Source organism: Nymphaea colorata, chromosome 13 (assembly GCF_008831285.2).
Source record: "Nymphaea colorata isolate Beijing-Zhang1983 chromosome 13, ASM883128v2, whole genome shotgun sequence".
NCBI lineage: Eukaryota > Viridiplantae > Streptophyta > Magnoliopsida > Nymphaeales > Nymphaeaceae > Nymphaea > Nymphaea colorata.
Window position 1 is genome coordinate 7154622 of NC_045150.1, and position 125853 is coordinate 7280474.

The 125853-nt window shown below is 38.2% G+C and overlaps 6 protein-coding genes and 1 long non-coding RNA gene across 12 annotated transcripts; 3 read left to right on the forward strand and 4 right to left on the reverse strand.

Annotated features, from left to right (window-relative positions):
* Positions 1–8933: 8933 nt before the first annotated feature.
* On the reverse strand, positions 8934–10948 carry LOC116266540 (phospholipase A1-Igamma1, chloroplastic-like). Its single transcript, XM_031647777.2, has one exon. It carries the CDS (start codon positions 10931–10933, stop codon positions 9203–9205), a length of 1731 nt encoding a protein of 576 aa, XP_031503637.2. The 5' UTR covers positions 10934–10948; the 3' UTR covers positions 8934–9202.
* Positions 10949–15764: 4816 nt separating this feature from the next.
* LOC116267308 (protein N-terminal glutamine amidohydrolase) lies at positions 15765–22190 on the forward strand. Its single transcript, XM_031648985.2, has 6 exons — positions 15765–16286; positions 18306–18411; positions 19207–19284; positions 19422–19549; positions 21008–21132; positions 21902–22190. The coding sequence occupies exons 1-6, from the start codon at positions 16210–16212 to the stop codon at positions 22102–22104; spliced, it is 717 nt and encodes a 238-aa protein (XP_031504845.1). The 5' UTR covers positions 15765–16209; the 3' UTR covers positions 22105–22190.
* A 727-nt stretch (positions 22191–22917) lies between these two features.
* LOC116267262 (uncharacterized) lies at positions 22918–26973 on the reverse strand. The gene is made up of 8 exons (XM_031648889.2): positions 26518–26973; positions 25637–25750; positions 25467–25535; positions 25311–25330; positions 25170–25222; positions 24982–25012; positions 24809–24890; positions 22918–23248 (listed from the first exon to the last, which is right to left on the reverse strand). Exons 1-8 carry the CDS (start codon positions 26714–26716, stop codon positions 23076–23078), a joined length of 741 nt encoding a protein of 246 aa, XP_031504749.1. The 5' UTR covers positions 26717–26973; the 3' UTR covers positions 22918–23075.
* Positions 26974–30727: 3754 nt separating this feature from the next.
* On the reverse strand, positions 30728–49702 carry LOC116266777 (villin-3-like). 5 transcript variants are annotated; one of them, XM_031648132.2, is made up of 23 exons: positions 49681–49702; positions 47400–47551; positions 47158–47257; positions 46043–46111; positions 45728–45964; positions 45459–45636; positions 45241–45373; positions 44516–44675; positions 44253–44403; positions 44074–44165; positions 43754–43909; positions 43214–43282; positions 43072–43140; positions 42463–42600; positions 40372–40500; positions 39987–40134; positions 39883–39893; positions 39653–39793; positions 39452–39577; positions 38198–38263; positions 33415–33682; positions 31494–31720; positions 30728–31246 (listed from the first exon to the last, which is right to left on the reverse strand). In XM_031648132.2, exons 2-23 carry the CDS (start codon positions 47453–47455, stop codon positions 31133–31135), a joined length of 2838 nt encoding a protein of 945 aa, XP_031503992.1. In that variant the 5' UTR covers positions 47456–47551; positions 49681–49702; the 3' UTR covers positions 30728–31132. The 5 variants fall into 5 exon arrangements, with proteins under 5 accessions (XP_031503992.1, XP_031503993.1, XP_031503990.1 ...); XM_031648133.2 differs by lacking the exon at positions 49681–49702 and adding an exon at positions 49341–49616 and having other exon boundaries at positions 33415–33679; XM_031648130.2 differs by lacking the exon at positions 49681–49702 and adding an exon at positions 49341–49614.
* Positions 49703–60760: 11058 nt separating this feature from the next.
* LOC116267211 (uncharacterized) lies at positions 60761–65669 on the forward strand. Its single transcript, XR_004175531.2, has 3 exons — positions 60761–60953; positions 61084–61159; positions 61277–65669. It is a non-coding gene; the product is annotated as an uncharacterized LOC116267211 (long non-coding RNA).
* Positions 65670–106416: 40747 nt separating this feature from the next.
* LOC116267155 (probable protein phosphatase 2C 44) lies at positions 106417–111994 on the forward strand. 2 transcript variants are annotated; one of them, XR_004175523.2, is made up of 6 exons: positions 106417–106880; positions 107716–107967; positions 108903–109179; positions 109288–109442; positions 111002–111340; positions 111573–111994. XR_004175523.2 is itself a non-coding variant. In XM_031648749.2 (5 exons), the coding sequence occupies exons 1-5, from the start codon at positions 106821–106823 to the stop codon at positions 111140–111142; spliced, it is 885 nt and encodes a 294-aa protein (XP_031504609.1). In that variant the 5' UTR covers positions 106417–106820; the 3' UTR covers positions 111143–111420. The 2 variants fall into 2 exon arrangements, 1 of the variants encoding a protein (XP_031504609.1); XM_031648749.2 differs by lacking the exon at positions 111573–111994 and having other exon boundaries at positions 111002–111420.
* Positions 111995–114576: 2582 nt separating this feature from the next.
* On the reverse strand, positions 114577–116262 carry LOC116267119 (uncharacterized). Its single transcript, XM_031648696.2, has one exon. It carries the CDS (start codon positions 115645–115647, stop codon positions 114739–114741), a length of 909 nt encoding a protein of 302 aa, XP_031504556.1. The 5' UTR covers positions 115648–116262; the 3' UTR covers positions 114577–114738.
* Positions 116263–125853: the final 9591 nt, after the last annotated feature.

Here is a 125853-nt window from a genome sequence, read left to right on the forward strand (position 1 = left end):
ATTAAAACTAAAATCTTAGAATATGAAAGATCTATTCAGGACAGCGCAGGCATACATTGAGATTGCATATTTCATTTAGTAGGAATACATTCAGATGGCAGATTTTGATTTGGCAGGGATGGAGCTAAAGAAAGCAATGGAGATTGATCATGTAAGGAGCGGTTCTGAAATTTTGTAGTAAAGTCTTTGTTTTTATGGAAATTAGACTTTCACTTGGATATGTAATCATGCGGTGGTTTGGTTCTCTATGGTTCTGGTGTTCTCTCCTATGCTCGTGAGGAGAAAAAGAACCAGGAAATTCGAAAAGTAGACGGCCTTCAACATGATTCCTTGCTGATAGATAGCTGGGTCTGGCGATCATCTATTGCTCCATAATATTGTAAAGATGCCAATTAGAGTCAAAAGGTGGTGTATTTTTACCTTGTCCCTTTGAGTAGCGCTCGAGATGGGGACAACGAGGACATTCTTGTTGAAGTTTCGCATTTTCTGTTATTCACAAAATTACAAGATTATTTTCCTTATAAATCCATGTAATTTCATTACATATATACTTAAACCTTTAACTACCATCACAAAATAAAAGTAAATAACTCGCACCACCTAAACCTTTTCTTTTAAGGCGAACTTCCCAGCCCCACTAGTTCTCTTTCTTGCTACGCCTATTCTCAAAATCATTTTTGCCTTTCGTGGTTTCTCTGGTCTGTCATTTTCTTTTTGGATGTTCGAATGTTCGAGGGTGTTCTGGGTGTCATGCCCATAAGAAGGGCGGGCGTGAAAGGTTGCTCCCCTTTATTGACACGCAACACAGCGCGGCCATTAAACATTCTTTCATGCCAACGTCGACACAACAATTCACGTTCGATCAATGCTGTATTCAGTAGCTTTTGGTTGTTCGTGAAGAACAGGTGTAAAAAGATTGTCTTGTGGTTGAGAAATCCCTCTCCCTCTCTCTTATTTTGTTTTTGCTGTTTGTTTTTATATCTAAGAGACTTCTTGTTCTCAAACATTCTCATTTTATCATCTCTCTTTTCTTTCTCTCTCTCTCTCTCTCTTTTGCATTGTTGATTCCTTTCCAGGATCCAATGGGCACTTCATCTTGTTTATGAATAGCTTTATTTTTATCTTTTCCACCCGCAGGTTCTCTTGAAACTCATCATTGAATTCGCAAATTCGATCTATATGACTTGTTGCAATTGATTCCGTCATTGTTGGCGCTTCAACGTTTCAGATTGGTTCTTGGTTGTTTCAACTTGTTTTTTCTTACATCGAAGTATCATAAAAGAGGAAAGACACTAAACCAGTATAATGATTCTGAAAATTTATGGAAACATGCCTACCCTTTGACATATTCACAATGGCGTTCACATTTTTTTTAATAAATAGACTAAGTTCCCATATATTTCTAACCGTGATGTCCAGCCCTAACATGAGGCTGCGTGTTAAGACTTCAAATTATGCAGATCATGTCCTTCATGATATAAATTACTTTTCTTGCACACACACACACACACACACACACACACACACACACACACACATATATATAGATATATATATATATATATATATATGAAAACAGGAAACTATTTTCTCACAAAAAAGGCACTTGTTCACTAACTAACACCACCCTCCAATCAGATCATTAGTGTTAGAAGAAGAGAGGTCATCCATTTAACTAGCGCATTTTTCGCATTTTCATCATTTTTAACTCATAGCACAGTCCATTGTTAAGGGCCATAACGTATAACACACTCCATTGTTAAGGGCCATAACATATAACGCAGTCCGAGGAGGCCATGGCACAAGCAAAACTCCCCCAACCTGTTCGTGGTGTTAGGTGAATCTTCAACAAACACAGTATCTTAGTGGGCATCTTCATTTTTTCACTATACTTTTATAGAACTTGCATTTAAGATGTGCTTTCAGGAAATCAACAAAAAGGGTTACTCTTGACTTTTAAAATCTGACGAGAACCAATGAGTTTTGGATGTTGGTGATGAAGCAAGAACCAATCTATAGCATTTTCTAATTTTTTATAACTAGAGAACTAGCAAAACCATACAAGTCACTCTTCATGATTTTTTTTTTTTTTCATTGAAGGGTTTGTGATCAACCGTCGACTCCACTTCCTGCATCTGACTTTGGAGCCAAATTGGAACATGGTAGGCCGTTGACCACTTGGCCAAAGACTATGTGTGCTTGTTTATCCCTAGATTGATTGATCAAGGACTCGGTGACCAATGGCGGAGTCAGAAAAATTTTCTGAAAGGACACTGATTCACAGGTTTTTATATCTGAAGAGTCACTTACATATATAACAAAGTAAATATTAAATAAACTTCATCTAAAAATGAAAAAAAATTGAGAAGCTGGTGTGGGCAACTGCCCACACCAGCCTATATATAGCTCTGCCACTCTCGGTAAGTTCTTACATGGTTAGCCCATGTTCAGATGGCGAAACATGTGGAGGTGAGCGAGAGGATTAATCCTATAGTCTGAGTGAGATTCAAAGACCCTCCTTCCTTTTTGGCTTTATTCCCTTAGCTAAATTGTTCCAACTTTAAAGATGTTGTATAGGAAGGTCAATAGCTTAAAACCCTGAGTTGGAATATTGCAAATGAATCGGGTCTACTCGTTTAACCATCCGTTTTGAATCAGCCTATGCAAAATTTGGATTCAATAACCAGTCAGATTCAGATATGGTAGATTCAGATATGGTATGCAGGTGAATTGAACCCGAATCTGAGTACGATATTTGATTCTGAAACTGTTAATCATTACTCGGCACAGTAGCATATAAGTGTCAGATCTTATGCAAATCGGATCTGAAATTAGGTTTGAAAATGGCGAAATGAGCGCTTGAATCTGAACCCCATTACATAGGGACATGCACAATCAAATTGAATTCGTCAGGGAGCAGACCCAAGCCAAATTAAGATGATGATCAACAACTGAGGACCCTAACCACATACAAGGAGCAAGCCGAGATTGAGCTCGACTCGGAAAATTAAGTCCAAGCTTAAGCTCGACTCATTGATTCTCATGTCACTTGATTCATATTTGTTTTTTTAAATGAAAATGAAAACCACAAAAAAATGTTAAAATTCATCAAAATTACCAACATACTCCAAAAGTTAACAAACAAACAACGAGCTGACTCGAGATTAAACGAGTCGAGTGAGTATACATAACTCAAGCTCAACTCGTTTATAACTCAAGTTTTAATTCAAGCCCAATTCGAGGTACGGGCAAATTCAAGCAACCCGAGTTGGCTCGATTTGTTATATATCTCTATTCAAACGTGCATTAAATTGGACACAGTCAGGCATTGTAAGAGTGCTTTTGAATCCTTATTCTTGAAAAAATGACTTCTAACATAAAAGCTTAGAGACGGTACGTCAACCATAAATCGACTCAACACATTAGTTACGTTCATCGACTCGAGTCAATCCATTAGGAATAGAAAATAACACAAATAAGTTAGTGTTAAACAAGTCTAAGCGAGTGTAATAGAGTTGAGTTCATCCAACTCGAACTCGACTTGTTTACAAACTCTAGTTATCAGTTAAGCTCGAGCTTGATTCGTTTACAAACTCGAGTATCGACTCGTTTAACTTACAAGTTGAGCTCGAATCGAACTTATCTAAGACATTCCTACCTCCAACCATCCGGTAGGGGGGAATCGTCTATGTTTGAACCTCGTTGGGATTCTGCAGCTAATACTCGCCCGGTCGAACGGCCGAGTCATGAGTCGTGAAAGTCTCTGGCTGACTTGGGTGAGAGTTGTTGAGTTTTTTGTTATATATATATGACAAAAACTCGACTTGGTTTCATGTGCGACTCGGTTGACTCAGAACGAGTCATGAGACATTTAGAATGCGGCTTGTTTTGTTCACAGGCACAGTTGAAAAAATTGTTATCAAGGTAGAGGTTTATGGTATATATGTACTTTGCAATGAAAAGGATTAAATTTCCTTGCATTTCTAACTGTGGGATCTATTTGAAACTCGGATTCTGGGAAGGTTTCTGTTTATCAGTGCTTGATATACATTACTTGCTGAGATAGCTATCAAGGTAATTGAAATATGGAGACATGGACAGTGGGGGCTCTTCCTCTTTCTTTCCATGTGTTGGGAAGTGGGTAGTGTACAAACAACATTGAGAAAGACGACAACAATTGCCTACAAATAATAGATGAGAGAGAAGGAATCTGCCTCGAATGTCCATTGATGAATTACCCTAACCAAATCTCACCAGACGGGAAAGGTGCATTTGCAGTACCAGTTGCCTAGCCTCTTAGCTTTTTAAAAAACTTTACATACATATACTTATTTATATATTAATTTAAGGATTTTCTTCTGTAATTTTTGAATTTCACGGCAAAATCTTTAAAGAAGCTCTTCATTAAAAATGTTACAATAAACCTGTGTATATAGCAAGTAATTAAGAAACAAACACACATGCAGTAAGGAATAACTGTAACATAATTCGAATATAATGAATCAAGTTGCTTCCTCACATACAGTCCATGTTTCATAAATCTACATACAAATCACAATTGAACTTGATACATGTGAACTGTCTTTAACTCGACGGAGCACCGCCACTGCATTCTGAGATGGCTAAAAATAATATTCAACTTCCCTTTAGGTGACTGTGCTCCGATAAAACGGCATTCTGAGATGTTCGTGAATAACCTGCTGTTTGCATAACTTATCACGCAAACGCATAACTAGGTTTTCAAAATTAGTTAAAAAATGTGTTTTCATAAAATGTGGATTTTCACAAAATCTGAATTTTATGCAAGAAGCCCCACAACAAAAAGTAGGAGCACCACAACAACAAAAAGAAAAAAGAAAGGAGATGTAGATGTGCAGACCACCTTTTCCATCAACAAAAGAATGCAACAATAAGGAAAGTTACTTCGGATCCAGGCAATATTCGTTGTTAAATCTATCCACAATGGAAAGTGGCCAAGTTGGTTAAAATATGTCGGAATAAGACAGTGGCTAGATCTAAATCTATTATGCTTTGTGTACATATGAGTTCAAGTAAATTTGCTTGAATAAAACTTAATGAATCACCTTTACGCATCCTGCTATTACAAAATAATTGTTCATAGTTATTATGTAAACATACATGCAAGTAGATTGCTGCAATAGATCGTCATAACTTGAATCACAACTATCTTTTGTAGGTTTGACTTGTTTTTTTAAAAGTGCTTAGCTCTTCACAGTTAACATGTAGATATATGGGGACGAACTGAATGGGATAGGTTCAACAAACCGTCTTGATGATCATTTGAACTATGAACATCATATTTCGAATACATGTCATGCATATAGGCTTGTGCATGATGCATAAATGCACATGACTGTGTATATAATAGTTCTTAGGTCTTAGACCCGTCGAAAATCATCATCCACATCAACAGTTGTGACCAAAAAAAAAAAAGAGAGAAGAAATCTGGCAGCACATGCCATACCACAGAACTCTCCCCTCAACACGGACTTGCGAGAAGAAGAATAAGCCTTTGAAGCCGCGCCCAGCTCATAAGGGCCATGCGGACTTGACATCATCCCCAGCTTCCTTCGGTGCAAGCTTTTTCTTTCATTTCCATAGCCAGCCAAATGACTACATGATCGTCGTCCTACTTTTTCTTTCATTTCCATAGCCAGCCAAATGACCACAGGATCGTCGTCCTACTCTAACTCAGTTCACCATTTTGAACCTTATACAGAAGGTTTCTCCATGCCAGTTTCTTCTACATATACATTCTACATATACAGCAGTTGAAGCATCTAAAGGAGAATTTGGGTTCTTTCTGGTCAGTAATGAAAGCAATCGCAAAGGGGGACCAAAAAACGCCTTTAGTTTTTCCTCCTTCATCGGCTCTTGCCACCTTCTTTAACAAGCCCTCGAACTTAAGGGACAGCATTTTTCAGGATTTGTCTATTCATTGGTAGAGGTTGTCAAAAGAAAGAAAGGGACAGCTATCTAATCAAAGTCAATAAGGTAATATGCAAAGAGGGCAACACAAGTTAATGTTAAATCACCAAATTTCTCTTTTGATTTTTTGTTCATGCATCATACATACATAGTAATGAGATCATTAAGATTTCCCTATCAATCCCTTGAAAAATTAAACATTTTATTGTCGAACATGTATAGAAATGTATTCATGCGTGCATACTTGGACACTATGAAACTTCTGGTTTTCAAATTAAGAGTATGAGATAAGTGGAGAAATAAATATGTGGAAAACATGTGGAAATTGACCAGGTCCTCGATCCACTCCAGCTTGGTGACCGTCCCGCGCCATGAGATCAGGATGTCCTTGCTATTCTTGGCATGCCGGAAAAACTTTCCGATGTTGGCGGTTGGTCGAGGCGTAGAGGTAGCGGTTCACCCGGTACCCGCAGTCCGACATGCCGAGTTTATCGAAGAAGGAATCTTTGTCGAAACGGCAAAGCGCCGTTAACTTCCTGTAGCGGATGACCTCGGCCCGCAGAAGCGGATCTGCGGGGTCCAACAGCCCAGTCCAATCGTTGTGCCCTTGGATTTCCTTCCACCTTCCGGCCAGATCTGCGGATCCCGCCGTCTTTGGCTTGGGCTGTTGCTTCGTAGTACTGTCTGTCGCTTGAGCTCTAACAGTGCCGGCGCCATGCTGCCGGAGAAACGCCGGCCGGCCGTGGTTAATAACTTGATGGGCAACCATAATTAGATGATCAGAAGAGGTTTTCGTTGAGACTTCAACGATGGTGACTGGAACATAGATGAATGAGACATCGGATAAGGCAAGTGTCACATGAGGAGCTTGCTTGCTAAACTGTGAGCGGGCAGAAATGAAGCAATGATAAAAGCAGGAGCACCGCTGGTCTGAATAGAACAAAAGCTTTTTGGACCGTGGTTCAAGTGGAAGAGAAGGAGACCTTAGATAACTTGTTGATGATGATAGGATTGAAGCTGGTGGTTCAGTGGAAGTAGGGTTTGCAAACTTGAAAAGGAAGAGGATGGCTTGTGGATTTAAATGCATAATTTTAACATATGAATGAGGATGGAGCTAGAAGTCGGAACTGATGTACTTTATAAAATTATAGCATACAACCTCGAACTATAGCTACAAATATCCTTTTTTGGTTCTAAACAGTGAAAATGTTTAAACGATATAAATAGATAATGTTGTCTGATGGAAAAAAAAATGGAGAATTTTTGGTAAATTTCAGAATAATTAATCTTTCCGTGAGAAAACGAAATTTAACCAAATCTTAAATAAAATGCAAAAGAATATGAAAATAAAAATCTGTTAGCTAAAAACTGTAAAAAATACAAAAAAACGTGAAAACCCATGGAAAATGAAAAACTTAAAAAAAACACATAAAAATAAGAGTTTTTGGGGTTTTGGATTTTTTCAAAAAACATGTTTTTTTTTATTTTTTTCGAACGACCGGCTTTTGACACTTTAAACACGTTCTTATGAATAATAAGAGTTTTCTGTAGGTATGTTCCAAATATGTCAAAATCGGTTGCAAGTGGGTCAAGACATCACGTACATACCATGATCAACTCAGAACCGTTCGATCAGCAGAGTTTGACAAAGAGTCGGGATGGGTTTCGACCCCAGCCCTGGCCAATTGGCCTGTGGAGTGGGGCCTGACTCAGCTCAATCAAAATATTACTATTAATATTTAAAAATACTATTAAATATTTTTTCATATATTCAATATAAAAAACTTTAATTTTTCTTATATTTATATATATGATATAAATCTTTTAACTTTTTTTTGTTAAAATTGAATCGGGTCGGGTGGGGCCCTATGTGGTCCATGATGGGCTGGGCCAGGGTTATCAAGTTGGAGGTTGGGCAGACCCAACTTTGAATCGGGGCCCGGCCCCACTCGATGCGCCTACTCTATCTAGGGCACAGTAGAGTAGAGGCCTCTTGGTGATTTCACAATGTCATGCAGCACCAGCTTGGGTTTTTTTATCTTTTGTTTAATAAGAAAAGAAGGTCATCGTAGTCATTTTCTTATAAAAGCTACTAAAGAAAAATAAATAAACACATAAAATATGCAAAAGGACGGGTTATTTTGAAGGATTTTCTCCCGTAATTTTTGAATTGCAGGGCAGAAACCAAAAAGTAGGAGCCCCACAAGAAAAAAAAAAAAAAAGAAAGAAAAGCACATGGGTTCCTGCTATTACAAAATAACTTTCTCAAAGTTAAACATATATAGAAACTCAAAGAGAGTGCTGCAAAAGATCGTCATAACTTGAATCACAACTATATGTTGTGAGTTTGACTTGCGTTTAAAAGTACTTAGCTGTTCACAGTAAGATGACTTCCTATTTCGAAATTAATTGCTTATAGTTATCATGCAGATATCTTCTATGGTTCACGATGCAGTTTCGTTTGACAATATTGTTATCGAGCCCTTTTATATTCATTTCAAACCAAGGAAGCAAGGCCTTTTCTGAACGGAGCTTGGATACTTCATTGTATGGTTCTAAATCAACACATACATCAACCAAAGAAAATGTTATAAAAGAAGAATTGCCTCTTGCTCACATGTTGCTCATGACATGACGTGACATGATGTTTTTAAAGATGATGTATGATCAGTGATTTGACAGCATAAAAAAATAAGAAAACAAAAATAAAATATTATTTTCTTATCCCACTTTCAAAGACACGTGATTGCATACCATAGTGCTTAGGTTTTGGACCCATAAAAAATCCTCATGTATCCACATCAACAGTTAAAAAAAGAAAAAAGCACATTAATCACCAAAATGCCCTTCTGATTTTTTTATTTAAACCATTAATTTTCTTATGCATCAAGCATATAAGGGTCTAGAATACAAATATACATAGATCCATACATATGAAAATAAGCGCACTAGGATCTAGGTTTGGCTTTCCTTCGATCAATCCCTTGAAAAATTAAACATTTTATTGCTCACAAACATGTTTAGAAATGTATTCGGGCTTGCATACTTGTACACAGACTACGCAGTCTGACTTCTACAATGCTATGAAACCTCTGGTTTTCATATCAAGAGTATAAGATAGGTGGAAAACGAAATATGTAGAAAACATTTGTTCTTCTTCTTTTTCATAAGGAGCACCGACGCGATATGCCATTGCATGGGAAATCCTCCGATCCACCGTTCTCGTGGCACGATACGCGTCTAAGAATCTGAATCATGAAGATTGAAGAGCCCTTTCCAGGTGAACATGAGTATCCGGAGGGTGGCCGTCGGTTGGAGCTCTCGCCGGCAACACCAACCTGCCGTCGGCACTCCTAACCAGCCCTTTGTTCTCATACTGCTTCCAGTTTGGCGGCAATCCCAGCTCCTCGCTCAAGAAGTCGCAGCTCTTGTTCACCAAAGCCACATCCCTCTGAGTCGCGGACTCGAACTTCATGTTCTTCCCATGGTAGCCGTCGACCAAGTGCAGGTACATCTCCAAGTTATGGTAGCAGGTCACGTCATTCGTCTTCTTCAAGAACGAAGACCAAGCATGGTCCAAACTAAGCTGCATACCCACGTGGGTATACGCCATGGACCGGTGCAGCAACTCGTCCACAACCTTCGCCACCACATTCTTGTCATTCATCATCACGCCGGGAACCTGAGGGACCTTGTCATGAACGTTCACAGATCTCAAAACCTTCACTCCCAATTTCTCGCATCTTTCCTTGAACTTCATGTTGCCCACCCTCGGCCCACCGTAGGTGAAGAGCGTTATGGGTATCTTGGTTCCATCGGGCCTCACGTTCAGACCCTTCTCTGCTATGTCGTAGGCACTGAGCAGGGCTAGCGCCCCTCCCAGGCTGTGCCCAGTAATGGTGATGCTCAGCTCTTCGTCTTCGTCTTGGTAGAGGTCGACCAGCCTCTTCACCTCCGCCAGTATCTGTTCCCGAGCAGAGTACTTGCAGTAATGGCACTTGGACGTGTCATTCGTCACGTACAGGTCCAGGAACCCAGACTCCACCCTTATGGACGAGTCGCTGGTGAACCCGGTGGGCTTGAGGACGGTGACCAGATCCTCGATCCACTCCATCTTGGTGACCGTCCCGCGCCATGAGATCAGGATGTCCCGCCGCCCCAGCCGCTTGATCGCGTTGGCGTCCTCGCTCACGGCGACGTACCCCATCCAGTTAGCGTCCGTGCTCCACGCCTTGCTATTCTTGGAGTGACGGAAAAACTTTCCGATGTTGGGGTTGGTCGAGGCGTAGAGGTAGCGGTTCACCCGGTACCCGCAGTCCGACATACCAAGCTGCTCGAAGAAGGAGCCTTTGTCGAACCGGCAAGTGCCGCAGTGACTCGAGAACTCGTCGGAGTCGAAGGAGTCGTAGCAGGCTTGAGTGAACTCGCCGTAGCGGATGACCTCCGTCCGCAGCAGCGGATCTATGGGGTCCAGCAGCCCGGTCCAATCGTTACACCCTTGGATTTCCTTCCACCTTCCGGCCAGATCCGCGGATCCCACCGCCTTTGGCTCGGGCTGTTGCTTGGTAGTACTGTCTGTCGCTTGAGCTCTAACAGTGCCGGTGCCATGCCGCCGGAGAAACGCCGGTCGGCCGTGGTTAATAACTTGACGGGGAACCCTAATTAGATGATCAGAAGATGTTTTGGGCTTCAACGATGGTGACTGGAACATTGAATGAGATATCGGAGAAGGCACGTGTGACACCAGGGGCTTGCTTGCTAAACTGTGAGTGGGCAGAAACGAAGCCATGAAAAAAAGCAAGAGCACGCTGGTCTGAGTAGAAAAAAGGCTGGTTGGTGGTTCAAGTGGTAGAGAAGGGAAACTAAGAGAGCTTATCGGTGATGATGGCAGGATTGAAGCTGGTGATGAACCAACAGGTGGAGGAGTGGAAGTAGAGCTTGGAATCTTGGAAATGAAGATGATGGTTGGTGGATTTAAAGGCATTATTTTGACATGTGCCAACGTGTTGCAATCTAATGGGTTTCGGTCCGCTCGGGCGGTGGGATCGATCCTCGTGTTCACCCATCAATCATTCTCCTTCATCCGGTGGCTTCCGGGCAACTTCGTGGTATTTTTAAGACCCATCCCATCATCTTGGGAGGGATGGCGGGTCTTCTTTGTTCACCGGACAAGGTTGCTCCAAATGAAAAAAACGTGACAATCTATGAAAAAAATTAAAAAAATAAGATAGAAAAATAAGAAAAACACAAATAAAACGAGTATTCTTTTTTTTTATACTTTAACATATTTTTTTCGAATGACCGGCTTTTAACGTTTTAAACACGCCTTTTTGAGTAGCAAGATTTTTCTGTAGCTACGCTCCAATGCATCAAAATCGTTTTCACCTAACTTCGTACCAGCTGATGGGCATTCGTATTTAAGGCTGAGAGTTCTTGCTTGGAGCAAATAACAGTGAGAAAATGAATTTTGATTTGGACATGTATCTTTTACCACTGCATGTAGCAGTAAGGCAAGCTCCTTGAATATTTTTCCATCTCTTGCTTAGATTGAACATGTGTTGCGGAATCCTATGCAAATAAATATGCAGCCGAATCACCATTATGTCACATAAAATAGCCAAGACCTACTTTATTATGTCAGCTTTGAGCTTAGTTATTTATATATAAGCAACCATATGCTTAAATATGAAAAAAAAATAACATAAGGGCCCTTTTGGCTTGAGCCTGTAGTGAAGATAATATATATAATTGGTGCAAAAGAAAGTTCAGTACAAAAGGGTAGTAAAATCCACTTTTCTTATAGGATCCAATGCATTACGATTGTCTCGTCATTCTTGGCACACGCGCGGCACAAGAAAATATTCGGTAGTTACACAAGATTTCTGGAAGGAAATCCCAAAAGCAAACTAAGAGTGACACTTTGTTACTGTCTCATCAATTTGTGTCAAAAGGTTATAGTATATTCATAGAATACTTATAATTGTGTTTTAAGAATAAGGCTGCACAACAAGTCGAGCCAACTCATGCTCGTCTCAAACTCGTTTGGAAAAACTTTACTGAAACTCGACTCCTTTATAAATGAGTCGAGCTCGAGTTATAAGAACTTGACTCGTTTAAACTAAGCTCCACTCAACTACTTAAAACCAGTTCATCATAGTTGAATTAGTTAAACGAGTTGACAAGTTAAATGAATTTAAAAAAAAAAAAAAAAAGACATGTTCACATAAATAAGTTAAGAAAATCAAACTCAACCTAGATGTTGTATAGCCAGGTCAAGATCTAGCTTGTTCTATGAAGTTCAACTCTTAATTTCTCCTCCTTCTTCATTTGACCTAACCTGTTGGTCTATGTTAATGGTTCTAGCCCATGTCCATCCAGAACCATCTCCACTAAGGTATGATCAAAACTGAACACTATTAATTAATTTTGTTATTCCGCATAACATGATCAGCTTCTCCTACGTTAGAACTTGTCCTCTTTGAATGAGTCAAAACACATTCAAATTGTTGGTTTTAGGATGTCACTTGATGTGTGCAATGGTCTTCAAAATGCTTATGCAAAACATTCTCCCTCACAAATTTTATGCTTGAAAACTCAATTACAAGATCTGAAAAAAAGGGGAGAAGTTGATTGATGAATATGTTAGGGCTGCCTTCTTGTTCATCGATTGGCTTTTGCAGGGAAGCCTGATGATTAAGAGGATCTCATCACAAATATTTAGCACAGTTAATCAAAGTCTAGTCGTCAGTATGATTCTCATAAGTGTTATCTATCTAAACTGCAAATAATGGATGTGCGACTCTAATTGGTGGGTACACCACGATCGTGTAATGAAAGCATGTATCCAAACTCTATAGGGGTTATTGGTACCTCGGGCAAAAAAAAAAAAAAAAAATTGGTAATTATTTAAAATGGTTTGTCTTTTTAAAATTCTTTACTTTTTTTAATTTTCACTTCTGTTTCCACATTTTTTTTTATTTTTGAAATAATTTTGTGATTATCATACACCAGCGTATATAACCAGTTTCTCACGTCGGCTTCGGAATCGTTTTCCTCCGTATCAAATGATGCATGCCAGCAAGGACTTGAAAGGAAGAGTGCGGTGGGTGCATGGGTTCGGCCCTTCACAAGCTACCACGTGTACCTTCCTGTGAGGACAAAATCGTAAAATGCAAAACTTTTTTTTAAATTTTTTCATTTTTGCAAAAAATAGCATGGTCGATCTTTTTTCTAATTTTGGTCCACAGCACGCTTGTCTGAAGCGACTCCTCCTCTCACGTAAACAAGACAAAATTCGTCCTTCAGTTTTAAAAAATATGTGATGTGATTCTTATTCTCTTTAGATGTTGGAAGAAAAGAAAAATTACATTTCTCATTTTATTGCTACTAAAGTTATAAAAGTTATTACCCTTGGCATGAAAGTTTTAAAAAAAGCTAGAACTCATTTTAGGGATTGTGGGGGCAATTGCCCACACCTGTCTCCATCTCTGCCTCTAATCACCGGCATTCCCCTTGCCCATCAGCATTTTAGTTCAGAATTTCATTTACCACTTCTGAAAATCAGTAGTCCGTTTTCCTTTCTTACAAATTTCAAACGGAATGCCTTCTCTTCAAACTGATTGATACTTTTGCTTATGATCTTATTTTGTGGATCACTAGTTTAAGATGAGCAATACTTTGATTTGATATTTGTGAGAGGGACTCCTTGGTTAGTTTTTTCCCTAGACATCCACATTGCACTTAGGTCTGCTCGATGTCCCAAACACGAGTCCGGGCTGGCCCGATTCGGCTTGGATAAAATAAAAAAATATTTTTAAAATATAAAAAAATTTAATATGAAATACATTTCAATAATCACATATATATTAACATTAAATAAAAAATAAATTAAGCCAACTTGAACCCCATCCTGATACATTATCAGGCCGACCTGGGCCGGTTGTTTCAAGCCGGGTATCCAGTACCCATCAGAAACTCAAGCCCTGATGCCGAGACTTAATTGCACTTAAAAGTTCCAAAGTCATTCTAGAATTTCCTCACTACTTTTATGACACATTAGGAAAAGAGGTATGTGTGGGCAAATAAAAACAAAATGATTGTAGTACAAAAAAGAATATCGGTGACTAGTTACACCATATGACGAGAAAAAGGTTATTTGTTTCTAGGTACACCAAATAAATGAGATGAATCCATACTTCTGTTCATGTTTAGCCTGTAATGAACAAACTAGTAGGATTTTCCCTGTTGAACAGTGCGCTAAGGCCAAGGGAAGTGTTGCTATTCATAATGCGAACAGCTTGGCTCCTGAATAGAGTAAAAAGTCAAGCTGAAATCACATCTGGTTTCATATAAAGCAATAAAGCCCTTGCTATTCGCAACCTTAGTTCTTTTATGCATGTGTGTTATTTGTTGTTGGGTTTTAACTTAACGTTTCGAAACTATGGAATAAATATGATCATGTTAGTATCCTCAAAGGGCATAGTGCCCGTGCATACTTAAGGGATCCAAAGTTTGAATCTTGTCATCATTGTCACACTTACTCTCGTGGGCGGAACAATGAAGCAATCACGACACTTGAGTTGGAGGATGTATGATAAGTCCAATTAAGTGTTGAAGCAAGTTTGGACCTTAGAGGTATACTCGTATGACCTTGGGGGTTTTGTGCTAAAAGTAGTTTTCAAAAAAAAAAAACAAATTTTGAAGGGGATTGGTGCAACAATCGGAGCATAGGCCAGTAGGCGGAATGATTCCTGTTTTGAATCCTCGTAGCATCAATTACGGCAGGATGGCAGCTGACCTCAAAGCACCAAAAATAAACTTTGTACCCTAAGCGAATAAGGGGTTGGGTGGAAGCTTCGGCCTTCTACCCTACAGTGAAAAGGAAACCCCACTTACCCAGAAATACACTTAAAAAAAAAACAAGATCATTTGTAGGCAAAAATGAATTCATAACATTTAATTTATGACTTTTATAAGAATAGATTTGTCTAGTGGAAAATGTGATTATTTAGTCTTTCAAGGCATAGTGATTGTCTCTTATTTTAAAAGAAAGGTCGAGGACTGAGATATTTAGCTAGTTATTATTAGTCCTGGGCCATGGGTACCCGGCCCGGGCCCGATGGTGTGGCCCGGATCGGACCAGTCGGGCTCGGGCCAGGCTTGATCTGTCCTTGCCTGGATCTGTTCCATTAATAATTTAAAAAAATATTTTTAATTATTATTTAATTTAACCATATATATTTTATTATTAAAAATATATTTTGTATTATAAAAATTATTTATAATGTAAAAAAAATTATTATCAAACGAGTCGAGCTAGGTCGGGACCCGGGCCAGGCCCGAGCCCAGTTTTCAAGCCCGATTGACCCAACGCCCACTCTTAGTTATTATATATCACTCGCTAGAAGAAGGAAAAAAAATTATGGTTAATGCTAATTTTTTAATTTGGCTATGGCATTACTGGTAACATCTCTTGATATGTGTGTGTGGTGTCTGTATGTGGTTAACTTACTCCTTTATTGGCTTTAGTTCACACCTAAAGGGTTATATGAAACAGAACATCTAGTAGTATGAGGCTAAGGATATATAAAATGCTTAGGCTTTTTCAATATCATTGATATAAAAATATTTTACCTCACACATGATAGGTTACAAATTCACTAAATGCATACTTGTGTGTTAGATTCTGAGTTTAAGAATTGAACTTTAATACCAAATGCTTAATAAGGTGGATTTTTTTAGCCTACTACAAACACGACCTTGAAAAGAGATACCCATCATAGTTAGATCTGTGACTATTAGATCTTAGTTGGATTTTTACCTTTTCAGTGAGCGGAACGTGACAGAAAAACAGTTGAAACTTGAAACTCTTCCTTCTTCCTCCTTCTCTCGAGGTTTAGGAACTCCCTTAACTGAATTTATGATTACTCTCGACAACCTGAGAGAACAGCATCTGCTACCATTTCCAGTCTAGAAAAAATAGCATCTACTGACGACCAAGTTTCTACCGGTCTGCCAACCCGACCAAACCATAGGTTTGCAGGCTTACAAGCAGCTCCTTCCGTTCGCCAGACGAATTGCAAACCAGGTCGGATCGTCAGATCTGTTACCGTACCGAAACGAAAGATCCATCACCGGAAGCGCGGACTCATTGCACGGTGGCATTTTTACGATTGATCAGAGGTATCGATCATTCGTCTCCCATGGTGCTGCAGTCGCACGCGCGAGTGCTTGGTGGAGCGGGTGGAAGGTTGCAATAGCATGTCCGCTTCCCCTTCCGCCACTCTTTGCCCTCCGTCTGTCCGACGTGGTGATTTCGCTCACACCCCCTGCTATTGGTTGGTTACTCTCTTCGTGTCTCCTGAATCAATTCCCCGTCCGTTATATTAGTTGTGACCTCTGCTTTGAACAATTTACGGAAGATAGATACATCTCTGTCGGTTGATGAGAGGTGATGGTCCGGTGTCTGTAATCCCTAGCTACTTTTGATGGTCCTGCGTAAATTTCTGGCCTGTGTTTGAAGTTTTCTGGGTATGGATTGTTGTTAGTCAGTAACACGATAACCCATTTTTCCTTGATCTGAAGGCGATGGATGCTGAATGTTCGCCCACATTGATGTTCATGGTAGTCGGTTATTTGATAAAATTAGGAGAAGAAGATCGCCACCGAACTGAGTTCCCCATATCAATTTATTTTTTGGCTTGATCATGGATGCTAGCAAGTTACAGAATGGGGGCTTATCCGTTTCGATGGTTGTGCCACCAATTTCAAACTTACTTGGCGCAGATCAGAAAACTGGGTCTTTCGTAGGTTCTACCGACCTTGATGTTCTGGATTTGTCAAAGCTATTATCAACTTATCAGCCGATTAAATAAAGACGGATACATCTTCTCCTTCCTGTAGAGAAGATGCGTGCGACGGAGTTCTAGCCTAGATATTGTGGTTCATGAGTAATCATGAGACACCATACTTCTTTTATCGTCGCTTTTCAAGTGAATATTTTGGGTATTTGAGAAGATCGTGCGACATCTAATAGATTCGGAGTAGATTTGTCGCCTTAGAAGGATCTTTGTCTTCTTAACTTTTTTAGATTTATTAGAACTTCGTCTTTCTGACTATGGTGCTATGGAAAAAAAAATGATATCTGGGCATTATTCCGTAAAAGGACTGCATTGTGAAAGGCCATATCTGATTACTTGTTACATGCTTTCGAGAGAGTGAATAATGTTTATTGATCTATTCCCCCCAATCAGAAATGCTATCCTTTAACGTATATGACTGGAGCATAAGAGATTTTATTTCCTCTATGTTACATTTTAAAATGGCTGATCTTGGAATTTAGAATTTTTACGCGATAATTTTATGGCCCTTGTGGCATTCTTGGTTCTCCTGGGATACACTTTCTACCTGAGTTCATTCTTCAGTTGATGCACGTGACCAAAATTTAGCCAATGGTGTCTGCCAAATTGCCGTTGGCACTATGTTTGAAGTTTCAAACTATTTTTCTGAGACTATGTTGATAGCCTTAATAGCTTTAACTAGCTATATGCTAGTTTTGAAAAGATTATGCTAGCCACCATTAAGAAAATATAAATGTGAGAATAAGAAAAGAAAGGTGACTTATCAACCTAGTGAGTAGTTTCAAGTTTGTATCCTTTCCTATCATGTCAATCTGTAGTATAGGACAGACAAGACATATTCTTTAGCCCTGGCATTTTAGAAATCATGCTAAAGGATTAACACATTAAAGAAAATCCGTGTATGTAAATTTCATTGGCAGAATAGCCTGTAGCACATTAGTGTACAATATTGATGTGGATCTCTTTGTTTGGATACTACATTTTCCATCCATATCTGCCTCCTTCCAGAATCTTTGTGTGGATTGCCTACTTGGTTGCTCTTTCCTAGAACTGTATCTTCTGATTGTGCATATACTGTATGATATTAGTGTTTTGTGAATATAGATGTAACTCCAACATAATTAAGATATCGAGGTTCAGGCTTTTGCATTCCTATTTTGTTGGTGCACCATTTCATTTTACAATCTTTAAAAGTCTAACTTCATTTACATTGAGTAAATGCACGATATCCAGAAAATATTAGATGCAGTCTCACAATGTTGCAATAATTCTTAACCCTGGTCTGTTCCCCCTGCATGTTGATATCTATCTACTTTCTTACCCTGACATGTAATCATTTGCACTTCATTAAACTACTGTGCAATTGGTATATTTGTGAAACACTCTGTCTACTTGCTCGGATCACATACATGCTGAATGTTTCTTTATTATCTTTATCTTAGTGCTGATTTAAAGTTTTGGCAACAATACTTATGCTTTAAACATTTGATGATGTAGTGAGGAGAATGTCTACTTACTTTGCAAGCAGTTGTGTACTTCTGGATTGAGTGGTATAGGAGGCATGGACCTTTTTGTTGTTTTCATATCTAATGACAGAAAACAGGCATGTATCTGCTTCATATACACCCTTCCTTTCCTCTTTATATGTTCTAGTGATTTTCAAAATAACGAACAAATATGGAAATTGATTTTGGCATCAGCTTGCCAGTTATCCAAACTGAACAGCATTTAGGTTTCACAAAGTGCCGTTAATTTGTAGACCTTGTTTGGTGGACAGGGATATGCTGAAATGGATGTAATTTGATAAAAAAGTAGATTCTACCCTCCTGGTTTTAGGTATTTTAGCAAAAATTCTTACTGGGTGATATTTACACCAATATTAAATGGAAGAACATGTGTGCAAGAATGTGAAATACAATGCTTGAAATGCTAAAACGTGTTCTTTGAATTGAATTTATCATCCATGTGAGATGGCTTCCAGCACCTGTGCTAAATTATTTAATTCTAGAAACACAGTTACATTGTCTAGTTTGCCTTTTGATTTGTCTCCAGAGAGGATAAGTTTTGTTGGATTCAAATGATATATGCATGAGAAAGGGAGCTAACTGAATCTAGATACCAGTGTTTGCATTTTCAAACATTCAAACCTTCAACCATTTGTGTGGCGTTCATCTTCATGGAAAAATCCTTAACCAGTTTGTGTTACCTCTTTAAGTTGGTTTCTTATGAAAGTTAACCTCCTCAGGTAAATATAGTTCTTATGGTTCTTACAACTACTTGCAGTGGTATCCACATTTGTACGTCACAAAGTTGATGAAAAGTTTTGCCAACTAATTGAAACCATCAATTATGTAGCAGCTCTAACAAATGTAAAGCCCTTAAAATTTTGATCTTATAGGTACCATTATGGCATCAGCGGGCAAGTGTAAGAACTGATGGACTTGTTCTATGGGATTACCATGTAGTCTGTATTCAGGTAAGCAGATTATTTGCATTCGAGTAATAACACTGGCTGACAATTTTTTGTCCCACCTGTACTAGAGGTGTTGGATGATTATTGCTAACTATTAGCTTTACTGTGTTTCCATTTGAGGTATGTTTATTTGAAAACAGACAAGTGGAGAAGGAAATGCTCTTGTCGTATGGGATTTGGATTCAACACTTCCCTTTCCTGTTTTGTTGGCCCAGTATGTGTTTGAAGCCATCCAGCCATCTGCTCAATTGTATCCAGTCTTCCGCAGGCAAGTAACTCATTTGTCTCTTGTAGGATATTGGTCTTCCTTACGATGATATTTCTGGTCCGATTTGTATTACTGATAGGTATACAAATTTACAAAAAACCTTCATGCCTGGGGAGAAGGTTTTCCCATTGTAGCTGTAATACATATATCTACTTGGAAAGGGATTAATTGTACGCCTTTTATGCTCCATGAACGAGGTTGTTTTCCTTTTTCATTGATTATTTTGTTAGAAAAGGAAATGTTTGGAATCCTTCTTGTAGAATTACTCATGAGAACCTTTCTTTGACATAGTGTTTCTTCAAGTGGGTCTATGTGGGCAAAGATTCTCTATATACGGGGTAGGGAAATATGAACTTGATCAAATTTTGAATATTGAGGGCCTGTTGTGCATCTGGAAAGCTATGTTACATAGGTAGGGGTACAGACATTTTCAAAAAATTTGGGTGAGGGGGTACGGCCGTACACACACGCGGACATATATATATGTATATGTCAAAAAATTTCAAAATGAATAACATATTCACAAAACACAGTATGGAAGTAATTAACATACAAATATATTAGCTTTCTTGATTCTCCGTCGCATCATCAAGATTAGAAGGAACAACAGGTCACGCTTTTAAGATATATTGACATCGCTATAGTTATACTTATGGCTCACATTATTATCGAAGAGTCAAGTTATAGAGAAGGAATGGATTTTCAAAACATTGTATGGAAGATTTTAAATGAAAAGTTGTGAGGAACTATGTACAAGAAAGGTTTAGAGTGAAGAAGGAAACAAGAAAAGAGGAGGATTTTTAATTTTCAACTCAAAAACTGGAAACTTTGGACTTGGTGGGTCTTTCTTCATGAAGTAGAACTATTGAATCATATGAACAGTGTGGAAGCTAAAGCTGCTGGCCTTGCACACTTGACGGTTACTTCATATTTTCATATGTTTCACAGTCCTTCAAAACTTGGTGTTTTTCATCACCCAAGTTTATACCAATTTCAAAAGATAGGTATGTACGTGTAAATGTGGATATAGGTGCAAGCATGGGGAGTGAAGCAATTGTATATATATATATATGTGTGTGTGTGTGTGTGTGTAGAGAGAGAGAGAGAGATCAAACATTGTAAGGTTGACCTAATTAATCTATTGTATCAGTATGGCTGATTGCATACAGTTGTCAGTCATAGCTGGCAGTTGACTTTGGTGAGTCAGAGGAGCATCAAAACACGCTGCTGGGGCGACATGGGTACTGATTAATCTCTGTCATACTTTGTCATAGATCTCATTCTTAGCTAAACGGTGGCATGGCCTTCTTTTGAATACCTCATGTCATTGCTTTTCTCATAAACCGCATTATTGCCTCCCCTTCCATGCATACATGCACACACATTATTGTGACAGTTTTTGCTGCATACTGGAATTATCTCAATACACTTCATAATCAGTTTATTTTTTGTTTTTAGGCTTTTCAGAGTGGTGCATGCTCCACTTTTTCTTCATCACTTTGCATCTGATCGGCGACACATGAAGGATGCAGATGGAAATTGGATTTCACCTCCTCCAACATCTAACCCTATTGTTGGTGTTGGTACGTATTGGAACTAGATTTGAAGTTTTTGTCTGACATGGTGGACATGAAGTTGGATGCTTAGTAGACTTTGGGTAGCTGACCTAACATTGGCTGGCCTTGAACTGTGTCTGCAAGCCAAAAACCACAAGGATTTAGGTCGTGTTATCACCCAGGAATTTCGATTGCGCTTATATCCATCATTGTAGGAATTGGGTTCAAGCTTTCCCCAGCCCCTTTTCATCAATGGACTCCTGACGTATACGAAGGAGTGCGGTTCGTTCGACAAATTCCTACCTCTATATCTATCTCTTCTCAGAGATGTTTGAATTTTTCAAAACTCCATAGACATGCAGAAGAGAAATGCTTTCCCCACTCGTACCAAGACATAACTTTTACCAAAAGTTGATTGTGATATTTTTGTTCAAATAACAATTAAAGTGAAGCAGGGTCAAGAATAACAAATCTCTTTATGTAGTCAACCAGCCACGCTTGGTTGTGGGTCCGGTTGGTTTTTATTGACTATATATCAAGCACAAAAGCAGCTGATGGTTTCCATTACTTCTCTTAATAGTCAACTGCATCTCTTGGAGGAGTATGCAGATTCCTCTTGGAGCCAATCGTATCCATCTGTCAGGCCTTTTCTATGGCCTGCCAAGTTCTAATAAGCCTCAGATACTCACATCTAGTAACCTCTTGTATGAAACGTGTGTGCTTACTCATAGATAATGGACATTGAGTAATTATTTGTTTGTTTTAGTTTCTGAGTTCATGCTTTTGTGTCATTCAGATGGTATCCTGAACAATCTCGATCAGTACATGACAATTCGCACTGAGGAGGTTGCAAACACAGTACAGGATGCATTGCGTAGCGTATTCTTGCAGCCCTTAGGTGTGGTGGTTTCTGAAACACAGTTGGAAGAGTTCTTCACAAGAATCCCACTTCACCAACCTAGTACTAATCAGCTACTGGAAACCAATCCTCTAGGATAACGGAAGATGTTTTTTGTGATGTTAATACCATACTTTTTGTAACGTCAAGTATACTTTCTGTTGAACGAAAAAGCATTTCTGATTGAGCAACTTGGCAAACAAAAAAACGCCTACCAAAAAGGGGAGTTCATAATATTATTTAGTTTTCGATCTTGAGGAAAAAAGTACCCTTGCTGCCAGATGACGTATAGATCGGTACAGATTTCTCGTTTATCGGAGTTACCATGAATGCACGAGTAAGCTTTCACAGTCAATTTGGGACTAACAGGTTCATCACGTGCATATTCTTGGCCTTTCGAATTTTGATTACCCACAATCTTGCGACATAAAAGGTTACCACGTTGCTCGAGGAAACGCCAGATTTATGTAAAATGATGCCTTCCATGCGAAGGATCACAAGAACCGCTTCAAATTCGAACCGCCGCACAAGCTACTCCAGACCACGTAACTCGAATTATGCATTTACCACAGGAGGGGGGAAAAACGCTGAATCATTTACGTAGCATCAGATTGACTTCACTTGCTTACGATTTGTCCAACTGCAAGCCTAAATTGCCTCAAGAGTTTCTCAATTGCACGTCAATTTTTTTCTCTACATTTCTCCAACCCAAGCAACAAGGCTTGTTATAGACTACGGAGAAGTTTAAGCCTAAATCGCCTCCCGATGGCACGTCAACTTTTTCTTTAGATTGCTCCAACCCAACCAACAACCATAAGTTTTTAGAGGATCAGCATTTTAAAATTTCAGAATTCTTTGGCACAAGGTGAGACGCATATACTAGCTTTAATCAAGCACCGAAACAAAATATCATCTTAGCTCCAACTCTACAACCCCATCTCAGTAACGATCAATGATTGTTATACAACAAGCTCAATATTCAAGAATGAAGATAGTTTCAGGATGCTATTCTATTTCTACAACATTTCTTTTCGCAGTTTGGGATCAGTAAAGCATCAGTTGCTGCAAGAAATTATGAATCAGTAGGTAAAGAGGCCGCTTGTCCCTTCTCACATACATAAATGTAGTGAGATTCAGGATCTTCTAGCGTGAAACCTGGTGGAAGCAAACCATCCTCCGTTAGTGGGATAGGTTCCAAGATTGAATTAGGGGAGCTGGTTGAAGGAATCTCAAATCCAGGTCGAGCTGCAATATCCAATTTACAGCAGGGTGTCAGCATCAGCTTCGGAATATCAGATACAGAACATGGTCTAATCACCTTTACAATACCAATATGCATGCAGACTACAAGAAACACATAGATAGTACTACTTTAACGTCATGAATTTCCAGCCAGGCGTGAAATCACAAAAAGGTATCCCCATAAAGGACATCAAAGAGAACCTTGAATTGGCACCACACTTTTCTTACTATGTTGACTATGTGATGCAGCAACAAAATGGAGTAGAATCAGGCTCCCAATAAAGTCCTGTCATGCCAAGGAGACAACTTAGGACCCTACGCCCTCATAAGTTTACTCCTGCCAATCAGACAATGAGACAAACCAGCGGATGATATGTGTGTCCCACCGTGTGATTTGATAGAGGCTGGTAGAACACCAGGAGAAAATCCTCGCGGGATGCAGTTTGTGCAAGTGGCAACAATAACACAGTCGATTCCACAGGAAAACTTGGTGGGACATGTCTCGTTGTAAGAGAACGGAGGTGCAGTATGCAAGTCAAAAGCACATTTATGGTCAGTAAGAAAACTATATCTGTATAAGCAATAATCAACGCCAGCAAAAAATACTAAACCCGACCATGTTTAACACGGATCAACTATGTCCGCAAAAGTGGTTTCATGGTAATTTTTCATTCCGACACATGACACTTGCAATATATATGGTGTTCAAGTGGCAAAGCTAACCTCTCCAAGTCAAACTTAAAAGATATGTCTTCATGAACAACTATTGATTGGGTTGGGTAATGATATAGTCCATACATACATATTGGCCTGGCGTGCACATCGACAACTAGTGACGAATCATAAACCCAGATAAAAATTAAATATCTTAGTCTTTTTAACATCCAAAACTTTTAAAGATTGAATATTATTAGAACTCCATGCCTTCTTGCATGGGGTTTGTTCTTTAGGGCCCCGTAGGTGCACAGGTAGCATCAAATAGCGGCTGGGTTATCTAGGTGCCTAGGCAAGATGTTGACTGGCAAGTAACAGGGTAATGTGAACATAAGCCAACTTCGGTCTAGACTTGAAGCCACCGGCACTCCTCAACAGTTTTCGTCTCGTTAAAACAACTTTGCTGATTTTGCTTTCCGTAGACAAGAAAGTTATTCCTATTATTCCTAAGCATTGACATTAAGTTGAAAACTAGAAAGGGAAGATTCTGTTAACTTTCATGACTAGTTTCATGTGTTCCTTCCCTTTTATGGTCATTTTCACTTCCTAGAGGTACTTGTTTGATCTTGATTTCATGTGACGGGCCTTTTCCCCACAGAGACTGAATTGAATACCAATGTTGGGTTCACTCGTGAAGCCCATTTACTTCCACACAAAGTTGGACCTCCCTCCCTCAGGAAGATGCCCTTTCATAGAAAGATACCTAATCCTGTTCTAAAAAAGCCTCTTGTCAACCATTCAAGCTATTGAAACTTGTTACAAGGGCATGTAAGTTTTTAAAATGTTTATGCAAATGTCTCCAATTAGCAAAGTTAGCTGTTAAAATAAACCTCCTGAAAAAGAACTTACATATAATGTACAGTGTGATCTTCCAATTGTACTGTGGCCGGTTCAAATGAGGCATTCTGACTGTTGGATCACCATAAGTTATCTGCATAGATTGCCAGAGCTATTAGGATGGGTTAATTACAAAAGATCAAAACAAATGGCAGAGGATCAAAGAAAGGAATTAATGAGAATACCAACATATAGACGCCTCCAGGCTTAAGAAGCCTATTAAGTCCACATGAAACAAGGAAAGGAAGTAGTCAGGCAAAGGTAAGGTCATAATGTTTAAGAAAAAACACAAACTGAAAAAAATGGAAAAGAGCCTATTGTCCACTCTAGTGTTTACAATTATGATGGAACTCCTGAGGTGACAATCTAAAACCTGCTTACTTCCCCCAGCATGCTGGCCGCATTAGTAGGAGCATTGTAGCCACACTTGGAATGCACATTTAAATAAATGTCAGAAAATTTTGCCAAAAAGAGATATATAACAATTACTAAAATATTGAGACAAGCGTCTTACCATCAAAGAATCGAGTGTTCCTGCATCAAAACTCACAACCATAATGAGATGCAAATTAGATAAAGCAATAGTAATTTCATTAACTATGGTTCCCAATATCTGGAACCTTTTTCAAATTTCATGAAACATTCATATATGATATACAAGAAAAATTACCTTTATCAATAGCACTATCAAATGATTCATCAGAAAAGAAACTCATGTCCGTGACATCCATTTCCATATCTAGCCATTGTGTCAAGAATATTGCAAATCGAATGAAATTTCAACAAGCATCAATTTTACATTGCAACAAAGGGACAAGATTGAATCTCTTCTGTGGATACATTCCAGCTGAGTTACCCGCTCATTCTTCTTTTTCATCATGTAAATTGCAACAGACGAGATGTCAATATTCATTATGTACTCGTACCCGTCCTTTATCATATCTTCTGACATGACTGCAAAAGCAAAAAATTGGAAATACAAAAACCTGATGATCAGCACACAAATCCAGCGGCGGACATAAGAAAACATACAATATGCAAAAGCTTGCTAGATAAAGACTTCCCGTTCAATCTTGAAGTAAATTAATGCCAATGCATACTAAGGATGCAAAAACCAAGGATGTCGATACCTAAATGAAAAATCAAGAACCTAACTGTCACAGAACCATTACTAGACATAAGCACCACTTTTCAATTTCTCAAGTTTTTCCCTATATAGTTCAAAGTGCAAATGGTGGGTATAAGTCCGTTTCTTCCTAAAATTCAAAAATTAATAGCGACAGTTACATCATTTCCATCGCTGCTCAAAATTTCAATTACCTACAACGAGAATTCCCTCAAACCGCTAATATATGATCACCTACAATTAAAGGGGCATTCATTAAAATGTTCTCCAGGAGAACTTCGCCGGAGTTAATTGAAAATTTATTGACCGAAAACATATCAAGATTTATAATTAGGCTCTCCTATAATCTAAATAAAAATTCTCACATAACCCATCGAACAATTCATCAAATCGTCCGTGTATGAAGGAAATAGCTAATGGGTGCTGACGAAAATCCAACGCCATAAAAAAAAAACTCAAGACCGCCAACGTTGATTCGACGAGCTGGAAGCCTGGAACAACGACCACCCCTAGAGACGGGATCAGGGAGAAGGGAAAAAGAGGCAGGGGCTGAAAGAAGAAGAAGAAGAAGAGGGGGAAGAGTAGCAGAGAGTACCAGCGGTGCCGCAGCCGAGCATGAGGAGGCGAGAGGCCTTGGGGATGTGCTTGTTTACGAAGGGCTGAAGGGCAGAGTATCGCTGGTACCAGTCGTAGGGCCTGACCTCCTGGAGGTAGCGCCCGTCCCAGTAGAGGGCATCCCCGTAGTTGTAGGTGTTGCAATTGGTAACATCTCTGTGCGCGTACTCCCCGCCCATTCTCTCTTTCTCTCCCTCCTTTTCTCTCTTTCTCTCCCTCCTTTTCTCTCTCACTCTCTCCCCGCACTATTCACGCTCGTCCTTTACGCTTTATATTGTATGCACAAATTACATACAGAGCCCGCTTCGGCCCCTCGAGATGCCTGACCATTTTCTAGTAGCAAAGGTAGTTCATTTTCTTCCACGATCTTGTAAGTCGTAACGATGACTGACTTTTGGAAAGCCTTGCTCCTCTCCTCTCTGAATTTATTGATGAAACTCGTGTCTCTATTGTTAAATGAAAGATTTAGCAAAGACCAGTGTTACTTGGTTTGGTCCCTTCGTCACGGTTAAATGTAGTGACATAACATAAATACCCACAAGAATCAGCTTCTTTTATCATTTAATGTCGTTTTAATTACAGTTGGTAGGTGGTCTATGGATGTCAATGGTCAGTATGTTGCGCCTATTCAACTTGAATACCAACCCGGTTAGTTGGATTTGCTAAAAGGATATAGATTCGATTGGTAGTCAAATTCTGAGTAGGTGTAGAACTTTATTGGTGAATTCAGTGGGTAGATAGAAAATTTCATCCTAAAGCAAAGAAAATTTTCATTTCCTCCATGTCCCAAGACAAGGGAGCAGTTGAGAGAGCACTTGGGGGTGTGACAGTGACCTATGAGGCGGCATCCAGGCCATAAATATTCCAAAATAGGCTATACCAACTTAATGGAATGAATTGGTCAAAAAGTTGTACCAATCTTCATTAGTTGAATTCTTGAGAAAAAGTTTCATCCATGGGGTTAACCATTTTGATAATCTGTCAACCTCCATTACTTCATGCCTAAAATGAATTCAAGAACCGAGGTAGGTGTGGGCATGGTAGTCCCACAAAGTATTTATTTTCATATTGAAATTTTATGTGTTCCTCATTTACATATAAGTGCCCTTTAAAAGTTCTCGCTTATATAACTAGTACACTTAAACCAGAGTTTTCTGGCTCTGCCCTTGAATGAATTCTTATGCATCCAACGATCTAAGTAAATGTGGTCAATATAAGCAGAGGAAATCGCAAAGATTGTGACATCGAGGCTCCCTAGATTGCCCAATATCTATTCTTTTAGAGGCGGTTTGTCATTAGGAATACCATGTGAGCATTCCATAAATCTGTTCTATAATTAGAATAGACACATGAAACAAGTGAACAAGTGTTATATAAATATGTTCTAATTTTGAGTCAGATTCATGAAACAATAACATGTTTCTAATGTCAAACGACCCCTGAGGTCTCAAGTACAAGAAGAATTTCTGGTACAAGTCCATTCTATCAGGCTCCACATGCCAAACTGAAAATTCATGGCCCGCAGCTTCCAACCATGAACGCCTGTTGGCGTTGTGCTTCGGGTATAGGAAGCCATGTTCTACATCGCTTGCATTCCTCATGCCAAGACTCCAACCCCTCTTCAACAAGCAAAGAAAGATTTACCGCCTCACATAAACCTTCTGGATCAACTTTGTCTTGATGTGCCTTACTCTTAAATTCATAATACCAACTTCTGGAGTAAAAACAAAGATAATCCGTCAAGTTTAAACTACCACTTACTGGAACAACTTATGCAGAATGTACACTTGGTGCCCATGCATAAAGAGAAGAATTTGCAATTTTCTATCTAGAGAATGTGGCTTTGGACAATGTAGTTTGTTAGGGAACTCTAATCTGCCCAAAATCGCTTAAGAAATAATATCACTTCCATTTGCAGTCAAAGTCACAAAACTATTATGAATGCCCTTTTTGGATGGTATGACGAAGTAGACGACTGAACCCACCCGCTTTGCTTCGAGCATTATTTGTTTGTTGAAGATTAGCCCAAACTCACCATGTCACAAGCCTAAGCAGAGTTGCCTCACTAACATAACCATCTCTATGATGGAATAAGGGCTGTAGGGTGAGCAAGACCTTCCAAGTGAAGGCTGAAGTCTTCCCCTTCCTCCCAAGGTTACAGGCTGCTTTTGGTATCTTGAAGTGTCTTTGCTATGTTTCAACTTATATATCGGAGCACGTGTTCAAAATAAAGGCAGGCCGCAATCAGCCCCCACCTCAAACCTTATGCCAACCTCCTTGGGCGTATGATAAGTTCTTTCTTTGATCACAACTAACTGACTGTTAACAAGACCTAGACAAGCTCCAATCGGCTTGGCAAATTTGCCGGGCCAAGTTACTAGCGCCTAAAAGCTAAAAGAAATGGGTGACCAAGGAAATTAATGCTTGGTGGTTGAGCGGGTTGTTTACATTTGTTTTCAAAGTTTTGTCGCTAAAGTCTTCTTGGCACCAAAAAACCGCCGGCAATAAGTCCTTCCTCTGGTGGGACTCACTGTTTTAATATGGAGTGATCACCTTCCCCACTAAGCGTTTTCTTTCTCTTGCTCCATCATTACAAATACAAAAGGATAAAACTGGAGAAGATGGAAAACAACAAAAAAGTTAAGTTTTTCTTCTTAATTTCTTTCTCTCCCATTCTCTCTCTTTCTTTGTCACACTCTTGTGGTGACCACACATAAAGAGAAGAAACTCTCTTCCTTTTCCTCTGTCCCGCACTCTTTCCTCAGATGAGCAATTACAGGACAACATCGCCCAAAAAGGAGAGCAATGAGTGCCACCATGCCCTCTTGTTTTCTTCTTAACTAATCTTTCTTGAATTTTAAATTTTTTTTAAGCAAGTCTGTAACGTGAAGTAATTGATGATAAGTACCTTTAACTTTAAGAGCCATTTGGCATCAGGAACATTGTTATAGTGTTTCATGAATATGTCCTAAAATTGGGGTAAATACTCTTCAACAAAGGTTCTACTAATCTGTTCCTTTTTTGAAACAGATTCATGTAACACACTCATGATTTTTCTAATGCCAATGGCCCCTTAAGCACCGATAAAAAGAAATTTCCAATAGAAGTTACTAAAATTGGTAAAGTTAGTCTTGTTAATGATGAGATTAATGGGACAACACAAGACGTACCTGAACCTTGGCAGTAAAACATGGTTCTCGATCATGTAACCTTTCGTCCGTCTTATCATAGTTCTTCACTACCTTTTCTTTCTTGTGCATTAGCGTATATCTACCATTGAAATTTAGAACAAAAAAACAGTGTCATTGTCTTGCATTTTTAAACCTTCGTGTGCTTTTGAATGGCAGAAAAATGACACCATACGTGGGGAGTGGGAAGGGTTCGGTATACTCAATTATCAAACGAAATCCAGTTGGTCAGATATAGTAATTAAGTTATGATTGGGTTACTAATCAGGTTGGAAAGCTCCGCAATTTTATATCTGAATTTAAATTTGAGTTTTATATGGTGACTGGGATCCTATCATGATATGACCACTTATATCTAATGTGGTTGGGGGCGGAGTCAAGATTTTTTTCAAGGGCAGGCCGGCAGTCTAACTTCTCGATCCGGGTAGGGCCAAACTAAATTCTAATACAAAAAATACATTACGCAATTAAAAAATATTATTTTTTTAATGTAAAAAAAAAAATCATTGGCTGGGGTGAGGCCATGGCCTAGGCGGCTCGTCCTTCCCTCCGCCCCTGAATGTGGTCATAAGATTTTCATCCTATGTTTTTTGTGCCTCAGATTAAATTACGGTAAAAAAAAAAATGAAGCAAACTAAAAAACAAAGACAGACTTCCTACCAGACCCCAGACTTCCTACCAAACCCACCCTGACCATTGTGCCAAACCCCTCAAGCATATGTGATAGGGGTATGTGATAGTAAGATTTGAATCTGACAGAGGTACGTGATTTGAATCTGACAGAGGTACGTGATTTGAATCTGACGGAGGTATGTGGAATCTGATTTTTCAAATATAATATTCAAATGTGAATCCACTGACAATTCAAATTTGACTTAAATGGGAATGCTTCTGCGATTATATTGCCAGATCTTTCCATGGTGTTGCCTCCCGTAAGGCTTAGTAGCTCGCGCTCGTCATCAGAAGACGAGGGGGAAAAAAAGATCTTCAGAAAAGAGAAAATTTTCCAGAAAAGCACCAGCCAAACAAAATTAATTTGAATTGCTATGCAGCATATATCCATACACTGGCAAATACAAACTACCAAGAAACTTTACTCCCCTCCCATAGGGGGCACACATCCCCAACCAATGAAAAACAGACTGAGGTTTTAGCAAACAAATAGGAGCAGCAACGTCAAACAGTGCTCCCAAAAAAGAAAGAATTGGTACTAACTATCTTCTCAAATCTTGCCTTACATACACGACCCATGACATGCTAATAATCGGAAGCCGACAACCTGATAGCGACAATCAAAACTATGCTGCCGTTTTGCCTCCAAAGACCATAACCACCAGTACCAAAATACTGCTTATATAAAAGAATTAATAACAAGAAAAGCATTCACACCATGCTTCGATGGACAAACTAAAAGAGATCAGCCCTCTTCTTTTGAATGTCTTGCTTCCACTTAGGCTGTTGATAGAATGCTTCCTTCTTCAAGCCAAATACTTTCTCGAACTCCACATCTGATAGGTAAGACTGCAATATTGGGACGAAGGTGAGTTACCCAGTTATATCAGATCGAGCTAGCTGTAACAAACCTATTTCAAAGAAAATATTGTCATGCACCCTGAAGTACTGAAACACCCATTTGACAGCGCCACCCTCATAGTTGATAGTGTCTCAAGTTCTCAACCAATAATGGCTGTGTCAACTTTTTTTCCTTTTTATATCCAAAAGGAATATGTGTAAACCACGAACTGATGAAAAATGCAACAGAACTAACCTCTCTTCTTTTATAGTCGATTCCAGTGACAGGATTACTCGACTTTGCTTTAAGACGCTCATAACTGAAAGTGCTCCCACCGCTTCCATTCTCCTCCAACACCACCACCTCTTGTTTTTCCCCCGCATCTTCACCATGGTACTCGAAAAGAGACACACTTGTTTCTGCAGTCTCTTTAGGTGCTTCTTGTTCTTCAGCTACAGAACTTGCACTGGAACTCTTGCCATCTGCAGTTTGATATTGCACCTTACGCTTAGAAATTTCAGAAGCAAATGGTTTCCACATTGGTACCTATACTTCCGTAAAAAAGAGCAATTCTTTTCTATGCATTCCATTCTGTCAAGGAACCATGGTAATTCAAAGATGGTCACTAATCTGTTCAGCTTTCATAACATTATCCACTATAGTTTCAAAACCTCCGGTAGATTGGGATATTCAAAGTATCTAACCTTATGATATTATAACTATATCTTTGCAATTTACCTTTTCAATATCATAACTCTTAATTACCTTTCTGTCCTTAAAATTTCTAGGCCAAAAGATATTCTTTTATTATGCTTTGGATTTGTTTACCTGAAAATTTCAAGAGACGTATGTGACTATATTGAGCTTATTTAACCTGACAAACGGCAAAATTTGACCAGAAATGAAAGGATACAATCCACAAAAGAAGCCAAACGCAACATCTCATTAACTAAAAAAAGCCAGTTGGACAAAGTGACACATACTTTGAATCTCATGTTCCGCAAGTGGCAGCAACAATGGTCACCAACTTATTTCCAATCTCATAGTGGACAAGTTTTTTTCCAAAACAAAAAAGCCAAAAACCAGATTCCAGCACACAAGGAAGACAAAGAAACTTAAGTGGTTACAACAATCAGGGAAGATTGACTATGTAATATGGTGACATACTTTAATAACTCTTGCTGAGATAGCATTTTTTAGTCCATCTTTTGTAGAACAAGTTCATATAATAATATCTGGAGGTTCAAACTTGCTATCATTATTCAGCCAGTCCTGGCCCCATTACTTACATAGTGCAAACTGCAAACATCTTCACATCTAAATTCTTAAGAGAAAAAAAAAATAGAAAATGAACGTTTCAAAGAGAAGAAAAAAATAACAGCTAAATTAGTTACTCTGGGAGAAAAAGAGAGAGAGAGAGAGAGCCATCAGCTACACCCAACGCAACTTGCAATTCACTGAGCTTAGGGAGCCTAACCTCGCCCATGCTCTAGAGCGCCTAGGTTCTAAAATAAAATAATGTTTTTTAGCTTTTATTTCTAATGAAAATAAGAAAAAGGAAGTATGCTTCCATATTCTCTTAGTTTTCCTTGGTTATTTTTTAACTTGTATTTCTAATGAGAATAAGAAAAAAGAAGTATGCTTTCCATATTCTCTTAGTTTTCTTTGGCTATTTATGTGTGCAAAAGGAGAGGCATGAGGAGACAACCAACCCCAAATCGTGAGATAATGTAAGGCATCAATTTTTCTCCCTTTTATATCAGTTCATAATTTTTCTTGTTTCTTCCTTTTTCGGTTTTTCCTTACATTTCATCATCCTCCTCTTCTTCTTCTTACACCTGTCTTCTTCTTGCTCTTTTCTCTTCCTCTTCTTTTGTGCTTTTCCTTTGTCTTCCTACTGCTTCCAAAGCAGCCCTAAAATTTTTTCTAGTTATGTTTGTTTTTATGGTATGATATGTCTAATGTGATATGGTGGTGTGACTTACTTGTTTTGTTTAACTCAATTAATAACATACTCTGAATTTACTTGTTGCCTTCTTCTTTTTCTGCTTTTAGATCACCACCTAGTCCCACCTAGGCTCTAGGTTCCACTCAACGCCTATGCACTGTATAGGAACTTTAACTACATGGTACATAGTCTACGCAACAAAAAAAGAAAACCAATATTTAGATTTACCAGTCTCAGAGATATCTGGTGATGAACTCCTGAACCGCGGTGGAGTAGCTTCAGATGATCCCTTCCTTTCAGCAGTAAGAACTGATGAAAGTGCTGCTACAGCAGCTGCTCTTTGAGAACCTTGTCCAGAAGAATAACTGCCACGTCTTGGAGGTGAGGTTTTGGGGCCACTAGAAGGGTTAAATGCAGAAGTTAAAGCAGCCATAGCAGAGGCTCTTTGTGTTGGGCCCCCTTGTTTGCCGTTGGATCTGTTACTGCTGTCAGACTTCTGAAAACAAGGGATACAAACTGAAAATAAGGTAACTCCTTTATGTTGAATCATCTAAAGCACGATAACAGGATACAACTGCATATTCAAAAGAAGGAATCCAGAAAAACAAAACATGACAGACTTCGCTGAATTGAGTTTCTTGTCATCTTAATTCTAATGGCAACTCAACTAATTGAGATTAAAAGAATTTTGAGTGCCTAATGAAGAAACAGCAATATTGATTCATTTTTTGAAATAAAGAGGTCATTAGAGTATTCTTGTTCAGCCTTGCATATGTTGAAGAACACCCTAGGTGAACATTTCATTATACAAATACCAACCCATGCTAAGAGTATACCAGCTCTTCAGCAGAATTTCTAAAACAAATAAATACTTTCCTCAAATCTTTGAGTCTCTTGTACCTACTTTCAGTTTCCTGTTTCACACTATAGCTTCTTTTCCTAGTTTTGCGAGTCTTGGGAAGTACACAGAAAGGGAAAAGTTACTTCTTTAGAAAACACATTATGGAGGTGCAAACACCTTTCACAACATAATGGCAATTCTGCTTTCCCCCATCCTCACTCCATATTACATGCTTCCCTAAAGCTTTTCTGGGCTACCTTTGATTTTTCTAATGTGCCTTATAAATTAGTAATTCAACTTTCTAAATTTTAAATTCTCAATTCTTTACAACAGAAAAGATTGTTATTCTAGAAAACCTGTTTGGTTTGGTTTAAACATTACAATCTTTCTCGAAAACATTAATGTAGTAAGCATGATTGGAAAAGGTAAACCTGTGGGACTAAAAGTAATTCCTAGTTTTACATTCTTTTCCATCCTTTCCCTTTTCTTTTTAAGCATGGAATTATTTCTAGCACCATCCTTTCAAGTAAAACACACCAATTTTACTAGTGTCAAGGATTTCCAATACTTAATTGGCCAAATATTTTAGGCTGGCAATGAAGATCAGAGCAAGTGCATCATAAAGATGCTATCCAGGTTCATGTCTTGGTCTATGTTACCAAAAGCATTATATGCAGCCCATGCGGCAAGTTCAGCTTAGAGCCTAGGCAAGACAAGATGCATTAATTGGTCACCCCCCCCCCCCCCACCTTTCCATGTCTAAAACTGATGGATGTAAGCCAGATTCATGTTTGTGTGTGTGTGAGAGAGAGAGAGAGAGGGGGTGGTGGAGGGAGGGGGCTGGTGGTTGTGGGGTGGTGAGAGAGAGAGAGAGAGATCCATGCATTGCATAAGGAATACGTCACATCTGATAAATAACTATTTGTTACTCACATTTAAAAAATTTGCCCAAATTAATTATGCATAATGAACGAATGCACTTTGTCACTTGTAGAAATAAGCTTATCTCAATTTTTGACCAGCTGAATGTTTTGAAATTGTTTTATTCTTTGGGGACTTGGGCAATATTTTCATCCCAAAAAAATGCAATCAATTGCTGGATCAAGTCAATTTTATTTTAAGTTATCAGCAACAATTGTGCACATGTTTCCATTCATAGTACAAAATATATTATATGTTCTAGTTAAACAAAGAAAGATATTGACCTTATTCCAATTTAATCTAATCTTTCTTCTAATTCTTTAACTGATTGATGTTTTTTTTTCTCATATTATTTTTCAGTTCCTGTTCCATGCATATTTCACCTGGGTTTTGGATTCCATTCTCATTTTAAATCTAAATCAATTCTTTATATCTCGTGCATTGAGAGTCTTGCCCTAAGTCACACGGACGCTGCAAAATGACTGCCACACCTGTGTCGACACAACTCGGGTGCGGGTGCGGACATGGGTGTGGCCCAGATTCACACCCAGCACAAGTCAACAAGAGTTGGGTGCGGCTCACCACACCTTATCATTTTCGTCCATTTTGGACACGCACCCGACTCGAGTCAGGTGTGGGCAAACCGTGTCAAGCCTATTGTTGTCCTTTTTCGATATTTTTTATTTTAACAAATTTTCACGTTAAAAAGAGGGTTTAGGGCACAATCGCGTACCCTTTTTCTCTCCTCCCATGTGCTCCTCTTTTGCATGGGTTCTGCTGGTTTCATTGAAGAATCTAGCAGAATGGAAGGTCATTTCCGGCGACTGAGGGGGTCGAACAACGGCCGTCAGCAACGTGTGATGGGTTTTCGAGTGGAGCAAAAGACTTCTCTACCCTATTTCAGTAGTATTGTCGTCTGCATCTTTCTCAACCCTATTTCCTGCAAAACAGTTGTTTTTCTATCTATCTCTGGCTTGATTCTGTCATCTGCACTTCCTCATTGCACTCTTGATTTTGTATTTCATTTTTTGTGTCACTGATTCAACTAACAACTCACAGCACTAGTGCTTCTATTTTTTTGTTTTATGCTTAAATCAGTAAATGTTCATATCTGACTGTTAGTTTTTTCACTTTCTCAGTTTTGTGTTTTGCTGCAACGACTGCTATTTCTTGCTTAGCATTTTTTTTTCATTTCTGCGGTCCGTCCTGTTTTTGTTGTTTTTTGTTTACTTGTTTAATGTTTGTTCTTTGTAAGCATGTTAATGCTTAATATGTTGCATTCATATACACAATACATTATAACTTATAAGTATGTAATATATGATATTCATATATAATTTACCCATAAAGTGTGTAGTGTAGAGTGTATAGACTATAGTGCATACTCTTAAATTTAATTTCTTAATTCTTATTGTGTATATATATTATGATAATAAATTAATAATAATAATAAATACTCTTGCCGCACCGCCGCACCTAAAGTTTTGGGGATGTGTCGGTCCGGCACCCGCACCTACCGTGCTACATCTCCTTTACACAGTTCCACTTCTATCCTCCCTTCATGTTTACCCTTTCTAATCTAGCAACATTGCCCTCTACCAATCTGAATTCTTGGTCCTTCTACTACCATGCTGATTAGGATCCTCTTTTCTATTTCCACCATCATGCTACATGTAAATGGGGTTCCCCTTCCCAATCTTGTCCTGAAATCAGGCTTTTCTCCTCTTACCCACAAAGCTGTTTTAACAGGCAGATATATTTGCAAAATGTTTAGAGAAAAGTGAAATTATTGTACACACTTCAGGGCATTGCTGTCAGTTGTCCATCGTATTATGTGGCCCAGCTCAGTGACACACAAGGTAAACCAAGCATGCCTATCAACACTAGGTCTGACCTCGTATGAACTCTTAGCTCTTTTCAGCCCATAGCCACAAATATCGTTCTCGGGTTTTTATGGGCGAAGTCTTGGTAAGTATTTTTTAGCAAAGTTGTTCTTTTAAGGGAAAACTTGGAGTTTCTAAAAAATAAAAAAATTCAAAACACTAGGTTCAAACTTCAGAATAAAATAAAAGAAAAAATAATAAGACATATAAAACATATTTTAAAACAAAAAAATCATAAAGTAATAAATAAAACAATAAAACAAGGGTTGGAAAAAATGAAAACAAAAAAAAAAGAAAAAATGACGGAATGATGATAAAATCACGATAAATCCGAATAATCATTTTTACATTTTTTTAAATATCGTCTATTTTTCCCCATTTTTTTGGCTTTTTCGTTGTCTTTTCTAATATTGTGATATTTTCAAAAATATTGCAATGTTTGTGGCTATATTTTAGCCAAAAAAAATCTCCTATTCTAGCCCCTTTTCCACAATTTCACTCAAGTATGACATAAAAGGATCCATTAGTTGAACCCATAGTCACAAATAACATTTTGGAGTTTTGAACGGCGAGATTTTTCTCAGGTATAATACGGCGAGCTTGAAAAAAATGGGAAAATACGGTAAATTTTAAAAATTTTAAAAACTAAAAATGGGAGAAAAAAAATAAGTGAGAAAATAATAACACAAACATCAAAAGATACGTAGATTTGCAACAAATAACAAACAAAAACTGAAAAAAAAAAATTGTTTGGAATTAAAAAAAATATAAAAAATGAAAAAAGTGAAAAAATGTGATTCGTTTTTTTCAAAAAACATGGTTTTTTTTAGTTTTAAACAGCATTTCATTTTCTTACGTTTTTGAAGTGTTTTTTTCGAAAATGACGCGTTTTTTGTGACTATGTTGAGCCAACTTGATTTTGAAGTTTTTTTATGCCAAATAGGTACATAAAGGCTTTTATTAGTTTATAAAATATCAGGAACAACTTGTTCAAGCACGAAAAGATCTATAAAGCTTGTTAAATTTTTCTGGAAACAGATTCAGCAGTTTCTCCTAAAATTTTGCTTGTTTAGAGATGCAATTTATACCCAAAAAAAAATTCTAACCATCAAACACAGAAACTATATCGTTTTCAAAATAATGAAAAAAGGACAGACAGAAAATTACTACAAGCAAATGAAAACATCCAAAAGCAAAACCAATAATGATAAGTGCTAAAAGTTAAAATGGCTCATCCAAAGAGATGGCATAAACAGTTAGATTACAATAACCAAAGATCATGGGACAAAAACCAGTAAAACTATTGATGGTTTGATAATTGACACTATTTTAGGCCCTCAAAACTAAATGAATGAAATAATTTTACCTCAGTGGAATGAGATGGTGTTCCAAGCAGCATCAGCAACTTCTTTTGGAATGAGTTTCCAGAAACCTGCAATATCACCTATTAGGTAGGTATAAAATGATAGCAAAATTGAAGTTGAGTTATTGAACATATATGTGCATGTGTGTGCTTTCAAGATACAGAAAAATATATATGCAAGTCTATGCTTCAATTGAGAAGGAGGATCAATTTCATCAAATAATCATGTAATAGATGAGATCAACAGGAACATGCTGTAAAAACATGAATTCCAAACTTAGAAAACCATGATCCCGGACAAGCTGCAGCCTCCACCTCTCTCTTCAACTTTTTGAATCAGAAAATAAAATGAAGAAGGAGAGGAAGATTCAATAGTAGAAATAATCATCAAAAGACAGAAGAGAGTGGACATTGTATGGCAGAAAAGCCAGATGGACCATGAAACGTTAATTCCCTGAAGAATAGTTACTCAGTGTTCTGCTTAATTCTCATCCAGCAAAATGTCTAAAAGCGTGACCAAGAAGAGAAAAACATTTTCACGTGATTAATTAATCTAAGGGACAAAATTTTCTCAAGTCAAAGTAGGACAAGAATCAATTATATACTTCAGACTAGGAGAAATAAGAACAACAAACCAGATTAATCACAGTGAGAAATAATTGTTAACAATGCCCCAAAACCTTATAGGAACAATGAACAGGTATGAATATAGCAAGAGACTGGTGGAAAAACAACTAAATTAAACTAGAACTAGCTACTGCACCAGTACCGGTCATCAGTTTACCTACACTATCAGAATGAAAATGTTCCCCCAAGACATGGGTAGTAATGCTTTGGCCAGTATATGGAAGTGAATACCATCTTGTCTAACAATAACTGCATGACTTGTGCACTGGATGAGGTAGACACTGTCTCAGCAATAATGAACCAAGCTAGTTTTTTCTCTTGCCACCTCTTTAAAACAATACCCAACAAAAACAATTTACTCAAAAGTGACAGATATTCTACAAGAAGGAGCTTCAAGAAATTAAATTGCCAAAATAAAACAAATACGAAATGCTATATCCCCAGTTAGTTTTAAATAGTGCACCCAAAAAAAAACATGTATTACCCTCTCATGTCTCAACAATTACTATGACAAATGTGCCATACTTTCATATGTCAACATGATAGAAACACTGCAAAATGCTTTAAGATGCTAATAATGTCCATAAATGTTAAATCAACCATGGAAAGCAATGAAGGAGAGATCCATACATTAGCTTTAGCAGAATCCCACACAAAGTATGTGGTAAAGAAAGATGGCTCATTCCCTTCTGTGACCTTGTAAAGAGGAACATCTGAAGGTAATCCTTCATAAGCAGCAGCTCGCTCTATATACTTCTGAAATTGTTTCCAAAAACATTAGTTACAACCCTACAATGAACAAATCACATTATGTGACAGCAATTTTCGTACCTGGCCAATTTCAAATGCCTTCTGTTTTTCTCTGGAGTCCACACACTGGCCAATCCAAACAAAGACTTCAGCATGTGTGTCAAGAATCATCGTATCCTCCGTTAATAAATCATCTTGAGAGAAGTTATAAATTTCTGAGACCTTCAATTATGAAAATAGAAATGATCAGTATAAAAATGCATAAAGGCCAAGGCCTGCTTCAAAAAAATATTTTACAGCAAAATTCTTACCTCCATTTTCCCTGAAATAAAGCCAAAAGAAAGGACATAAAAATGTCAGTCCCATATTTCAATAATTTTCACTATGCAAACAAAGATGTCAAAGTGGAAGCTACCTTTGTTCAATGAAAATGCATATAAATGTGGATCCCTCACAGTTTCTTGGGCAATTTTCTTGCTTGTGTAACTCTGTTTGCCTCCAAGAGGAAGCCAGAATGCTGATGTTTCAGTTCCCTCTTTAACATGCTTCAGAGTCACCCCCGGCTGCAAGTAGAAAGAGCCAAAAGTTAGGTTGCAATGTCACAGTAGATCAACTAGGTAGCTATCAAAAAGTGTCCAACATAAATACAAGTTAACTTTGTTGCAGAACACGCAAATTTTGATGCAAATAAAATAGTATAAGGCTGATAATATCCACAATAAACAAAAGAATATCATGATATGTCCAATGCAGCACCTGATGCACCAAAAAAAATAGAAGCTAACATTTGGAAAACATACCTTCAGGAATTCAGCAATTTGCAGCGCTAACTGTTGTTGTTCAGTAGAGCTTACATTTCCATGCCAAGTAAAAACTGAAGATCCCGATTGCAGCACAAAACAATCATTGGTACTCAAGGATGAAGCTACCTGAATAGAAATTCATGAAGCTATGAGTAAAATTAGCTACAACTTTGTCCATTGCAAGTTTGTAACTCATTACATAACCATCGCTTAGGGTACATTTTTTATGAAACCAATTGGTATTAAAACATGAACATAGGATCTAGTACTCCTTAGTCCAAAATTCAAATAGTTGTTGTTACCAACATTTAAAACAGTGAAGGTAAATATGTTCATAAGCCCAGGCTCATAGTTTTCTTATCATTGCATCTGCACTTCTCTGTAAATTATTTTGTAGGTTCAACTTCAAATAGGAGAGCTGCATGGCAAGGTTGCATTATCATATCCACAAAGTCTTGGATACATCTCGTTCGTGGATTCTTCCCTTCCTCGCCCCACCTATACCCTGCAAAAAAATGCAATTTCATCAACAAAGCAAACCATGCGTGAAGTTTCTAACAAAATTGAGGACTGTCAGTATTACTTTTTGCTATATTAATCTCATTAACATGGTTCTGAAAAATCTAAATGTATCTTCCATACAAGTATATACTTTCAATAGTTACTCTTTGATGTCTTCCAACATTGCATACTTTTAAGTTTTAACACATAAATCTAGTTCACACGGTGTGGGTGCAGGTAGGGATGCAAAAAGTGTGATGTCAATCTGAAAAAATAACATGGGCGTGGAGTATAAATGAGGTAAAATCCAGTATATTATGGAGAAAAAAACATTTGGAAATAGAATTATCAAGCACTGCTTTGGCCCCAAATGACAAAGCATAAATCTAGTTAGGTTTTGGTTCAATGTCTAAGAAGCACAATGAAGATAGAAAAATAAAAAGGAAAACAGAATGAACAAGGGGCCTAAATGAAGCAAAGCTTCAAGTAAATTTTCGATGGTTCGGTTTTCAACAAATTTGACCATGAACTCTTTGTTGTCCGCAAGGCACCCGAACCAACATGTAGGTGTGGTTGAGGGGCCTTGTCGATAACAAAGAGTCTGTGGTCAAATTTGTTGAAAAACGAATAGTCAAACATTTACTTGAAGCATTGCGTCATTTTTCCCCTTGTTCATCTTGTTTTCCTTTTTAAATTTTATCTTCATTGTGCTTCTTAATGTTGAACCTTGACCTAACTATGTTTACCTTTGTTATTGGGAGCCAAAGTTGCACTCGATAATTCTATTTTCAAATGTTTTTTTCTCCATAGTATACTGGATTTTACCTCGTTTATACTCCGCACCCACATTATTTTTTTAGGTTGATTTTCACTCTTTTTGCATTTATACCTGCACCCACACCTATATGAATTAGGTTTATGTGCCAAAAGTATGCAATGTTGGAAAACAACAAAGAGTAACTATTGAAAAAAGGCACTTGTATGGAGGATAAGTTTAGCTTTTCCAAAAATATGTTAATGAGACTAATATAGCAAAAAATAACGTTGAGTCCTCAATTTTGTTAGACACTTCCCATATGGTTTGCTTAGTTGATGAAATAGCATTTTTTCAGGGTGGGGGCGTGGGGGAGGAAAGCAATAGTCCATGAACGAGATGTATCCAGACCTTGTGGATATGATGATGCAGCCTTGCCATGCAGCTCTCCTGTTTGAAGTATTGAACCTACAAAATAATGTACAGAGAAGTGCATATGAAATGATATGAAACATAAAGGCCCAGGCTTATGAACATATTCACTTGCATTTAAATAAATGCAATATGCATAAACTTAGTTCAGTCAGACACTTCACTCAACTATTTATTTTGATGATTACATGCTTGAACTGGTGCTAGTTTGCAGATACTAGGAGGTTTATTATGGCAATTATACTTCATCCATCAACACAAACCCTTGTTTTTCTTATGAAGCATTAAAAACATATACAGCAAACGACAAAAACTAACAGACAGTATAACCGAATGTACACTGAATTTACATTTTAAAATGTTCTGAAGCATTTCCATCAATACATAAAGTATTTGTGTACCGTATCAACTTGAACTGCTTTGTTGTTATGCGCCAAGACACCAGAAATTCTTATTAGTGCAACACCATCAGCACCATAGGTTTCATCCTTCAAATTTTTATCTGCTATGAACTTTTTGTAGCCAGAGCTTAGTCCACCCTGCACAGAAGAAAGAGGAATTTGCTGTAAAGATGCCCATTTCATAAGCATCAACATCAATCTCCATTGTTCTCAAAAGGTCTTTCAATGTCTCTCTGATGAAAAATAATAAGATCCTAAGAAGTTATAAAACCAGGAAAAAAATAATTGAAGGATAATGGTGACAAGCATTTCTCTGGAAATTTTAATAAATGAAACACAATCTAAGGGTTGCCGTGAAGAATCTTCCAGGACTATGCTGATGATATCAAGTCAATATCTAAACATTCATCAGGCAATATTCTGAATATAGTGTCAAATATCATGAGCTTCTAAAAATGTCACAAAGGTGACTGTTGTTTATGAGTTGCAGGAGGAAGCACTTATGATGCAGAAAAAACTTCACCTGCAAGGAATACAACTTCATATACAGCAGAACTAAAATGTGCATGCAATTAGGAACTAAAAATAGAAGGATGAATCGCTGACTACCTTCAGGACAATCATAGGCTGAAAGAGTGCTATAAATTGTGGTGGCTCTTTTCCTTGAACAACACGGCCCTGCAGAAAGCTTGAGCATTTAACATATGGATCCCCATGAATTCTGAACCTTAACTTTTGCACAAGACCATACCTGAACAGGTCTCCCCTTCAGGGAGTTTGCCATAGTATTTGCCAATCGAATTGCAGTGGCTTGGTCATCCTACAAGCATATTCAAATGTTTGTTTCATTTATTAAATCCCAAAAAACTACAAAGAAGTGTACCTAAAAACATTCAAATTATCTTCTAAATCAGAATGACCAATAACATCTACTCAGTAACATTACATGAAAGGTTAGAAGAATCATTAAGCAAAACAAACTACATCAGTGATATATGAGGAGAAAACATTTTGATTAGAAAGTGAACTAATAGAAAGAATTCCAAATGCCATAGGATGATGCTTGCCTAGCTGAGCGCTTGGAAGGGAAGAAAAAAAGTCACTTCGTATAAATCAAAAAAATGTTTTCTTTCTCAAGTTTGATAAATTAATTAACCACATTGCGCAAGAACGAAAAATGTTGGTAGTTGGAGTGCCTGTTTATAGCATAGCCTCTAATTTGCTTAAGATAACTTATTTAGTTACATTAGAGAGAAAGGAATTTAAAGGAAAAGGACAAAACAATGCTTACCAAAATGCTATCTTTTCCAAACCAACAGCACAAAAAGTACTCCTCCTTCTTGTCACCAGGGTAGGTATAGAGAACAAGGTAACAATCCCCACTGTAAAATTTACCAATATCTTCTTTAGAAATCATGGTCTTGGCATTCCCATTTATTCTCCACACCTGAGTATAATAGAAACATCAGTTACTGAGATTGCGAAAGACAAGGACAGAGTAATTCACCGTACACAACTATGAAACTGACCAAAAATAAGTATAGCATGAAATATACAACTAAAATAAAGACAGAAGAAGACGTGAAGTCATAGGAGTGATGGAAGTGAAACCTCAATTTTTCCACCCATCGGAAGCAAAGGAGGGACTTCCTCATTTGTCGGGGCTCCCTTAGATGCACCAACACCCTGCTGCTTCAGTAATGCTAAAACATTCCATTGCAAAGTCAGCTTCAATCACGTGGTAGGTTACAATATTAACAGTGAAAACCAACTCAGCAGTTTATTCTTACCAGCTACTTTTCCTCTACTATCCTCAGCAACTGTGGTGCTCGTCCCCACTGGCCATGTTTCAAAGTTTGACCTAAATTCTTGTGGCTCAAATCCTTGAATAACCCGAATAATGCGTGTAGCCTTTGGTCGTTTTTGGCTAGAGATGAATTCCTGAACAGTTGAACAAACTTTTAAGTGGAGACTTATAACCTGGATTAGGAAATGAACACAAAGTTTGTGGAAAGAGCAAGAACAACAAACAATGACAGTAGAAGAACCTTACATCTGCAGCCAAGGTTGCAGCCTTTCTTTCTTCAAGTTGTGTCACTCGGCCTACCCAAACATATACCTCAGCTCCACAATCCAGTAGATAGCACTGGTTATTTTCAAGCATCACTTTAGACAATGCACCTTCAACAAGCTTCACCTGACCATCAGAAACACTAGAGCAAGGCAAAGATTACAATAACACTCATAGTGGCATTATTTATAAAATCACAAAAAATTACTTATTACTAGTTAAGCCTTCAACTGTTCCAGTTGAGACAGCATAATGCATGTGATGTTACAGCGCAGCATCTTAGTTAATAATAAACATTGACAAGTATTAACAACTATTTGCACATAATAGCAAACTTGTCATGAGATTTTCAGATTCCAAAAAGTATTACATTTTCAAACTATCACCTGTTTAAAAATATCATGACCTTTTACAGTGGTACTTTGCAAACATTAACAACCCCTTTTAAAATAAGGTCTGTGCTTTTCATTTCGTTCCTGCACATTTTCCATACACCAAACTTAATATATGTCAGCACTGCCTTAAAATTCTCCAAAGACAGTTCTCTAATTTGTCAAGGATTTTTCCCTGACAAACAAAATTCCATAATACAGATAAACGCCATCCCTTTATTCATTTTTGTATCAGATGCCTTGCTTTCAGGTCATACTAGGACATTTTTTGGCGGCAAATACACACATGCGAGTGGGTGTTGGAGTATTATGTACCTATACAGTTTCCCAGGAGTGGTTTCTGGAACATAGTCATCTTCAGTTATAGCTTTTCTGCTGATTGGTGCAAAACCACCAAAGAGAACCCAAAATTCACCAGAGTCCCCCTCAGCCACCAGCTTTCCATCATCTGTGATGATCATCTCAGGACAGTTAGCAATACTCTATCAAAACCAGGGGATGTCTATGTCATAGTGGGAGACAGATCTACTCACCAACAATTGCAACATCACACTTCCCTTCATGGTATTTATCCTTGAAGTATTGTATAACTTCCAAAGCCTTGGCTCGTTCTTGAATATTGGAGTTTGCACCATTGAATTGATAGATCTTATTTTCAGTGTCTAGGATAAACACATCATCATGATTTAACGAGGAACGGGCAAATGGTACCTGCAAGAAGAACCAGTTCAAGTTCTCGATTTGTTTCTCGTAAAAAAAAGTGTATATATATCCATAAATATGCAACCTATGGATTTGTTACCTGCTTTAGACGCACAACTCGCTTGCCCTTACATGTATACAATCGTGTCTCAAATTTCTCAACTTCTGGTTCCTTAAATCCAGATGCAACACCACCTTCCAATGGAATAATACAGGGTTTGAAGTATGACAAGAACTTGTCTGATTCATGACCTTGCAATTCTCTATGTTGCACAGCACGCCCTCCAAGGGCCGCATCAAGCTCAACTGTCTTGATTGCAGCAGTTCCAGCTTCATCCTAATCCAGTTTTAGGTACTGTGATAAGATAATAGCAAAAATATTTCAATCCAGTCATGACCATAAGAAGATGTATACCTGAGTTGTGTCCTTGCCAAGCCAAAAGTGGATGTCGTATAAATAACTGCCACCTTTTCCAGCAGAAGTCTGAAAAAGTTGTTTGATGAATATGAAAATGGATAAAAATAACCCACGTCTAGTAAACTCATGAACTAAGTAATTATTCATCATATTAGGTAGCATTCGTGAACTAAGCAGAAGCTGCTGGGAAAAAAGGGATGATGCGCTGAATAGACAACCAACAACTTTTCTGCTCATGTGCGTATACAATAAACAGAGATAATAACCAGTCAACAGACAGAGATAATAACCAGTCAACAGAGATGCATCATCCCATCAAGTAATGCTAATTTGAGTTACAACCATAAAAAGCACAACTAAGTTTCTCAAACTCATAATGTGCTATTAAACAAGTATCCAGTGTTCATAAACTAAGAACCTGAAGTGAAGAGGGCATACGAACCAAGTAGGTGCAAATCCATCAATACTCTGCCACTGATATAAGAAGTTTCATGAATTCAATGCTAAAGGAATGCAACGAACTAATGGATCAACCAGGTAGACTCCTAGGTGGAAAGGACTGCCAGAAAGCATCACAAAAGGCATCCACACTAAAAAGACTTGAAAATGAATGTGCTTAAGATGCAATAAGTTTGCATCTAGGCCCAGCTCACAGGCAATGAAATTTTAGCATTACATAGAAATGCATACACATTAAGAATTTAAGATACTCAAGAAGATCACGTATTTGCCTCAATTTTAGGTAATAATAAAAATAATTACCACACACCATATGAAGGACAGACCAATAAATTTTGCATGTACATTATAAAAATTAGGAACATGAGTGCACTAATATCGCTTCACAAGGAAAATCAAAGATAGGAGTTGCATGCACGACCCTGATTGCGGTCACCTACATTAAGGTCACTGTTCTGTATAGCGTATGAACACATACACACGCCCCATCACAGAATAATATGCAATAAGAGCACGAAAAGCAACAAAATGAGCAGACAAGCAGTTAAGAACAAAACCTCAAGACGTCAAGAAACAGCGAATCCATGTTTGTCCATTGAAACAAGATTTGTCAAGAAGGTATAAAATGCAAAACAGCTCCAACTCGAAGTTACCTGCAAAATGATATAAGAATCCCCTGTGTAGAACTTGCCGTATTCAGATTTAGGCAGAGGAACCGGTTGAAAGTTTTCAATTCTCCATATTTCTGTCCCGCTATAAAACGCTAAGGAACAAGCAAACCGTAGTACGGCAGCATAGAACACTTCATTTTTCAAAATGCTGCGACACTGTATTGACTTCAGAAGTAATAACAACATTATGAAAAAGGTAATAACTCATAAATGCTTAAGGATACATTCTTTGACCAACAGTCTGGAATGCAGGATCCAGGTTCTTGATAGAGCCGGCCATTGCAACGTAATGTCAACCGTCTATCGGCTTCCTCCTGGGAACTATATATATACAGATGACTACCTCCTGAAACTTCAACGGCAGACTTGTACTGCACTGCACAAAACGACCAGAAAAAGAACATCAATTCACTGACTGATGGTATGGGATTTATCGACCGACTAACGCTATCCTTCTCCAGGTCATATCTTCGCACGTATCCCAATTCATTCGACCAGAGTGGAGAGACTCAGAGAGAGAGAGAGACCCAATTACCGGCATCAGCTATAACGTGATAAACATCTACACAATGCATAACTTATAACAGTTCATCTATCATAAACTTATAACCCTTCGACAACTTAGCCACTTCATTATTTCCCAGAAAGAAAAATCAAGGTTTACATCCGTTTCATTTATCACACTGTTCACATTCGGAAAATCTTCGTTGCAATCCGACCTGTTTGAAGCCACCCATTAACTTGTGCGAGTAGGGAGGATGGTTTCTCTTTCAAACTGATATTAGCCTTCAGTTTCATTGAATCAAATAAACTTTCTCAACATTTTTTATTGGATTTTCCTAGGCAACTTTTGTGTGTCGTAGATTTCATCTCCCACTGAATAGGGAAAGAAAAGGAACGTTCTGCGCGTTAACCAAAGTCAGATTACTATGGGATAGAATTAATATCATGTTTAATCAAGGAATCAAACGGTCCACTACTAAACAAGACAGAAATCTTAACTATGAAAACATGCAAGCGCGATGAAAATGCTTTAGAGATGGACTGCAGAGTGATGCACATGCACTTCAATTTCTAGCAACCGCGACGCTGAGGCTAATGTCAGTCATTCTCACGGTTCGCTATAGAGATCTCACAGGGGGATCCACAGTTCATCCTCAAGTCTATCCGAAATTCATCTTGGGGTTTCATCAGGCAAAACAAAAAAGGTCGTGTGCCGAAATTATTAAACGACTCCCAGGATTTTCTTATTTTTGTAAAAGCATAAAAGGAGTCATGACATTGTTCCGATAAAGAGGCGATATTTATGCAAAAAACTATGCTGATATCTACTGATTGAGAAGCACGAAAGCATGGTATCAGTGGAATGATCAATCAGATTATAGCCGATTTCAATCAGTCATTCAGAAATAACGGAAGCCAAGACTGTCATGTTAGATGCTAAAATTTGCCTACCATTTATCCCTATAATGTTCTCTTGCAACAAACAACGAACCACACTCCATCAACTGCAATATCAAAATTCAACTTCGTCTCCTCTACAGTCCAAGAGTTAGTTAACCACAGAACTACTCCACACTCTCACCTAAGAAACTCACCATCATCACTATCGATCACCAACACTAAAAGGTCTTTCTTCACTACGCTGTACGCTCCCACTGCAACAGTGGTGGAAGATAAACGCCATCAAGAACCCACCAAGATCAACATGGATCACTATCACTCGGGTTCTCCCTCCACTCACCCCACCTTTTGCAACCATCGATCGATTCTAAAGCAAAGATAATCATCTGCTCGATCCAAATCTCCAGCAAATTCAAGAAACGGCCCGTCAAGGAACCCGAATGAAAAAGGAAGCTCGCCACCAACTCAATCCGCAGCCTCCACCGAGAAACAACCAACTCGAACCAGAAAGATATAAAAATAAGAGAGCATATAAAAAGTGATTCTAGAAAATCCATCGACCAAAATAACAACAGAAAAACCGGCGATGAGAAATCCCATCTAAGACCAAACCAGCAGCATAAAATCCAACTGACCGAACATTGATCGGACGATCCACTCACCAAAAACCAAAGAACTAAAAAAAATGATAGCAAAACGAAGCAAGATCGCCTTATGCAGGGGCAATCGAGAGAGAGAGAAAGAGAGAGAGAGAGAGAAACCTGATTCGATCAGCTGAGAGAGGGAGAGAGAGAGAGAAAGGGTGGAGAGTAAAGGGATCTTTATGGCGAAAAGGAAAAAGGAAAGCTTAGTTCTTATTTTTAGTCTATTGCTTTCCATGGGAGAAGGGATTTAAATTGTAATTGCTATTAAATTAACAGCGGTACCCACTTTTTTTGGAGCAACAGACAGACTGTAAAAGACAAGAAAGACGAAGAGCTATGGAAGAGAGGAAGGGCGATTCATGGGGTGAACTGTTGATCGGCCATGGTAACATATGGGAGGCGTAAAACTCAGAGGTTCGAAAAAAAAAAATGGAAAGGGAGCAGACAGAGTGCCCACCCGCCACCGCCCAGCTCAGTCGTCCACCAGGAAAAATGAAGAGTGAGGATTGACTGAACTCTAAAAGCGGCGTCACCTTTCTTGTTCCTTTTCCTTTTTTTTAATTTCATTTTTTTTCATTTTTTATAGCCAATAAAAAATTAATTTAAAAATATATGACGACAAGAACGGAAAGAGGAACCGCATGCATGATGTCTATCTTTACATTATTTTATATATATATATATATATATATATATATATATTTTTTATTTATATAGATATATAATATAAAGAAAGTGTGCGTGAATGACGAAGCTGGTAATTTAAGGTCACTCTGTTAATTTAATTCAAGCGCTCTTTTAAAACAGTGAAAAATGTATAAACGTGAAAATATTAAGCCTGGTATCAGATTGGGCTGCCGTGGGCCGGTTCGACTTGTTATCGGGTTGACCCGAGTAAGCCTGATAAGCCCATATCACGCTCCATAATGAATTCTTAAATTTTTTTATTAATTTTTATATATATTTATAGTATTTTTATTATAACTAATTATTTTTTATGTATTATTTTATTAAAAATATTTTTTAATATAATTAGGCTGGGCTCGAGCTCGAGTTTTTTGAGTCCGGCCAGGTACAAGCCCTAGTTTTAGATGTCGGGTTGAGCTGGCCCGTTGTGAGGCTTAGAAAATACCCATCACCATTAACTCATTTGTTTTTTTCTCAAAAAAACTAGAATCAGAGTGCAATTTTTTTATAGAAGTGACAAAAACTAGACCATCAAAATTTGAATGTTAAAGTGTTTTTTTTATGATCTAATCGTAGGGTATGATACTTAATAATAATGTAGTGAGAAGTCATTTTTTGATTTAACATATCTTCTTATAAATGAAAAAATGAAGCGCTCACATGACATGAACTTTTTCTACATGTACATCAAAAAATGAAGCGCCCACATGACATGAACTTTTTCTACATGTACAACTTCACGGTTCCTTCACTTGGACTGACTAATGTCACTTCCTCAACATTAAACATTTTGACCTTTGAATACACTTGGGTCAAGTCGGTGCTAGTGGGACCAAACCAACCATCTCTCACAGCTAAAAGGGGTGGTAGGGTCAAGAGGTGCATACACCTTTTCTATGAGTGCTATTCTTAAAATGATACTAAGTTCAGCGTTCTCTTTTTCTTACCCATTCATCGGAACTTAATCGTGTTTTTATAAGAACAGAAAGGGGTGGAATATGATTGTATGTGATAGTTTATGAACATTTTTTGGGTTCACATCTTCATAAAAGATTACAAGTGCGTCATACTGTAGTTGCATTTGTGCACTATATCACGGAAAGAAGATATGAATGAAATAAGTACCATCGCCAGACTATTTAACATGTTTCAAGGTACTCAAAAGAATAATCAAGTTAATGTAATGGGAGAAGATATAGATAGAGTTTATTAGTTATCCACTAGAGAGGAGAAAACAGAAATGGAACTGTCTACCAAAATACAAAATATTAGTTATCCATTTTCTTCAAAATATATATATATATATATATATATATATATATATATATATATATATATATATATAGGCATTAGGGCCTGTACTGTGGTAGTATTTAAACTTGGCTTGACAAGCAGCAAGACTGGCAGTCCAAACCCTGTAAATGCCTCGTTAAGGCTGGGCTGGGCTCGGTCCTAGGTCGTAGCTTCTCTGAAAAAGCTGCCTTAAACAACAATGTTGTAGCTTGTCTATGGACCCACCACAGTGGACCCGGTTATTTCAGTACCAAGAAAGGGATATATGTGGAATAGGACATACCCGCTCCAGATCCAGATGTACACTTACTTTCCAGCTAGGACTCCAACAACTAGATTTTAGTCTATGTATCTGTGTCTTACATGACTGAAATGGTCAGATTACTGGATCCAGGTTGGGCTCCATTTAATATTGGGTCTGAGAGGTCTGAGACCTGCAACATTCAGAGTCTAATTTGGATTTGTAAGAGCAAGGTTGACCTAAAATTTTCTTTCATCCCTTTTCTACTACCGTTACTGTTGTAAACGGACCATTAAGGGGAAGTTTGATCGTCCTTGATTTAACATCCTCATGATTCAAGGACCTCCAGATTTAAGATCAAACTCTTCCCTTTTTATTTTTAATCAGCCATTTTTTTGAAACCAAGGATTTCAAGTATGCATATGACAAAGTCACCAGACTCTTTTATTTTACTGTTGCACCCGAGTCGCATCGAGTCGGGTACACACCAGATATGGGTGCATCTCCGACTCACACCCGAGTCCAGTTAAAATATCATATTACTAAATTACTTATATAATATATGTTGTTCTATATTTTCTTTTACAATACAATTATTCAAATGTGTTATATACATTAATAACTAAATTGTAATAATAATATTTACATGCATATTATGTTATTTATATAATAAATTTAAAATAATAATAATAATAAAATATCACCCGCACTGCCGCACCTAAATTTTTTGGGATGTGTCGCTCCGGCAACCGCACCCACACCCACAACCGCAACGGCACCCGCACCCGGCACCCTGCATGCATTCTGGTGACATAGCTGACAAAGACCTTTACTTTGATGAACTATTTATTTTTACTCTAAATCTTTTATCATATGAGCAAAAGAATGCCACGGATTTTGAATATGAAGTCATCATATTCTTTATAAGTAGTCTTTTCAAAGTCACTCAACCATTTAATCAAGATAACGGGATCCAACATGAGAGACACTTTAAGTGAAAAATAAAGAAAAAAATGTAAAACATTTTAACCCTCTAATATTAGTTCACATTTTTTTCTCTCAACCATACATCTACTTTAGGTATAGATGACCATGGTTACATGGTTAGGTAACTTTTGATATCCAGTTATATTTCATTATATATATATATATATATATATATATATATATATATAAGCTTTCAATTTGAAGACCCATGATCAAGTCCAAGGCTCATTCTGCAGCATTAGTATATTGTGTTGGGTTTATAAGGCTTGGTGGAGCCACCAGAATACCAAGAGTAACTTTGCAAGTCCGATACTCACAGTACAAAATCCTGTCGATTGCATCACAAGTGGATCGACTGTTTAAGAGGAATGCAATCAAATTGTTGGATGAGCGGGAGAAGTATTTCATCGTTCCACTTAACAAGAGAGCCGAAACCTCTACCCTTTCTTCCACCCCACCAAGGCAGCATGCTTGTTTTCTCAATGTCAGAACGGCGCCTACTATACTTCAACTTCTAGATAGCTGGTGGGCAATGGCTAGGCTCTCTCAAAAGGGAGTTGATGGCTTCATGCTAATTCTGCATCAATCCACAAACCACAATCTACCAAAAAAATTAAGATGGTCACCTCTAAAATAAAGGAAGTAACAAGAATTAATATATGTAGTAAAGAAAATTATAACGGAGCAAAAAGTTCAAGGAAATAAACTTCATTTTGGTTCAAATCTGGGCCATGCATTACGACACAATTCTCCATCTATTTATACATAATGAGAACATAAATTAGCAGTATAATATTCTAAGATTCATAACGACAAAATAAGAGAATTATTATCTCGATGAACTCTTAATGAAACCCAAAAAAGTTTCAGAATACTTCTAGATCGAATAAACTAATTTCTGCATCCCAAAAAAGGAATATAAGTCCGGGTTCCAAAAAACACAGTTAACAACCAAGATGCGTTGTTTAACCAGTAATTGAAGGCGTCACAAAAAAGATGAATTTGGGAGACCAGAAGCAGAGGGTGTGGGTAATTGTCCATACATGCTTGTTAAAAATGTTTATTTTTATATTGAAACTTTATGACAGTTGTACTCAATTCTATACTGTCACAAAGATTGTGTCTTAATCGAAAAAGACATGTTAAATATGAAAAAAAAAACTAGTTTTTGTTTAAAACGCTAACATATAAAAAAGGAGAAAAAAATGAGTATTATACATGTTTTTTTCTTAATTTATGATTTTTTATAATTTTGAAGATTTTTTTAAAATTTAAAAAAAATGAAAATTTTTGAGATATACAACTTGGTCGTATTATATTATAGAAATTCATCGCCAGTACTGTTTAAAAACTTAAAATTATGCAACTAATACTCCTTCACGGCCGGTGCCACCACGAACCACGACAAACATGCGGTGGCCATCCGGCCGGCGTCGGTAGCCTTTTAAGCAAGCTGTGGTGCAACTTGGCAGGAGGCCCGCAATATAATGAACGCCAGCGATTCCCTTTTTTTTTTTTTTTCCATCTCCTCCTCTTTTCTGATGGCCACATGCGAAACAGGTCACTTGCAGTTGCAGTGTGCGCATATAATTGTGGCGCCATTTCCGTGCAACACAACGAAGCACTTTCCCCTGCTACGGATCATAAGCGTCGCTTTCATTTTTAAACTGTAAGCAACAACCCCCTCCCATAATTATATGCTCCTCGAAATCTCTCCTTTTCCTCAGCGAACGTGCTGCAAAAATCGGCCGTGAATCGGCTGAACGTAGTAAATAAATTATTTCCTTAAAAAAATTTAATTAGAGAAAACGTATGAAAAATCACTAAAAAATTAATTTTTTTTAATGAACGTATAAAGAATCACTAAATGGTAGACATTAAATGATAGAAACAGTAGACATTTATACCAAATGTTTTTTTTTTTTATCAATACAATGGCCACCTACACACTAACTTTATTGTTTTCTTGAATATTCATCATATAAAAGTACCAATCTTCGACAACTATATATGACACAATGCTTAATTTGCCTCATTTAATTATATGCGATAAGATGGTGACTTACACCAAAGCATATTCTTTTTCTAAAGTATCCATTGTACATCAATATTCTGGATTAACAGCTATGTCACAATTATTGGAAATAAGTTGAACGGGCAAGCTAGATTGAAAGATACATTCCAACTATTTGTAATAAATTGGCAGCCAATAATCTCTTCGTCCCATGCCCCGCTAAACCAAAGCTGAGTGCATGCATCCTTTTTGGTTACGGACCACCATTGTTCAAATTGCGTTTTAAATTAATTATTTGTGCTTCTCTGGTTATTACAATCTATTTTTTTCCAAACGATTTTACTTTATAAATAATTATTTAACTTTTTTTACAATTTTCCATACTTTTTGTTCATATATTTGCGTCGCCTGAATTTCAAAAAGTTGATTTTTTTTTTCAATTCAAATGATTATACGTTTCAGCTGGTCTTGTAGTTCTTTATACGAATGGGATTCCATTGAAGAATGATACGTCAGTGGTAGATTCTTAACGAAATCCTTCTTGGTCTGCATTACTATGGCCATTTTAAAATTTGGTTGTTATGGCAAATTGTATGTGAAAAATTTAAAAAAAATTACTCTGCCTCAGTAATTCTTCACCAAGAAACATATATATATATATATATATATATATATATATATATATATATATCACTGATAGATTCTCTTGTGGGGAATGTGCAAAGGACACGGTTGCCAATACTCTTTAAAAGTCAAAAGACAAAGATGTTGCACAAATCCACAACATGGAGGACAATTTGCTTTTTGGGCATGAAAATGTTGTTGTCTACTTAATCTTACAAAATAATTTATTCCTCTGCCGAAGGGAAAACGAAGGCTTCTTTTTAATTAAAATTTCAAACTTAGTTGTATGACCAACTTTGTTGGGTCTAAAGAGGAAAATATTTCTGCAGTGGGTTGAAAAAGTCTCGGTTAATAAAGTCTCACATTGGCAACAACTTGGCAAAGACATTGAGCAGAGCTGAAACGATCACGTGGCTCTTTATTTACACTAAAGTTGTTGATGAGCCACAGGAAAGCCGAGCACTTAAAAGTCTCACGCCTCACTAATTATTGCAAATGAGTCCACTAGACACAGCGTCCATATGAAATGAGCAAAGTCAGTCGGGACGTTGATGTTGTCGCTTGCCCTGCAAGTAATGAGGTGAGCAGTGGCAGAGCCACATAAACTGCCCACACAAGCCCCCTCAATTTTCATTATTTTTACATTAAAGTCTTCAAATATTTACCTTGTTATATATGTAAGTGGCCCTTAAAAATTATGAAAATATATGAATTAGTGCCACTTCAGAAAATTTTTCTAAAAACCAAAACGAACCCACTTGAACCAACCTAGCAGTGACTGTGGGTGCCTGGAGTGCCTTGTGCTCTACTCTGGACCCAGGGTTGAAACACAAACAGAGCAATAAGGAGGCTCTTCCAGTACATGGACAAGGTCCGGATCCGACAACAATGAAGGACCAGGGAGGTGGGAAATGGGGCCAAGAAACCCGCGTCTTCAAACACGCGATTGGAGGGCGGGGGAAGAAAAAAAGGCGCTGCGGTGGCGATGGGGATGTGGGGCCCATGCGTTGTGGGTGTTGCGGGTCCCACCTCAAAGGTGTTGCGGGTCCCACCTCAAAGTTCGACCCAACGGTTCGTCCGTTGCATTCCGACTGGTCCATTGCGGCCGCGTTACTCAAAAAATTTTTTTTTTTGCATATTTAAAAACCTTGGGATTTTTTTTTTCAAAAGATTTGAAATCGGCTGGCTGTTGTGGCTGGACGAATAAATATTTTAAAATTATCACTAACTACGAACTAATACAAGAGCGTTAATAACAGTTTATAATATAACTACGGTTTGTATTGTTTTTAATGACTGTTTGGTAGTGCTTCTGGTTTCAGTTTTCCTTAGTACATCAACCTTCATAAGCATCAGCCAATTTAATTATTATTGTTTATGTAAAATCCCATCAACGTATGCAATTTTGACGTCTTTTTTTTCTCAATCTAATGACGTAACAGCCAGCGTATGCGGAAAGTGTTCCAATGGCCAGTCAGAAAACCCAGAACCGTGGGGTGCACTTCTAAAATATATTTTTCTCTTTATATATATATATATATATATATATATATATATATATATATATGTTGGTAATATCAAATCCATTAAAGATGAATATTAAAGTTCTTTTTTTGCAATCCAACCTTGTAGCCTTTAAGAGTAGTTTGATGAAGAACATAATTAAGTTACTCATTTTTTTTTTTACTTTAATAATATTTTTTAATAATAAAAAAATAAACGACTCTTATAGTATCAAAATTATGAGAGTAGTAAGATCAAAATTTATATATGTATAACTTGAACTAAGGTATGATTTAATACTAAATTGATGTTTATGAACACAATAAAATGTTTAGACTTTGTTTAAAACAATTTAGGTTTTTGTCTCTTATTCAAGTGGTTTGGTAATCAAACGCATTGGCCCCACACAATCCGAAACTGACTTCTAGTCCTCAAAACACATTTGCCATGACGCAGGGTTGTGGCCAATGGGCAGAGCCAGAGGTAGTAGGTGTGAGTAATTTGCTTGCACAGATTTCAAAAAAAATCTTATCAAAAAAATTATTATTTACATATTGATATTCATGAGATTTTTTTTTATATATATTGTACCCTTTAAATTTAAAATTTTATACTTTAGTGCCCAAAATTTTCTACTTTCACTCTTGCCAACAGGGTTCTATGAGACAGATCTCATCCTCTCACGTTCAACCAGAAAACGAAAATTCTTTCGCAACAAGTTATATGAAAATAACACTGACATTCTATTTGAGGGGCGTTTGATATATCAAGAATAATGAAATTTTAAAATCAAAATGCTCAATTTTTAAGAAATTGAAATTATTAAACAAATAAAGTATTTTATTTTCAGAATTAAGAAACTAAAACCTGAAATTTTGATTTCATTCCAGCTTGAGGAGGAACAATAATTCTGGAATCTTCACTCTTGAATCAAAAGTTCAAACCATCAAAGATAAAATACTTCTTTATTCCCAATATTTTTTTGAGTGTTGTTTTGAAAAAAAAAAAAAGAAGAACATGCCCACATTTTTTTTTTAGGTTGCGACTTCCGACTTTTATTTGAAAACGACTCTTCGTGACTCGGATAGAAAGGCGAGACCAAAGCATGCAAAAAGTCTTCTGGATCGCCTGATTTGATTGCTATCAATTGGCCACTTATTTGTGGATCCGGACCACACATCATGTGCGTGTTTTCTGATGTACACTCACCTCTTGCATTATGTGGCACTTTCCAACCTGTCGGTTGCTTCCAAATTAGTGCAACTGAATTGGATCCAGCTTTTTGGTAGATAGTACTGGGCCTTCATCAAATGGGTGGGCCACTGATTAAGATCCGACTTTGGATCAGACCGGACATATACAATCATGAAGTGAGTCCATTTATTCTTGGCGTGGATTCCTATCTAGTCTGTTATTGGCTCCCGAATTCTAATTGATTCTATGACATAATATTGTGTTTGATTCGAGACTACATAAAAAGTGTTTTGAGATATCTTTAATTTAAACAAACTTAGAATCAGTAGCATGAATGAAGGGAAGTACCACCATTGATCTATGATCCTGATCACCAAAGGCAATCTGACTGACTGTAAAATATGGATCTAGAAATCCGAGCAAGTTCTTTTTAATATGTAAATTTGGCTCAATTTTATGATCTGTAAAATGTAGGAAAGGGTCCATCGAGATTTGGGTCGGGACCAAGGGTCGAAGCCTCCCCCTCCCTTGTCTCTAGGATCTAGGGCTCCGTTGGTATCGTGGTTGGAGCAAGTGCTGTGCGTTAACTACTATATTCTTTCATTCCCGTTGAAACAACGGATATGGGCACGCAGCGGCCATGCCACTCAAACCAACAACCAACCATTGGTTCAAGACAGTGGGCCAGCACCCACTTGAGCCATGTCCATTGGCCTTCGAAATGCAGATTTCCTATCTCTGCGGTGGACTTCCCTCTTCCAATTATTCGCATTAGGTTGACCTCATGCCCTTGTTATAGTAACCATGTGTTGCCAACTCCTCTTCTTCTTAGAACACATTCGCCACCAAAGATGAAAGGGATTAGTCAAATTCCTATATATATATATATATATATATATATATATATATATATATGATGCAAGCCCTAGATTTGAATTCAGGTAAAAGAGCAAATATCAAGTTAATATATCTGTTTTCTAATCCAATTTATGTATCCATGCACCATACTTGAAGTAACATCCTAAACTGATTCAAATTCGCTTATTAATTAAATTCAATTTTTTTTGTTGTCTAACCAAGTTCAGCTTGGTTGCTAATCAAGAAATCCTAACTAATGCACCTTGTGTTTTGTTACTCGCTGAAAAGGAGCTATTTACAATGTTTCACACTAAAAGGTATTATTATAAGCAGTAGAAAGACCCAAAAATAAAAGGCCTCAAGGGGCATAACATAACTGTCCGGGTAGATGCCTCTAAAGAGGTTGATTTCTAGTTTGAAGTGTGATGTTAAGTTGAATGATGCACCATTGTTATTGACGCAGCTCTTGACCGACACTTTTCTCCACTCGTTATGGCTCTCAATAATGTGAAGCTCTAAAGTGAAGTGCCACCGATGAACAACAAATCAAATCTAAGATAATATTTTTCATATAAATGCATGGAATGAGGAACACATAAAACAGTACTCAAACAAATATTTGCGTTTTTTAGATCTCATCTTCAAAGTTTTTTTTTTTTCTCTAATTGATGAGAGCCTTCTCTAATCTTGCTATTATATGGTTAGTTCATCACGAGAGGCCATTCTGATTTATGAGAAAAATATCAACGTTGTATCAGCAATCAGATTTAGATCAGCCAAATTCATATGGAGAATCAGATTAAAATCGAATTGGCAGGGCAACAAAATTCTTGTATGGTTCACTATTTGGTTTGCGAAATGTTCATGTTTTGCAAAAGCTCATGTTCATTTAAAGAGGCCGTTTAGCAGTAGAGATACTTTGCGTCTGTCCCATGAATCTATCCTAAAGATTGAAATAATTCATATAATACTCATTAACCTACCCTAATATTTAAGGCAGATTCATACAACATTTACAAAGTGTTCCTACCGCCAAAAGATCTTTTACACGGGGCTCAGTATAGTTGGTTTGAATATAGATAGCCAATATACATAGAAAATCAAATATTGATGAATTCAATACAGCCAAAAGTACAACAAATTCACAAAAACATATTCTACCAATTTACATCATTGATTTCCTATCTAAGCTCTACAAAATGGCACATGATGGATTCGTACCTAAATGGATCTAGTCCTTTGTGCCTTAGACGATCCATATGCAACATGCAACAAAATTTGATGCTGACCATGGTTGAAAAGCACGCTTTGATACCTGTCATTCAAACAAACGAAAAAAAAATCATATAAATTATCGTTCTTATTCAAACGCACCCCCAATTGTATCACGGACATATTCAAAATCAGTTTATCATGGTTTTCAAGGGTACTCGGACTCCAGCTTGCTTTCGAACTAAGTCCCGAAGTAATCCTAAATCCTGATGGTAGGGAAAAAAAGGAAAAGAGCTCCACTATTCCACATCTGATGAGAGTCTCTATACACAGATTCCGAGTATTTTGAAAACATGAACTCTGGATTCAGCATTGCTTGATTCATTTTGGCTCCACAAATTTTAGTAGGATCCGTCACCCATGTAACATTGGATATGCTATGTGGCCAAATGTCTCATGTGACGTTATAGACACCTTAATTTGCGTAGAATCATTAACATATTGAATATGTTATAAAGCACCCTTTAATGCCAAAAACTCTTAGTTTGAAAAGCAAGCCGGATTTAATTAAGCAGGGCTCTAATGGCACATCAAAAGTAGTTTAGATGTGCAACCAAATAAACTTTTTATTTGACTCATCTCGGAGCATTTGCCATTTTTCTTGTTCGTGCCCAATCATTTTTTTTTTTTTGAGTCGAATATGATGTTTTCTGTGAAATTTGATTTACACGGCAATTGCAATATTTAATCTCTTTTAGCTGATCCAGTCCCGCTCTGAACTGAAACGTTTTAATTGGATCGATAAAATTTGGACGCTTATTCTCAAGTCAGAATTGGGTCTGACTGAACCGTTTATTTCCCTCTCGCCTTATTTTAAATCCACTCCAGCCGCCTTCCTTGGCCAGAGAGAGAGGGAGGGAGGGCGACACAGGGGAGCGACAGGGAGAGAGGGAGAGGGAGAGCGAGAGCGAGAGAGCGAGAGAGAGTTCTGGAAGTTCTTGATTGACGATCTTCTCTTCACAAGCTAAATAGATCGAAGGAATCATAGTCTTGTTTGGCATTGTTCCCGATGGACCCGTTTTTGGAGATTCTTTGTTGACGATCTTGGTGGCCTTTGGTAATCATTTTTCTCTTTTCTGGAGCATTCGGCGACTTATTTTCTAGTTTCATCCCTTGTCGATTTCTTTCTTTTCTTTGTTTGTTTGCTAACGTTTGTAATTGAGAAAAGTCTTTGTGGATATATGAAGGAGACATGCGATACCTATGGTTCTTTCCAGTTGCATGTGGAAGAATGAGGGTTTCCAGATCAGATTTCAAGCAAGGGTAATCCTTACCTTGACGACATTTTGGCTTCTAGATTTCATATTTCTCTTTCATTTGGGGAGAGAAATATGCATTTTATTCAATAATGGTTGTACTTATTTCATCCAGTTTGTGCAGAAATCATAATCCCTATCCGCAAACACAAGGCATTCTCCTCATGCAGATAGTAGCGAAGTGAGGCCACCGTTTCTTTTTCATCGTAGTGCAGCGATGGCTGATGCGTCAGGTATAATCCCCAACTTTTCATTCTTGCTATGGTAGTCGGTGTAGTTGGGCGGTGCAGTGAGGTATCGTCTCTCCTTTTCTGGTCGTTCTTTTTCGATTTTTGCTTTTTTGTAGTAATCGTATTTGTTTTAGCGAAATTTTCTGTGGATTCGTTAGCTGCCTTTCTTCAATTGCTCATTGCTGTTATGAAATTGGTTTGAACAAACGTGATGGCAGAGGACACACTCACTCAATAAGAGAGGCACAAATTACGTGGTTCGGCATATGACTGCCTACATCCACGGAAGAAAGGGAAATCTATTTTCATTCACCATCGTTCCTTGAGAGTACACCACGATTAAATAGAGAAGGGAGGAAAAACAGAGATCACGCCAGATTTGCCCCAAAAAATTTTGGGGTCAGTCTTTAACCGGATATGCATATCCCAATGGCTCCTCAACAGCTCATGCTAGATAACGACACATTCTACAAATAGGAGACCTTCCAAGAAAATCAGCATATATCTCAAGAAGATGAGATAATCGTTATGTCAAGGAGACAAGATTAACGCATCTCTCATAACAATCGCTTGGTTTTTCACGACAAATTTCAAGCAATATTAGCCATTGTCTTGTTGAGATTTTGCCTTTTTACGCATCGTTTTCTCAATCTCAGGTTTCTCTTTTATCTCTTGTTCAGCTAGGCCGTGAGATTGGCCAACTTTCACCCTCTTCGGTTATTCTCTTGATGCTGTTTTACAGAAATCAGGGAGGATCTATGGAAGAGACATGTATTTCCTGTTTTTTTCCAGTTATCTCCCTGAGAGTTAGGGTTCTGAAAACTTCCTATAATGTTGGTTTGTTAATGGGATTCGTTCTTGTCCTTTTTCATGTTCATTCTCAACGAATGCCAGCCTATTTCTCTTTCTTCTTTGTTTGGCGTAGTCTGTGAAATTCGACAGTAGGGAACTTCAATTTATTTCTTTGTTATTCTCATGTCACTAAAATTGCTACAACCCTATGAAAGAAGTTGGTCATCTACGTTAAAGCATATACTTATGTGAGAATCAGGGGAAAAGAAACAAGTTCCACTCAACGTTGGCCATTCTCTTTATATTATATTCCTTTTTGTTTTTTCATGCAGCTAAATTTTTCAATAATAGATAATGGATCGATGTACACTGGTCTTTTTTTGTTACTTGTATCTATTGTATACTTTCCACTTGATTCCTCGAACCTGAACCTCAAGCACACTTCCGCAAAATCATCATAGGAAGGTCAAAATTTGACCCAATTTCATCTTCAAAAATTTCATTGAATTTTAAAATTAGAATTTCAAGAAGAACTTGTGATTCAAATTTGAAAATTTTGATAGAAGATCTTTCAATGACAATGTGAAACTTGATGACAGATTTTCACCTTTTGAATTCAACTAGTATATAACTTGAGCATCAATGTTCTTAGCATGTTGGAGTTAAGTTTTGTGCTTGCGTCTTAGAACTCAACATTGAAGGTTGGACTTAAAATTTTTTTTTTACGAACTTGAAATTTTGATTCAAATCCAATTATCAATTTTTGGGTCCTACTTTAAATATAAAACTGATAATGAGCTTCAATCAGTCCTAACATCTTTCAAAATTTCATACTTCCAATTTATGAATTGCATATTTTAAATTTTAATTGGATTTCACCTTTTTTGATTAAAGTTCGTGGGCATATTTCAATGTTAAGTTTTAACTTTCATGTTCTGTATTTATTTTATGTTTTAATTTAGTTGTCCATTTAAAAATTTAAATTTCAAATTTCACTTGTATGTTCCAGGTTTTGTTGTAGCAATTTATCGTTCTTCAAATATTTTTTCTAAATTTTGATTTTTTAGTCATAATTTTACATTCTTCAATCATATTTATGGGTTTGATCCTTCAAGATTTTGGTTTCATTAATGGACTTGATATCAAATGACTTGTTAGAATTGAAGTACTTATTTTGATTTTAATCAGTTCAGCCCAACATTTCAATCCCAAGATTTTGATATTACGCATGAAATTAGATTTGTTGACCAAATTTTGAGCTCCGCTTCGTGATTTCCGAGCATCACATATTTATTTCATGTTTGAATTTAATCCATTCAAAATTTATGTGTTTTGAATTTCAGATTATTTTACTAATTCATAATTGAAAATTTTTAAGTTTTGAATTTGTACATTTTATGTGCAAATTCCAATTGTGAAGTTTGAAGTTTAATTTCAAGTTTGAATTTGTCTTTATATTGCAATTATAACACTTCAGTTGAAGTATAACCCTTTCCAAATTTTGTCCTCAAATTCAATTTAAATTTGTTGGTGTTCTTCTTGTTTTCAATTGTTTAAACTTGCATGTTTTTGAAGTTCACTTTATACAATTTTTTTTTTTGTTTCAATTCTTAATTTTGTTCCAAGTTTCAAGACGTTGAATTTGAAATACTTGTAAGTTTGCCTTGAAATTTAGATATTTGAAACTTAAGGACTTTCAAGAATTTAAAGTTCACACTGTTTTACATTTTTTTCCCTTTTAAGGTTTGAACATCAACTTCAACTTCAACATTAGATTTAATAATAAAATCCTAGGCATGATCAGTACATGTTTCATGTGAAGTAACTTTACCGATGTAGAACTCAAAAAATTTATATGGTTCAGTTCCAAAATGAAGTCTATGTCCAGCTGAAGGTTTTCTATTTTATCTCTTTTCCACTAAATTATTCAATACAATTTGCGCATTAGACCATCATCATCATTTTCAATTCTTTTCCTGATGAAGAGCTGCCATGTCGATTCTCATGTCTGTATTTTTGGTTTTTGTCCAAAATGAGTGATAAGTATTCTATAGTACAAAAAGTTTGTCATCGGACCTTTTCTGTTTTCATCAGGTCACTCTCATATCTTTGGACTTTGATTCCTTCTTCAGCATGATTGCTTCTGGTGATTAACACATTATTACCGCTACCGATGTGAACATTATCATCTTTAGCACGAGAGGAGGATGAGTACCACTAGTATTTTTGACACTCTAGAACATGACCATTGTGTTCGATAACTTATTTCATGCCTCCATAGAATCGTCTCATGATTGAACTTGTTGTCCTAGTTAATTATTAAGAACGCACAAATCAATTTTAATCATAGTCAAATTTCGTTCCTCAACCATTAGTGCATATAAAATTATTATGAAGGGCAGTGGAAAGTGATAAATTGTTCAAACCAGCTACATGATTGGCTATTAAGACTCTTGTCTTATTGCCAGCAAATTTCATGCAATTATAATAGCATATAATTGTAATTGGAGCAGACACCGGCCTCAAATGGTACACCAGATTCAACAATTTTTTTTCATCAAAAGATACAAAAGTTGAACTCCTATCTGTACAACTTAAATCTTGTGCTTGTACCAACAAATCTGCATGAGTCCAGATTATTTACTATTTATTAGCACCATTTAATCATTTTTTTAATAGTGAACTCCTATCTCCAGACATCTACGATTCACCATTGTTCTCACCCTGGGACTTGGGAGCATCGAGCCAGAGCCATAACTCTAAAGCAGTAGCATGGTGAAAACCTAGATATTGTTGCTTCAATAACCTGTACTGTTTGATTGATCTTGTGTTCAAGAGTAGATCTAGCTGCAATCACAACACGTCCTGCACTGATGAATTTCAAAACAGTTTCCATAAGTTTGAAAATCGAGCCAGAGCCATAACTCTAAAGCAGTAGCATGGTGAAAACCTAGATATTGTTGCTTCAATAACCTGTACTGTTTGATTGATCTTGTGTTCAAGAGTAGATCTAGCTGCAATCACAACACGTCCTGCACTGATGAATTTCAAAACAGTTTCCATAAGTTTTCCTTTTCAATTACAATTGGGGCACTGTTTTACATTGTGAGCATGGAAAATGAAAATCTACCAAGCCTGCATTTTAGGAATTCTACTCGGCTCTTTACTTACTGGCAGTGGTTTAAGCTACTTGAGTTGGAGATCGAGCTTCTACAGTCACAGGTGGTGTTTTGTCAGTCTAGTTTTAGTTCCAATTGCTTGGAAAATTCCATCTTGTTACTTTGACCGAGTTTGTCAGGTGCTGCTTTGTAATAACTTGGAACAGATAGTGAGTGGGTGGCTTCATGGTAATGAGCTATCATGATTCTTTTGTCTGCAATATCCTTAAGCTGGCTTTGTTAGGAGTGAGCTTTGAAGCTGTTAACAAATATTCTACTGTTTGGTTGCCGCTTTGAATATGAAAATGACTTTCCTTAATGTGCTTTATTAATCCAACGATATCAGTTCTTTTCTTTAATTGCTTATCCTTTTTATTGCCAAAATCTCATAACCTTTTGGTTTTTTCTTTTGTTATTTACTGAAGAAAGCATTAAATGCATCATAATCTAGATAAGGCTCTCCTATATCAATTGGTAAATGCCATTGATGATATGAATGAGCAGGTTTAGTTCACTAGGAACAAGTTTTATTGCAAAAATATCTCTGAAAGTCAGTAGAATTTGCAGTTAGGTTTCACCATTCCTGTTCAAATGAGAACGTGAGGGATAATCAGATTGGTTTCCAATAGGGCCAGGTTCAAATTCAACATTATTTTGGTTAATGATTTTGAGAGGCTCCAAATGTTCAGTTTGGAAACACATGACAGTTTTCAGTACTATTGGCAATTAGCTAACCAAGCAAGATTCCACTCAACCGAATGGCCACATCTAGAATACATTTTTTTCCTCATGGTGCAAAAACTCATGCCTCATTTATCATCGTTGTTTCGATTCTTGGCTCATTTCCTTTGTACATATTTTTCAATTCAGCCATTACACTTACAGATCTACCACCCTCATGCTAATGACTACAAAATTTTGTAAAAGAAACGTCTTAGCGTAGTGTGACAGCCATGCTTTTTCAGCGTTATCTTATTATTTTTATGATGAGGAAGCTAATAAGAAAAATTGCTATGCATGAAGAAAGTTGAGCACAAAAAAGATTAGATAAAATCAAGCTCAATCCATTCTGAGATAGCCTAAACGTGGTTACAACATAATAGGCTGCTGTAGAAAGAGCTAGAAAATGAATTATTCAATCAGGGCATGAGAGCTACAACCAATGAAACCATTGAAGTTTCAATTAGTGCAACCACCAGAACCATGCAAACACAACCATCATATAACAGAATTAAGCATCTATTATGTTTTGCCTCGATATGACAATCCATCACCTTCTGCGGCCACTGTACTAAAATTTGATGACACGAAGATATAATATATGCAATTTGCAATCAGAACTTGATATTGATCATTTTAAATTTTAATCTTGAAGATGATCTATTTTTCTACGTTTCACCGTTTTTGATGTCTTTTAGATTTGGTTTTAATAATTTTCTATTCCAAAAGAGAGAGAGATAGAGAGGCAGCAGTTGCGATGACAAAAGGTGGATGCCTTTCCAATTTAATTCTTTCCCATAATGGCCTTGTAAAATCACATTATCTAATTGAATTGGTCACATTTGGATTTGAAGCAGCATGGCTTCTTGACACTGTTACTTCCGTGGCATGTCGATGTTAAATTTGGACATGCCATTGGAACAAATATGCATACTATGACATATGTTTGGGGGCAACTGCACATTTGTTAGTTGAAATAGACTGATCGAGCATGATCAATGTAGGACAATTATTCCGCCTAAGTATAGAAAAAAAATACCCTCCATGGTTTGGATTGGCAAAAGTAAATACAAAAACGTATCATTTTATTGTAGTGGTGTCATGTGATTGATACGCCTGAATTGGAACCCAACGCTTTTAGAAAATTGACTGGAACATTTAATTATACATAATTGATGCACCTAGGTCCTAGGCGAACGTAGCTTTTCGTACAAATCTAGGTTCACATGTCCTAAAGATAGAATTTAGTACGTATGTATACCAAAGGGCACAAATAAATTTGAACACATGAAATGACCCTTTGAAAGGGTAACGTATCTAAGTAAGAGCTAAAAATGCACGATTGGGGTGTCTCTGACTAGCTTATTGCGATTGAATTGTGAGCAATCAATTGTGAATAAAGTTGAGTGTGGTGTGGGCTTATCAAAATTTTGATGTGCTGGAGTATGAATTAATAATTGTACATCGGCTTTTGGCCCATAACCTAAAAGTGAGTAATAAATTGTGACGGAAAGCCCGTGTGGTTGCAAGTCATCATTTCCACTGGTTAACCTACTTGTAAGGTAGGCGATAGAAAGACTACATAGTTTCATACTGTGTTGTATATTAAAGCATAAAATGTTCCAATCATGCCAACCCAGGTGATGCGAGCTCGTTCTTAGGCCCAGTTCTAGGTCTAAGGTGAAGCTCGCGGCCATGCACCATGAAATTGATTACTTTGTTCGGCCATGCCTTTTGGGGTTGAAAGATTTATTAATTATATGATCACGGCCCAATTTCAACGTGATCCGAGCATGTGAGAGAGTTATGGCCCTCGGAAGTTGGTAGAATGAGTGTCGAACAAAGTGTGAGCAGGGATAGGTTTTAGATGGAGCAGTCAGTTGAGTAGAGTAAAACAATGATACTCTTATCCAAACTCTGATCGAAGCATGTAAAAGTTCGTTGGAAAGATCATTTCAAAGGCTTTCCAACGAGTATAGGCACGCGTGACGTCGTTTGCTTGGGATGATTTGCCAAGAAAAATGATGGATGAATTTGGATTGCTGTGGAACAGAATTTTATCTTCGGGAAAACGACTGTCTGATGAATTGATGGTAGCTCTCCCGTTTCAACTCTGATTGAGCCGTATCATGTGGATGGCTCAAGTACGGATGCGCCAAAAGGGTGTTGGCGGGCGGCCAAGTGCTAGCAGCGCTTGAGGTGGCTGGTGTTCAGGTAGACTTCTTAGGCCTGGGCATCGGGCCGCTCAGCCCGGGTCTCGGCCTAGGCCTGGCCCGACGGGCTGCTCAGCCCGACCCGGACCGGGACCTGGACCTGGACCCGGCTCGGGCTGGGCCAGGTCGCCCTCCTGACCCCTTTCCCCCGCCCTCCCGTCGCGCTCTGATGGGAGGAGGGGGAGGGAGTCAGAGACGGAGGAGGAGGGAGAGAGGGAGACGGAGGAGGAGGGAGAGGGAGCAGATCAGCAGAGAGGTAGAGGGAGAGGGGAAGAGGGGGAACGAGAGCAGATCAGCAGAGAGGTAGAGGGAGAGGGGGAGCGGAGAGTAGGGGTGGGCATCGGGCCGGGCCGGCCCGCTAAGACCCGGCCCGGGTCGGCCCATCGGGCCTGATGCCCGGGCCCGACCCGATAATCTTGCCGGGCCAGGCTGGGCCGGTTACCGGGCCTGGCCACCAAAAGTCAAGCCCGGCCCGGCCGGCCGCGAAGAGAGACACGGGAAGGGGGGGGGGGCTGCGGGGGGACAGAGGCGGAGAGGGAGAGGAGCGAGCTGCGGGGGACGGAGGCGGAGAGGGAGCAGAGAGGGAGAGGGGAGGGACTCAGAGAGGGAGAGGGAGGGGAGCGAGCGGGCCAGGCGGAGAGGGAGAGGGAAACGGGAGAGGGAGCAGAGGGAGAGGGAGACGGAGCAGAGGGAGAGGGAGACGAAAGGGAGCAGAGGGAGACGGGAAGAGAGAGGGAGGGGTCAGGGGAGCGAGTGGAGGGCGGAGGCCGCCCGACCGCCTGAGGGCGGGAGTCTGGCCGGGTGGGCCGCCGCCGGGCCGCCCTTCCTGCCCGGGCCCAACCCGGTTTGGTTATCGGGCCCGAGCCCTGCCTGGGCCAGGGAGCCCGGGCCAGGTTTTCCCTGGCCCAAGCTTGGGCCCAACCGGGCCGGCCTGTCGGGCCCGGGCCAGGTTTTCCCCGGCCCAAACCCGGGTCCGATCGGGCCGGGCCGAGCCGCCGGGCGGTGGCCCGGCCCGTTGCCGAGGCTTAAGACTTATCAGCTTGTGTCGAGCTCTGGCCATGTGGCAGCAAGTCGGTCGAGCGAGGGTGACCGCTATTGCAGCTCGACGACGGTCAGGATTAGGAAACAGAAGCGGCCTAAGGTGGCCCCGCATCAATAGGTGACTTGTGGGAGGTCCAATATCTATAATACTTTTGGATGGATCCCATTGAAGCTTTACAATGCTTTTCTTACTGGTGACATGCATGCATAAGTGTACATGAAGTAGCTTGAAGGTTATGTATATCCATGATGTCAAAATTATATATACAAGTTTAAAAAGACAATTTATGGATATGTATATCCATGATGTCAAAATTATATATACAAGCTTGAAAAGACAATTTATGAACTGAAGCAAGCACCATATACATAGTATAAAAGATTGAGTAGTTATCTTGTATCATAAGGGTTCCTTATTTCTTCATCACATTCATCATTATCCATTTATACGATAGTAGTGGTTGCACATTCTAGTCTTCATAGACGACATCATGGTTACCAGTAGTTCCTCATTCTTTCTTGTTCAAAAATTGATCACGTCGACATCATGGTTACCAGTAGTTCCTCATTCTTTCTTGTTCAAAAATTGATCACGTCTTAAGAGGGCAACTCAATGAAAGTCCGGTGTGACTTGTCGTGTTTCCTTGGTGTTGAAGTAAAGAGGCTTTAACGTGCATGTTTGTGTCAACAAGCTTACGTAAATAAAATGTTACATATGGCAAAAATGCATGATGCCAAGCCAGTGGCTACTAACGTTAGTACCACTAAGAAGACCAGGCAAAAGGCAGCATTTGGAGTTTGTATCAGAAGCACGCCACGTATGGGATCAAATGTTTCATTTGCAGTAAACTGAGCTTGTCAGCTCATGCACAATTCGATTGAGGATGGAGCACTGGGTAACGGTAAAGTGTATACTATATCACTTTTTGTGATTAAGAGGTTTACAATCCATTGCTCAAAAAAGGCCCTGAAGGGCTTCCCATTCCCCCTACATCTGGGGTAGGGGGGTCTTGGGCTGCTTCGACACTAGTGATGGCAATGGTGTACCCCTTCAGCTTGGATACCATGCCCCATTGTTTAAGATGCATGAATATAACACCAACTAAAATTTAACTAAAGCAGACCTTACCTTTAACCTGACCAACTATGCTATGCCGTTTGAGACATGTATGCTATACCATTTGAGGGAGCTGCTAGCAAGGGCTTATTGTTGAAGAAGTCAAAAAGGAGTTCTCTTTGGGTTCATTCGGTAAATGAAACCATTCATAATTGTTGTATGAATCTGCCTCAATTCATAGAACACTTAATAAATGTGTGCACATGAAGGTGTTATGTTGCCTGCATCATTGTGGTGAAGCGTACTTGACTTGATGCCTACCCCTCAGGAGGTGATGCATCTCTAGTGCATGATACATGTGTGGTAGGTGAGTTTGGAAAGCGGCCACTGCCGGCACTTATGACACCTAGCAATGCCATTAACTTACCCTCACTCTTCAGCAAACTCCTTGACAATGATTACCTGACTTTTGGTGAAGGTTTGGTCCAACTTTAGTGAGTATTTTTGTTTATTTTTCATATTCTTTTCTCATCCTCTTTTTCGGTAGAATGGTTGATGTCTACTGACAAGAATGATAGATTGATTGATAGCCATTCTTGTCGTCACTCTTCAACAAACTTCTTACATGTTTTCTGATTCATTTATGTTTTATTAGACATATAGGTTTGATATTAGGGGGGCATGAGCGATAATAATAAAAAAAATGCCCCACTATAATTGTCATGTTTTACGACTTAGAAGAATCCAGATTGAACGGTAGATGTGAAAATACAAATATTTGACATTGATTGGAAAATGAATGCAAGAGAACTAGGCATAAAATTTCTTGAGGTGAAGGGCATTAATAGGATCGACAAGTTACACTCCATCAACATCAATTAGTTGGTATGAATTACGGGGCATGACTTCCTTAAGAACATATGGGCCTTTCCAGTTCGGTGCCTACTTGCCTCGCGGCCGTCCTCTGAAGTACACCGCAGATCGTAGAACCAAATCATGCACTTTGAACTGTCTCTCAATAACTGACTTGTTAAATTTGCCTGCTACTCTTTGGCGATAAGCTTCAGCATTCTCAGCCGCTTTTAACCTCTTTTCATCTAGCAGATCAAGCTGCATTAGCATTTTCTGTTGATATTGATTTAGATGAAGCTCTATGAGAGAAGCGAACTTCAAAGCAGTTTTCAACACATGTAATGGTAGAACCACTTCTGTTCCATAGACTACCTCTGTTGGAGTAGCATTTGTTGGAGTTCTCATAGTGGTGCGATATGCCCATAGAGCGTTATGCATCTTTTCATGTCAGTCTCTTCCAGTTTCCACTATTCGTTCCAAGATGCAGATCAAGATTTTATTGGTAGCTTCTGCTTGTCAGTTGCCTTGGGGATAATAAGGAGCTGAAAAATGATTCGTGATGCGGTACTTGCTGCACAATTGCCTCATCTTTTCATTCTTGAAATGAGTCCCGTTGTCAGATACTATATCATGAAGGACTCCAAATCTGCAAAGAAGGTTTTTGTGAATAAAGGACACTACATGACATCCTTCCACTATTTTGCCTGTGACGACTTCAACCCACTTGTAAAATAATTCGTTGCAGGAAGAAAATAATTATGGCCATTGGAAGCTGAGGGGATATTGGTCCGACTACATCAAATGCCCACATTGAAAACGGCCAAGGAGATGCTGGGGCATGGATCACTGGAGCATGTAGTTGACATTCTTTGCATCTTTTGACGAATTGGTGACAATCTTTTTGCATAGTAGGCCAATAATATCCTGCTCAAATTATCTGTTTGGTGAGGGTTTGATAACCAACATGGCCCCTACAGTCTCCTCGATGTGATTCTGCAATGACTTCCTTTGCCTCATCTTCATCAAGGCATCGAGAATATTCAGTGCTAAATCCACGTCTGTATAATACCCCTGTAAGAATAAAGTACATCGCTGACATACGTTGGATTTCTTTCTGTTCATTTTTGGGTATTTCAGTCGGGAATTATCCGCTTTCAATGTACCTTTTGATGTCATGTACCAAGACATATTTTCCTATTGGATATGGTGAACATGCATCATTGTTTCAAAAGCAGGGTGTTCCAATCTTCTAATCTCAAAAGAACGAATCACTTCATTGGTTCAAAAAGTGATGGTGGATCCTAAGCTCGCGTGGTCATCTGCAATAGGGTTACCTCCTCTCTTTATGTGAGCTAGTTGTACTTCTTCAAATTGATGGATTAAGGAGGTAGTGATTTCTTGATATGACACCAACTTTTTGTCTTTGATTTGCCATTCTCCATTTACTTCGTTTATAATAAGTTGAGAATCGCCGAAGGCATACACCTTTTTCACTTGAAAATTCAATAAAGAACGAAGCCCTTGTATGAGGGATTCATATTCAGCCATGTTATGGGTACATGGAAAATCGAGTTTCAAAGAATACAAGATCATTTCATCTTCCAGAGTGATGAGTAAGATGCCTATGCCTGCTCCCATCACATTTCTGTACCCATCAAAGTACATCTTCTATATCGGAACCGTCTCCTATCTTAGTACATGTTTGTCAGAAAATTCAACGTTCGTTCTGATTTCCTCGTACTGAGGGAAGTCTGCTAACTGATCCGCAATTGCTTGTCTTTTGATTAACTTTTGAGACACATATTCAAGATCATGTTGTATCAACAAAACTTACTATTTGACGATGCATCCATTAAGGAAGGGTTGTTCCAAGATATACTTGAGAGGATTAAGCTTGGAGAGGATCTTGACTTCACAAGCTAGTAAATAATGTCTCAGCTTTGACACATCTAAACCAATGCTAGACAATTTTTTTCGATTGGAGAGTACTTCTTTTCGTACTGGACAAAAGTCTTGCTAATGGAATAGATTGCATGCTCGATGCAACTTCCTTCATCATATTGTGCTAAAAAGCTGCCACATGTTGGCTCATTCACTGTAATGTAAAGCAGCAATGGTCTACCCAACACTGGGGCTTTTAGAATTGGCGGATTTAGAAGGTATTTCTTGATCTTTTCAAATGACTGTTGACATTCGAAACCCCATTCAAACTCGACGTCTTTCCTTACCAACTGGTTGAATGGTTCGCATCTCATGGCTAAATTGACAATGAATTGTCTTATGGATTGGATTCGTCCTTGCAAGTTTCGCAACTCCTTGATATTGGTAGGTGGTGACATATCGATTATTGCTTTAGCTTTGGTTCTTACTGACCATGAAACCCAAGAGCTTGCCTGACTCAACCCAAAACACACATTTTTTAGGATTCAAGCGAAACTTGTACTATAAAAGCCCCTCGAATACTTGAGCAAAAGTTTCAATGTGATCTTCTCTCATCTTGGATTTGATCAATATGTCATCGATGTACGCATTCATGATTTTATGCATTTGGTTATGGAAGATGGTAGCCATGGCTCTTTGATAGGTTGCTCCAACATTCTTCAACCCAAACGGCATTACCGTGTAACAAAAAATGCCACAGGGTGTAGTAAAAGTGGTCTTAGGTTGATCTTTGACTGCTAATTTGATATGATTATATCCCGAATATCTATCTATGAAATAGAACATTGTATGGCTTGCAGTAATGTCTACCAACAGATCAATGTTTGGAAGAGGATAATCATCCTTCGGTGTGACTTTGTTCAAGTCTCGACTGCTTGTTCGATAAATGCTTTCTAGGGGGGCTTTCGAGGAAAAAGGATAAACTGAGATATGTTGAGTTCTGACATCCTGTAAAGAGGATAAAAGAAAGAATTGGACGAAATTAAAATTTACAACGAAAGATTACTTGCATTGTATAAAAAAGTTCTTAGTTCATAGAAGGGGTCCTCTCATGAGACCAGACAAAAAGAAATTTAAGATTACAAAATTCATGGGAGGATTTGAAACAAAAGTGAATACTATCAGCCCGCAAGATCTTTTTCAAATTTCTTCATGATATCCCAATCCTCTGGTGTTCATTTGAAAAGGCATATTGATTGGCTTGAGGATGCTATCTTCATTTTTTTCGAGGAAGTGAATGGACGATGGCCACTTTTCAGGAGCAACTGAAACCCCTTAGGATTTTTCGTGAAATGAACATATAAAGGATGTTCCCGGATGGTTCACCTATCTCTATGTTTTTCATCCATTCTTCCAAAGGTCTGTCATTCGTCGTTCTTATAATGGGTACATCCACCGAATCGATTGGCCTAGGGAGCATTGGTTTCACCAACCTTTCGGTTAGGTCCTCAGCACGTATGGTGATGACCGATGAGCCAGAATTCCATTTGAGGCACTGATGAAGAGTGGATGAGATTCCTCGTACTTGGTTGAACCAAGGTCGTCCCAAAAGTAAGTTATATGATGGTGACACATCCACCACATGGAATACAATGCAATGATTGGTGTTTTCAATGGTCACATTCATGTTGATGGCACCTTTGCTGTTCATGCGTCGACATCATATCCGTAGATCCTGATATCATCAGAGCGATATTTGTCTTCACAAAACCCCAATGCTTGGCCGTGAGATCAGGACAAATATTTAAGCCACTTCCCCCATCGATCAATACATCTGGCACAATCATCTCATTGATCTGGACGATGATGTAAAGAGCATCTACATGGTAATATCCCCATTTTGAGATGTCTTTTTCTGAAAAGGTAATTGACTGTTCCTTGGAGGGTCGAATCCAATCTCCTTCAATCATGCGCTCTTTTAAAGGGAGAACCTCACCCAAGTAACACAAATCTTCATCTGAAGAGTCATCTAAGGATTCATCATCACCGCTTTGTAGGATAAAAGTCTTTGAGATAATGAGAAGTTTTTCGAGTGAACTTTTCGTCTTGCTGCCCATCATAGCAATAAAGTCTAGAGGTTTCTTACCTCGATCTGTCATCATGACTTCATGTGAACTGCTTCCATTACAAGGTCGGATGTGCTCGTGTGGATGATATGAGAGTGGAGTGCCTATGGTGATTGTGGCTACTGCCGCCTTCCCGTGATCAGGAAATGGATTCCTTAATATTTCAGGGCTGCTATCATCACAAATCTTGAGATCCTTGTTGATAAAGTCTTGAATAATGTTTTTGAGGAAAAAACAATCCTCAGTGTCATGACCATGGGCACGATGAAACTTTCACAGTTTTTTTTATTTCCTTCTCTCATTTTCGGAGGCTCATATACTTTCGGCAAGACGATAATTCCTTTGGCGAGGAGGTATTCCAGGATCTTCTCACAAGACTGACTGAGAGGAGTGATTTTTCGGTCATAGCCCCAACCTGAGTGCTTGTTTTTCCTTTCATCGTCGCCTTTAGGAAACCGTGTGTTCTTCTTCAGACTGACTTCTTTGTCCTGCTTATAATTATTGTCATGGTTCTTTCTAATGTCAGCATTGGCTATAAAGTGTGCAGACAACTGTGCCTTTCCTCCTTTCTTTCCATCTTTTTTATACTTAGGAGCAATAATTCTATCAAAATCTCCTTCCTCAATTCCTTCTTCTATCGAGTTTGCTTGTTCAATTAACTCAGCAGGTTTTGATCGGGGCATTGCGGATGAGACATTTCAAGGGCTGGGTAGGATTTTTCTTGATGAGTGACAAAGCTTGTGTCTCAGAAATGGGCTCCTTCATTTTGTTGCATTGAATTCTCCATTTTTGGATGAATTCTCGAGCCATTTCTCCCTATTTCTGACAAAGACTGCAAATAGTACTGAGGGTTGGAGCCATGAGAACATTTTGTTCAAATCTTTCGACAAACATTGTAACCAATTTGTCAAATTCCTTCAGCTCGACTGGATTGACATTTTCTTTGTGCCATTGTGCGGCGATGCCTTCAAGACTTCTTGAAAAATATCAGAACAACGCTCTATTATTTGTCTGAATTTCGTAGCAATCATTGAAAAAGGTTGAAAGATGAACGTGTGGGCAAGTGGTTCCATCATATCTGACGAACTCTTTCGGCAAGCAAGCCTTTTACATCTTCGTCCCCTTCAATGCCAAGGTAGTAGTCTTCACATGAGTATGAACGTTTTCCTCTTCCCCTAAACTCAAGATTGTTCATTCTTTTCTCCATTTCATAGAATCTGCGCTTAGTCGGACTTTCATCATCACTTGATTCGACCAATTCTGGCTTGGTCTTTTTCTTCTTGCCCTTGATCTCCTTTACTTTCTCTTCAGAACTCTCATTGTCTGAGCTACTGCTAGGGATGTACTTCGTGGTATTTTTGCCTTTCTTGGTAGGCTTTCTCTTCCTTTTGGGTTTTTCTTTCGAACTCCCAGTGGTGATAGGGTTAGGTGAGCTGCTTTCTACCATAATTTCTTTTCCCTTCTTGTTTCTCTTTGTTGTCTTTTTCTTCTTGAGAGAAAGCAGTTCAGATTTTTCTTCCGAACATCTAGGAGTGACCCTTTTCACGAATGGAAGTGACCTCCTAGATGTTCGTATTGCCTAACTTTTTCAGGTATGGGGGCATAGTGAGACCCGTCACTTGTCAGTAGTATTGATAGCCTTAGCCTTTCTCAACCAAGGACTCACTCGTTTCACCATTGAAGATATTGACTTCGTAAAAGGATGTACATATGCTTTACAATTGTGGTTCCTCAAGCATGCGAGACCTCAAGCCAGTGTATTCAGAAACACTGATGGAGCATTGATAGTCTTAGAACAATACCACCGTTTGGTAGAACAATTGGATAGATATGAGATCATTTGGGACTTGTGATCGTCATGAGAATCCACCTAGATACACTCACCATCATCATGGGCGTACTATACTCTTGGGCCCCTATCTTATAACTGATTATTGTGCTGATAGATGCATGAGACAGTTCTCTCAGAAGCAGAAGATGGTTAGCATGCATACATCAATTGGAGCAATTCCCGAATTCGACTTCAGTTCTCCTCAATGGGCGGCATTGTTTGCAGTAGCCCGACAAGACTGGAAGACACAGATATCTTTGCAGTAGCCCGACAAGACTGGAAGACGCAGATATCTTACACTTGGTTCACATGTCCAGTGGTAAAGAAGGAATATGTCGAGTGGTGGGATGTCAACCGACCACCATCCATCCTTCCCTATAAAGTTTATGTTGTCAAACTTTGTACTCCTTATCTCGTCTTTCGTTATCATCATCTTTGTTAGTGTTTTTTTGATGTAACTTTTAAAACTCTTAATGTAATATGAACCTTAATTTTGTCATCATTTCTCAACAATGACTCGTAATTTTCCTGTCTCATAAGGTGAATACTTGAAAGCCAGCAAGATGGTTGAAACCAGATCGCAAGCTAAACAGGCTCCTCAGAACGAGACGTCATCTTCTGAACTCCGGCCATAAACACTTGACCTCCCAACAATTGAGTCAGAAAGTTACCATATGTTCTGTTTATTCATGGAGCGATTCCTGAGGGAGCAAGAAGAGCAAAAGGCTTTGATAGTTACTCCAGAAACAAAAAATGAAAAGGCTGCCAAGCAGAAAAGAAAGAAGAAAAACAACAAGTCTTCTCCTACAGACCAGGATGAAGATTATTTGGGTTCCATCCAACTGTTCTACCAAACGGCGGTGTTGTTCTAAGACTATCAATGCTCCATCAGTGTTTCTGAATGGACTGGCTTGAGGTCCCGCATGCATCCTTCTACGAAGTCAATATCTTCAATGGTGAAATGGGTGAGTCCTCGGTAGACAAAGGCTAAGGTTGTCAATGCTACTGACAAGTGACGGGTCCCACTATGCCCCCATACCCGAAAAAGTTGGGCAATACGAACATATAGGAGGTCACTTCCATTGGTGAAAAGGGTCACTCTTAGATGTTCGGAAGAAAAACCCGAACTGCTTCCTCTCAAGAAGAAAAAGACAACAAAGAGAAGCAAAAAGGGAAAAGAAATTATGCCAGAAAGCAGCTCAGCTAGCCCTATTGCCACTGGGAGTTCGGAAGAAAAACCCAAAAGGAAGAGAAAGCCTACCAAGAAAGGTAAAAATACCACGAAGTACATCCCTAGCAGTAGCTCAGACAATGAGAGTTCTGAAGAGATAGTAAAGGAGATCGAGGACAAGAAGAAAAAGACCAAGCCAGAATTGGTCGAATCAAGTGATGATGAAAGTCCGACTAAGCACAGATTCTATAAAATGGAGAAAAAAATGAACAATCTTGAGCTTAGGGGAAGAGGAAAACGTTCATACTCATGTGAGGACTATTACCTTGGCATTGAAGGGGATGAAGACGTGAAAGGCTTGTCGAGAGAGTTCGTCAGATATGATGAGACCACTTGCCCACACGTTCATCTTTCAGCCTTTTTTCAATGATTGCTATAAAATCCGGACAAATAATAGAGCTTTGTTTCGATATTTTTCAGGAAGTCTTGAAGGCATTCCCACACAATGGTACAAAGAAAATGTCAATCTCGTCGAGCTGAAGGAATTTGACAAATTGATTAACATGTTTGTCGAAAGATTTGAACAAAATGCTCTCATGGCTCCATCCCTCAGTACTATTTGCAGTCTTCGTCAGAAACATGGAGAAAATGCTCGAGAATTCATCCAAAAATAGAGAATTCAATGCAACAAGATGAAGGAGCCCATTTCTGAGACACAAGCTTTGTCACTCATCAGGAAAAATCTTGCCCAACCCTTGAAAAGTCTCATCCGCAATGTCCCGATCAAGACTTTTGCTGAGTTGATTGAACAAACAAACTCGATAGAAGAAGAAATTGAAGAAGGAGATTTTGATGAAATTATTGCTCTTAAGAACAAAGAAAATGGAAAGAAATGGGAAAAGACACAGTTGCCTGCACACTTTATAGCCAATGCTGGCATTAGAAAGGACCATGACAATAATTATAAGCAGGATGAAAAAGTTAGTCTCAAGAAAAACACGCAGTTTCCTAAAGGCGACAATGAAAGGAAAAACAAGCACCCAGGTTCGGGCTATGACCGGAAATTCACTCCTCTCAGTCCGTCTCGCGAGAAGATCCTGGAATACCTCATCACCAGTGGAACTATCGTCTTGCCGAAAGTCTCAGAGCCTCCAAAAATGATGAGAGGAAATAAAACTGTGTAAGTTTCATCGTGCCCATGGTCATGACATAGAGGATTGTTTTGTCCTTAAAAATATTATTCAAGACTTCATCAACAAGGATCTCAAGATTTGTGATGATAGCACACTTGAGATATTAAGGAATCCATTTCCTAATCACGGGAAGGCGGCAATAGCCACAATCACCATAGGTACTCCACTCCCTTATCATCCACAAGAGCACATCCGACCTTGTTGAAAGCGGTTTACACCAAGTCATGGTGGCAGACCAAGGTAAGAAACCTTTGAATTTCATTATGATAAGTGGCAAAACAAAAAGTTCACCCAAGCATACAAGGCGATGAATCATTAGATGACTCCTCGGATGGAGACCCATGCTACTTGGATGTTCTCCCCTTGGAAGAGCGTTTGGTTGAGGGAGAATGAATTCGACCCTCTAAAGGCCAATCAATTACCTTTTCGGAGAATAACCTCTCAAAATGGGGATATTACCATGAAGACGCTCTTTACATCGTCGTTCAGATCAGTGGGATGACTTTGCGACATGTGTTGATTGATGGAGGAAGTGACCTGAATATTTGTCCTGATCTCACGACCAAAATTTTGATGTTTCGGGAAGACAAATATCGCTCTAATAATGTCAAGATCTACGTATATGATGGCCGAAGCATGAACAAAGGTACTCTCGATATGAATGTGACCATCGAAAATACTAGCAATCACATTGTATTCCATGTGGTGGATGTGCCGTCATCATATAACTTATTTTTGGAACGACCTTGAATCCACCAATTACGTGGAATCTCATCTACTCTTCATCAGTGCCTCAAATGGAATTCCGGTCCATCGGTTATCACCATACGTGCTGAGGATCCGGTTGAAAGGTTAGTGCAACCAATGCTCCCTAGGCCGATTGAGTCGATGGATGTACCCAACATAAGGACGACGAATGATGGGCCTTTGGAAGAATGGATGCAAAACATGGAGATAGGCGAACCATCCGGGAATGCTTATACTGTTTCACGTGCAAGTTTCTAAAAACACCATTTATATGTTCATTTCACGAAAAACCCTAACGGGTTTTAGTTGCTTATGAAAGGTAGTTATCGTCAATTCACTGGCATTGAAAAGAAGAAAGATGGCATCTTACAGCCAATTAGTATCCCTTTTCATATGAACACCAGAGGACTAGGATATCATGAAGAGATTTGAAGAAGATCTTGCGGGCTGATAGTATTCACTTTTCCCATGAATTTTGTAATCTTAAACTTCTTTGTCTGGTCTCATGAGAGGACCCCTTCTATAAACTAAGAACTTTTTTTTTTATGCAATGCAAGTAATCTTTTGTTGTCAATTTTAATTTCGTCCAATTCTTTCATTTATCCTCTTTACAGGAAGTCCCCCCACAAAACATTTATCAAGCAAGAAGTTGGTGAAATGGAACCTATGGCAATACCTGAGTCAGAATTACCAGAATTCACTCATATTCAGAAACAAGAACATTCCTCATCCTTGGTTAATAATCCAATTGAAGAGATTAATATTGGAACCAGCGAAGACCCTAAAATCCTTCAAATTGGTACGAGTTTGTGAGTAGACGAGAAGAAAAAATTGGTGAACTTTCTTATAAGTGACCAATAATCTTTTGCTTGGACTTATGAAGATATGCCAGGGTTAGACCCCTAGTTGGTTGAACATCGTTTGCCCTTAAATCCTAATTGCAAGTCAATTAAGCAAAAGCTACGGAAGCTTAATCCTCGATTAGAAGGTCCTGTAAAAGAAGGATTAGAAGACTTGCTAAAGACAAAATTCATTCGTGCCATCTATTACCCTGAATGGTTGGAAAACATCGTGGTGGTCCCCAACAAAAATAGTAAAGTCAGATTATGTATTGACTTTCGAGACTTGAATAAAGCCATGCCGAAAGATGATCATCCAGTTCCAAACATTGATTTGTTGGTAGACAGTACTGCAAGTCATGCATGTTCTCCTTTATGGATGGATATTCTGGATATAACCAAATCAAATTAGCAGTCAATGATCAACCTAAGACCGCTTTTATTACACCTTGGGGCACTTTCTGTTACACGATGATGCTGTTTGGGTTGAAAAATATTGAGGCAACTTATCAAAGAGCCATGACTGCCATCTTCCATGACCAGATGCATAAAATTATGAATGTGTATATCGATGACATATTGATCAAATCCAAGATGAAAGAAGATCACATTGAAACTCTTGCCCAAGTATTCGAGAAGCTTCGTTTGAATCCTCAAAAATGTGTGTTTGGGTTTGAGTTAGGCAAGCTCTTGGGTTTCATGGTAAGTAAGAAGAGCAAAATGGATCTTACCAAAGCTAAAACAATTATCGAAATGCCACCACCTACCAATATCAGGGAATTATGAAGTTTGCAAGGGCGAATCCAGTCCATCAGACGATTTATTTCCAATTTAGCTATGAGATGTGAACCATTGAACCAGTTGCTAAGGAAAGACATCAAGTTTAAATGAGGTTTCGAATGCCAACAATCATTTGAAAAGATCAAGAAATACCTTCTGAATCCGCTAATTCTAAAACCCCTAGTGTTGGGTAGACCATTGCTGCTTTACATCACAGTGAATGAGTCAGCATGTGGCAGCTTTTTGGCACAATATGAGGAAGGAAGTCACATCGAGCATGCAATCTATTACATTAGCAAGACTTTTGTCCAGTACGGAAAGAAGTACTCTCCAATCAAAAAAACTTATCTAGAATTGGTTTGGATGTGTCAGAAGCTGAGACATTATTTACTATCTTGTGAAGTCAAGATCCTCTCCAAGCTTAATTTTCTCAAGTATATCTTGGAACAACCATTCCTTAATGGACACATCGCCAAATGGCATGTTCTGCTAATGCAATATGATCTTGAATATGTGTCACAAAAGTCAATCAAAGGACAAGCAATTGCGGATCAGTTACAAGACTTCCCCCAATGTGAAGAAATCAGAACGAATGATGAGTTTTCAGATGAACATGTACTAAAATTGGAAATAGTTCAGATATGGAAGATGTACTTTGATGGATCCAAGAACGTGATGGGAGTTGGTATAGGCATTTTACTCATCACTCCAGATGAGAAAATGATCCCATATTCTTTGAAAATCGACTTTCCATGTACCCATAACATGACAGAATATGAAGCCCTCATTCAAGGACTTCGTTCGTTATTGAGTTTTCAAGTGAAAAGGGTGCATGCATTCATCGACTCTCAACTTATTATAAACCAAGTGAATGGAGAATGACAAGTCAAAGACGAAAAGTTGGTACCATATCAAGATATCGTTACCTCCTTAATCCGTTAGTTTGAAGAAGTACAACTAGCTAACATAAAGAGAGAAGGTAACCTTATTGCGGACGGCCTCGCGAGTCTAGGATCCACCGTCACTTTTCGAAGCAATGCGTTCTTTTGAAATTGGAAGATTAGAACACCCTGCTTTTGAAACAATGACACATGTTCATCGTATCCAAGGAGAGAATACGCCTTGGTACCATGACATCAAAAGGTACATTGAAAGCGGAGAATTCTCGATTGAAATGCCCAAAAATGAATAGAAAGCAATTCAACGTATGTCAACAAGATACTTTATTCTCGCAGGAGTGTTATACAGATGTAGATTTAGCACTGAATATTCTCGGTGCCTTGATGAAGATGAAGCAAAGGAAGTCATCGCAGAATCACATCGAAGAGACTATGGGGGCCATGTTGGTTATCAAACCCTCACCAAACAGATAATTCAAGTAAGATATTATTGGCCTACCATGCAAAAAGATTGTCACCAATTCGTCAAAAGATGCAAAGAATGCCAATTGTATGCTCCAGTGATCCATGTTCCTTGCCTCTCACTTGCATTACGTGACATCTCCTTGGTCATTTTCAATGTGGGCCTTTGATGTAGTCGGACTGATATCCCCTGCAACTTCTAATGACCATAAGTATTTTCTTGCTGCAACAGACTATTTTATCCAATGGGTAAAAGTCATCACACTCAGAACTGTGGAAGGATGTCATGTAGTGTCCTTCATTCACAAAATTCTTGTTTGCAGATTCGGAGTCTCTCATGATATAGTATCTGATAACGAGACTCATTTCAAGAATGAAAAGATGAGGCAATTGTGCAGCAAGTACCACATCACGCATCATTTTTCAGCTCCTTGTTACCCCCAAGGCAATGGACAAGCAGATGCTACCAACAAAATCCTGAACCGCATTTTGGAACGAACAATGGAAACTGGAAGAGACTGGCATGAAAAGATGCATAACACTTTATGGGCATATCGCACCACTATGAGAACTCCAACTAATGCTTCTCCAGCAGAGCTAGTCTATGGAACGGAAATAGTTTTACCGCTACATGTGTTAAAACCTGCTTTGAAGTTTGCTTTTCTTATACAACTTCCTCTAAATCAATATCAGCAGAAAAGGCTAATGCAGCTCGATCTGCCAGATGAAAAGTGGCGAAAAGCAGCTGAACACGCTAAAGCTTATCGCCAAAAAAGTAGCAGGCAAATTTGCCAAATCAGTTATCGAGACACAGTTCAAAGTGCATGATTTGGTCCTACGATCTGTGGTGTACCTCAGAGGACGGCCGCGAGGCAAGTGAGCACCGAACTGGAAAGGCTCATATGTTGTTAAGGAAGTCTTGCCCCGTAATCCATACCAACTAATTGATGATGATGGGGTGGAACTTGTCGATCCTGTTAATGCCCTTCACATCAAGAAATTTTATGCCTAGTTCTGTTGTATTCATTTTCCAATCAATGTCAAATATTTGTGTTTCCACATATACCATTCAATCTGGATTCTTTTAAGTCATAGAACATGACAATTACAGTGAGGCATTTTTTTTTTATTATTATCGCTCATGGCTTGAGAGCAACCCGTGCAGGTAAATGATTAAACTTGCAATATGAGGGCAACCCATGCAAGCAAGGGGTTAAAACTGCAATGCTAGTTGAAGCAACCCATGCATATAAATGGGTTAAACCTGTGCTACCAGCCAAAACAATCCACAAAGTTAAAGGGTTCAAATTGTGATGCAAGTCAAGGCAACCGATTTAGGGGGGTTAAACCTGAATTTGAATTCAGCAAACCCGTGCAGGTATGGGGTTAAACCTGCGATTTAAGCTCAAATAACCGATGGAGGTGAGGGGATAAGCCTGAAACGTCACTCTGCATATATTTTGTTCGAAAATTTGTGGTGCTTATTTTTGTCACTAAGCACGGCTAACACCGGCTTACTAACAAAGAGGGACATCTGTAATCATTACAAATTTTTCAAAACCCAACTTTTGGATCCAAATTAGATTCAAAACCCAAGTTCAGTTCCAAATCGAGCATTTTAGATCAAAAATTCGAAACTCGTTCGAAACGACAAAATTTGAGCATCGCGCCTGCAAAGACCTTCCCTTTCTATTAAAAACTCATTTCTCTCGCCAAAATGAGTTTTAAACCCAAGTTGCATGCTCGAACGAGTCCACAACCGATTAAAACCAAAATCAGATTTGGAACGAGTTCGGAGTCGCTCAAAATGGAGTTGACCGCCCATTTTTCTTTAACAAAGAACTTTTCTTCGCACGTCCTACGATGCGCAGTCGCGCGGTATGCAATTGCGCGACCGCCTGTCACGAACGCATGCGAGCGAGAGAGAGCATCGCGTGACAGCACGTCGAGCGACCGTAGGCGAGCTATCGCGGACGCTCGCCTCGCGCGACCGTGCACGGCTTTGCGTGACCGCGCACAACAGTATGGTCGCGCGCTAGCGCGCAGCTTTGAGTGACCACACGCAACAGCACGGTCGTGCGCCAGCGCGCGGCTTTGCGTGACCGTGCGTGCTGCGATCGCGCGCCAGGCCTCCCTTTGACTTCCTTTTTGTCGAAAAACTGCACTTTAGGTCAGACCCAACCTACTTCAGAAAGTGTTTTTACAGGCCTAGTGGCCAATCCATAGTCATTTCAAACCATTTCTTTTTCAAAATTATGTGAAATTCGAATTAAAATGTTACAAATTAAAAAAAAATTCAAAAATTTTGGTTTTGGCTCTAAAATCCTCTATAAATATCCCATACTTCCCCTCCCCTCTTAGGCAAGTGTGGCCTTTAGGAAAAACCCTTGAGTATTCTCACTTGAAGACTTAGGGTTTCTCTTAAGCTCTCGCTCTCTCCCTCTTCCTCTTTCCATTTCTCCTCTTCCTCTCCAACTTGGAGAAAGTGACAACTCTCTTGGAGAGATCATCTTCATTATCTTGGAGATTCTTTCAAGGTAAGTCCAAGATCATTTCATGCATTTTTTCTTTTTTTTATTTTTCTCTCATTTTCATCTCACCATGGCCAAAGGAGATAACACTCAACATTTTTTAGAGACAAGAAGCTATGCTCAAGTGCACCGGGAACACGAAAAGATGAGATGATTTTTCATTTCATGATTAAATCATCTTTTCTCTTTATTAAATATAACATTGTTTCTTTCTTCATTTTTTTCTCATCTTCAACTCCCCATGGCAAAGGAGATAACCTTTTTTTAGAGACAAGAGGCTATGCTCAAGTGCACCGGGAGCAGACGAAGATGAGATGGTCTTTCATTTCATGATTAAATCATGTTTTCTCTTTAATGAATATAACATTCTTTCTTTTTTCATTTTTCTCTCATCTTCATCTCCCCATGGCCAAAGGAGATAACACTCAATCTCTTTTTACAGACAAGAGGTTATGCTCAAGTGCACCGGAAGCATGAAAAGATGAGATGATCTTTCATTTCATTATTAAATCATGTTTTCTCTTTATTGAATATAGCATTCTTTCTTTCTTCATTTTTCTCTGATCTTCATCTCCCCATGATCATAGGAGATAACATTCAACCTCTTTTTGGATACAAGAGGCTATGGTCAAGTACACTGGGAGCATGAAAAGATGAGATGATATTTCATTTCATGATTAAATCATGTTTTCTCTTTATTGAATATAGCTTTGTTTCTTTCTTCATTTTTCTCTCATCTTCATCTTCCCATGGCCAAACGAGATAGCACTCAACCTCTTTTTAGAGACAAGAGGCTATGCTCAAGTGCATCGGGAGCATGGAAAGGTGAGATGATCTTTTATTTCATTATTAAATCATGTTTTCTCTTTATTGAATATAGCATTCTTTCTTTATTCATTTTTCTCTCATCTTCATCTCCTCATGGCCAAAGGAGATAACGCTCAACCTCTTTTTAGAAACAAGAGAATATGCTCAAGTGCACCAGGAGCATGAAAAGATGAGATGATCTTTCATTTCATGATTAAATAATGTTTTCTCTTTATTGAATATAGCATTCTTTCTTTCTTCATTTTTCTCTCATCTTCATCTCTCGATGGCCAAAAGAGATAGCACTCAACTTTTTTTTTAAAGACAAGAGACTATGCTCAAGCGCACCAGGAGCATGAGAAGATGAGATGATACATCATTTCGTAGTTAAATCATGCCCTCCCTCCTAGACCCTCTCTCTCTCTCTTTTTCCTTTCTTGAATATTGCCTATATATTATCCATGCATGGTTGTTTGGTTTTTCATTTGTATGTGAATGTATGATGAGAATGAGAGTGTGGTTTGTGGTTCTTTATTTTTATCTTCGTATTAATTTTTGAAGTTGGAACTTATCCAACTCGGGGAAACCTTCACGAATATATAAATGTTAAAAATGCATTCTCATGTCATTATGTATAGTTTCCTTCTTAATCATCCAATTAGAAACCCTAACGACTGTCTCGTTATATTGCTTGATTTTCTTCCATACCCAACGGTGAAAATTTTTTCCTTGTAACAAACAACTTAATAACATTCTATGCTTGTATATAAATCATATTTTACAAAATATTTTTAAAAGCGAATACCCTCTCTAATGTGGCTTTGGAGATTTAGCTTAGGCTATTGCATAAGTCCAAGCTCCTCTCCGGCCTACATCAAAGTTGAAGTTGGTTATTTTTCATTTCTTAATTTTTAATCTCATGAAGATATATATGTATATACATGCTATATACATATATGTGCACATGATGATTTTCTTCCATCTGTCCATATCTATGTTTCAATTTTTTACAAATTTTCATATATGCATGAATACTTGTGTATATGTGTTCTATTTTCTATCTCTTGAATCTTTTATCTCTCTTTTTTCAAGAAAAATATTTTTCTTTACAAATTTTCATATACATACACATACAAGTATGTGTACGTACTTCTCTTTTCTTCTAAAAATCTCTCTCCTTATTCAAATCAATATCATCTGTTACAAATTTTCATATATGTGTATATGCGATGGTATGTACACGTATATATACATCAGTTTCTATCTCTCTCTCTATCTCTATGAAAGTCTTTTTTCTCTTTCATTCTTTCAATATTTTTCTCTTGTCATTTAAGCTTTTAATTTTTCATTTACCGACTTCACTAAGACCATAACTCAAATAATGACCTAATATTGGATTCATGCTTGATGGTTTACAACCTCAATCCATTTTGAAAAACTTTTTCTTCTTATATATGATATTATTTATCAAAACAAAAACCTTAGATGTATGTTATGGTATGAATGCCTTAGATGAATGTTGTGGTAGGAATACTTCATTCTCTTTTAATCATATAGGATCAATGCATTTTTTCATTCACATTCACCTAATATCACAAATCAGCACAATCACATCTCTAAAAGAACTTAAGCAAGATGAGATGAAACTCTAACTAGGTGGTAACCGAATTAGAGCAAAATCTCAAACTTACTAAATGTCTTAAGAGAACACTAAAGTGATTTGAAAATGATTTTTCAAGCTTTTCAAATGATATTTATAAGGATTTTTCAATTCTAGTTTTTCCAAAAATGTCTCATATTCTCAAATATCATTCAAGAATCTTTTCAAAAGTTTGAAACATCAAACTTTCAATATTTTTTTACACCGTATTTAGAATAAAAAAGATGTTTAAGTTAAAATGAAATGCATCAATGATAAACATAGCTCTTGGATTGATTACCCCTGGTAAAGGCGCCGGGAACGGTCGATCCTCAAGTGAGGTCCTTTTTTTCTTATTTTTAAACAAATCCTCGTTTTTCTGGAGCAATCCAAAACCAACCAAAAATTTTGGGGACGCAAATAAGAAAACATGATTTAATTATGAAATGAAAGATCATTTCATCTTTCCATGCTCCCGGTGCACTTGAACACATCCCCTTGTCTCTAAGAAGAGGTTGAGTGTTATTTCCTTTGGCTATGGGAAGATGAAGATGAGAGAAAAATGAAAAAAGAAACAATCCTATATTCAATAAAGAGAAAACATGATTTAATCACGAAATAAAAGATCATCTCATCTTTCCATGCTCGTGGTGCACTTGAGCATAGCCTATTGCTTTTAAAAAGAGATTGAGTGCTATCTCCTTTGGCTATGAGGAGATGAAGATGAGAGAAAAATAAAGAAAGAAACAATGCTATATTTAATAAAGAGAAAACATGATTTAATTATGAAATGAAAGATCATCTCATCTTTTCATGCTCCTGGTGCACTTGAAAATAGCCTCTTGTCTTTAAAAAGAGATTGAATGCTATCTTCTCTGGCCACAGGGAGATGAAGATGAGAGAAAAATGAAGAAAGAAACAATGCTTGAAATGACATTGGACCTACCTTGAAAGAATCTCCAAGATAATGAAGAAGATGTCTCCAAGAGAGTTGTACCTTGCTCCAAGTTGGAGAGAAATAGGAGAAATGAAAAGAGGAAGAGAGAGAGAGAGCTCAAGAAAACCTTTAAGTCTTCAAGTCAGAATACTTTAGGGTTTCTCCCAAGGGCCACTCTTATCCAAGAAGGGGGGGGGGGGATGTGGGGTATTTATAGAGGATTTTGAAGCCAAAACCCAAATTTTGAATTTTTTTAAATTTTATAACATTTTCATCCTAATTTCACATAATTTTGAATTATTTTGAGAAAAAAATGGTTTGAAATGAGTATTGATTGGCCATTGAGCCTGCACAAAACATTTTTTTGATATGAACAGGGCTGTTGCCCACTCAAAAAGACGTAAACTGCCCCCTAAAGGTTGGTTTTTCATCAAAAAGTGAAGGGAGAAAGGGCCTGCGCGCGCAAACGGTCACTATCGCGACAGTGCGGTTGGGCGAAGCGCTGTCGCTCGCAACAGCGCGCCTGCGTGCGTGGCTTTGTTGTCGCGCGGCGAGCGCATGCGCGCGATAGCTTTCTCGCATGCGTACGTACGCCTGTGTGCGCGATCGCTTTGTCGTACGCGTACGCGCTCGAGAGCCAGCGCTCTCTTGTGCGAGCACGTGGTGTGCTCGCACACGCAAGCTCTCCCACCCTTTTAAAAAAAAAAAAAACTTTAAATCAAGTCAAATCTAATATAAACATTTTATTGATATAGAAATCATAAATATTTTTTATTTAGAATGTAAAAAAAGTTTTTTTTTTTGTTGAAAATGGACGGCTCACTCCGTTTCGAGTCACTTCGGATTCGTCTGAAATCCAATTTTGGTTCAGTCGCTCGCCGACTCGTTCGAGCGTGCGACTTGGGTTTTAAAACACATTTTTGCATGAGAAATGAGTTTTTAAAACTAAGGGAAGGTCTACACACGCGCGACGGTCAAATTTTGTTGTTACGAATGCGATTCGAATTTTGGATCTAAAATTCTTGATTTGGATATGAACTTGGGTTTTGAATCTAATTTGAATCCAAAAGTTGGTTTTGAAAAAATTTGAGGTGATTAAAGTGACCTGCTCCAAGCAAGGGGCTTAACCATCAAATGTGAGATGCAAAAAATAATGTTAAATTCCATACAGCAATGTGCAAGAGAAACTAACAAATTCATTTGGAGACATTGCAGAAATAAAGATTGATTTTTCATAAAATCAACAACAAAACAAATCAATAAAAGGGCATTTGATAGCCAAGGATGTTGACCTCTTGTCTCGTTTGACATGAAACAGAGGTCCCTTTATGGGTATTTGGAAACACCAACACTTTAAAAAGTTTTTGAAAAATCTGCCTGCCTTTTGTGTAGATGCATGGCACAGTATATATTCCCAATCATTGAAATCTATTGTGCTTTCATCAAGTCATGGAGAGAAAAGTCTGATGTGCTTTCATCCATGCTGTGCTAGACGGCTAGCCCCTGACGTCATCCGGCGAGTATCTCAATCTCTCTGCCTTCTCTCGATCATGGACAGAAGGCTGGAGCCATGTTCCTCGGCTGTAGTCGTAAAGGACCCGGAGCACTCTTTTTTTGGGACCGTATGTCCATACAAGGTATAGAAGCCCTGTTTTATGGCCAGAAAGCACCTGATCCCCTCTTTTCCGTCAGAGGGCTGGGGCTGCCCAATTTTCCAAGGAGAAAATATGCTAAAAATGCATCATTTTCTTGTGAAAAAGATACAATACAATGAGGGTGATGTAACGAAAGAGAGGGATGTCATCAGATAAGTATTTGTGAGAAACCTTCATCAGAGAGAGAGAGAGAGAGAGAGAGCCGATAAAATGGGAATATATAACAAAATTTGGGGACAAGAGGTCCCCTAAGTACAAAAACAATCCGCAAAAAACAAACCGCAAAAACAGAAGCAGGAAGAAAAAATATACAATACAATGCACAGAAAAATAAGAGAGAGAAGAAAGACGGAGCGACACAATCACCCAGTCGCAGACGGACAGCGGCGCTTCAACCGAATGGCAAACTAGACATCCCCTTGCACAAGACGAGCCAAGAATCTGGCGAAGAGAAGGTGTCCCTAAAGACTCTGTTGTTGCGCTCCTCTCAAATGCGCCACCAAGCTGAAATGAGCCACGGCCTCCAGACATGACCCCAAGAAACAGTCAGGTGGGGAGAAGGACAAAAGAGGAAAAGAAGACGAATGGATGGTGGGTTTGGAAGACTACTAACAAGAGAAGGCCAGGCAGAAGCAAGGACAATAGAAAAAAAAGGGCACGAAATAAAAAGGTGGACCCAAGACTCAGTCGCGATAAGACATAGGGGACACTGGTTAGCCAAACTGATGCCAAGGCGTTGCAGGTCGTAAAAAGTGTTAATATGACCAGTAAGAAGAAGCCAGACAAAAGCAATGGCACAGGGAGATGGGCCAGGAGACCAAAGGGACCGGGGTGGGAACGACGCGACAGAATGACCAAAGAAGGCCAGGTAGCAAAAAGAAAATGTGAACTCACGGGTATGTGAAAGAGGCCAGGATGAGGACGTAGACGATGAGAGGTCAGCAAGGCGAAAGAAAAGAGGAAGGACAGAAAGCATGTCGCACCAAAAGTGAGAGGGGGAGGTGTGAGAGATAGAACTATTCCAGATGCTAGGGGAATGCAGGTCGAATTTAGAACTAATGAATTGGGTTATAGGAGAATGTTCAGTTGCTAACCGCCACCACCAAGAACACAGAGAAGTCCTGCAAGCCCGACTAAGGTTGGTAACCCCAACACCCCCAAGAAGGCGCGGAAAGGCAACCACATCCCAATGCATGAGGCGATCTGAAGGTCGATCAGCATTCCAAATAAACTTACAAATAAGCTTATCAAACCTACGCAAAACAGCCACAGGTGGCCGAAAGACAGCCAAAGCATGAAGACGGACCGACGCAAGACAGTGCTTAGCTAGAGTAATATGACATGGGAGAAAAAGCAGTTTTCCCTGCCAACACTGAAGGCGATCAGTAAGCTTCTGCTCCACTCCATTCCAAAAGGAGGGTGCAGGAGGCGACAACGTAATCTGAAGCCCCAAGTAGTCCATGGGCAGGCTAGTAGCCTTACACCCAAAGCAAGCTTCCGCGAGAAGTACCGTGGTCAGATTCGCGTGAATGAGGAAAAAGTGAGATTTGGCGGAATTGATAGGAAGACCCGAGATGAGCTCAAAAACCCGAAAAATGAGCCACGTTCTCACAATCTGTTGGCGGGAAGCACTACCGAACAGGAAAAAATCGTCAGCATACTGAAGGGTGGAGAAAGTCTGTAAGTGGGTGAGCGAATGAGGTGTGTGGAAACCAACGACCATTGCGTGATAGAAAAGCGCAGAAAAGCTTTCAGCAAACAAATTGAAAAGCAAGGGCGATAACGAGCAACCTTGACAGAGGCCACGCTCGAGACTGAAGAAATCGCCACACTTCTCATTGAAGGAGACCGCAAGCTGGGCCCTAGTGACAAGCGACATGATCAACTGTCTAAACGATGGACCAAAAGCAAGACGGGTGAGAAGGTCAGAAAGGAACTCTCAACTAACCGAGTCAAAGGCTTTAGAGATGTCCAACTTAAGGATGAATGAAGGAAGCCGTAGACAGTAAAGGGAGTGAACAACCTCATTGGCTGGGACAACCGTGTCCTGCAGACGCCGACCCTTGACGAAAGAAACCTGGAAGGGGTTAATGATAGAAGGCATGACAGGTGCAAGCCGCAAAGAGAGCAACTTAGCAATAATCTTGTAAGGTGTGCCTAGGATGGAGATCGGGCGAAAGTGGGTGACGTCCGTAGGGTTAGAGCGCTTAGGCACTAAGACGCAGGTAGCTTGATTGAATTCCTTCAGGAAAACGGAATTGGAGGCGAACTCATCACAAAACGCAAACACATCCGCGCTACAAACCTCTCAAAACGTACGAAAAAATTCGACAGGAAAACCATCAATGCCGGACACCCTACCAGAGCCAAGGGCCCAGACTGCGTTCTTGATCTCTTGATGCAGGAAGGGCCGCTCAAGAAAGATCGCACAAGAGATAGAGAGAGGGGAGAGGTGAAAATTCGGGCGTGGCACGGAAGCGAAGAGGTTTGGAGTAGAAATCCCGGAAATGAGCGCTCAGAACCGGGAGGATGTCATCGCCAAGAAAAACCCTGCCCCCGATATTCATGGACTAGAGCAACGTCTGACGGTGCCTTTGAGAGGCGGCCAAGTGGAAGAATCTAGAGTTCTGGTCCCCATGCGCAAGCTAACCCAGCCTAGAGCGCTGCTGCCAGTGGATAGACTCCCTAATCCGCCACTCCTGGGCAAGACATTGCAGACAAAGGAGACGAGAAGACTGATCCGTAGAAATATTGTCAGAGGCCTGAAGGGACAGGATCTCCTCATCCCAATCGGCCACCTCCGAAAATTTGCCGCTCCAAAAAATGCGCTTCCAGGCGAGGGCCTCCCTCCTGATGAAGTGCAACTTCCACGAGAGCCTGAAAGCAGCCCACCTACCATCGACTGCACGAGCCCCCCAATTAGGGACGGTAGCCACAAAGGATTCATCTCGGAGCCACCAAAGCTCAAAACGGAATCTGGCGTGCCCAATACCAGCCCTACCCCGAAGAAGGGAAAGGAGCAGCGGAGTGTGATGGAGTGTGATCAGACAAGTGCCTCGGACCAAGAACCAAGGAGGACGAAGGAAAAGAGAGAGAACAGGCAAAGGCAAAAGGAAAGAGAGAATCTAAGTAATGATTTTTTGTGTTAGATACCTTAATTGAGGCAGCCAACGATACTGAGAAACTTAAGCATGGTTTTGTAAATATAAAGGACCACATTCACTCTATTCATCACTTTTTCATGTGTGGATGACAACGACGAGAACTTTTTGTGAAGTTTCTTGGTATCTGCATAAAGTTTTGGTGATATACAATCGTACGCCTGAGTTTTTTCACATTGTTAAAGACAATCCAGCATAACATCTGAAAGAAGCTAAAGGTGAACATATATAATATGTTCATGAATTTAATTTAATTATAGAGAAAAGATTAAACTTGTTTGTTATAACTTTATTTGAAGATCCATGCGAGTTTTCATGAAAAATCGATCAAGCTATATGAAACGTGGACATTGAAGTTGGATCGGTTAGCGCTGGTTCAAAAAATTGACCAAGGAAAGCTTTCAACAAAAGAGAAAAAAAGGACTGTTTATAGAGCAGTCAAATTTTATTAAGGGGTTTTTGATTGCCTCTGATCGAAAATACTTAGGATTTGAGAACCATGAATTTATGATTGGACCCAACTTCCTTTGATCTGACCTTTTTTTTGACAAAACGAGAGTCTGAACTGTTGATTTTACATAATTAAATATGTGTCTTTTAAGATATTAAAAAAAACACCCTGGATCAAATCTACATCAGATTTGTAGATTTTAAATTTGAAGTAAACAAACTCCCCTTACTGTAGCCTGCTTACCAACCTTTGCTTAGTGGCAGCCCACGAAAAAGTTTAATAGATATAGTACGTTTTAGAAAGTTGAAGCATCAAGTTTCATGCCTATGTTTATAAAGAAATGATCTCACTTTATTGATTATTACAACGTGTTCTTTTAAAAAAAGAAAAGTTCACCAAATTTTATCAAGAAAATATAGAAACTGATTATGCACACATTTGTGCATTAAAAATTTATTGCATAATAGTGTATAATAAAGAAATACCCATGACTAAGTTAAAAGTAAGCCTATTTACCAGGAAAAAAAATTGTGAAAAAGTTAACACTCTACAAAGTATATTTCTTTATAAAACTTTCCTAATGTGGACACTGTTATCAACATACATATTTATTTTTATGCCCAATCATTGCATATACATATACATGACATAATAAATATGTACAAAATAACAAATAAGTATGAGATAATGTGTATGAAACAATAAAAGATTTATGAGATACTCACATAAGAAAGGATGTATACGATAACACTAAACATAAATATGAGATAAAGTTATTAAATAACAAAAAATTTATAAAATACTAGACAGATGTATGAGATAACCTTAAATATAAGTAAGAGATAATGTTTATCAAATAATAAAATATTTTTGAAATAATTAGGTAGTCCCTTATGTGCATATTTGTTGCATGTACTTCAAGTGCACACAACTCAGTGTATAAGAAAACCGTTCGTACATGTCATTTTTTAAAATATCTTGGAGACAAAAATACGAAGGTTTTTTTTTTGAAAAACTATGGTATAAAAATTGGTCTCAAAGCATTAAGAACAGTAATAAATGACAACACAAAATTTAAAATATAGAAAATTCTTTTCCTTAGAACACAGAAAAAGGAAGGGGAGGGGCGGCTGTAAAGATTGCGGCGCCATATAGATAGAGCCTCCCGGCTTTTATTTTGAGAAATTGTTGTGCAAGGGGCTTTTATATATACATTCTCAGGAAGTGAACCCTAGATTGCACCGGAAAAACTAGTGAGACCAAAGTTTCTGAATTTAAGAACGATTGTTCGACGTTCTCGTGAAAAATAAGAAAAGAAATAGTTACTTCTTTAAACTTTAAAAGCGCAAATCATGAAATTTCTGTTAAAAGGAGAGATGAGATCTGGTTGATGGTTGATGTGAATGATAAGAGCTCCACCTGAACACTCATAACTCCTCGTCCCTTCGGTGGTACAAGCTTTTCCCTGCACGGTCGCGTCGGGATCATGGGGCTTGAGAGCACTGATCTCTATGTCTGCATGTGCTTCAATGAACTCGACGACCATGTTGTTGCACAGAATCTCCGGCTCACCGCTGGAGTTGGCGACCATCTCACCTGCAAGTGGGTAGTAGTGGACTAGGACCTTAGCAAGAGACTTCTTGAGAATTTCAACTGCTGAGCCAAAGGAAAGGTCAGGTTTGCTGCTGGGCTTCCTGTAGATGGAGTAAATGCTATACAGTCCATGGGAGGAAGAAGCAGGTCAAGGTTGGAGAGAGGCAGCCAGATCTCTGGAAACGGCAGCTCTGCAGTGACCAGCTTTCTGCTCTTGACATGGACTGAGAAGTAACCAGTGCTTGATTCATACAGCAAGGAGTCATTGGTGGCCATTGCCGGATCGAGTGGGAAGAGTGACGCTAGGAAATAGTTGGACAAGAGATTGTGCTTTGAGGAGAAAAATTTATAGCAGTTCCAGTATTTTACGCACGGGCAGAGCTGGAAATTTTTAATTGGGGACGCCAAGTATGGCGATCAGATGCCCAAAACAGCTTTTTCAAAAAAATTTAGCACGAGGATGGAGGCAGGTAAAGAAGTTAATTTGTCTCAGCAAAACATATTTGAATAAAATATTCTGAGCTAATACACATAGTACTCAAGGGTATCACAAATGTAGAAGACATGGACTAAGAAATCAACCTCTCTAAAACCAAGATAAAGAAGGAAAAATATTAACCTCAACTGTTACCCCCTATAAGTACCTCCGTGGTCTAATTAGGGCCGGGTTTGAGTTGCTTGACAAGAATTCACATGGATGGTGGGATTTGAGTTCACCAGCTAGTTTGTTACTTCAACCTTTTTGTCAAACAATTGCTATTGGTCGTATGACAGACACCAATCAGGGGTGGAACCCGAAATTTTTGTTTATGGACCACTAAATGTATAAAAAGAATAACTAAAAGTTTTAAGCATACGCAACTACAGTTACGGTTAAATTCCTTGCTCAAAGAACTACAATTTCCTTTCCAAGTCACCTATTATTTGGTGTGATAATTTGGGGACATTATATTTTGCGGCTAACCATGTATCTCATGCACAAACAAAACATGTAGGTAGTGTCGGATAGTCTTGGATCTCGTGTGAGAGGCTGCAATTAAAGGTGGGCATTGTAAGATCCTCATTTTAAACAAATATATGAACTTGGTATTATCGATCTTTAATCTACATTACATGTAAAAAACCATGGACTTAAGGTTAGAATAGAGTGGGGCTGCGTCGGACCTTAAATCCACAAACAGGTTGACTTTCTGTTCATGACTACATAACGAAGGGCAATTTCACTATTAATGAATTCAGTAGAGAAGGTCAGTTGGTCGACTTTCTGTTCATGACTGTATAACGAAGGACAATTTCACTATTAATGAATTCAGTAGAGAAGCTCAGTTGCCGATGGTTTAACCAAATCACTGTGGGGGCGTGTTGAGGATAGTCATGGTATTTGATTACTCGTTCAACAAGTAGTGGCAGAGGTAGAAATTTTTCGTTAAGGATCACTGTTGAAAATAAAGAAAAAGTTTGTTGCTGGAGTGCATGCCAGCCTATACGTAGCATCGCCTATTGTTCACAGGGCGATCTTTCCTCTATCCCATCAAAGATGAAAACGACAGAAAAGCTGGAGGATAATACCGTAATAGATATTGTTCTTATATTTAGAGATTTTGTTGGTTGTTATGTTTAGTTGTTGATATATTTATATCGTATTGAACTATTGGTCATTATCTAATTTATGACCAACTCTGTAATTGTAATTCTACATCTCATATCCTGCGCTGGTGTACAAGGGAAATCAAGAAACGAGTTTTCACATCCTATGGGTGTTCTCTTCGCTACTGAGTCCAGTAGTCCTTGGCCCAAAAGTACCCAGCGCTCTGTTACTTACGCCTACAGAGGTGGCGCTTGTAACGCTGATGACTGAAATAGAAAATACTTCATAGTGCACACGTTGAGTGTATAGTTTTCTTTTAAGAAAACAACTTATCTGAAATCGAATTTCAATCGAGTCTGCCTCTTAACGTCTTAATAATATGCTGCATATATATATATATATATATATATATATATTCCCAACTATTTATACAGCCGGTCCACGACTTTAAGCCGGTCAAGAGAAGAGGTGTCTTAATTATTATGTGGTGGTGTGCATCCCATGACATGTCTCTCCTTAGCCCACTCCCAAAGGGTACATGTTTTCCCTTAGCCCACTCTAAGAAGGTGTGTGTCATGCACATGGGCCTATGCATGGTCCACATATGTACAAGCCAGTGCATATAGTCAATTTCGATCTAATTAACTCTTGCAGCATTCCCCTAGATGGTGGCTTCATGAGCTATCCCCTCCACCTTTAAGGCTGTTTTAGAACCTTGGCAGTCATGATATATTCTTCTAACTCTAATGTCACACAAAGTCGTTGTTTACAGTTCAAAAAAATAGTACACATGAAAATCAAACTAATGACGCATCATTAATACCATGCCTCTTTGAACGCACTCCCCTCCCAATAAACTAATACTCCACTCAATTTTGAAATAGTAGAAGTCTCTAGTCAACGCTACACAACAAAGAGTCACAAATATGAGAAATAATGATTTACCTTTAGTGTGGTTGCCAAATCAATAAATTTGTTGGTTGGCAACGCATTGATTTAGTTATTGGTACCATCATTCATTGGAAATAGTTATGTAAAGTCAAACTCATAGTCATGAAAAGATTTAGTATCAACTTTCAAAATCTGGAAAAGGATTAAGATTTAGTATCAAATTTCAAATCTAATCAAGCAACGGAATGACATGGATGAAGCTCGATGTGAAAGTCTTCGACTTCCGGCACCACCCATAGTGGCCATTAGATTTGTGAAGTGTGTCCACCTGAACAATTTTAGAAGCATAGTCTGTGTAATCAACACATCACTTGACAACCTACAACAGGCATTCAATACGTTTGACTTAGGCTTGTGAACAACATCGAAAAGTTAGCCCCAGAATCACGCAGAACCAATAATGTGGACAGAGTTTAACAATGAGTATGAAAAGTTGAAGGCGAGTGAAAACAGAGCCTCGTCTACTTTCATTCATTTGATGAAAATGGATATTTGTACACTGCTGAGAAAATAATGAATGAAACAATAAAATTCTTTACATTTTGATACAGGAAGTTACAATAAGTTTCCAAGAGAAACCGAATAGCTCTGGAACCTTCCACAATTTGCCACATCATCAATTCTGTTATGATATTTTGAGCCAGCCTTACAAGGCGGCAGGTTTTCTAACAGATATTCCAGCATAGATGCTGAGTCATATAAGACTAATTTGTAAATTTCATGGTGAATAATCTTCAACACTTCCCTTCAAACTGGAGTGTGCAAATCCAGCACACCTTGTTTGGATTTTAAAAACTGAAGCTGCTCCTTTGCTAGAGCTTTTGAAAACAAATCGGCATGCTGAAGCTTTGATGATATATGTGCTGCTTGAATTATATGATTTTTAACTAAATTCCTCACACAGTGACAGTCAATTTCCACATGCATTGTCCGCTTGTGGAATATTGGATTTTCAGATATATGTAGTGCCGCTTTACTATCACATTGTAATTCTGCTAGAACATTATGAACTACCTGTAAATCAGCAAGAAGCACTTTTAACCACACTATCTCACAACCCGTATTAACCACAGCTCGATATTCAGCTTCAGCTGAAGATCGAGATACTGGTTGTTGCATTTTTGTCTTCCACAAAATCAAACTTTTACCCAAATATATACAGTAACCACTAACTGATCTTGTAGTTTCTTTACATGCCGCCCAGTCCGCATCACAACAAGCAACCAGCTGAAACTTAGTATTAACATATAACATGATTCATTGACCAGGGTTAGCCTTCAAGTATCTCACAACTCGCAAAGCTGCATTTAGATGAACCTGTCTAGGATTGTGCATATACCTACTAAGCACATGAACTGCAAAAACTATATCTGGCCTAGTGATGGTCAGATATATAAGTCTTCCTACAAGCCTTCAGATGGTTCCTTAAGTGCTTCACATGTTTCATCACAAAAATTCTGTTTTTGTTCTAAAGGACAGTCAACTTTAAGTGCTTCACATGTTTCATCACAAAAATTCTGTTTTTGTTCTAAAGGACAATCAACTGGTTTGGCATTTAAAAGACCGACTTCATCCAGGATATCACATGTATATTTACGTTGTGATAGAAAAATTCCCTGTTTTGATCTTGTTAATTTGATGCCTAAAAAATACTTAAGTGGACCAAGATCCTTCATATGAAACTTGCTGCTTAAGTATTTTTTAAACAACCTCTGATTTTCATCATTTCTTGCTACTATCAAGTCATCTACATAGACAATGACAGCCATATAGCAATTTTTGTCGAGCAGTGTGCAGAGAGAATAATCTGCTTTTGATTGACTAAAACAATAGTATGTAAGTGTTGTGAAAAACTTTGAAAACCAGTTTCTTGGCGCTTGTTTAAGTCATATAATGTTTTTTTAAGCTTGCATATTCTAGTCTCCCCTTCACTGCCATAACTGGCTGGCAATGTCATATATACATCTTCGTCCAAATCGCCATGTAAGAATGCATTGTGGACATCCATTTGATGCAGCACCCAATTGTTTTGGGCTGCAACAGCAAGCAAAGTCCTCACCGTGACAAGCTTTGCCACAGGATCATGAGTGTCATGATAGTCAAGGCCTTCAACTTGGGCATATCCTTTGGCCACAAGCCTTGCTTTGAACCTCTCAATTGTTCCATTAAAATTGTATTTAATTCGTTAAACCCACTTACACCCTATGGGTTTTACGCCTTTTGGAGCATGCACCAAATCTCATGTTTCATTCTCTTCTAGTGCTTTAAGTTCAGCAGTCATGGTGTCACGCCAACATTGATGCTTAACCGCTTGACTAAAGGAGGATGGTTCAAAATCTTTAGAGATGGCCACTAGAAATGGTTTATGAGGTGTAGAGAAACTCTCAAAGGACATGTACTTAGATAAAGAAAATTTGCTACTGTGTTTTGACTCACTTGATGATGGAGCAGGTGAGTTACAATCAGCAACTCCAATTCCACAATAAAAGTATTTGAGTAGGATTGATGGTCTGTGTTTTCTTTGAGAGCAACGCAAAGTCAAATCTAATGAGACTCAAGATCATATACTTTGTACGCTTTTTGGCTATATGGATACCCCAGTTCTTGATCAGGAATAGAAAGAGGTAACAAACAAGATACTTTTCATCATTATGATCTTTGAATGGAAAGACATTCATAGAATTTTACATCACGACTTGACATAATTTTATGAGGCTCAAGATCATATACTCTGTACGCTTTTTGGCCATATGGATACCACAAGAAAATGCACTTTCAAGCTCTTTGATCAAATTTGGATTTTGGCATTACATTGGTGACATTACACAAAGATGAGAAACCTTGGGTTGAAGTGTACGCTTCAACAGGTGAGGCATACACTTTATGGACACTTGTGCTTCACCCTTGTGCTTCGAAACGTCCTTGAAGTGCATTTTTTTTTGCATGCGACATACGTCCCTTATATATATATATATATATATATATATATATATATGCTTATTTGTTTTCTGTGGGTTGTATCCTCAACTCTTTATACAGCCAGCCCTTGACTTTAAGCCGGGCTAGAGAAGAGGTGTCTTAATTGTTATGTGGTGATGTGCACCCAGTACATGACATGTCTCCCAATAAACTAATACCTCAACTCAATTTTGAAATAGTAGAAATCTCTAGTCAACTCTAACAATAAAGAGTTACAAATATGAGAATTAATGATTCACCTTTAGTGCGGTTGCCAAATCAATAAATTTGTTCGTTGGCAACCCATTGCTTTAGTTATTGGTGCCGTCATTCTTTGGAAATAGTTACGCAAAGTCAAATTCATAGGCATGAAAAGATTTAGTATCAACTTTCAAAATCTGGAAAAGGAAGAGAGCTAATCGAGCAATGGAATGACATGGTTGAAGCCTGATGTGAAAGTCTTCGACTTCCGGCGCCACCCACAGTGGCCATTAGATTTGTGAAGTGTGTCCACACAATTTTAGAAGGAGAGTCTGTGTAATCAACACATCACTTCAATACGTTTGACTTGGGCTTGTGAACAACATGGAAAAGTTAGTCGTAGAATCACGCAAAACCAGAGGCCGAAGCTAAGATTTTTTTTCACGGGCGAACAAAATGGTTCAACGAACTTATCTGAGTAGCGTCAAACTAAATCAAAATACAAAAAAATACATTAGACAACTAAGAATTTTCAAATTTTTTAATATAATTTTTTTTTAACCCACGGCCTAAGCACGCCCCTGTACGAAACCAATAAAATATCTGAAGATGGATCCAGCGAGCTTCCAGTCAACAGGTTGCATGAATGCCCACGGCCACGTCGCCGGGGGTTGACCAAACGAGGTCGCCATCAAAGTTTGACAGTGGAAATTAACAGGGGGCGGGGAGTCATATGCGTCTCTCAGTCGGACTAAGTGTTCAATAGATGGACCAAGCAAGTGTATGGACCAGAACATACGCTGCTTCAAGCAACATAGTCTCTCTCTCGTGATCTGTTTGAATGTTATTGATTCTCTAAAGGTGAGAAGGAAAGATCGAATAAATTTGGTACTAACCACGCGAGTCACGTTATATATATATATATATATATATATATATGACATGTCACTTGTATGGAGTTAAGACGATGTTCCTGTGTTATTGACTTGGTGGGCAAACGGGTCGGATCTTCGTATACCAAAGTCAGGACGGGGCATTAGTATATGGATAAAGAACAACTGCAATTGAAATGACCGTGACGGTAATTTGGACCCGAAATCAGATCGTTGGTTATTTGTGTTGGTTATTTGTGTTGGTTGAAATGACCGTGATCACCCCAAATATATATATACACTTCTATAGCTGGTTGGTTATTTGTGTTGCTAAAAGTCATCCCAAAAGGTGAATACAATGTTGAGTTGTTTGGTCATGGTTTTCAGCGATGAAATATACATTTTACGATATAAAGCTCTGATTATATATATATATATATATATATATATATATATATATATATATATATATATATATATATATATATATATATATATATATATATAGAGAGAGAGAGAGAGAGAGAGAGAGAGAGAGATGGATCTCGTTGGAAAGGCAGAATAGAACTTGTGGAAGTACAATGAGTCCGTCGTATATGGTCAGGGGTTGGGAAGGAGGCACCATGTTGCCTCTTCACTGCTGATCATTTCCCCATTTCAACGCGATGTGATACGTTGAGACCCGAAGGTTGGAGTTGAAGTTAGACTTTTGAGGAAGTCGAAATCGTCTTCTGTTCCCCTTCTTGAATGAACGTAGATGAAAAGGACAATCCCTTTGAGTTTTCTTCCATTTTGACCGAACCCTTTCCTCTCTTCCTCTTCCCCTTACTTCAATGGACCCGACCCGACGCCCTTTTTTTTTTTCGTCTTCTTTTTTAATATTTGAGATCCCACCCCCTACTCCTTTCTATTCCACAGTTTGTTCACCGTGAAGTTTAGGAATGAAGCACACCTTAACGGGAAAAAAACTTGTCCGGCTCCTATCATTTATCTAAAATTACAAAATGTTGTCCTTTGTCCGCTAAAAAAAAAAAGTATGCATAGAAGAGTCACTATAATCAAAGAGGTATATATATATATATATATATATATATATATATATATATATATATATATATATATATATATATATATATATATATATATATATATATATATATTGAAAGACAGTTTATGGTGGACAATGGTCTTGTTGTATTTTTAGCATCAATTTTTTTTTAATTTTCATTTATCTGGCATCATTGATCCAGCATTCAGATATGAATATATATATATATATATATATATATATATATATATATATATATATATATATATATATATATATATATGCACACATACAATACCATGCATGTCACCGGATGGCTAAAAATTAAAAACCCATAGCTAAAATTGTCATGAGTCGTTTTTGAAAGCACCAATAATTTAATGCTCATGCGACAGTTGTTTTTTAATAACAAACTTTTTATTTTTATCTCTCTATCCAACGTCTATATATATATATATACATATATATATATATGTATAGTGGACGATTACTTTGGTTATCTAGAATCACTCAAGTATCCGTCTATTTAAAACAGATGAACGATTGAAAGAAAAACAAGAAAAAAAGATGTAAACTAATATTAAATAACAAAAATGTTCATCACTTTTTTCTCTTTATTTTTCTTTAACCGTCCATCATGTTGGATCAAACGGTGCTGATTAGATGGCTGGGTGAGTCTAAAAAACTAGTCACCAATTCAATTTTTCTATGTATATATAAAGTAACATAAGCTTTCAACATCATGACTGTTTGATCGCTCGTAATGAGTTCACTATTTTTTTTTCTTTGTCCATATGGGAGGCTCTCTCTCTCCATTAGTCGGCCGAGAGTAGGTGATCCTAAAGAATCTCGTTCAATCTAACAACCATATGATATGTTTTTTTAATAGTGACGATAATGAAGATGCTTCATTTTTTCAATGAGGGAAGACAGACAACCAAGTTTTTCTTGAACATATGACGCTATAGAGATGAGCAAAAAGAGTATTTTATCTTACTTTTTTAATGAGAGTCAAAACCCCGTCCTTTCTCATCACTTCAGGTACCAAGCCTATTTTTGGAGTCTAATGTGGCACATCCTATCATCTAGTGGATAATTCAAGGACAAAAACAAAACCAAATGACATGACAATGGCAAGAAATGAAAATGAAAATGAAAAAAAATGTATGCATAAAATTTGGAAAATGTCACATTGCTCCCTAAAGTTGTAAAAAAGGCATAAATAATCCTTCTCGTAGTATATTTTGGGTTCTGCATAGCGACATCAATAATTCCGGTTTTTATCCAATATCCGACTGAATTGCTTCAGAAAATTTCTGATTAAGAAATCATAGCAGAATTGTATTTAAAAAATGACATCAGATCAGATAAAGATACGTATTCATATTTAAATAAATATCGATTCAAATTCAAACTCAAACTCAGATCATATTAATTTTTAAATAGATTACCTATATTCAATAAACATTTTGAAAGTAGTTTCTTAACATATTGTAGTGTGGTTTTGGATTCAGTTTGAAAGATGGAACTGGATATAAGCTTATAAGTTGGATTCGCAGTATATTTTTATAAGTTGGATTAAATCGAAAAACTTGAAAAGTAAGAACAAGCCATGGATCCCCTCCTAGTGGGGTTTCTAGTTTCCATGACTGAGATGTCCAAATTAATGGGAGATCTAGTGAGGTTGGTTACCACTGTTCACGATTCTTACTAGATCAAGCCCTAATTCTCTTACTTGAGTTTTCCCTTGGTGTTATTTGATTACTTGGGATTTTAGAACCTACGTGGACTATGATACGAGATTTTAGGTTTAATTTTAAGATTTTATAAATTTGATTTTCTAACTATATATATATAGGGCAGGATTATACCTGGAACTTGTAGGCTTTTGAATCGTGTTTTGTAGACCTCAAGTCAAACCCTCATCTCTTTATTTTAAATACATAGATTTGAGACGTAATAGTGATATTAAATCTAAGATTCTTAAATCTATAATTTGTTCAAAGGGTTGAAGCGATCTATTTGTTAAGTTAGCATTTCAATTAAAATCAAAGTTTGTCTTAGAGGGGGTGACACAATGGATGGAGTGTGTGCTAGTAGGTGGCCAATTTTCATTTCGAATCTTTGGATGTCAATTTTCTGTGGTGTAAAAGGAGAGCCACTAACATACAAGTTGAATCGTGACAGAGGTGATTGCTTGAGTCACCGAAAGAAAGAAGACGATGTACTTTAAGAAAAATGAGAAGTTGAGTAGAAACTTCAGTCTTATAATAGACAATGGGAAACCCTACTCGCTGAAAACTTAAAACGTGAGCATTGTCATTCCAAGGTTTGACCATAGTGTGATACTACGAGGCTCCTTCACCTACCTACTTCAAGACCTACAGCTATTTAGGGAGTCGACACTAAGAAGAATCAAATAGATGACTCTCATTATACCAGCTCCTGATAGAACCAACTACGCCAAACCCCTTGGGTTTACTGCCATCAAATCAAAACAGTCAAAACAGACTTGACATGATTAAGCACTATAACAAAACGTTAGGCACCCAATTCTCAAATTAATAAGAAACCAAGTCTATGATGACAAATTCATGTAAGCCAAGGAAGTTTGCAAGTGAGGTGCTCTAAAATAAGACTATTTGTCTTCTTAGTCATGAAGCAAGTCTTTGCATCTTAATGCTAACAGATCTAAGACATGTATCTTTTAAAAAGAAAGAGTACTGGGTGTAGAAAAATGGAGGTCAGAAATCTTCTTTTCCAGAGTATGGTTTTCCGAATGTCTAATCTGCTCAGTACCTTTATTAAGCATTTGCGCGTGGAGAATGTCAAATGGAAGCCAGATACTAGAAAGTGGAAAAGGAAGAAAGTAGCGGCAGAGAGAGAAAGTAGTCCATTTTGGTTATGCAAACATTGGATTTGACTAGATGATGGAACTATAATTACGGAAGTTGGGGAGAGGGAGAGAGAGGGTCAAACGCATGTGAAGCGTGTGAAGCTTCAAAGAAGCTGAGCGCGGGTGGAGACGATCGACCGCCTACACGACTTTTAGGCCCCAACTCGTGGAACAACGACATGGATGCTTTCCTTTTACTCAATTTTCCTCCCCCTCCTCCTTTTGAATTTTGTTATAAAGAGTTGGGTGGGTGCTTCCGCGTTCATTCTTCTTCATCTTCGTTCTTGATTGCTGAGGGCGCGGTCTTACGAGTTCAAGAACGAGGGTGCGCTCTTACAAGTTTGAGGATTGTCCGGGTTTTGGCTTCGTGGGTCTTTATGTTACTGCCATGGAGAGGCAATCTGGCGCTTCCCTCTCTATAAGAACCGAGCTTCTTAATATGATCAAGGTTGCACAATGATCTATATGATCCTCCTTTCTTCTTTTATCTTTTTTTTTTTAAATTATGCGGCTTGGTGGTTGTTTCTCTTTCAGTATTCTGATTGGCCACCGATTTTGTTGATCTCGTTAACCAGAACCATAATTATATTGTACTTCTTTGCTTCTCTCTTAGGGGCCCTCCAATTGTTTCGGGTGATTTTTTTTTTTTTTCTTGCTTGTTGGGTGTTCCGTTACTATTCCTTTTGTTAGCAGTCCTCCTTTCTTTAGTTCTTAATTTCTTTCTTTCTTCGTAATAACTGTGTGGGGTTTTCCTCTCGTTACGTGTGTTTGCAGCACGAGAAACATTACCTTTTCTTCGTTAGAAAGTAGGATCACAGTATCCTGTCTTGGTCGTTGTTGATTATGGTTTTAGTCTACTTTGTTTACGAACCACGTGAATATTCAATATTGTACTGATTACTCTGGGAAATAGATTTTCTGATGTTTAAAGGTTTGCCTAGATATCGTATGATTACCAACACGTCTGCTCGAATTCGAAGCTGCTGTTCTTTAGTCATTCTATTCTTTCTTTTTCTGGAAGATGCTTCATTGTCCCATTTTATCCAGTTTCTTATTTTTGATGATCATTCATTATCAATTCATCGTTTTCTCCCTTATATGATATGATAAAGTTCAGTTTCCCAGTTGCTTGCTGCTTTTCAGCTTTTTACATTAACAAAGCAGCTGAGAATTCGGTGATAATTTTTGGCATAATACGCTTTCGCTTATTTGTTCAATCGTCAACCGTTTCCTACATCTCATTCTTGGATGCTAAAGCGTCCTTGTATGTTTTTAACTGGCAGAAGGGTACATGTTTGAATGCATCATCCTCCGACAGTGGGAAAGGGAAGAGCAAATACTCAAGTAACAAAGTAACACATGGATTTCATCTGGTTGAAGGAAAAGCTGGTCATGACATGGAGGACTATCATGTTGCAGAATACAGGGTTGTAAACAGTCGTGAGCTTGGGTTGTTTGCAATTTTTGATGGGCATCTTGGTGATAGTGTTCCAAGCTATCTCCAGGCAAACTTGTTCAACAATATATTACAAGAGGTATCTTACTTTTCCAGTATTGGTAGCTCAAGTGCAGTACTGTCACTCCTTGGTTAACTTGTAACATTGTCTTTTACTAGAGATGGTATGAGTTATGATGCTTCAATCTACCATTTTGTTCCTGCTTAAATCGTCTTATGTTTGTTAACTATATCCATTCAAGAAGAACCTGGGTAATTTTTATCTCTGAAAGTGGAAGATATCTATCCTTATGAATCAGATTGGAACAAGAACAGGAAAACATTGTTGGACCATACTCCACATGCTCTTTCTTGATTGAATTAGCTACCATCTATGACTCCATGGTCCTTATTCATGGCATCACAGTTAAAGGTGGCGCAAGAACTAAGAAGCAAGAAACTTGTGAAGCATGATTTGTATTTAAGAAGGACAAAGGATAACAAGTAAGAAATGTATAATGGGTACAAGAAGAATATAATATGAATACTAGATAAATCTTGTGACTCATTCAAATGCATCTTTTAGATTTCGAGAAATTATTTCTTTACATTTCATAAAATAATGACTAAGAGGATCTTTTATTTCTACCACAAGAATGCAATATTCAAACACCAAATGCTCATCATTTTAATTTAGAAAATACTGTTTTTATTTTGTTTTCCTTTTTGGAAGTAATTTTCTGATGAAGCTTATTAAGTGCAGTAGAAGCATTGGCTTTTACTTTTTGAAAGTGAGTTTCCAAGTTTCTGAAAGCTTCCATTTACTATGATTTGCTTTCCGAATATGGAAATTACGGTTGTTGGTGCTACTTTCTAATGCATGTTAATTCTAACCTTTTAGCAAGTTCAATTACTAGCAAACTAGTTTGCTTTTATGTATTGAACCTTCCCTCTCAACAGTCCTGTTCTTCTGTGAGATTATCTACCATTTTTGCCTGGTGTGATGTTCTCAGTATATTTTTTCTTGCAATGCAGCCCAATTTTTGGACAGATCCTGTTTCATCCATCAAAATTGCCTACCACCTCACAGACAAGTATATTTTAGAAAACCCTACACGTTTAGGTCCTGGTGGATCCACTGCAGTTACTGCGATTGTAATTGATGGACAACTATTACTAATAGCAAATGTAGGTGATTCTAGAGCTGTTCTATGTGACAAAGGCTCAGCTGTACAGCTTACTGTTGACCATGAACCACGTACTGAGAGGAAAAGAATAGAAAAACGAGGTGGTTTTGTGACTGTTCTTCCAGGTATAATTTTTCTGTCTCTGACCTAAAATAAATACTTTGAATTTGTTATAGTAGGTTAAATTGGTCAATGTTGGTCACTTTGGCTAAAAAAGAAAAAGAACATCTCAGGAGATGTTCCAAGGGTCAATGGTCAGCTTGCAGTTGCACGTGCATTTGGTGATCAAAACCTTAAAGCACATTTAAGTTCGGAACCGGATGTAAAACACATCAGTTTGGACCAGGGAATCGAGTTCGTTGTATTGGCCAGTGATGGCTTGTGGAAGGTAATCTCCTTTGAATAGTTAATTAGCATTCTTCCTTGTTAAACTAGATTACAATTAGTCCAAACACCTGTTCATGTTCTACTCATCTCATTATGTCTTGTTTCCTTCTGCCTTTCTGACCATCCATTCTCATTCTCTCTGTTGCATATGTCATTTATCTGCAACTCCACCTGCTGTTTCATATCTTATGAATGCTTCTCGTTTGATGATGTCTTGTCATCACCTTGATTCTGAGCTTGATCTGAGTACCTGTAAGTTCAGTATAATATTTACAGAAATCTAAGGCTGTTTTCATCCTCGTGCATCAAACCTTCAACCCAATAATTTCAGCATGTTTTGCTGTTTGGCCTCTGTGCAATCTTTTCTTTTCTTTCCATGTTATGGTGTTTCGGATTCTTTCTGTGGTGGTCATTTTTTCTATCTCTGCTGATTAATGAAGTTTCTTAATTCCTGTATCATGTTCGAACCCCTTCGTTCTACCAATACAATTCTTTAGAATCGTAAGACATGTTGGTGGTTCATCAACAAAGTCATGTGCAGACTTTTTCTCTAATTTTAGGTGATTGTTTGATATCATTACTAATGATAAACACACAAAAATTTCTTTGGAAAAGGTAATGTCTATGACCTTTCCCTTGGTGGTGCAGCAAACAATTCACTACCATGGTTCACTGTTGCTGTCAATGGGACGTAGTTCAAAGTTGTTCAAGTGGATATTTTCCTCCTTGGTCCTCAATCTCATTGTATTTTCAAACTGTTGAAATTTGAAATAGAGACAAATTTTGCATGGGCGTGCACCTCAGCTCAGCTATGTTGATTGTACTTGTACCCAACGTTGCTGCATGCACAATGGCTTTTGGTGTGGGTTTCGGTGCAACTATGGTTCATGAAATTGTGGTTAGCCATGTCAGATTCAGCCAATAGCACCCACAAAAAGCTGTCAACATTTAGGTGCATGTCAGATTCAATTGAGTCAAGCTGTGTGTTGTCAAATGAGTCATAGGCTCTTACGTTTGTTAGGTTATTATCATATACAATTTATATGCTATGTAATATTGTACCATTTCTAAATCTTGTTTTGCTTTTAGCAAAACTCATATTCTTTGATTCTTTGTTACTTGACTTGTCTGATTATTTTTTTGTTCATTTATTTCATGTTTGCATGTCAGTTTTGACTTATTTGTTCATGGGATTAATGTTTTTAGATTCAAATCTGTTTTATTAAGTTTGGTTCATTCACTTGCGAACAATCACTTGCTTATTTTTGCATCATAAGATATGTTCGCTATTATTTCTTTTTCAATGAGCAATTGTAAGAGTTAGGTGCATTGAGCGCCCTTGTTTGTGCCCGTGTGTGCTTGTATGTATGTGCGGATACTACATTTGCACCCTCAATAGTTTTGAGAAATGCTGCACGTAGCTGGATCCACACACCGGCGCTCTGCACCTGTACTTGTGATAGCTCAGCAATATTTTGGGCTTTTGTTACTTATAGATCTCTTCTTCAATCAACAGTAGGTAGATTTAATCACTATATATGTGGCTATATTTAACTTCAGGTCATTGAAAACCAAGAAGCTGTTGACTTGGTCAGAGCAATTAAAGATCCTCAAGCTGCAGCAAAGCGCTTGACCACTGAAGCACTGAACAGAAAGAGCAAGGATGACATCTCATGCATTGTTATTCGTTTCAGACGCTAGCATTCTGTATTTTGAATGTTCTGCAGCTGCCATAGTTCTATTGAAAAAGAAAGTGATCATCCTTCCAGTTACCCTTGGGTTTCTCATTTGAACGGAGTTCAGTGGGTCCGCTTGATGGCAGTTTGTGTTCTAGAGTCTAGAATACACAGGCTTGAGTTCTGACTCTGGTTCAATCAGTGGAATCCGTAAAATTGATCGGTAATGGCACGCTAGTATGCTGTGATCAGTATTGTGATACTTAAAATTGAAGCATGAGAGTAAATTTTTTAGGGTGTGTACATAGACTTTGTAAATTATATTATTTTTTGATAGGTCATTTGTTGCGTTTCAGTGACTTATTCTGTATGATTGTCGAGGGATGTATGCATCATTTCTCCCTTTCAACTCTTGTTTATACTGCACCTCCAATGAGAGTTTTTTGTTCATGCAGCAGTGTTAGAAGCCTAGAACTGAACAACTATCATACTTTCATCTATTATTGTGCCTGAAGAATAGAAATGTGGAAGCTGAAGTGGGCAAAAGATGCATGATTCATGGTTCAGTGGGAATCATACAGGTTATGTAGAAAGTTGACGCAACTTTCACCATTTTTTCGTGTAATTGAAGCCCAACTATCCAAATGCTCATGATACTGATTAGTTCTGTTGCAAGGCTAGTATTTTAGCCTATGAATAGATCGGTCAATTCTTCTAATTTATGTAAAAGGTGCATTTGTCAAGTGTATGTGAGAGGATAATCGCCATTTTATCATCTGTCATGTCTCTCTACAAGAGAGGAACGACTGAAAGGACTTTGATCAAGTGGTTCACTTCTGCTGGTTAAGTGAGACGGCTTTTTTCAATATCGATATTCTAGTAATACAGATTCTCCTTGGACAAGGAATGCTGTTCCAAGCTCATTCATGAATGGTTTAGGAAAGTGAAATTCTTCTTTTATTCCTCCTGATGAATGGCAACATAGGTATTGACATCATCAAATCATCGGTATGACCATCTTCAATTGGTGCTTACGGAGGCCGCGATTCTCCATCAGTCTCAGTACCGTCCTGTATCGGAAAGTTGCTCAACGCTCACAGCTGATCAATACAATTCATATTAGTGGGTACTTTCATTATTTTCTGGCGTCATTAGAATTTTGATACGAACTTAGGCAAGTTCAGTTCCCAGGTGATGAGTAATCTTGCAAGGGGAGTGAGCTTTCAGAATGGTGGTAGCTTGGTGCTAAACACATTCCAAACCAAGAGCCAAGTCCTGCATCGTCTACCTAATTCCTGCAAACTAATAATCCCATCCTTCTGCTGGTAGGGTCAGTTAATCTGAAGAAGCATTTTCTAGGTTATGTTTCACCATCTTGAAAATAGCCACAAAATATATGCGATATTTGGAATATCGTGTTATTATTGCCAAAAGAACATAACTTCAAAACATCTAAAAAGTATTTCTAATGATACTTGTGCGACATTCCTGTAAACCAATAATCCATCCTTCTGTTGGTAGGGTCAGTAAATCTGAAGAAGCATTTTCTAGGCTATGTTTCACTATCTTGAAAGTAGCCACAAAATATAGGTGATATTTTGAAATATCGCGTTATTGTTGCCAATAGAACATAACTTCAGAACATCTGAAAGGTATTTCTAGTGATATTTTTGCGATATTATCATGATAATTTCTCTTTAAAGAACCTTTTTTGAATTGTATTTTAGTGGGCATTTCCATTGTCGTTGATTTTAAAAGTCTATAACATATGTCCTTGTTCAATATATTTACAAGAAAAATACTATAAAACTCTTAGTATCATAAATTTTCTATTATTTCTTTACATATTTTATTTTTTTAGAATTCCTGAAATTTTTACAAGGAAAGCACCTTTTTGCAAAAAATACCCAAGAAAAAGGTGGCTGATAAAAGGCCGAGAACTTCATTGGTGACTATTGTTTAAAAGGCTATGCAATTTTAGTAAATATTGAATCAACTTTGTTCGGGCTAAAGAATAGTAGAAAGACTCATATAAAACTGCATTAACAAAAACACGTCATTTGTACTACACTTTTCGTCCGTCTTGTGTCCTATTCTATCCGTTATAATTGGTCATCGTGTTGGTCCGTCACTGCAACGGCAATGGGCCCGACATGTTTACAAGGACTTTTTCCTTTTAAAATTATTATAAGTTAATTTTTATTATTTTTAAATAAAAAGGAAAATCTGCCTACATAAACTGATATTAGCCGATGCTTTATTGGTCAGCAATGGAGCTGATACTGACATTGTTGTAAAAGCCAGAAACCAAAACGAAGTTGGCTAAGTTGTTGCTTGAATGGATTGGCTTAGATCAATAATTTCGCTGAATTGATTGTGAATTGTTAAAAAGTTATTACTATAACATAGGTGCACACATTTAAAAATAAATAGATAATATAAAAATAAGGAAATATAGAATATTAAAAAATAAAGGGTGGGAAGGAGGTACGGCATGTGGCACATCTGTATCGCCAGATGGAAGGAATCAATTTATTATTGATTCCGCCATTAACTACGCCAATTTTCACAATGACAGCAACTCTTTCTTCTCTATCTGATGAGACCCTTCTTTCTCTCTGCTATTAGTTCGATCGGTGCTACTTCATTCGTTTGTCCACTGATTCTAAAAATGGTGGAGGTGCTGCCTTGTTCTAATTAATTCATGAGTATCTTACTTCTCACCTAAGTCCAAAAAGCAGCCTTAAATTCCTAACAAGAAAAAGTTTCGGGCTTTCAAACCTCCACTTCACCCTTCACACTATGAAAATTTTGGGCAGGTGTCAGTTTTGTAGTTCATTCATGCATCTTGAAGGTTTCACAGCCTTCTATCTGCCCTATACTTGTCATTTCGAATGCACTTTGCCTTATCTGGAAGCTTTTCACCACGTCGAATTCACAACAAATGCATAATTGACCATTCACGGGCCGTACCTGGTTGCCCGGAAAGGGTTACTTGGCAGGCGGCATTAATAGCGAGAAGCAGTAGAGAGATTCGATGTCATTTCAAACTTTGAGATGATTTCTGAAGCAGGAGGCTACAGAGGGAAGCAGCAAGCAGAAGCGCTTAGGAAGGAGATATAGAATCACTCGAAAATGCTGATTTAATCAGTGCTGGAAGAAAGCCTTTGAGCAAGTAAAAATTCAGAATTAGCAGATGAAGTTCAAGGCAATTAATAATTTAAGTATAATACGATATCGTTAGAGTGATTCTCATAACCAGAAGCAAGACCCATTTCTTGAATTCGTGTAATCTTCATTCTTTCCACTCACAGTTTCCTAATGATCCAATTTCCTACTTGGTCTCAATCACTTGCGGTAACTATGACCTGAGCCAACCATCGTTTTCCATTGAAAAGAAGAAAAAAGATGTTGGAAATTCCCCGATGTGGTTAAGTGCTGTCACTGATCTCCCGTATATGTTGTGAAGAAAAGTTGGTGATTTATTTTTTTATGGCGCACCACAATATTTCATCTGGCATATGTAAAAAATCAAAAGGAAAAAGGATGCTACAGATGCAAACAAGAATAAGACAGCGATGATTATTGAGAAAACGTGATACTTTGAACACTAAAAGCTCCCTATCTCTTCTGATCATCGTCTGCCAATCCAACACTTCCTCCTACCATTACTGATGAGGTGAATCTAGCAGGCTTTGGAATCTGCTTCCTTAAGGGGAAAAGGTGAGAAGCATTGGAAGGGTACATTGGCATGACATTGAGAACAGGGCTGACTCTCACATTAACAGACCTTGATCTGTCAACACCATTACTTCCTCTACAGCAGCTCTTTGTGCACGGCTCCATTTGTTTCTCTCTCTTCCTCAGCAACAGAGAGCTCAGCATCTCAGGATTGCTGGTGCTTCTCTCCAAGCCGATGCCGGTGCATCCGCTGCTGGTACTGGTGCTGGTGCTGGTGTTGCTGCTGCTGCTCAAACTCTCTTTCTTCACTTTCACTTGCAGTTTCTTGCTAGATATCTGTACTCGATCTGCGGCTTCTTTTTTGCTTAAGGAATTAGACATCTTTTCGCCGTTCGGCCATTGATCTGGCCTACAAGTAGACTTGAAAGCAGAGGGTGGCTGCTGCCTCTTTAGTCTTAGGAGCTCCCTCCACCGGCCACCAATGCACTTAGGTGGCCTAGGTGAAGGGTCATCATCAACATACCTTGGATCAATCCTGCCCAACTGCTTGATCTCTTGACTCGCTTTTTGTCTTTCTTCATCCAAAGACATCTTGTGGATCTGATCTAGGCAGAGCATCCTGCCCTGAAAGAAGAGCTCGTCTGCAGACAACATCTTGTGTTTGTTTGCTGTACCACCAGTGTCTAGCACAATGAACTCGAAGTCGCCGCCATCATCATCGTCCACGTTCAAGTCTGCGTTGCGGTCTCTGGAGACGTTGATCGATGGGAGTTCGGCGCCATCAACAAGATCTTGTGAAAAAGAAATTCTAGGACTCAGTGGGGAGAATGGAGCTTGGGTGCAGGCCATTTTTCCTTGTTTTTTCTCTGCTGTAGCTTTTCTCTCCCTCTATGGTCACTCACCTAAAGAGAGCAAATTGGAGCTAGGCTGGTTATATAGAAGTTTGAAGAGGAATAAATGAGTATGTGTGGGTGTTGGAGTCCATGGTCTGTGGTGAGGCAACACAAGGAGTGTGTGGAGCTGGGCAATGATGGTCGGTGAGAGAATCTTCAATGGCTGTAGTCTGTTGGAGCCAAAACAAGCAAGCTCAGCCAGTCAAGGAAAAATGTGGCTACCCAATATAAAATTGCTCGTCTTCATCTCAATTAGCCTCGATCAAGTGCACATGGAATGTGATACCTTTAAAGTTTCTTTGAATTACATTTATGGTCCTCTGTAGATTATAGTAAAAAAGGGGAAATAATATGATCTCATGAGTTGTTGCTAACAGATCAAATCTGAACTGTATTTGAATCAGCCTGCTAACAGGTTCGGATATATTTAGGCTAAGCTGTCAAACTTGAAAAGGAAGATGCAGTACCATTTTGTAGTTTTGGTTGTACATATATTTTTTTATAGATTTTTAAACCCTATGGATCAAATTTGAGATTCATTTTCTTACCCAGCAAAGTTAGGGTTTCGTGACCAAACCAGAGTAGCTTTTTTCTTGGAAGGATATGTGTAGCACTGGCCTGACACAAAGCTGACTTATTTACAGTTCCACTTATGAGCAGGGAAAGGACAATTGGAAAAAAAAAGGGAAAAAATTTATGACCAACAAAAGTTTGATTATCAACTTAGAAGTACCATTCAATAGTTAGAACACACAATCATCTCTGCTTAAAAGGGGAAAAGAAAATCTCTTAATGAGTCTCCCAGTCCCCAGCTACTCTAATTAAAAAAATGATAATCCTAACAATAAAAAACTCCAAAGATTTTAATGATGACCTTAAACTTCTAGGTCCTCTTCCCAAAGCTCCTTTCAAAATTTCTTGTGAATTCCCTCCCTTAGACTAATCCCCCAAGTTGCCTTTGTTAAACTGCACATCCTTTTAATATCCTTGACCACCATTATGAAGGGGCCCCCTCCCCCCTCCCTCATGTTTCTTGTCTTGTTCTTTATTCTCAGAGATTGACCACATTGGAGTTAGTTGCGGCCACAGATGAAGAAGAAAATCAGAACAGTAAAAGATCCAACCAGATGGTGAGGTGTTTAGAGGAAGTGAATTCTGATGATTAAGTTTACAGTCTCCTGTCTGTGCCAAATGTGCTGTTCCTTCTTGGTTCTCTGCTTGGCACCACGTGAAAGGCTGCCCCGCTTCAACAGTTGAACTCCTCACTGTTTCGTGCCCTGTCCTCCAAAACCATGTGCTCACATGCAAGTATCTGTTCGCTTCCCCTGCTCTCCCCCTTCATGCATCATTAAAGAAGACACATGCAGTGGACTCCAAAGAGATTTAGAGCAACTAAAACCTTTTAGAGCTCAGTGAGAGCATTTTAGGCACAAAGGCCGAATCGAACTTGTACTTGACAAGTCAGGTGTATGGAACTCTTTGTCCTTTGGTTGGGGAGAACCAGCCTTTCTTGCCCTTCTGATAAAGGCATCTCAGAGCCGATTCAGGTGGCTAAATCCTTTGGAAGATCGAATGGCAAAACATATGAAAAGGCTCAAGGTTTGCATGGAAACTAATTTTTAGGTGCGGGGGGTTTAAGTGCAGCTGGGGAAAGTCAAAGCTTCCACTCAACCCCATATCGCTTAAGACTTACTTTTGGTACCTCAAAGTGTCACTCATGCTTCATCTTACAGGTGTAAGATTTAGTGGCCTCTCTTTTTTTGCATTAAAACTAGTTACCTGTGGCTTCTGAATGCCATTTATTTTCTGTTATCTTCCATTTTTTAAAAGAATTTGTTATGTTTAATCGATTTAATTCAATTCCGTCGGTTCCGAGATTATTTTCTTGAAGGATTCAATTCAAAGACCGACGGTGGTCTATCGCCATCATCCACCAGCTGAAGAAAGGCCAGATGTATCAGCAAAATCGAGAGAGACAGAAACGTGTAGTCGTTTTCCAACTATTGACACAGATTGGCACCATATGATGTGTGCCACAGTCCAGCTGTTTCCTAACCTCTGACCTTTCTTCAATGCTGCTGAAGCAGCATCTGCAGCTGCCGCTACTGCTGCTGGTCAGGTCGCAACAGAAGGGGAACAAGAGAGGAGGAGACACTCTTGGGGATAAAAATGGACAGCAAATAGATTGGATCTGATATAGACAATATATCACATCCAAATCCGGATCCAGAACATGATCTGATCTCATCCCAAATTATTTAAAAGGATATTTTTGAGTGAGCAGGAGAGACCCACAGTCCAGCTGAAGGCTGAAGCCTACCTCACCCTTCGCACCTTGGGAAATAGTGTCTACTTTCGGTACTTCAAGGTATAAGCTTCAACTCTTTTTACAGGGATTTGAAACAGGGATTTGAAATGGAGACTGACATCCTACCAACCTTCATCTCTTATCTACTACAAGGATATTGAGAAATCAGATTTTTGCGTGGCTTTCAGCAACAACCAAAACAGTTGGTCAATAGTAATATGTCCTCAGGACATTAAAAATATGAAATCTGAGAATGGACAGTTGCTCGATGATGATAAAGTGGTTCTTCCGGGACATCATGTGATGAGAATCTGCCATCATTTTCTTTTGTTTTTGCTGTATGTATCATGCATGATTTGGGCCCTCAGTGTGTGCAAAATATCTGCCATCCATATTTGGTGAGACCTTGAAGTATTGTATGGTTGTTATGGGAAAACTAGTACAAATCATGGATCCAGATCCAAATCCAATTTCAAGGTCAGCAGATCCATGTTGCAGGTTCTTTCAACTAATCCCATGGTGGCTTATCTTTCAACTGCAGATAATGAACCAAAAGAGAGAAAATTGGTAGCATGAATGTACAGAACAGGAATATATGAGAGCATTAGAAACAAATGGAAGAAGGCCGTCCAGGAAAATGATGCTGGTCCTGGGGCCAAGTGGACTATGTTCCTAGCTCATGAAGCAGGCTCTTAATGGCTGACAAACTCGGTGAGTTAGGTTTCTTAGTGGCCTTATCTTTAAAACTTGTATATATCTTCTAAAGAAACCACCCCACTTATTCTTGTCTTGTATATAGATCTTCTATAGATGCGCTTTTACCATACAAGTTTAAGCAAACACTAATTTTTTGCACTATTCTTCTACAAATGCTTCTGAATTACAAATTTACATGATTGCAACGTGAAATGTTACCAATTTATAAGTGTATTTCTACAAATACTATAGCTAATAAGCCAAGAGTAAGACACCTGCAAAGGAATTGGAATTTGGACATGATAAAAAAAATTGTCTAAAATATAACTTTTTGGAATGAAAATTCCAGTCTATCAAACGCACAAAGGGAAACTGGAACCATAATTTTCATTTCAATTTCAATTTGAGGTGGAGTTTTCATTCCAGAATCAAAATTTCAGGCCATCCAACTTCCCCTAAGGCTAGAGAAATGATTATGGATGGGGTTCGAAGTTGTCCAAATAAAACCTATACAGCCCTAAACTATGACATAAAGGAAATGGGCCCTTGATGTTTCGTCTTACATGAATAAATAGGCCTTGTTGATAAACATTGGCAGCTCTGAGAATCACTAAGTCGACAAAACAGAAGAAGTTCTTAAGCCTTACCATTACCGGTCTATGTCTTGGTAGGCAAGGAGCATCCGGGTTAATTTCATGCCAATGAAACTTGGTGAACCAAAGGTATGTTAATCGAACAATGCCTAGATGAAAATTAATACAAATTTCTGCAACCCAGCAAATTAGATTCATTCATACGACGATGCTTAAGGCCTAGTAGCTAACAAATGATGTATTCAGTTACTCCCAAATTCTTTTTACTGGCAATCACAACTGATCAACTGCAATATTTGCTTCCCCACTGAAAAAGTTGCTAGTACTATCCAAATAAATTCATGATATATTCAATAGGTAGGACTTTTTACAGTATTAAACATGCTTTCAATTTCATTCATATTACTTCTAAGAATATCACTTTACCAATCCACCTTAAGCGTCCCCACCCCTACCCAAAAAGGAGGGAAGAACAATTTCAAAACTTATATCGATATGTGTCCAATAAATGAAGGTTAAAATCATTTTCGTTTTACAGTCATTTATTCGCATCGTGATGCTACAGCCCCTTGTGGAAGGGGATATTTCACCTTAAAGTCCAGATTCAATGCAAATTATTAAATGGTCGGCTGATCCTGAGAAACTAATTAATCACTGTAGCTAGTTTTGGTGTATGTTCATTCGGTCTAGAAAACAGTTAATAAATTCATTAAATCTTATGACAATCGCATAGATAGATACAATATAGTTTCCTTTTTTAAAAATCGTGTTTTTTTTTTGTTTTTAAAATAAAATCATGATCTTTTAACTTATTGAATCTAGACGAATTGTGGATTGGGGATTTTTTATGTCCTTCCTCCTCATATGTCCCAACTATGTGATTTAGAACTTTTTTTGTTAAATGAACAGTGTGGATCACATTTGTCAAGTTGCAGTGTTGATGGGATCATTTGATTGGATGGTTTTGAGGCAGAGAACACAGGGACACGCTAAAAGTTTTCAAGGGTACTTAGCACTAGTAGCATTTCATTACTGTTTCATGAATCTGACAGAATTTTTGGGATTGATTTATGGAACACTTGTTTGTGTTACAGAATTCGCCCATAACAAAATGTCCCATTGCCGACAGACCGGCCCCTTTGAGTGCACCTCCTCCACCCGAGGCGGTTCCCTCTATTAGTTTCCATAAAAAATGACACAAAGGAATTTATCTCTTATACAACAATTAAGGCCTGCCCAGTGTATCAGCTCATCTGGTCTACCATTAAAGCTCTATTCACCTTATTAGGCTGTGTGTGTGTGTGTGTGTGTATCATGATCTTGAAAGGACTGTTGGTATTGCTAACTATAAGCCACCATGTCTTGTGAGATCAACACCATAGAAAAGCATAGGATCATTCCAAGATGTTTAAATTAGGAGAGGAAGGGAGCAATCCAAGTGCTTTCTCACATGTCTGCAGATCATTTTAGTAGGGTTCTTTAACTGCTTCTTCTGTATATCCTTGAGGCCTAATTTGAGAAGAAGTAATAAATACAGCAGAAATTTAAGTGTAATGTGCATGCCTTCATGCACACACGCATAGCATATTGTTTGTGTAATACAAGTACTGTGATTAAAGACTAGGGTGTATAGTAGGTCATCAGAATTAAAGCTGCCTCATCCATGCTACAACTACTGGTTTGATTCAATTACACTATCTTAGCAGCTGGTAGATACCAAAAAAAATATATATTTTTTAGTTGCTGCACATGACTAATAATTGTGCGACTTGATTAAATCATTGAACCCTTTTGGATCTTACTGTCTTTGAGAACAAAAATATGCTCGCTAAGAGCTAATTGTGCAAGTTGATATCATGATATGTGAAGAATTTAGGCAAGAATGGAAAAAGGAAGGCTATGTGGAGATAGATAATACCATGTTACCATCTTCTTGGTGCCACTTAAGAGTTGTTTACGCCTGGTTGATCCACTGTATTGCATGTGACTTGAGTAGTTTGGGTTTTTGTTTATTAAGCCTAAGGACATAATATAAGACACCAAGATGATGATGGGGGGAGAGAGAGAGAGAGAGAGAGAGAGAGATATAGTAATTTTTTTAAACATCACATGCATGCATCAAAATCAGATCAAACAAACTCTCTCTCTCTCTCTCTCTCTATATATATATATATATATATATATATATATAGTATGTCTTTCCTTTTGTCATTTTACTTGTGTATATGGCATTTGTGTAGGTAGGAGCAGTTTATCATGGTAGGGCGATTAATGTAGGGACTAAGGTCACTGCATCTTTCAAGCATCACAAATCAACAACAAGAAATGGAAGGCAATTGCTTAATATTCAAACATGTTTCGGTACGTTTCAGGCCCAGTTCGTTCTCACACCAACCGTTGGTTTTTTATGTACATATGTATTGCCATAAATATTTGAACAGCAATGTTTTTCTCTTGTATATATGGCAGAGTTGAAAATGTCACTAAATTTTGAAAATGTTAAATCAAGGAGATCCTCAAAAATAAGATGCAAAAATAAGAATATGGTAACTAAAAAAATATAAAAAAACACGAAAAAAAGGGAAAACGCAAAAAATGAAAGAACACTAAAAAAACTCATTTTGCTAAAAGCATATAAGGTGAAAATAACCAACTGAAGCTTAAAAGTACAATAAAAGTTCTTTTTTCCATCTGAAGTACATCTTTAATCTTTTTGTCTGATGGAAATAGTGGGTTCCTTGGTATTCTGTTCTTTAAAAAATTGCCAAAAGAGAAGGACAAAAGGCACATGGCTTTACATTTTTGCTAAATGATGTGGAACTCCATGAGGTTTGTGTCTTCTCGACCCCCTAGTCCGACAAGGATTCAGAAAAAAATAAAAAAGAAAGAAAATTTCTTGTTTTACTAAAAATACTTATGTGAACTATCTTTTTAAATGATTTTTTTTCAAATGAAAATTTGAAAATGGACATAGTGCCCCATAAGGTTTGAAATTCCCAATAATATGGGTAAGGATGTCAATAAATCTGCTTAGATCTGATACCGAACGCAACAGTTTAAAAGAAAATTAGATATATATGAAAAAAATTGTAACATCTGATTAACAAACCGGCTTGGGTTCAAATTCAAGAAATAAAGTCTAATTGAATTTAAATTTTGGTTCTAAATAAATCTTTAATCGAATTCAGGTTTGAATTTAATTTAAATAACTATCTTGCAGCCAATGTCCATACATTTTGAAATCCCTTTCTTAACATATCTTAATGCATTTTGAATTCGGTTTAAAAGTTATATTCGAGATTTAAATCTGATGTGAATTTAAAAATCATATTCAGATTGTAAATGTGTATTCGGATTCACATGTGATGGTAGACCATTTTTTAAAAAATATGTATTCAAATCCGACTATGTGAACATCTGAAAAGGCAAACATAGTTAAGTTTAATTATATGGGATTCGTATATGATTCATTTCATTGACATCCATAGATATCGGTTAGGTTCCAAAATATTGATTTCATAAAGCAACAAATCTGAGGGGTTAGTATAAGAAATGGCATGACGAAGTAGGGTGGCAGGACATGGTTTCAAACTTTATTGTGATTTCTTTAGTCACAACGCATTTCAGCACTAAGAAAGGTGAATGGATATCCGACTTGGGATTTAAGACGAAACCTTGGGAGGAACAAGTTAGAGATTTAAAATTTGTTCACCAAATTGAATGGATGAAATGCGATAAATTCAAAAACTATTCATCATTAACGCCAGCTATATCGTCTTAATGACTCCCAAAGCACCATGTTACTTTCTCTTATCTCTTACGCTTATTATTAATGAAGAGAGAGTTAATGAGAAGGGAGATAGACCAGAAGTCTAGAAAGCCGTGTTTTCAAAATCGGCCTGAGCGCTTCTGATACGATGCAGTGGCCGATTCAAAGGCTGTCCAAAGTCGGCTGATTTTGAACTGAATCAACTGGAACAGGCTTGGATCGGCCGATTCAAAATGAATCGGCTGATTTTGCGTACCTGCAATGTAATCTCATCTGTCTTCTTGTGAATCGGCCGATTTTGCGTACCTGCAATGTAGCCTCATCCGTCTTCTCACGAGACTTCGAGATCGCACAACTTGTGAATCGTCCGATTTTGCGGACCTGCAACGTAGTCTCATCTGTATCGGCCGATTCAAAATGAATCGGCTGATTTTGCGTACCTGCAATGTAAATCTCATCTGTCTTCTTGTGAATCGGCCGATTTTGCGTACCTGCAATGTAGCCTCATCCGTCTTCTCACGAGACTTCGAGATCGCACAACTTGTGAATCGTCCGATTTTGCGGACCTGCAACGTAGTCTCATCTGTATCGGCCGATTCAAAATGAATCGGCTGATTTTGCGTACCTGCAATGTAAATCTCATCTGTCTTCTTGTGAATCGGCCGATTTTGCGTACCTGCAATGTAGCCTCATCCGTCTTCTCACGAGACTTCGAGATCGCACAACTTGTGAATCGTCCGATTTTGCGGACCTGCAACGTAGTCTCATCTGTATCGGCCGATTCAAAATGAATCGGCTGATTTTGCGTACCTGCAATGTAAATCTCATCTGTCTTCTTGTGAATCGGCCGATTTTGCGTACCTGCAATGTAGCCTCATCCGTCTTCTCACGAGACTTCGAGATCGCACAACTTGTGAATCGGCCGATTTTGCGGACCTGCAATGTAGTCTCATCTGTCTTCTCACGAGACTTCGAGGGATCGCACAACTTGCGGGCGAAATTAATGCCGGTTTTGCTCGCACAGCAACTTGCCGTTGCAAGGAAGCATAATAAATGGAACATTAGATGCGGCGGAATCAGCCTCGGTCTGTTGCGTCGGTGGGCTTTCTATCCACTGTTCATCGAATCGCAGACTGCCGGCCGATGAGCGCCATGGCCTGAGAGGAGGAGCGCACAAAAAAAAGGAAGAGGCTGGTGTGTGGTGTCTGACAATTTTGCCTTAACGAGCCCGGTGTGATCGGGTGGTAAGGCCTGACAATTGGGTGGTTCGAATCAAGTTTTAAAGGCTGGGCATCACACGGGGTCGCTGGCAGGTACTCAATGTCCACTCAGACTCGACTGGGCCGGCCTGGGTGGACATGATAAGCCCTGGTGGACTCGATAATAGTTTTTTAATATATTTTTATTATTTTTTATATACAATCATAATATTTTGTTATAATTTTAAATATTTATATATTATTTTATATTTAAAATATATATTTTATAATCTAATCTAGCTGATCCTAGGTTTCAGGTGTCGAGTCGAGCCCAAGCCCGAGTTTTGTGTGTGGGGCCGGGCCCGAGCCCGGCTTCGGGTGTCTGGCCAGCCCGAGCCCAACTTCTTATTGGGCCGAGCAAGGCCAGCCCGACTCGATGCTTAGGCTTCGTTACACTTCAATGCCACCAAACTATGGTGAAATGACTTCTTTGGTAGCAAGTCAAAACCTTAAAAGCATAAGGATATGACCTTAAAAGTGGACCGCTACAAGGAATTTCGGTAAAAGAGAAAATGTGATAAGGTACATGCAAATAGTTATCCAGGTCCAATTTTTAGTGGTTAAATCCGGGGCCATCTGTACAAATGGCATTACTTGACCAATAAATTTGATAAGATGCATTAGCATTACGTGTAAAAACTTCACTATGGATAACAAATTCAAATTAGATCATATTTTGGGTGCTGCTCCAAATATGATACAAATTTGATTCGGTAAATCTAAATCGGGTTTACTTCTTTATGTAAATGATCTTAATCTCAAAGTGACTTTCGATCATATTCAAATCAGTTATCATACAGCAGCTAGTGTTGGTTTATGAATGAGATTCTACAAGTCCTTCAATAGTTGTACACCTTAAGTTCCAAATAATTTTATATATGGTGTAGGTCATTGTTCTATGCGCCACTCCATTTGCTGCCTTCATCTATGGTTTCTGTAAATTCGCGCATTCCTCTGCTCAAAATACAGTTAGGAAATCAGGTGTAATTTGGGCAAAAAGAAAAAATCATGTGTGTTTATTTGGGTCTTTCAACTTTGTCCATGTAGAAGTGAGATTGATGTAACAAGTACATGGGAAAGTTTTGTACCCTAGTAAAAAGATCCAAAATTAAGTACATTTTCGTTAACATAAATTAATACTTATGGGGTGTTTGGTCTACCAAAAATTATGGAATTTTAAAATCAAAATGCTCATTTTTTAAGAAATTAGAATAGTTAAGCAAATGAAGTATTTTGTTTCTGGAATTAGAAAACTGAAACCTGGATTTTTTTTTATTCCATTCTAGCTTGAGGAGGAATTGTAACTCTGGAAATTTTGATTATTGAATCAAAATTTCAAACCATCAAATGGCCCTTAAAAGCTTTGTCACGAAACTCCAATTTAAAAAAGGATCGAATACCATAGACTAAAATCTTGTTATGCTTTCTAACAAAAGATCGAATACCATAGGCTAAAATCTTGTTATGCTTTCTAACAGTCGCTATGCTATGAAAAGCCGATTTCTCACCGGTTGTTCATGTTAAAATTTCTATTACT

Excerpts from the sequence above, each read along its gene's own strand:
- LOC116266540 (XM_031647777.2), bottom strand. The coding sequence starts at position 10,933 with ATGCCTTTAAATCCACCAACCATCATCTTCATTTCCAAGATTCCAAGC.
- LOC116267308 (XM_031648985.2), top strand. The coding sequence starts at position 16,210 with ATGTCCGCTTCCCCTTCCGCCACTCTTTGCCCTCCGTCTGTCCGACGT. Across the intron at positions 18,412-19,206 it reads TATCTAATGACAGAAAACAG|GTACCATTATGGCATCAGCG; the intron begins GCATGTATCTGC and ends TTGATCTTATAG. Across the intron at positions 21,133-21,901 it reads TAACCCTATTGTTGGTGTTG|ATGGTATCCTGAACAATCTC; the intron begins GTACGTATTGGA and ends TGTGTCATTCAG.
- LOC116267262 (XM_031648889.2), bottom strand. The coding sequence starts at position 26,716 with ATGGGCGGGGAGTACGCGCACAGAGATGTTACCAATTGCAACACCTAC. Across the intron at positions 25,331-25,466 it reads TGATAGTGCTATTGATAAAG|GAACACTCGATTCTTTGATG; the intron begins GTAATTTTTCTT and ends GTTTTGATGCAG. Across the intron at positions 23,249-24,808 it reads GATCACACTGTACATTATAT|CTCGACCTGGATTTGAGATT; the intron begins GTAAGTTCTTTT and ends TGGATATTGCAG.
- LOC116266777 (XM_031648132.2), bottom strand. The coding sequence starts at position 47,455 with ATGGCCGGCTCTATCAAGAACCTGGATCCTGCATTCCAGACTGTTGGT. Across the intron at positions 43,283-43,753 it reads TTGGAAAAGATAGCATTTTG|GATGACCAAGCCACTGCAAT; the intron begins GTAAGCATTGTT and ends ATATGCTTGTAG. Across the intron at positions 38,264-39,451 it reads GGGATTCTGCTAAAGCTAAT|GTTTCTGGAAACTCATTCCA; the intron begins GTATGGATCTCT and ends GTGATATTGCAG.
- LOC116267155 (XM_031648749.2), top strand. The coding sequence starts at position 106,821 with ATGGAGAGGCAATCTGGCGCTTCCCTCTCTATAAGAACCGAGCTTCTT. Across the intron at positions 106,881-107,715 it reads AGCTTCTTAATATGATCAAG|AAGGGTACATGTTTGAATGC; the intron begins GTTGCACAATGA and ends TTTAACTGGCAG. Across the intron at positions 107,968-108,902 it reads TCAACAATATATTACAAGAG|CCCAATTTTTGGACAGATCC; the intron begins GTATCTTACTTT and ends CTTGCAATGCAG.
- LOC116267119 (XM_031648696.2), bottom strand. The coding sequence starts at position 115,647 with ATGGCCTGCACCCAAGCTCCATTCTCCCCACTGAGTCCTAGAATTTCT.